General features: G+C 38.6%; 4 protein-coding genes, 3 long non-coding RNA genes and 1 pseudogene across 7 annotated transcripts; 5 read left to right on the top strand and 3 right to left on the bottom strand.

Moving 5' to 3' along the window:
• Nucleotides 1-4,170: 4,170 nt before the first annotated feature.
• On the bottom strand, nucleotides 4,171-11,308 carry LOC122335432 (annotated as a pseudogene).
• Nucleotides 11,309-33,296: 21,988 nt separating this feature from the next.
• LOC122335431 (ERC protein 2) lies at nucleotides 33,297-74,206 on the bottom strand. The gene is given in 16 exon segments (XM_043233292.1): nucleotides 33,297-33,506; nucleotides 33,908-34,027; nucleotides 36,024-36,171; nucleotides 49,186-49,346; nucleotides 49,633-49,714; nucleotides 50,102-50,295; nucleotides 57,543-57,629; nucleotides 58,297-58,408; nucleotides 59,835-60,004; nucleotides 65,880-66,047; nucleotides 67,033-67,200; nucleotides 69,390-69,401; nucleotides 70,197-70,211; nucleotides 71,298-71,513; nucleotides 72,877-72,921; nucleotides 74,096-74,206. Coding segments are annotated over 16 exon segments (1,836 nt in total). The 3' UTR covers nucleotides 33,297-33,479.
• Nucleotides 74,207-77,071: 2,865 nt separating this feature from the next.
• On the bottom strand, nucleotides 77,072-79,961 carry LOC122335430 (putative nuclease HARBI1; the record flags this gene model as incomplete). Its single annotated transcript, XM_043233291.1, has 4 exons — nucleotides 77,072-77,082; nucleotides 79,260-79,616; nucleotides 79,687-79,798; nucleotides 79,860-79,961. Coding segments are annotated over 4 exons (582 nt in total), but the record flags the coding sequence as incomplete, so codon positions are not given.
• A 5,369-nt stretch (nucleotides 79,962-85,330) lies between these two features.
• On the top strand, nucleotides 85,331-87,419 carry LOC122335460 (ubiquitin carboxyl-terminal hydrolase 37-like). Its single transcript, XM_043233345.1, has 9 exons — nucleotides 85,331-85,379; nucleotides 85,471-85,597; nucleotides 85,762-85,898; nucleotides 85,981-86,080; nucleotides 86,160-86,239; nucleotides 86,380-86,483; nucleotides 86,920-86,998; nucleotides 87,078-87,216; nucleotides 87,296-87,419. Exons 1-8 carry the CDS (start codon nucleotides 85,372-85,374, stop codon nucleotides 87,100-87,102), a joined length of 660 nt encoding a protein of 219 aa, XP_043089280.1. The 5' UTR covers nucleotides 85,331-85,371; the 3' UTR covers nucleotides 87,103-87,216; nucleotides 87,296-87,419.
• A 6,857-nt stretch (nucleotides 87,420-94,276) lies between these two features.
• On the top strand, nucleotides 94,277-94,813 carry LOC122335455. The gene is made up of 3 exons (XR_006248965.1): nucleotides 94,277-94,358; nucleotides 94,450-94,576; nucleotides 94,741-94,813. It is a non-coding gene; the product is annotated as an uncharacterized LOC122335455 (long non-coding RNA).
• A 537-nt stretch (nucleotides 94,814-95,350) lies between these two features.
• LOC122335454 lies at nucleotides 95,351-96,584 on the top strand. The gene is made up of 4 exons (XR_006248964.1): nucleotides 95,351-95,430; nucleotides 96,071-96,149; nucleotides 96,229-96,367; nucleotides 96,447-96,584. It is a non-coding gene; the product is annotated as an uncharacterized LOC122335454 (long non-coding RNA).
• A 6,820-nt stretch (nucleotides 96,585-103,404) lies between these two features.
• On the top strand, nucleotides 103,405-103,926 carry LOC122335463. Its single transcript, XR_006248966.1, has 3 exons — nucleotides 103,405-103,485; nucleotides 103,577-103,703; nucleotides 103,868-103,926. It is a non-coding gene; the product is annotated as an uncharacterized LOC122335463 (long non-coding RNA).
• An 11-nt stretch (nucleotides 103,927-103,937) lies between these two features.
• On the top strand, nucleotides 103,938-105,514 carry LOC122335461 (ubiquitin carboxyl-terminal hydrolase 37-like). The gene is made up of 7 exons (XM_043233346.1): nucleotides 103,938-104,006; nucleotides 104,089-104,188; nucleotides 104,268-104,347; nucleotides 104,453-104,556; nucleotides 105,001-105,079; nucleotides 105,159-105,297; nucleotides 105,377-105,514. Exons 1-6 carry the CDS (start codon nucleotides 103,969-103,971, stop codon nucleotides 105,181-105,183), a joined length of 426 nt encoding a protein of 141 aa, XP_043089281.1. The 5' UTR covers nucleotides 103,938-103,968; the 3' UTR covers nucleotides 105,184-105,297; nucleotides 105,377-105,514.
• The last annotated feature ends 19,791 nt before the right edge of the window (nucleotides 105,515-125,305 follow it).

The following is a 125,305-nucleotide window of genomic DNA, read 5'->3' as shown; positions in this document are numbered from 1 at the left end:
CTGTAATGGTCCAGAAGATGATCGCTACTCTTCACAAGCAGGTGTTGATATGACATATTTTCAAGGAAAGACAGAAACACTGATCCAACAACGAGCTGAAGCTCAGTAGTGTTTCATCAGAGCCACGACCGGGATCTTCGTTTCTCTCCTCATTGATGCTGGAGCTTGTGCCGAAAAGAAAATGAACAGTTTTGAACTTTTCTGCTTTAAAAGACTTTTAAGAACACTTTACTCTCTCTTTTTGTGACTTCTAGACATCTACAGAGGCGTGCAGAACTATGTTGGTTCCTTTTTGTATAAGAGTATCCAGCCTTAGGTTTCTGGAAAGCACCATTAAAGCAGAGTCAGAATATTGACTGAGAAAGCTGTGTAAAGTGAGTGCTGTTCTCAGACACACAGCGCCACATATAAACTCTCCTGTGCGAGCACTCCTTATAAATGAAACATTTAAGGTCTAGCTGAAAGGAATTCAGACTACATTTGTGTTATGTGAATGATGTGCAACAACTCTGCAAATCTGTTCTAAGTAATTGCAGTTTTGTGGTTCTATTATATCATAAGAAAAAAAGCTTAATGTGTTTTTTTCTAAATAAAAATTTCATCATCTGTTCACCATATCTTTATAACTTTATTGTTGTGGGCATTCAATGTTGGAATCTACTCCACTATGTAGAGCAAACATGCATTTATCCGGATGCAACAACTGGTTCAAGTAATTACAAAACCATAAAGATCACATTTTAGTTGTTCCATTTATTTATTGGTTTTATGCATTTGAGTTTTCGAACAGACAGCAAAATGTCATATACATTGGTGACTCTGTTCTAATACTTTTTGTCAAAGTAAGCGAAAACAAATTTGAATTTTTAACCTGTGTGTATCCAAGCAAGCATTGTTATATATGTCCAGTATATGTTACATTACTGTATGTGAGCAGAAATCATGTCATTTGACTCTAATTTATCCGTTTTTCCCAGATCATTTGTCAGCCCAGTAGATTCCCTGCAGTAACCTTTTTCATGGTGGTCATTGACAATGTACATCACAGCTACTGCAGTGACTTCTGGGCTGTCGTCACCATGGACCCTGTCACAGTATGTATATCTTAATAAAAAGACAGTTTTTAGACAACTCTAGTTAATCCTTTATTTTAGGTCATCCTGTCACTTCAAAAAACAATAGAGCAAAGCAATGCCTCCCTGCTTCTTCTTCTTCTTCTTCTTCTTCTTCTTCTTCTTCTTCTTCTTCTCCTCCCTCCTCCTCATGGGCTTCACTCTTTTTCCTCTGTTTGGAAAATAAATGTCCTTTGTCATTACACCTTTCCCCTTAATTCCCGCTGCACATAATGAGTTCCTGAAGTAGCCGAGCGGGCTGAAGTTTCAGAAGGACAGGCTATGAGCCGAACCGCGTGCCACCCTTCCATCATGAGGTTACAAAAACAAACTGAGTTGAATAAATGAATGCTAATGGGTTTTAGCTACACATCTGTAACAGAGGTGTACAGAAAACTATCTTCATTTAGTGCAGGTGGATGTTCTTTGCACTCCATCCCAAAATGTACTCTCATGCATTATTTGCATCTGATTTTTTTGTAATAACCATTTTCAGGGACTGTGAAGGTGAATATGTAAATAATACAAATTAATCATATGTTGATTTGAACTGCGTACGTTCCGTTTCTGCAATCCTTCATGGAAATTGTTTTGTTAGAATCAGTAGTGACTAGTGACTTTCTAAAGACTTTTCGATAGTGCATAGGAATGCAAGTCGCTTTTGTCTCCTATTTGATCCATCTGCAGGAAAAACCCAATGGAGTCACGGTGGTTCTACGAGGAGCTTGACTCTATCATTATGCAATCTACAGTTCTTATAGTCCTGATTGTGTGCATCTTTCCCGGGTGATGAAAACAGACTTTGACCCGTGCTCCACCTTAGTCAAAGCCAGTTTCACTTTGTCCAGCATGCGAGAATTGATTATGCATCATATTTATTTTACATTAAAAGACTAAATAAATCATCAGAATCACTTAATGATGAAAGCTACATAAAGCATTTTTTTCTTTTTAAAAATATTGATATTTTATGTATTTAATAGATATTAGGCAACATTTTACAATGCTACAGGAGACTGATTACTGTGCTAAGTAATTGAAAAAAGTACAATTAATAAAATATCTGCAATTAAATATAACTGTGTGTCATAAAATCAACTTGTTCTTTTCTGAAATAAAGTATTATGGATTTCCAGCCAAGCAACTAATGATAATGCAATAAGTAAGTATAAAAAGCTGATGTTCTGTACGAGCATTACCTTTACAAAACATACTGCAGTTTGTATACTTTTGAAATAAAATCTTTAAAAATAAATACAAAAGACAACAAAGGCATTAATTGATGTTTTATTTTATTTGTCGCATCATTGACCGTATCTGCTTATGTGCTCTAAAAATCTTAATCTGCATGACCTCAGCCAGGGCTGGTTTGTCAGACCTCAGTCTGGTTGCAAACTTTAGGAAGGTATTTCTTATTTGGCATGTTTCTCAAAACTTTCATGGGGACCTCACACTTGACAAGCTGTCACCAGATGGCAAGAACAGTAGAGAATCAGGCAATACGCTGCAGTTTCAGAAATGTTTGTTTTATATATTAGCTCTTATGTAAAACCAAAGCTTCCAACTTTTTTCACACTCGTGAAATAAGCACATGGAACTACGTCTGGGAATCCATGCAGATCCATACCACATGATATATCACCAGTCACCCAGAGTTTAGGGTGTTTGGTGTTTTGCAGTTCAACTGAAATATTTCTCTACTTCTCTTCAACTCTTTTACTTTTCTGCAGAGAGTCAGCAATTCTCTGAGTTTGGGGTGTACTGATTGAGAAAAGATACATACTGTTAAGGACTAAGAAAGAATGGCAGCACAATACTGGTGGTATATAATGAACAGTACGATGTAGATATATTTAAATTCAGATGGAAGAAACAAAACTGGAGGTATTTGCATTGTGTAGCTGGATAACAGGCCTCTATCTATAGAAAGATCACAATTCTTTGTATTTCTCTGCGATAATATAGTTTAGACAACACTTAGACAATACCTATTTCCGCATCAGTAACGATTTTATTCATTTCTGTCAATGCAAAGTAATATTAATTCATCATTGTTGAAAAAACTTTGGGAAGCTGGCTGTTTTTCATTAAAAGGAGAAGATAATTCATTATAGTCATTATAATTCTTAAATCTCCTTTTCTGACAAGAATTCTTAATATTATATGTATAAATAATTTTATAAAGCAATTTAGAAATGGTTTAATTCTGCCACTAAATGATAATTTATGCATTAACTATAAAACTTATATGCTGTTAAGGCTGCCATTATACATGCTATAAATCGCCTATGGCTCCAGCTCTTCACACGTTCATGATTAGCTTCTTTACTAATGTTAAAGTAAATATGAATTCAGTATTACTACATGATTATTCATGTGCCTTCATATGTTACCATAACTACATATCAGTCGGATAAATAGATGCAAGTATCATCAATTTCTTTAATGAATTTTTATTAAGCAAAACGATCAGTAATAAAATGTAAAGGTATTGTGCCAGAAAGTATATTGTTTGCACTGTACACAACCTGTTATTATGCAAAATCTGTTCAACTTTAAATGAAAATCCACTAAGTGAAATGATATCCAGACTAAACAAAACAGTGATAACTACACAGTAAATAGGCGTTTTGAGCTATGCAGTTAACTCCAGCTATGTTCCTGAAGATGCCCCATACGATGCATTTGTTTAGAACCTGATCTAATTGAATTCAACATATGTTATTTTTTATCTTGTTCTCTTTCTAAATCAAAGAACATTTTGTAAGATCTATTAACAATTAAAGCATAAATTTATAATAATAGAAACAGCATGACAATTTTAAACAGTTTCTCAACTTTAAGCCTTGATATCAAACACAATGATCTTTTTGGGAGATATTTTGCAGGAAAACTTTTTTTGCAGTATTGGTTTCTCATTTGAGATACTGAGTGTACAGATCAGTTGACTCATATCCAGTCTCATATAATGATATAATTTATTTAGTTTTTCCTTCTAGTATTCTTTTTTCACATGCTCCCTAACGCTTACCTCGTGCTGCTATTGCACACAATCGGGTCAACTGTTAGTACGGTGCTCTTTGCATTTGGCGTAGCAGCACCAGTGAAATTTGCAGTGTGGCACGCTCAGCCAACTGTGTCTTGTACTGGATCGTAACCTCGACGCAACACATGAGAGCGCAGCCATCCATGCCTTCAGGCGATCTCGCAGTTACAGAAGCGGACCTGGAGTTCCTAAAGAGCCTGTAGTTTTGTTCCCCTACGCAGTAATCTGGACTGGGGTCGATAAACACACGGGTCATTGCTGGTAGGAGAAGTTAAATTTAGAGTGAACTTGAATCTAGCTTCCCACGGCCAGACTGAAGCCTCACAGCAGCGAGCGCTGTCGTATTTCTATCTTCAGCACGTCACCCACTCCTATGGAAATCGGCCAGCTGCAACCAGCATGTTTTGAGGCTGCAGGGGCCGGACGCGCCATGATACTTACAGGAAACATTGGCAAGATCCGATATTATCTGTGGTGGTGTTGAAAGAGATCATTAGCTAACAAATAGAGACTATGATGATAAGCTGTAATCATTGATTTTGTAATATGTCAACACGGTATTTAGTATTATCTTGTTCCATTGACAAAAGTCAATAGTGATAATTTCTATTCTATTATTTTAAGTATAAAGTGGCAGAAATCAAAGTGCTATATGTGGGGTTATAAATATAGTAACACCAGCGGGCCCACGTACACACTGTTAATTAAACCAGAGTGAATCCACAACATACCTCTCTCCACCATCCTGCAATGATCTGGATGTGACAGCCAGCTGGCCTGACGGTACACGCTCATTGAGTCCCATTGATATCATCATCAACAACTAGTTCTTCTTAAAGTTGCTCAATATTTCTGTAATAAATAAACAGTCTGTGGTAGAATCTGCTTGTCACTCCCATAAAGTACTGAACTGTGTGTGTACAGAACAGGATTAAGCACTAAAGGAAAACTGTCAACCGGATTTCCATATGCAATATGTACGTTGACCATGGTTTCCTAGACTTACAACTTTTGAATTCCAACTTTTAAATATTTATGAAAAAAATTGGTCCTTAAATAGAGAATAAGGATTTGAGAAATGGAGACAAAATATCATTCTGGAAATAAACTTTACATTTTGTGGCCTTAACTACTATGTATTTACATCCAAAAAATAGAATACAATGTAATGTTATTGTGTAACTATTGTGTTGCCAAAACACTTTTGCTGCTATCGAGGGTGGATACAGGTAAGGTTAGGGACAGTTTAGTTAATATGGGTAGGTTTAAGGGTGGGTTAAGGTGTGCGAGAATATTTTGTGAATACTTGAATAAAATGTAATTACAGGAATTAGTAACAGATTTAAGTACATATGGGTATTTTTTATAAACATAAGTACAATTTAAAAACATGTACACAATAAAGAGTGGATTGTACTAAATTATTATTTTAATGGGTACATCGCAGTTAAAGGTTACCCTATATAAAGTGGGACCAAAATGTTTTTCTCTAATACAGAATTAAAGGAGAAGTTCACCCTCTATTATAAAAATTCTGCCATCATTTACTCAGCCTCAATTTCCACAAGTTTAAAAGCTAGAAAATGAAAGCGACCCACCCAGCATTTTTCACACGCATTACACACAAAGGAAAGACAACAAGGACAAAATTACCACTGTCGGTTTCACACTGAACAAACCTAGCACTGCAATGGAGGGCTAACGTCGCTTTCAAAGTATACAAGGTCTTTACCCAGGGTTAAAAGCGATTGTTAACCCGGGTTGGCGCTAGTATGAAAACCCACTATTTTATTGTCAATAATGTATTTGTTTATGGTGTGATAATACTGAGGTACATGGATATTAAATTATAATATTGATTGTCTAACATGATGCGATCACATGTATACCATAACTATTGAAATAATTAGAACAGAACAGAAAAATATACATTATAAATGCTTTAATTGTCCCAAGTCATCACCTTCTTGTCCCCTATGTTTTGGTAATACGTGTTTCTTTTAACCTACAGGTGAGTTCGACTGTAAAATTACCACGGTAAGTGTGCCACCAAACACTAATGTCACTAAAAGCATTTTGAATATTATTGAATGCAGAAGCAGTAGTTGTTCTAGTGATTTGTCTACCCTCATCAATCATTTAGTGGTTCCACACCTGGGATGAATTTCTTTGTTCTGGGCAGAACACAAATGAAGTTAACAACCAAACTGTTTCGGGTCCATGTTAACTTTCATAGAAATACTTGAGGGTGTGAGTAAATGATGATGATGATTTTATTTACAAGAGTAAGTAATGTTAAGAAAAAGAAACCATATATATATATATATATATATTAAGAACGTCTTACCCTCCGTCCCACCTCATTGTTATGAAGGTTCATCAGCAGTCTCGCACTCTCCACAGAACCTTTGGTGAAGGTTTTTCCGTTCGCGTGCATCCACAAACTCCTTGCTGAAGCGGTGAAATGTAATTGAGTTGTCACCACAGCCGCCCCACAGCCAGTCTCGTGTGGCAGATCTTTGGAAGCCTCGCTGCCCTGCTGCAGCCACAGCTCGACAACTCCCCTCTCTGCAGGCACGGCTCACTGCGTTGACCACTCCAGCGGAGCTGATAGGCATGCGTGAAGCGCTGTCTCTCTGCTGCCTGGGAAAAGCAAACAACCAGCGCAGCGAATGATCTCGAACCTTTCTTGACTTTTTTTACATCATCAATTAGTGAATAAAACCATTTATTCTCTTTACCCTAATGTATTTATCGTGAGGAACTTTTAGGAATTTTAGGAATTGCTGTAGTGAAACTGTTCTGTCTCATACATTATGTAGCCTTGCTCTCACAAAAGTAAAGGGAAGGATTAAACATCAAACTGTAGGTGCATCACAATGATGAGTTCAGCAACGCACAATAAGTTCCGCCACCGACACCTAGCGGACATATCTTCTCATGTAAAACAAGCTATCGCATCTAATTGGACATACGTAGATCAGCATGTATGAAAACCACAAAAGAGACGTAGTATGTCTAAACAGAACATTGGGTTTCACAGCGGTGGGAAACAGCTTTTGAGCTTCGTGACTGACTGCCTTGAAAAGTCACTGCTGTTGGAAATGAATTCAAAATTGAAGAAGATTTTGGTTGATTATAAAAAGGAAAGGAGCTATTTTTATTTAGACAACAACACTCAAGATGCCACAAGGTGCTTCTATGGCTTTCTGTCTATTTTGGAGCTAAACAGCTGTGATTATCATTAATTACTGTTTCATGGAAAACAGCTGGCTAAAACTGTACCTATCTGCATGACTCTGCCAAACACGGAGGAGTTGTCCACTGTGCTGCAGTTCCAGCGGCGGTTGCGAAACTGGTATTGGCATTCCTGGATGCCTGTCTTGGCGCCCTCTCCAATGAACTGCATGTGATCTTGATACAGCTGGCAAAGCTTCTTCTGACCTTTGGACAGTCCTGCTAGTTGACTGCACAACGGCTGTCCTCCTATGATATACACTTCTGGTATCAGAAGGGGATTCATCGCTAGAGACCTGGAAGAAATCCCATGCATGAGCACAGACGGTTAGCGATGAACGCGCTAAGAGCAACTTCACACTCGTAGCCATTTGATATCCCTCTATATTGGCATGGCTGTGATTCAGTCAACTCCAAACTACATTCTATAATAAAAAAGTTTTAGTTCTAAAATTATTGTAGATTTGTGCATCCACCATGACGGTCGCTATGCTAAACGATACGAGTGAGAGCTGCTTTTTAAGCACTTCTTCATGAAGGGTCCGGTCCATGTACCTTACACTTTGTTTTTAATAAAATATAGAATTTTTCTTTTTTAAATGGAACATTTTACATTTTTTATTATTGTGTGATAATTTTCTCCTTATGGTGTTGGTAGACTTTTATGCATCAGTTTATTTAGGCCACAACATTTTTCTCATAAAAAAATATTTTTGCACATGAAGGTAAAAGTGTTAAGTGTTGACTTTTATTGGTTGCCTGGTCTTTCTATAAAAAACACAAACTTTACTCTAACAAAGCATGCTCTTTATTCTAGTCTCAATTAAAAAACTGAGCGAAATATAATTATTTTGCCGTTACACTCAAAACTGAATTATTTTAATAGCTGGATCAGTAAATGAAGACGTTTTGGAAGGGCTCGGACCGGTAGTTCTGATAAGCTGTCCCGGCCTGAGAGTCTCGGGCCAGGGCTTAAATTCGAGGACCGTGCAGGGCTCTAGTCTGCACATAACAAAACCAATTACAGACCAAAATGTGTGTTTTAGTTTGGCAAATATCACGTCCAGAGAGTATCGCGTTCTGGGCAGGCTAGGAAGGGAATTAAATCTGGAAAACGTGTACTCTGGCGGTAATGATTAGAGTAAAAGCCTTTATATTTGTATTGATGTTATTAAAAAGATTTTTGTCCAAATCAGATTTGGGCTGCAGGCGTTTTTTCTGATTTCCCATTTTCATTTTTGCAAGAAATTGAAAAACAAGTTGTTTATTTTTCAATATCGTACCTGTAATTGAATAATGACGAAAGTCATTTTTTGATTTTCTGAATTTTGAAACATTTGTGAATCATTGGTTTCAAAGCAGTGGTTCGGAGTGTGTATCAAACTGTCTAAACTGCATATTAGACAGGACATGTTGTATTTCAAGCATCAATAATCTGGGTTTTTATTTTTTTATTCCGAAAGTCTGCAGTATAAGGAAGAAATGGATCCTCACAGACATGTTACACAAAGAAACAATGTCTCTTGAATGAAAGAGACGCGTACATACTGCGATGACTTAGCATGTTGAAAAGAAAAAAAACAGCACATACCACCATGAGCTAGCTTCCACAAACACTTGCATAAAGAAGGCACAGAGGGTAATGGTGACCGCTCCGTGTCGTGAGTCCGTGACTCCGCTGCAGCCTGAGCTCATCAACTTCAGCTTCAACAGCATTCTGACCTGAAGAAACGAGACGAAGTTACATTTCGCTCAGCTGTTTACATGAAAAGCTGCTTTAAGCAGAGAGAGCCTAACCTGGGAAGAGCTTATACTAATCTTAATACATCATCTGTGTTAGGGGTATAATATCAAAATTATATCAGGCAGGCAGCATTTATGAAGGGTATTTCCCATCCTTTACTTACGTCGAAGTGTAAATCTATTTGAAGGTGGCAGAAGCAGCGTTATGTATAATTGGTCACTTCTCACAAAAGAAACCAGTTACCAGGGAAAGTAACTACTGTGTTACTTGCAAACAAATGCAGCCTTGCTGAGCGGAAGGTATTACAGATCCCAAAACAATGTGCGTGAACGTTAGAATAAATGCATAGAGCTTTTGTAACGGTCATCTTGATTATTGTCTTACTTTTTCATTTTATTTAACAGAACAACAGTAATATTACAATACTATACTGACTATACTCGTAAGGTTACCATGTTACCATAAAAATCACAGAAGAGTCAAAGCAACACTACAACAAACAAAACTGATCATGTATAATTGTTGCACCTCCACCTGCATCAGGTTGCCATACTTCAACACGATTTCACTTGTGATTTTGAGTACACTAGAAGAATACCAATAACTGACAGACATTTTATGCAAAAGTTATGTAAAACCTTTCTGCCAAGAGGATAGCAGAGGCGTGACATCAGGGTTACTGTCACCCATTATATAATGTAACCTAAGTTAAACTATGTGTACATCATGTTTCTTTAAAAGCAACCACTTCCTAAATAAATAACTTTTATGAGCTTTTTAGTGATTTCATAACATAAAACAGAAAACCTGTCACCCGGTGTTATAACGTGTATAATTAAGTTCAAACACTATAAAACGCAAGCTCTAACATGCAGCATGTCTGCTCTGCTTAAGTTGTGCAAAGCAGACCCAGCGCATAATGCAGTCCACAAAATCAAGCTTGAGAACCTTGAGACGTTTTAAAACAGAGACGTGAGACATATGTGAAAGCATATCTGTTTTGTCAGTTTCAAATACATCCTGATGGTATATGCTGGGTATTGATCCACTGATGGTTTAGAAGTGCTGCCACGGTCTGCAATATTCTGAAGAATAATACTTTGGCTTCATGGGTAGATTTATAGATTTCCACAAACCAGACCCCAAAGTGTCTTTAACTGATTGCTCGTGTCACTTTAAGCAAGCATGATGATTTCATGCCTCCTACAGTGAGAACAGAATCGTGTAAGCTAAACTGATGAACGTGATCACACATCAAATGGATCATTAAAAGGTATATCCTGTTTTTTTCTTTTGATTCTTACGCACATATAGTTATGCTGAACCCTATGCTAAATTGCTCTGAAATGCATTTTCAGATGTGATAGTTACAAAAGTTACATAAGAAGAAGATGTGCGCCTTTCTGAATCAGCTGGATTTTTTCATGGATGCCATTCAGACTCAAAGATCATCTCTAAAGGGATTTTTAGTTAAATCTGTTTTTTGGGGGGGTTTTTTTTTTGTGCTTCACCAATATGGAACTGTATAAAATGCTAACTAAATCGTAGTTTTGCAAATAGACATTTGGAAAAAAAAAAATAATAACATTTTGAATAAACGAAGAACAAGTCAAACCGAAACAGACTGTGCCGGTAGATGGCGTCAGGTAGAAAATAGATGGAAGTTTATAAAACTTACAAGACGTTTCTACACTGATGTCTGATCAAGTCGATGGAAAATGTAATTTAGAATCGTGTTGTATCAGTCCCAGGAAGACCTCTGCTTTGGGCTCTGTATGGTTATTAACAAAAGGTTTATTTAAAATAATAATAATAACACAGTCCCACTGAGATGATGATGATGATAAAGAATACTCCCAAAGCTGTGGCAGTTGTCTCGTGCTGGTTGTCTATATTTTTACATTTCTCACCAAGATCCATAAAAACTGAAAAAAAGGGTAAATCCACATGTCACAAAAACCACACGGGTTATTTCCCCATTGATATTCCAGGAACAATAAAATCTTCATTCTCAGCGCCCTCGATGAAATTAAACGTTATAGAATCTCCATTTCGAATTGATACGACGCTACTGATCCGCGAAACTCCACAGGCTCTCGGTTCTTGAGTGGATGTCTGGTTCTGTACTGCTGTGTGATGAAGCGTCTCAGGAACCGTTGTAATCATTTGATCAAGCACTTTTTCATCTTCGCTACAAACTCCTGCCTGTGATGCGCGCAGGAGGCCTGCGCGTGCACTTACACCGGGTTGATACCTTACCTAGGAAACATACAGCTTACTTAACCGTGTACAGTTTGAATTTGCAAACGTTTCTTTAGCCATACATTTTTAAAAAATGTAGCTAAGCATCTCCACACAGTTTACAAATATTTAAACTGCCTACAATAAAAACCTACCCTCTAAAGGTCTCATATTGTAACTGTTTATTAAGAGGAAAAGTGCAGATGGCGTAGAAATGAGAGAAACGTTAAACATCAACTGCCACAATGACACTCTTTTTATATTAAGATATGATGGCCCTCTGTCATGCATTTGAATAGAATAGATCTTGAATAGATCTTTGTTGTTTAAAGCCTATTTTAATTTAACCCCACCCCAAAGTAAATAACTAAATGTGTGAGAGCATGTTACAGTACAACCACTGCTCCTGGAGTCTAAATCTAACCTAAAAAAACACACCTGAATTAGATAATTAAGGTGTTAAGATCCTTGAAAACCACGGGCAGGTTGGAACTAAAATTTGTAGGACAGAGGGTCTCCAAAAGCAGCTTTAAAGACCTTTGCACATGTTTTGCTGAGAACTTTTGAAGCAGCTGGGAATAACAAAAAAACTTTTTGCATTAATTCCTGGACTGATACAGAATAGAACGGCCACAAATTTTTGTGGATGTGTTGAACAAAAAATGAGTCGACCTGTACCATTTTTAAACGCTCAGTATGATGGAGACTTTGCAAAGAAAATATGGTTAAATATGGTTAAGAACTGCTGAAATCGATATTAGACGAGACAACAAACTCATAACTGACCATTCTTCTGCTGATGAGCGTATGACTCCAGGTGGAGCCTAGATTCAGGGCTTAAAAGAATAGTTCACCCAAAAGTGAAATACTGTCATCATTTACTCACCCTCAAGTCGTTTTCCAAACCTGAATGAATTTCCTTGTTTTGCAGAACACAGAAGGAAGATAGTTTGAAAAAAGCTGTTTTAGGTCACCACTGACGTCCAAATGACTTCCACTTGAGGCTGAGTAAATGATGATAGAATATTTATTTTTGGGCAAACTATTCTTTTAAATTAACCACAAGACACAGATAAATATGTTTATCTCAATTATTAATCTTCTGCAATAATATCCTTACACATCTCTTACATTGTAACCCACACTTTCCTTCCATGTCTGTTTATTCTGTGATTGTCTGTACTGGACTGTAAACTGTTTCCTACATGGACCATTTTTTTATTTGTTTATGTATTTTTAACCTAAAAATAAAATAAACTATCAGAGAAATTTAGACAGACTACTTTGAAATGTGTGTAATGTGAAAAATAGCATTAAAAAAATTTATCCGATGACTAGAAAGCGTGCAAAACTTTATTATAACTGTTTTTGGTATGAACTGTACTGACACATTAAGCTGATTTTTGTATATTTCATATTTTGGCAAATATTGCTAATTATTCTTCTGCATATTTCAGTAAGGGACGTTATTTATGTTATATTAAGCCATACAAGTCTTAATACCCAAAGTTCCTTTTAACATTGTCATAGTATTTAAACATTTGCCAAGTAAAAGCCTGTCCATAATTATTAATAGCTTAAATTAGAAACTTATAAGTTAAGTTTACTTGGGAATTACCTGTTCATTTTATTGACTCTTATTTGTCAATTTTACTTTAGTAATTATTAGAAATATATTATGATTTATTTATTTTTTTTTTTTACATAAGAGTCCAAGTTATCTTTTTTAAAAATCCTGAGTAAACTATATTGTTCAAACATGTATTACTACTGATGTTTTCAATAAAACACTGACAGACAATTTCCTTGAGTACTTTTATTTGAATTCAACTCTTGTAAAAACAGATTAAACAAAGGGAATGATAAAACTAAATGGACAAAAATGTATGGACACATCCATTAAGATTAACTGCTGTTAGCCCAAAACTTGCCAAATAGTTCAGTACAGTGACGGAACAAACTTTGTTCTAATTTACATTAATAAAACCTTTTTAGAACATCCTGAACAAATGAGCAAATACAAAAAGTAAGTTTTAAACTGTCACACAAACCAGCAGACTGGCCAACTATCAGACTTACTTTAGTAGCTTTCTATGCCAAGAGCAAACTTTTGGAGAAGATTTTAAAGCATCCAGCCCGAGAAAGATTTTCTGCAAGACTTCAAATGTGTTTCTCAGCTTAAGTTCAGGGAGTAAATGAAGCCCATGAGCAGAAGGCACGCTTTTGTGAGATTCTTACATCCCAACAGTACGTGGTTTCCCTCAATCACAATGATGACGTCAGCTATGTCGGCATCTCCCTCTCCTGCAGTGCTGCCCAGTGCAACAATCTTCATTACGTGATTGGTGAAGCTATGTTTAAACACTTCTATGCTGACTTCCTGTCAAATAAATAAGTGCGAAGTGGTTACAATACTGTACAGTAAGTTGCATGTTCTCTTTAATGTCATGTGATAAGTGCTCCACACAGAGATTTGATCTCACCATTATTAAATCTGTTATAAAAATTTTTTTAAATTTACTTGATATGCTTGAGATAGTTTTTCAAGTAGATTTGCATGTGTGTTTTAAGCATTTTGCAAACATTGCCATGGTTTTTCTTGATTTAGGTTTCTTAGTTTTGTCTCTTTCTTCATATTGTAATAGACAAGACTCAATGGTGGTGAGAAAAATCTTCTGTGGAGCAAGAACTGTTGTCAGACTCCTGTGCATACAAAAATTTCACTGGTTTATTAGAAATAATCACAAAATGAATGTTTAGGAACATACAATGATATTTCATATGCTGACAAACTACAGCAGAAAGATAGTAATTAATGTGCACAAAACACATTAATTGTTCCTTAGACCTTTGCAGCACTGTACATATTTGAAGTCAAATCTGAAGTCAGTACCTGGTCGGTTTCAATGAGCTCCTCAGATGATTCTCCCAGGTAGGGGAAGCAGGCAGCGAATCACAGCATCTCTCTTATCTTCAACTTGCTGTTAAAAACAAAAGTAAATAGCAGCTAACATTAACAGTTTTGATAAACTTTCATCTTATAAATACATATATACACTATGTACTGAATTATTAGGCAAGTTTAAATTTGGGTCATATTTTTTTCCCAAGAACATTTTACCAACCCAAACCACATCAATCTGAATAACTACTATTGATTTTGTATTTAATCATATATAAGTGATATATAATTGATTATAAGTGATTATAATATATAAACTTGCCTAATAATTCAGCACACAGTGTATAAAGTCAGGAAGCAGCAGGATATATATATATATACATTTACCTGGCTGAATGAATCTAGCACACTTCGAATTTTTATGCCTTGGAGTGTAGAGGTCCAGTTTTTGCAGAAAGCTTGGCTCCAGGGAATTGTTGTTATCCTCTTGAACTCATTCTTGATCTAAGACAAAGAAAAAAAAAGATTTAGTAGTCTAATAAAAACCTTTTCCCAACCACACACACACACACATCATGCTATACTAATGAAATTAAAATATTATTATTTTTTTAATGAATGAAATATGAGTGCCAAAGGTTATGAGTATCTACATATTACCATCAAGCCAGCAAAGAGGAACTAAGGTTTCACAAAAAGAGCTGGCCATCTTTCCATGAAATCTTTGACAGTAGGGCATTGATTAATAATTTCAAATCTTCGATAGGAGAAAGTTTACTCCATCATCTCACCAATGACCTTTTGTTGTTTTTCTTCTGAATTTCTTTGAGAAGATCAGCTCTCTCCTTCTCTAAAGTTTCCTTGGTTTTCCCAAATGGAGCTGGAGGAAAGTAATTTACTTCAGCCTTCAGGGGTCTTTTTCATGCCTTTGGTGCAAAACTTTTCATTTGTCTTCTTTCTCTTCAAAGAGTTGACCTCCAACTCTGGAAGAACAGAGAAAGCTGACTGCCTCTTAATTTGGCTCGATAATTGCCCATATTATATTTAATCCTCTGTTGCCACCCATACTGTCCATTAAAGGACTCTGGCTCTTTAAGGCATGGGTTCTTTTCAATCAACATCTCTACCACGTTCATAATCTGAACACCTGTTGGGTACGTAGTTTAATGAAATATTGTCTCAGCTAGTGTCTCAAGGACACTTCCTTGTTACTCTTGGATTGTTCAAGAGGGTGCCATACTTTTGGTAGGCTCTGTTTCCTTCTGAAAGCAAGAGCTTTGTATCAAATGAGATAGTTGGTATTTGCCAGCCATCCTTCTGAACGGAATGAAGTGGAACTCTCAGATGAAGATAACAGAACAGTGTCTTGAGAACTGCTGATCTGGAGTCTAAAGAAGGAAATGATGTCTCACTTTCAGAAGAACATAGCACAATGGTGTCCTGAGAAGTGCACAACATTGCGTCAGAATCATTTACTAGGACTTGTTCTTCCACTGCACTCAGATTCAGGATGATGGGTTCAGTTTTTACCACTTTTAAAGTACATTTATCCTGTACATCATCTATTGAGCTCAAGGTGAAAAACTGGCCCCCAAAGTCCATGTCTTCATACATCAAAGTAAAGCATTCTGGAAGATTAAATGTTTCTTTAATAACTTTAAGAGTACTGGGGATGCCTGAGAGCAGAACCAATTTGTGAATGTCATTCTCTTCAAAAACAATCCGCAGCTTTGCTGGGGTACACATCTACAAAAACCCCCACAGAAATTATAACAATTAATTGTAATTAACATTTTGTACACTATAGAATTAACTTTGATAATCATGCACCTAAAAGAGGGGCAGATGTAGTGCTTTAAGGTAGTCAATTATCTTCCTGCAACAGTATAAGGAGCCAGGGGATAGTAGTCAACCATTTCTCTATGCTCAAGTAACTGAATGTTTGCTGTGCTTTCCAACTCATAGCTCCTAAGGTGCTCATGGTACCATGTGCTTAGTAGTCTTACAACAAGAACCAGTTCATTACAAACCAAGATAGACTGTAACACCTCAAAAAGTCTGGCAAGTCTGCAGTGAAGCCATTACATAGCAACATTCCAGGTTTATAGTTGGTGCCTAAAAGCAGACATTATTTGCAACATGTACCATTGTGACATTTGGATACTTATATGTTGCTTCAAATTTTTATGTCATCCTTTAGGACGTCCACAGAGACTTGTGAAGTTGCTGTGACTGAAAGTGATGACTTTCAAATTTGATTCCTGGAGATGCAATGCTATCATGAGTTGGTGTTTTTGCAAGGACAGCAGTATGTTTCTGAAACAGCCCGTTTGTCTGACAGCTTTCTTGAAAAATCCATGTTTAGTTTCAAATCTCATGGTCCACAAGGCTGCTAGATGACCAAATTCCTGAATGAGTTCAATTTGTTTGGGAAGAAGCTTTTCTTGAAGAAAAACGTCCAGAAATCTGTGTCTGTGCTCAGAAATCAGAGAGTCAAGGTAGCAAATGCTCTGCTCTGTATGAACTGGGGCATTCACAAGTTCCACAATGTCTTTTAAGTTCATTAACATCTTCATCATCCTAAAGTACTTTTTAAGCCTATCATGAGAGGCCACAGACGCAACAAACACCAATTTTCATGTGCATTTCCTCCTACAGAGCGTTTTGTGGCAAAATTAGCAGGAATCAAATGTGGACGATTTGTTTGGTCAGTCTACTTATTGGTCAGTCCACTCATAAGGGAACTGCTGAATGCAAGTGTTAAGCTCCTCAAAAGAAAAATATTTCTTCTTGATAAAGGCTTGAAATGACAATGCCAATTCCACTGGAACAAGACCTTCAAGAAGGTCATGTAACGCATCTGGTGGGTAACTAGATGTTACATGAAAGAGATTAAGTTTTTCAGACGGTGCACACTGTTTTTTCACACCATAGCAAGGAGTGGAAGTAGGACTTGACAAAACTGTCTCAACATGCAGAGTGTGCTGCTCTTTATCTCTCCTCTGAAAAAGTCCAGATCTTACTTCTGTGGTCTGAAACTGGTACCCCGTGAAGTTTTCAACGAATCCTCCCACAGAATGGGCTCCCAAATTATCAGCAACCACGGCTACCACAGCGCTCTTTATGATTTTTGACTTGGAAAGCTTTGAAGATCAGTTAACAGTGGCTCTAACACTTTCTGAAATCCAAATCGTTTTGTGTCATCTGCCTTACAGAGAATGGCTAAATTAATAGATTCTAATTTTGTTCTTGCGTGTGCTTGAATGTGTCCTAACACCCAATAGACAGCAGTGATTTTGTGAATCTTGCGAGAAGTTCCCAAGGGATTACACACTTCAAAGTCATCGATGTACAGAATAAGGCTTAATCTCTCGACATCACCTGCAAAAAAAAATCATTTTCATGAAAGTGAGATCCATCATAAAAGGACTGGTATTTTGATGCACATCCAGTATTTTTGAGTGACTAGGTCCTTTTCTTTGATATTCTTCAAGACTTGCAACAAAGACTGGAGTATGGGAACATACTGGAATGTTCTGTTGTCTTTATTGTCCAGTATATATTCCACAGGTTCAACAATGTGTTTTCATAAATTCTCTCCTCTTATATGCTGTTGAAAAAGGTCCATCTTTCCCTAAAGCTGAACTGACAGTGTTTGATTTTTGACCAAATCTGAGATAACTGGTTCTATGTCACAGTTATGGCTCTTTAAAGTGGACTCAACAACATGAATTGAAGCTCATCTACGATTTGATCAATACACCTGTTTGACACGTTGAAATTACTTTCCAACTTTAGAAAAAGTTGACCAAACTTCTTTTTTATAACGTCAGACAAATTATCTTGTGCTTCAACCAAAGTTTCATCCAGTTCTGTGTCATCCTCCGAGACCTCTGAATCATTTTTCAAAACAGAGGTATTTGGGTATTTTTTCAAGACTTCCGTTTTAAAATCTTCAAGGGAGTGTTTATTGTGTTTCCTGTGTTTATGGGTAGCAAAGGTTGAATAAATGCTTGTGTTGAAGCTGCTGTTTTTGAATACACAGCTCACTACCTCGTACCTTCTCAGATGGTTGTTAAGGTGCTCAAAATATTGCTTCTCTGAAGAGAACTATACACGGACTATAAAACGCCAACCTCCAGAGTGGAGAGTGCGGATGCTTCTCTGGCAGACGAGCTAAATAACTTTTATGCTCGTTTCGAGGCTGCAGCTAATCATGCTAGCGCCGCTAGCGGTATGATGAACAGCATGCACACCGAGAGAGCCGGAGAGGAAATCACTTTCACCATTTCGGAACACGACGTAAGGAGGGCATTCAGGAGAGTGAACACCAGGAAGGCAGCAGGACCTGACGGCATCACAGGTCGGGTTCTGAGAGCCTGTGCTGACCAGCTAGCACCGGTGTTCACTGAGATATTTAATCTCTCCCTGAAACAGTCTACAGTCCCCTCGTGTTTCAAACAGTCCATCATTATTCCTGTGCCGAAGAAACCTCAACCATCTTGCCTGAATGATTACCGCCCATGTAGCTCTGACGTAGGTAGTGATGAAGTGCTTTGAGAGACTCGTCAGAGACTTCATCACCTCATCACTACCGGACACACTGGACCCACTACAGTTTGCCTACTGCCAGAACTGGTCTACGGAGGATGCCATCACACACCTCTTCCACACAACCATGAGCCACCTGAATTTTAGAAAAGGGAATGTTACGTTCACGGAACGTTATTGGGTTTTCTTGTATGTTGTTTTCTGCTTTATTTCAGTTTATCCCTTGTTGTCGCTGCTGATTGGTTGCCTTTCATCCCCGTAGTCCAACCAATCCTGTCGTCCTGCTTCCCTGATTGGTTGCTTCACATGCCAGCATTTCAACCAATCCTGTCAGTCTGCTCTCCTGATTTGTGCAGATAGTGGTCCATTGCTCAGGCTTCAACCAATCGCCATTCTCAACTGGGTTTTAAAAGCCTAGTTTTAGAGACTGATGGGAGGTTTTTGTTTGAGACTCATTTTGTAAATGGTTGACATTGTTGATGGCAGAAAGACTGGCTAAAGAAAGCAAGCCACGTGGTTTACATCCCAACATTTAGGTGATTCTTTGTCTAGAGATACACTAGGTAAGGTGGTGCGTGCCAACCTATGTACTTCTTAAGAAGAGCAGTTTAGGACGTCCTGGACGTTGAAGATTTTCTTTTCCTTTTCTTTTGTTTTTCTTAGGTCAGTTTTAAAGGGGAACTTGTTTGTAGATTGGCTTTTGGTTTATTTTCAGCTGCACCAATAGCCAGTCTTTCTATCTGTTCTGCTTTACACTTGAAATGTTTCCTTTATGTAAATGTTTTTCTTTAATTAGTATTATTTCTTTTGCACTTTCATATTCATTGTAAGTAAATCACCTCATTCAGCATCTCGTTTGTCTCGTGTCATCGCTTTGGTTGTAACCAGTGTTGGATATTCAGCCTACCAATGTCTCTTAAATTTAAGTGTGCGACCCATACACCCCTAGTCCATCTTGGGGGTCGTAACAGGAACTATGTGAAAATGCTGTTCGTGGACTATAGTTCAGCATTCAACACCATAGTTCCCTCCACACTCACCTCGAAGTTGGAGGTCCTGGGACTCGGCCCATCCCTGCGCCACTGGATCACCAACTTCCTGACCGACAGACCAAAAGCCATACGAATGGGTAAACACACCTCATCCTCCCTCACTCTCAGCACTGGAGCCCCTCAGGGTTGTGTTCTGAGCCCCCTGCTGTACTCGCTGTACACACATGACTGTGTGGCCACTACAAACTCCACCACCATCATTAAATTTGCTGACGACACTGTCGTGGTGGGCCTGATCTCCAATAACAATGAGATGGCCTATCTTCAGGAGATCAACAACCTGGAGAGATGGTGTCAGGAGAACAATCTGCTCCTGAACGACAGCAAAACAAAGGAGTTAATAGTGGACTTCAGCACGAAGCAGGTGCGCCCTTACCATCCCATCATGATCGACGGGACCCCAGTGGAGAGAGTGGACAGTTTCCGGTACCTGGGTGTTCACATCACGCAGGACCTGTCTTGGTCCTGTCACATCACCACCCTGGTGAAGAAGGCCTGGCAACGCCTATACCATCTGAGGCGCTTAAGTGACTTCAGACTCCCATCTCAGGTGCTCAGGAACTTTTACACCTGCACCATCGAGAGTGTCCTGACGGGAAACATCACCTCCTGGTTCAGGAACAGCACCATGCAGGACAGGCGAGCCCTTCAGAGGGGTGGTGCGGTCAGCTGAGCGCACCATCCGCACTGAGCTCCCTGTGCTGCAGCACATCTACAACAAGCGGTGCTGTACCAGGGCCAGGAAGATCGTGGAAGACTGTTGCGTTCAGGAAAGTGCTTTCATTCCCTGAAGGCAAACACAGAGAGAATGAGGAGGAGCTTCTTCCATTCGGAGTCTGAACCAGAGAACACCCAGTACCTTCACCCCTCTTTCCCCAGATACCCACTTACAATTGGACTTACAATTACCTTTTAATACGGCACCATATTTTATACTTTTTCATTTTTACCTTTTATACTTTGCACACTTCTTCGTGTATATATATTTTTTATATATATAGATATATATTTTGTTTTCTTTCTTGTTTCTTCTATAGATATATATTTTGTTTTCTATTCTGACACTGGACGCTTGTAAAAAAACATTTCACTGCATGTCGTACCATGTGTGTATGTGACAAATAAAATTTGAATATAAATGACTGGGAATTGCATAGAAGACAACAAAATGAAAGCACCTCTGTTGGTTTGTCTGATTCTGTGTCGTGTCGGGACAAATGTACTCGAAGAGCATTAAATGTTTTAAATGAACAAAGGCAATCAGCATAAAGACAAGGGATCGAAGACTGAGAGCCAAAATTTCTGTGCTTTAGTCGTAAGTATTTTAAAAGTTGAAGTCTATTGTTTTACTCAAAACTGTATTTTTTGCATGACCACCTCATGCTGTGGCACGTGCAATAAACAATTGATGTGCATACTGCAAGATTAATCAGTGTTGTATGTTGGGAAGTTAAGAAGTATTGCCAAATTACCTTGAATGCTGTGTGCAATCTGTGGAACATATGTTAAAATAGATTTTTTTACAAATTTGAATAAATATACTGATCTAATTGAAATTTGATCAATTAATTTATTTTGGAACAACTACATTGTTTGCAAGTATAGATCATGGTAGAGTAAGGCTGTCTGAACTTACTACTAAAAGATTTGTATATGAAAGACATTATCGTCAAATGGTAGTGTGGTTAAGGACAATATAAAGGCAGCTTTGCAGTATAGACAGTCATTGGTCTGTAATCCTGAGAAGTCACTGGATGTCTTAGACATGTTCTCTAGACAGGAACATGCCTAGACCTAGACACACCTGGCATACACCTCATATAATCTTAGTCTGTATAGAAACTTTTGTCCTCTTCATTGCAATGTTTTAAAAGCTGCATTATTATTATTATATTTTTGTTTTTACTGTTGTTTATGTTTGTCTAAGTCTCCTTTTTTGAAAAGTTGAAAAGGATTTTTCATTTCTGTATAGGAAAACAAAAATTCTTGTCTGCCTATTTCAGACCTATTGTGATTTCAAAGCATGAGCCTCTAATTACAACACTGAATAAGTCAACTAAGAAACTATAAAACTACTGATGGTGGCATAAAATATAACACATAATGAGAATAATACAGGCGCGCAAGCATCAAAGCACATGTGTTGTGATATTGTAGTGTCTTCTCCGAAACAACGTTAGGTATTATTTAGGTATATAAATATATTAGTAAATGTTATGTTTCCTTTGACTATCAAATGGAGAAATTATAATTCAGTCTGTATTATTCTGTGTCTGAGATTGTGGATCGGTGGCCTGCCTGATCTCAAGTGTATAGTATATACCTTTGAAATTGGTCAAATAAAAACTGTGATATAAGTAATAAAAATACCAAGGATCCAACTAAATCTAAAATAATAATAATAATAATAATAATTATTCTTTTTCTGAAAGTTTACACTTCTGATCCAAGATCTCAAGGTCTTAATAATAGGTTAAGGTGCAGTCTTTAACACCTGTGCTACAAGTTTTCTTCACAAAGCTCCAGTCTGAACCTGTATCTTCTGTCTTTTCTCCAACATTCTCTTCTGCCAGTTCAGCCTCTATTACTTACTTTCCCCTCCCTTATTAATGAAATTGTAATAAGTAATGAAATGGATTTTGTTGTGATTTTAAGTATTTAGATCTTGATCAGCCAATGTCTGTTTTCTATCCATGGCTGCCCTTTCTTCCTTCATGCTTTGAGGTGGAGGTGAATTGAAGAGGCAAAGATGTTTCCTGTTTCTCTTTATATCTCCCTGCTCCTTGCAAGTTATGTAGTATCGTGGAGCTGCATGTGCACAAATGACTCTAGCAGTCCAACTCTTTTCGTTGTCCATTTTGACTGTAACAGGGTTTCCAGATTTGAGTTCAGGCAATGGACGACATCCAAATCACCTGTCACAATTTAACTTGTAGGTGCATTTCACCATATCATCTCTCACTCTCACCTTTGAAAATCAGGCCACTTGGGTGCCAGTTTCTTTTTCAGGACATGTACCAGTGTTCTCAACTGAGGTCCTAGCATGGCTGTGCAGGACTGAATTCTATTGCCTGGATAGAAGTTATGATGTGTTGAAACCCATAAGCTTTAGCAAAATCCATGAATTGTTGCATCAAGAATTGTGGACCATTGTCAGTGATGAGGGTATCGGAACAACCCCACCTGGCAAACATGTTACTCATTCTTAGTGTCATGGTCTTTCTCATCATGTCTGGAAGGTCAGTAATGTCAATGAATCTCGAAAAATAATCCACTACCACAAGGTAATTCCTTTTCTTAACTTCGCATGTCGGCTGCAATTTTCATCCAAGGTGCTTTTGGTAATGAAGTAGTCACCAGGGGTTCTTGACACTGCGTTGCCTTTGACAGAACTTGCAGTGCTCCATAAATACCTGAATCTCCTTGCTAATCCCAGGACACCAGACACTTTGTTTTGCACACTCTTTAATGACCATGGCTTTTGATTTGATTTGAGTTCCGCTCTCAAGGCTTTTGGGATGACAATTCTGTCACTGTAAATCAGAAGATTATGATTCACAGATAACATATCCTTTATGGCAAAGTATGGTTTAACATGTTTAACTTGAGAGGGAAACTTTGGCCATCCCTGTCTAACATAGCTCATGACCAACTGCAGCTCATGATCTACCTCCGTGCTTTTGACAACCTCTTCCAGACGAGAGCCTGACATTGACCATGCAGCCCTAGTGGAGTCTTTCAGGCCCACGATATCATCAGTAAGTTTTGGAGAATCCAGCTGTGGTGTTGAAGATGGATGTCTAGAAAGATCAGCGACAACCATGATTTACTCAGCTTTACCATTAAATTTCATCAGCCGAATCAACAGTCTTTTGCTACTCCAAGTTCAACCCGTATCACCTTTCAGGATATCATTAAGTGGGCAGGTTGTCTCAGCCAAACCAGGTAGACACCATCCTAAAAAGTGAACCATTTCCAAAATCTGTGGGAGGCTGAATGTCCACTATGCCCCATATCTTTGCATCGTCTGCTCTGACTCCCTGAGCATCAGTCACATGGCTTTTATCTAAACTTTATCTGTGTTTGGCCCTTTAAGTGTTGATTAATCTCTCTCTGGAATTTTCCAGGGCAGAGGAGATTTGAAAAAGAAGTCTATAAAAAAAGTACCTCCCGAACTGAGTTCTAAAGGTGGTGAGTTTAGCGCTCTCTCTCTAGTGGAATTTGTCAAAATCCATTTGCTGTGTCCAAAAGCAAGAACATTGTTGCAACTGATAACTGGAGAAGTATGTCAAGATGTCAAGTGTTGGCAATATGTTTTATTAAATGCTTGATTTAAACGGTTTAATCCTACACATACTGGCCATTTTTTCTGGGCACAGGAACCATTGGCGCTCACAGTTGGCTCTGTAATTTCTTCAATCATGCCGCACCTCACCATCCTGTCCAGTTCAGCTTTCACCTAAGAGAGTAGCGGGACTGACACTCTCCTGGGCGTTGCAACTGCAAATGGGACAGCATCTGATTTTAGTTTCATTTTCACATGTGTGGTTTTCAACACATTCGCCCGGGTGACCTTACTACATTGTTGATCTGTCAAACCCAAGAGCCACAGAAACTTTGTGGCTCAGCAAGTTAGTGACAGACCGACCTACTATGAAAGGTCAAAAGATGTATTCATTTCCATTATGATGTGTGTTTGGGTCGAATAGTCCCCTACTTCTCAATTTTCTCTGCATTTACGGAAGTCTGGTTTTGTGTTGAGAGATTTATAAGTTAGTTCAGATATGACACTAATATCTGCTCCAGTATCAGTTTGAAACTCTACATTAGTATCCTGAATCTTTAAAGTTACAGACCATGGGCCCTATATTACACCCGGTGCAATATGGCGTAAGGTGCAGTGCAGGTGTGTTTGCTAGTTTCAGTCCGGCAATTTTTATTTTTACGTCCAGGACCATGTCATTTAACTAGAAAATACATTTGCACCTATTTGTGCACTCGTGGGCATGAACTATTTTCAGGAACTGCTGTGTTTCTAAAGTGATTTTGATTATGTGCCTCCGGGCGCCTCCACATTTTTTTAAGGATGGACAGTCATTGCGTGTATCAGAATTATTTGCAGTTCAGCCTATAATGCTTATAATGACAAATGAAATTGGCTAATTAATTGAACAAGTGTGCCAAAACACAAACACACACACACACACACACACACACGCATATATATAAACTGTCTCATCAGAAGGAGTATATGCATATTATATAGCCATTAAGTTTGTAACAGGCTTGGTATGTTTTCAAAGTCAGTGCTATACAATATCATTTCAGTATAAAATACATCCAGTAAGCAAGTAGACAAGCATGCCAATCACAAATCAGAATCACTAACAATAATCCTGGGGTTTACATGACTTTCATCACTGGAACTGATACTGAGTTACTCCTCCAGCATCTCCAAGATACTGGAAATGTAATGGCTTCTTACCTGTCACATCCAATAGCAAGGTACACACAAGGTGAAGACAGAAATAAGAAAAAGAAGCGAGAATCCAGAAAAAGATTCTTGAAAGAATTGTTTGGTCAATTGTTATAGTATGTAAATGAATATCAGACAATCTCATGAAAAGATACGGTTAATGTCTTCTAGAATTTCAGTCAAATGACGTTTGTTTTATATTATTCAATAAACTCTTAAAATGATAAACATACTATTTGTTAGTTAATGGTAGACCTCTAACATACAACGAGCAACTAATACACATGTAACATAGTATACAAACTATGTTTTTATCACTAATTAGATTCAACTTAACAATTAAACTAAAGTAGGTTAAGTTACACTATCATTCACTCAGATGACTAAAATCAAACTTACAATGCAACAATTATTCATTAATCCGAAAACAAATTTTCGAACTTAATGCTACTTACTGTGTGACGTGTTGACACGTTGGGGAAGTACCGTAAACACCCATTGTGCCACATTGACCAGTGCCTGCCTTGGTGTTTAACTCAGGATGAGAGAACTTGTAATCCCGGCATGGAGCGAGGCCCAGATAATAAAATATAATAAATGTATGAGGGGAAGCCCAGCCTGCAGCATCACAGAGCAGCTGCAGGGAGACCCCTGAGAACAGGCCTTCAGAGTGGACCAATGAAATGTGAATGTTCATTTATAGGATCAGGATTGCTGCACGTTCTTAGCGGTTTGCTGGCATGATATCATTTGCTGAAAATTACATTGTGTTTCATGCAAAACCAACTAGACTAAATACAATTTTAAAAATGCCTGTATATTTTCATGTTATTTAAGCAAAGCTCATTTTTAAGGTCCACTGAAATGTTAAAGATTATTGTTTTAAATATTATTGTTATTATCAGTGTCCCTAAATAGTGGTAAATAAAAGAAAAAGCTTATAAAATGCATAGAACATTTTCTATAATAATAAGAATGAGAAATATAAAAGAGACTACAACAAAATCTTCTGAACATTTTGAACATTCTGAATGTTTAGGCTACCTTTGTTTCTGTATGCTTTGTGTCAATGATAGTTAACGTTTTCTCTGTTGTTTGCAATGTTATGGCAATATTTTAAATATATGAAAATTTTATTAAAATCTTTTACATGTTAACAATATTCTTTGTTGTGTTCTTTGCTTGCTCTCTCTAGAGTTGATTGTCGCCCACAATATTTTCTTTGTTAGTATTTTTAACGGCAAATTACTAACGATTATGTTTTGCAACACATGCTCACTGTATGTGCATGACATTGCATCATAACCATGCGCACAGTCTACATCAAACACAAGCAAATGCTGAATTACTGGAACCAGCACAGCAAGCCAATTTACCAGCGCTGCAAGGCTTTACCTGTACCCTAGTCACTGTAAACATTCCAGGCTTTTCATGTCCTTGTGAGTATAAACATGAATATTTCCGCCTGTCCTTGATTATTGGATTTGTGTGCTCGGTTTGTTTATGGATTACACCGATCTGGTTTGGATGTGAGATGAACAGCAACCTCATTGTTTTAATGCCCCGCAGTGCGCCTGTTATTAAAGAAGCGAAAAACAGTAGAGCTGTAGCGGGCCAGCTGGAGGTGGTTTTGTGGCGGTATCTTAGATGTTGGAAGTGTATGGGTAAGGTGTAAGTTTTCATTCGCTGCCTTGAGAGGTGGAAAATTCCAGAACAGCATCAAAAGAAGCAGTACTGGGATGACCTCAGGTCCCCCAGAAAAACACCCTCACACATTCACTCATTTATCATCACGAAGTTGATTCATTTAAACCTTGAGTGACTAATTGACTGCTTGATTCTTGTCCTGTCGCGAGAACCGTTCCCGTCATGCTGAGCACACAGTCTTACAATACTATAAAAAGACTTGCAGTTGAGATTACTGTATCTGTCCATCCATCTAGATTTAATATATATTTATTAACATAACTAGCTAGATTTAAATGGATTGTGCAAAAGCAGGGGATGTTTTGGATATTCGTGCAACAAAATATTTTGAGGGCCATAAAAATTTTTAAATACCGTTGGAGTAACTGTGGCTATGTAGCACATGTGTGAATCATGAGATCCTTGTCTTTTATCGAACATCTTGTCATCTTGTTAAAGTGGAAGATGGGACGAGAGAAGTTTATTTACGAAAAGGCATACACAAAGAAGCCACAATGAGCAAACAGGAAAAACTCCAAAGGGCAAAAACACAAAAGAGACTGACAACTGAGTGGGAGAAAAAATGGGGCGTTAGATACCAAATGCACACAAAACAGAGCACCGGAAAGCTAAGTAGGAAAGGAAATGAGAAGAGAATTAAAAGAAGACAGGTGAGGCAAATGAACTAATAACAAGATAACAAGGGTAGGGGTTAAGACGAGAGGACATGATAAACATCACCAACAAAGCCATGTTCACACAGTACACAAGAGAGAAGAGCACGTGGCAAAAAAACACCATCCACCATGTGCTCGAACAGAAAACAGGGCAACGCATGTTACGATTTCAACATCAAAACACAGAGCCAAGACTACACAGAAGTTTCGGATCCAGACATCATGCCTGGAACAGACAAATCTGAAGGCGTGCAATCAGATAAAAGAAGATTAACAGGGGCGTCGGGATCCCTTCACCACAGATCCTGGCAGAACAGAACAGGGGTGACAGATTTAGCGCCTCTGCAGCCTGTAACTATCAGATATTTGTTTTCACTCTTATTGAAAATGTAAGCCTTTTTCAGAGCGTGGCAGAATATGTTCTGAAAACATGTAAACATGAAGAATGAAGTTTTGTCAAGGAAGACAGACAAAGCAATTTAAATAGAAATGAAGTTTATTAATCAAGGTGACACAAATTATCCAAAAGAGATGAAAAACAAATAAGCCTGTACAACAATACTTGCATGCAGGCCAGACCTGGGCCAATAGGACAAGTTGCAGTAACGGTCTAGGAGCTATTTTTTTTTACCTTTTAATGTCGTTACAGAATAGTAGACATTTTACTAGTTAATTTTTCCCAAGCTATGATATTGTTCGCATTTATCTCTCTCTTAGTGTTTAACCCAAAATAATGTGGGTCAGATGCACATGAACGTTGTCTGTCTTACTGTTATTGAGGACATATGGAGTACTAAAATGAATGAACTTTCATATTTGTTCAGAGGGGGTGAATTCATTTACGCTAAGTTAGTTTCATTGAGTCGTTTTAATGGTGCCATTTTGTGTTTCCAGGGTTCGTGTGAATTGTGTAATGGAGTGGGTTTGTCTGCAGGATTAGGGAAATCTTGATCATTCCCAGAAGCTTTTCTGGCCGTCCAGCTCTCCGTAATGCAGTCAATGTGGAGACAGTCAGGATATGTGCATGTGGTTAAAGTTTTTATCAGGCTTGAGTATAAAAACCCCAATTGTAAGATGACATTCAGATGACATTCAGGATTAGTGTCCATGTTCTGCTCTTCTCACCTTACATCTAAAAACTGCCAACTGCAGATTTAACCCACTTCTCTCACTCATACACTATTACTTTTGCTGTGTAAATATCAAGACATTTTGGTATCTCTGACTTTCTCTAGCTCTTCAAGCATCAGTGTGATGCCCCTGTTGGTGAAATAAACACTGTACATATAGATTTATTAATGCATCTCAATTCATCAGTGTTGTTTAGAAATCTTCCAGAAAATGTAATATAGGCTCACTTATAGATACTTATTTCATAACTACACCCGCAATACATAGCTTCTGTTTTTCTACTTTAGTTTGTTATGTGTGCTCTAGAATCAGAGAGAACTAATACTTAACTTTGCATGTCTAATAAAAGGAAGCTATGAAAAGAAATGAAAGCCCCTTTAATCCCCTTGTGCACACACACACACACACACACACACACACACATACAGAGGTGTTCACTTCCTCCTCTACTGACTAAAAGCACAGGTCACAACATGACAGTTTTATGTGCAGGGGCATTTCTAACAGAAGTCAAGGGAGGCAGTGCCTTCTCAAAGACATTCAGCAGTAAAAAACAAACAACAGTGCAAAAATAAAACAAAGGGATCATAATGAAATTTTTCATCAATTAGCATGCCAAGCATTAACTTCATCAACACAGTCACCAGTGGATAAAGTTTCAGAGAAAGACAACCTGCTGCTCCTCTATGCTCACGTTGTTTTAGATGAAAATGTGAAGGCTGAAAAGGAAAGTTGGGGGCAAGACATTACCATTAGACATAGCACTTTTTTCTGGTGTCACTGGACACAAGTTAAACATCAATTGGAAAAAGCACTACTTTACAGTGAGGAGATCATGAGAGAATGTTAAGTTGGTGAACACACACATATTTTGAAGTACGTGTCACTAATAGATAAATACCACAATGTGAATGTTTAGTATAGCTGTATTAAAAAGGAAAAGATAACTTTTTGGCCTCAAGTTGTATTTATTTATTTAATAAAGATTGCTTTTAGACTGTTGTTACAACACTTTTACTTTTTACCTTCATGTCAGTGTGAACTTGCAAAACAGTATGTCACACCACCACAAAAAAAGGCAATAAATACTTTATTTCACACAGAGGCCTACAAGAGACTGGTTGATTTCAGCCATAAAATATATCTTATAGCGTACATACAAGAAGTAAATGGGTTGTCAGAAGAATGCAGACAGCTGAAAAAAAAAATAATCCATGTAACCATACAACTTGAGTCCATTTATTAAACAACTTACTTTATTTTTGGGAACCCTTTCACTGCAGTGGTTCCACACAAGCAAGTAATGCAATGCAACTTTTCTCTGAATCTGTTCCAATGAAGAAATAAACTTGTCTACAGCTTATGGCCTGAGGGTGAGCATGTTTTCATGTTTGGGCAAACTACCCAATTAAATGCATAGGCTCATGAAAAGCAATGACAATTATACTTCAAAGCACAGTAAATTAAACTGGGGTTCTGTGCAAGGCACTTCACAATCTACAATCAATGTGTGTCAAAGAAGCACAGTCCCATTAAAGCATTTAGTGAAAGCCTGCTATCCACCAGCAGAGAATGTTCCACCAGTGTGCTCAGCATTCTTCAGTCCAGCATGGACATTACTAGATGGCCAGGATGATGGCAGCTCTGGAGACAGCCATCTTCTTCCCCTGCTGATCTAGAGGCCTCTGTGTGTTCAGGTGCACCTCCCTCAGAAGCTTCATAAACTTAGCTAGCACTTAAGGAGGCTTTCAGGTTTTATGGCTAGTCAATCCCTATTAAGCATGGGTTCAGTATCTCTGTTCCATCCTCCACCTGGGATTGCCCGTTATCTAACTGAAAATAGACAAAAGATAATTGTACGTTTATTGTAATACACAATAGCCCAAGTCAGGTGCATAGAATTAGATACATGAGACTTAGCTCCTCTTGTGAGTGGAACTGCTTTTTGGAGTGTACTGTCTGCTTAATGATTTCTTAAACTTTTTTGATGGGTACACAACATACTATATACTGACTATCACAAGCTTTTCAAGTATGTCATCTTATTCTGCTAACCCTAAACCTACCCTAGGTCTTCTCTGAGACATGTAGTTGCAAATTAATGGGAATTAGTTGACATGTAGTTACAATGTACTTTAGACATTCAACTAACTATAAGTAACAAAGACTTACCCCACTCACTTACATTAAATTTAATGAAAATAATACCTAATCAAAATATTCTATAGCCTAGACAAGTGCCTAAAGGAAATATGTGTAGAATGGAAGAGCTAGAGTCTGAGTAAGCAGGTTGGCATCCCGGCCAAACAAGATCGGAGACATTGTTAGCTGCAATGGATGACTGAATGGTATTGACTACCCACTATGGAAATAGGATGGATTCAGGTTTCTCAGAAGGTTTTTAAAGGACATGAAGATGAGGGGATCATCTTTCAAAACGGAAGTTACATGAATGGAGGCGAGGAGTCAAGGAGTAGGAGTAGTCCCCTGCTGTTGTGACAAAATGTCACCGACTCCTGCGGTGGAAGCATCCAGTTCCTTGATGAAGGATTTATCAGGATCAGGGTGGATTAGAGAGGTACTGAGGTGAAGGCTTGTTGTAACTTCTTCATTGCCTTAGTAGCCTCTAGAGTGCAGGGTCCTGGCACTACCTTTTAAGAGACTAAGAAGTGAGAAGTGCCGTGACTGCACTGTATTATTGATAAATCAGGTGATAGAAATTGGAGAAACCAAGAAATCTCTGGATCTCTTTCATAGTTGTTGTTGTGGGCCAGGACCTGATAGCTTCCAATTTCCTATAGTCCATCTTGACACCGTGGGGGTGATGTCATATTCTAGAAACTCTGAATAGAGGATGATGAAAAGTGCATTTCTCAGCTATAAGATGCAGTTGGTGTTTGTGGAGCTGCTGGTGTTTCTCAATGCTGGCAATGTTCGCTAGAATGTCATCAATATACTGCAGGACCTATGGAGGAACTCTCAGGACACATGGTGGAACATGCAAGAACATGCAGGGGCATTAACAGATTCATGAGGTATAAACAAATATTTTAAGTGACCACTAGTTTACAATTATGCCCATCATATATCCGGATGACGATATAAGGATCCTTGAGGTTCTTGGTGAAGATCTGAGCATTGCAATCATTCCTCAAAAGAGTGGAGAATAGTAAGATGAGCAATATTAGTAAGTGGATGCAAAGTAACGGAAGTGTAGGTGAGAGTCAAAGAAGATACTGATGTGGAAATCTGTGCTTGTGCTGAGGATTTTGTGGATGGAAACCACTAGCTCTTGGAAGGGATCCATATCTCTTTGGTTCATGCTGTTCTGGTCTTCTGTCATGGAACACCAGACTGCTAAATGCCAGTTTTGAAGCAATGGATAATGGCGAGTAAGTTCAGACAAATAGACAGTCTGGCTGGATGATGAGTTGATCCATGACAGTTGTGACTGATTAGAATTTCGGTGATTGAGTGGTTAAGTGGTGGATGAGCCTGGTGTGGCTGTGACACCATGATTGTGTGTGGAGTACTGTGTTCTGTGTAAGCCCTGAGAACATCATCCCCATAGTGCCAGGATTCAGCGCTGAAACTCTGTTTGTCTTGAGTTTGTTCTCTGTGTCTATGCTGTCTTGAGTCAGCACATGGCTTTGTTTTACTCAGGCATGTGCTCTTCTAGCCCCTTCTCTTTATCCCTGTTTCCTCTTTAACACACCCTGGTTAGTCCTTGTTGAGTCCATGCTAGTTTAATTACTCTCACCTGTTCCTCATGTGCTTCCGTCCCTTTTTAAAGTGTACTTGCCCATTCGTGTTCATTCTCTTCAATCCTTGTTTTTGTCTCTGTCTGTGGACGTGGCTGAGTGTGTGTTCTGGTGTCCCTGCCTGCTTGTTCTTGTGCCATTTCTTGTTTAATTTTGTAGTTCCATGTTCTTGTCTTGCTCCTTGTCTGGAGTTTTGTCTGTTTTTCACCTTTCATTTAGTGTTTATTCAGTTCTTCTAGTCCTGATCTTTTGCGTTGTGTGTGTGTAAAAGAGAGAGAGAGAAAGATGTATTAAGTTGGTTGGGTTAAATTGGGGTTAAATTGGTCGTTATTTCTTATTGTGTTATTTAGGCTTTGTTAGTTCTTTTGTTTAATTTATCCCACTGCCCACTTTGTAGTAATTTGTGTTCTTGTGGAACCTGTCTTGCCTTTTTGTGTTTCCTGCCCTGACCTGTTCCTGTGAGTCCTGCCACTGGTTTTACCTGCCTAGCACATGGTCTGCTTCAGCAGTTAACAAGTATCAGAGTTATGGTGTCTTGTTTGGTCCTTTCTATCTGCCTGGTCTTGCCACTCCTTCTGACACTGTTGTAATCTGCCACTTACTGTCTGAGACTGTTACAGTGGTCTTCTCTAGCTGTCTATGTTTACTGTGTCCCTGCCCTCTTGTATCAGTTTATTTTGTCAAGCACTCATCACTCAGTCAGCGATTGGGTCCTCTTTCCAGATCCCTGACACATAGATTGATATTAAACAGACAGCCCAGATACGTGGGTTATTTCCAGTAGTTCATTTGAAGCTAAGCAGAGGAAAAACAGAAGTCATAAAACTCTGCATCACTTACCATTCAGTGTAGATTGTGTTTTGTCATGCCCATATGCCATCCTCGTCATCCTGAAATAAACATAACATGTTACTATAAACAGGTCCTCGCCAGAAACAGTATTGCCAGAAACAGCAGCAAAAAGCACAGAATTCTCCAATATTCTCTAAAATTAATTTATTAAGAGTTGTTTTTACTGGAATTGTTGGAGTAAACATGTCTGATAGAAGGGATTGCCCACATAATTTTTATCATACAGTTTTCCAAATTTAACATAAACTGTCTTGGTACCACAAACATTTTTGAGCTAGTCGTTGTTTCTCTAAAACTATTAGAAGTTTTGTAATGGGGTCACTATAAATTGAGAAAAAATATATTATTTAAAAGTGTGTGTGTGTGTGTGTGTGTACATAAGTACAACACAGACAAATCTCATGTAAATTTGGGTGAGTGTGCATTTTAAGTCAGTGACCTGTTCTGGTGGGGGGGAGATCAGTTCACGCTGCTGTTCTTGATGTGAATAATGAGAATACTGTGGATGAATGTGTCCATCTTCATAATGTTCTGCCATGTGCTTCGTCCTGCTGTGTCCCTGATGGGCAGTATACAAATATCCTATTAAAACCTTTGTCTCTATAAACATTGGTAAAAGTGGGAATTTTTATCGCACAAGCACATGTGGGTGTTTTGACAAACTACCCCGAGAGGAATTCTTGACTCCAGAGGCAGAATTTTATTAATACAGAGAATGAGATTAGAGGTATGCAAAGACATTCTGCTGACTATAAGTAACTTTGGAAGTAGATGTCAACTTATTCAAACCATAACCGAGGGAAACACAAGGTGGGGAAAATTAATCAGGAAACAAGATTGGTGGGGTCAAGACAACTGTTATGAAAGCACATGACACACAGAATATTATTAATTTGTCCTATTGTCAGTAGGATATACCATAAAAACCTTCAAACTTGTTTTTATTAAGCTTTTCTTAGAAACACAACTCGACCACAAAACAAATTTGTTAATTACAGACTCAAATCTCCCTTTTCTTTAAAATATACTAGAAAATGTGGTATCATCACAATTATGTTCCTTACTAGAAAAGTGTTGTATGTGAGGTTTTCCAGTCAGGAATTAGATAAATAGTACTGAGACTGCTGCCATCAGAGTTACAAATGACCTGCTCTTATCATCCCATCTTGGTTGTATCTCTCTATTAGTGCATGGTTCAAATCTTATTTTGCTGAATGAAGAGACCAATTTCAAATGCAGTATGGAGTACCTCAAGGCTCAGTACTAGGACCATTACTTTTACACCATTTATTTTACACCATTTACACAGATTTCTTATAAGTCACAGTGTTGTGGTTTTCACTCGCTCCAAGAGCGCTCCACCACAGTTCCTTTACAGGTAAAATTCATGCCAACAACTCATTATATAACTGCATACTTAGCAAGAATTCACAGGTTAAACATATAACTCACTTGATAGAAAACAATCAATCCAAAATAATGTGAAGGCCATGATGATGTAGTATGTATGTATGTATGTAGTTATACCAAAATCATTTTTCTTGATTCATATGTGTCAGTATGTGTTGTATTTGTTTAAATCAGATACTTTGTTTAAATGCATTATTGAGATTATTCAGCATGATGTTCAAAGCAAAAATGCAGTAGATGGCTTCCATCAGCACTACTTAAGCTTGCACACTTCCTGAACATTTTCAATGCTGTATGTGTATGTGTGTAAATGTGTGTTTTTCTCAGATTCTGGTTGTTGTTTAATATTGACAAAGACTCCTCTTTAACGCTGTGTCCTATGACGTGACTGCAAAAATGTTTAAAACACACATACATACATACACGCACACGCATACACACACACACATAAATAACATGAGAAAAAGGTAACTTTATTCTTGGAGTTACAAACAGCATTAGAGAGGTTTATCTTCAGTGTTAGGTGTTTTTTTTTTTTTTTTGTCACATCGTAGGACAAATCATTAATATGTCAACTACCCATATGATAATGACAAAATTTATACAATAATGATATAGGTACACTACAGCTCTCATCTGTGTCTTTTTCTCACTAAAGGATTATTTACTCATGGGGAGTGTTAAACAGATAATGGCTACTTCCCTGAAATTCCTTCCCTCTTTTCCAGTTGTTTACAAGTCACTTGTCTGGCCTAAAGACAACATTCCCCAAAAGCTTGTTCAGTCTTGGTTTCTAATAGCCTAGTACATGATGTTAGTTACTGTTAGTGTTTATTACAGGCACTGTTTTTTATTAAAGCTTTATTAAACTTGTGATTAATACAATGAGTCAATGTGATGTAACTTTCTGAATTCCAGATAGAAAGTGCTCTCAAGCACTGTGTCCTAACCATGCACAGTTTCTAGCCCAACCAACCATAACAGTGCCAATCAAGTGACCTGTGTGTCCTGCACAAATTGCAAAGTGATTCAAACAAAACTATTAAGAACTAAACATCAAACATGCACTATGTCGTCTGTTACACGCACTGATTGCATTTTACTTCAAAAGCACAAAACCACATGGAGAAAAAACATTAACTGACCTGCTGTTTTTGGTAATTCATAAACCTTTCCTTCTCTCTCCTCAAGGTCATCACATCCTCAGGGGTCGACATGTTTCTCATGGGAGAAAGTTCTAGTAAATTGATGCAGCCATCTTTTTCACTGACGGCAGCCAGCAAAGCCTGTTGTCTGGTGGGAAGGTAAGAGGAGGGGGTTTGTTACGACCTACGGTAAGTCATTAGTTAGTCATTACTTAAACAGAAGCAGACACAAACACAAAATACAGTAAACACACATACACACACATAATGAAGGGCACAGCAGGAAGACATACTTAGCTATCGAGAGAGCTTCGGTGATAACTCACAGTCTGCTGCTCTTTTCCCTTGATCAGAAGAATTTAGGCCATATGAGGCACAATTTTGCCCAAAAGGTCAGACAGGGAATCTTAACAAACTGCTGCCTAACCATTAGGCTAAAAACAAACAAAAAAACCCTCTTACACAAATCATTTTTGATGCATCCACAAGCATTGTAAAAACCATGATTGAAGTAAATTAAAGTAAACAATGCTGGAGTAAAGCTTATGCTCTAGGTGTAATACAGGGATGTTCAAATTTCTTCCTGCAGGACCACTGTAATCGTAATTGAGTACAGATCTTCAGAATCATTAGAAATTTACAAGAAAGTGTGCTGAATTTAATGGAACTAAACTATGCAGGATGTTGGTCCTTCAAGAGCAGGATTGAATAACCCCAGGGGCCTCATCTATAAAATTTGATTTTATGATTATCTTTTAAATATACATACGATTCATATAAAATACCACTAATCATCATGATTTAGAACAGTGAGCTGCAAGAACAGCTTATATTTTCAAAAAACCTCAGACAATAAAAGTGTGTACATCTGCTCAGACTCCAGCGTGATCCTAAGCACTTTTCCATGTCAAAGACATAAAGCTATTATAAGTATGAGCACTGGCGTGGATTTAAATATACGCAAACTCTAAGTTAAAATCTGTGAGTATGCACATTTTATAAATGAAGCCCCTGTTGTAGTACATCCCTCCACATCATCTAAGATGTTGGTCATTATTAGTTTATCTTATATTTGTTCATATTGTATAATTTTGTTATATATTCTTATTATAGATAGATTTCATAATAAAAATGTAAGTTAGTTAAGACCCTTTATAACAGCAGAATAAGAGTAATTCCATGCTGTTGATCAGTAGCTGTCTGAAAAAGTTTCTTGCATCCACAAATTACCTCAATCACATTTAATCCTTCAGGCCTCTTCATTTTTGGGATGTGACTGAAACCATGAAATGCATCAGTTTTTAATGGTACTATGGACTTTGTGATAATATGCAATAAATGTTTAGAAAATAGATAGTTTTACTTCCAAATGATTTTTAACTTACACATGCTATTACATTTCCAAAATCTTTTGACCGCACAATCATTTAATTCTGCCAAAGAACCAATATGTCACGGCTCGTGGTTACAGTAAGGAGGTTAAGATGAGAGAATAAACTTAATTGGGTTTTAATTAACGTCAACTCACACAGACCATAGAAAGTAAAATTAACGCAAGACCCTGCTATAGATATTATAGTCTCACACTAGAAGCGCGCGTCATGGAAACTCCCTCATCACCACAAACAAAGAGCTTTTAACTCAAGTTCATCCCTACTGTTCGCTTCATGCTGAGAATAAGATAGACGCACTGTAACAAATATTTACCTCAAGAAGATGTGCTCAGAGGAATAAGCTTCGGATTACCTCAGAAAAGTAGAATGCATCCAGACTTGATCCAACGACCATGAATATGAGTAAGTCTTTTTTATTATTATTAATCTATTTGTGTTAGTTTCACATAATGTTTACAGATTTTAATAGACTTTTTTCCAATTCCTGACAAAATTCATAATCAATTAAATATTGAAATAAATATATTGTTTTCTGTCAGTGAGTAAACAAGATGATTACATGATGATATGCCATTACCCCAGAGTTCTCACCCTAGATACTTGTCCACAAATCCTTCCTTCATCTCCTTCATGTCTGCTAGTTCTATTCAGTTCTCCATCATTTCCTGGGTCTCCCTCGTCTCTGCTGGTCCCAGCCAGCACACTCAAAAGCACCCTCCTGCACCTGCTCCTTCTGAGCAGTCTCCAGTGCTCGCTAATCCTGAGTGCCCTCCAGACACCATCCAGGCAATTAAGGCTGGACAAAGATATAATTTGTGGCGATCTTCCAACATGTGATTTTTCCCTGATCAAGCTGATCAATCTTGTCTTAGGGGATGGTTTTGCAGGACTCTGGGCTTTTGAGCTCCCTGAATTTGGCCTGCCAGCTGGACTTCTGGCTTCGCACTCACTTGTGCAGGTAAATCAAGGTACTGTTTCTGTGCCAGTGGTTAATGTAGGCACCACCAACATTGTATTGTAATGGGCTCAGTTAGGCACCATAATGAGTGTCTATGTAGTTAGTTTACCATCAAGGGCTACTGAAGTTAAAAGGGTTGCAGCTACTGTTAATGCCAAGGTATCTCAGATAGATCCAACAGCTGAAAAACTACTGAAATCTATGGATTTTTCTATACTGTTACCTGAGAATCAAGAGCAGGCCGAAACTTTGCTTTGTCGATATCAATTGGTGTACCCAGCGCATGAAGTGGATTTGGGTTATACAGAGTGGTTAGACATACCATTGTTTTGTGGTGTCCCTGTTTGGCAGCATTACCATCGTATACTCCTATTAGAATATGAGGTAGTGAAAGCACATATCAATACCTTGCTGAAGACTAAGGTTGTAGCCATTAAGCAATAGTCCTTATTAAGAAAACTTTATTTATCTTCTGTAGCACAACACCTAGAGTCTCTTTTGAGCAAGTTACAGCGTGAAGTGCAATTTGTTCAGAGGTGGTAATTTCGTTTGAGAGCGTTTCCACAGAGCCAAAGAAATTGTTGAAGTTGCCCAGTGGCCCCAGCCTTCTAGTCTGTCAGAGCTCCATCCTAGGCTTTAAGTTATTACTCCTGTTTTGTGAAGGGGTTTGCCAAGTTTGAAGCCCCTCTGCATCAGCTGGTTGCAGAATTTGGAAGTGAGTGGAGAAGGATTTTGCTAGTAGTTGAACTGACCCAGTGTAAGAGAAGCTTTGGAGACCTGAAAGGTCAGTTTACCACATCCCCAGTACTTGCTTATGCAGATTTTACCCTTCATTTTATTCTTGAGGTGGACACTAGCCTATGTGGATTATGAGCTGTCCTCACACAGAATCATGGGGGGTGAGATAAGACCCATCACATTTGCAAGCCGTGAATTTTTGGCTTTGAAGTGAACAATGGGCGAGAAATTTGGGGAATATCTGCTCAGTCAAAAGTGTGTGGTATTCACTCACAATAATCCCCTTAGCTGTCTTACATCAGCTAAATTGGGAGACACTGAGCACAGTTGGCTTGCTTTGACTTTGAAATTAAATATCAGCCAGGTAGACGCAATACTGTATGGATTGAACAGTGCCAGAGCGCCCAGGACACCTTAGCTTTCTGTAGATTTTCTGCTGGGCAGAGTATCCTTACCTGTAGCAGGTGAGGAATATGAGTGGATTGTAATGCACCAGACAAGGTTGCAGGTGGCTTTAGATGGCGCTAGGGGCCATGTGAGAATTGCTGCCAATTGTCGAAAGGGGAGTTTTTATTAGAGAGTGCAACATTCGCCACTCAAGTTTGGGCAGTTGGTTTCTCTTTATGAATGCAGTATGCAAGTTCAAAAGACCTGACCAATTATCTGGGGTTTACACCAGGGAAACAAAGTTGAAAATTAGGAGACCAACAACAGGTCAACATTCAAATGTTCATTGCTTGCCAAGGTCAGTGGGGGAAGCTGTGATTGCTCTCTTTAGGCCTTGGGATTGATTTTTCATTTAATTACTTATCGTTGAGGAGCCGATACATAATGTGGGGTGTAATGTAGCAGGGTGAAGATTTTGTTGTCTTGTATTTTTATTTTACATTTCTTGAGTATTGTTGTTTTATTGGTTAGCTATAATTGTATAATTGTATTTAATTTTGTTTGTTTGTTTTGCAGTATGTAATTTTGTTTTGTGTACCTTGTTTTCAGTATTTTGTGATTATGCAAAAAATTCTGCAATAGCTTTTTATTGTATTTCTCTCTCAATTTGTATAGTGGGAGAGCCCAGCTGGGTTGTAATGTATCAGTGTCATTTGGAGGATTGTCATGATAACAAATTTGCTGCGCTTTCAAGACTGTACGTTTTGTTTTTTTAAGGCTTGATATCAGGCTGAGGACCCCTGCTGGCCACCTTCTTTGTTTCTATAGTTTTTTTCCTGGTGTATTCAGGGTGGTGTAGTCGATAGTTAAATGTTATTTTGTAAGTACTTTCACTTGGCTATTCTTGCCACACATGCAAACTGTCACCATGGTCAAAAGAGGTTTAAAGAGTGAATTTTGAATTTAATTTAAAATCAAACATCAGTTAAAGTCACAGCCGATAAGAAACATTTGTCATTCAAAGAGATCTCAAGTTTAAGTTTGTAGTATATAGAATTTAATTTATAAATGTAATTATGGTATAATACTTGACAAAACTTCTTGGATCTCACATATTTTCAAACATTACTACAGCCCTGGCCTATTTCCTCAAAACAGGTGTGGCTTCAATACAGAGTGAGAAAACTGCCACAACAAAATTATAGCAGCACATGCTAGACAGGGGCAAAAGTGATGCACAAACTGACTAGTCCAAAATAGTCTGCTTTGTAACCACTCCATTTATTGTAGTTTTTTAATTTAGGTCAATTTGTGACTCAACTATATGTCCCCATACATATTTGTATGTAATGGTAGTACAAAGAAACACTTTGAAAAACCAACATATTAAAGCAGTAGTTGACCAAACACACAAGAAGAACAAATGTGCATTCTGTAGATACACAGTGTATGTGCCTGAAGGAAAACAAAAATACAAAATGTGCAGTAATGTTGGTCCCCAGGACCAGGATTGAAAATCACTAGTGTGGTGTTCAGTATGCAATGTTTGTGTACCAATAAACATAATAAATGCCATGTGAGACTAATTCCCACATTCCTGTTTTCCCATGTCATTTTGTAAAATGCCAGAGAAACAGATTACAGATTGCACAGATAAAGAGAGCGTGTATGTCTTGTCATTATGGTAAATGACTGTGCATGATGCTTTGTGTGTGTGTGTGTGTGTACCTGGTGTTACCTAAGTTATGAGGACAAGTCCCTACAAGTATATAAATTCCAGTAAATTTTGAAATTGAAGAAACAAGGTTGTAATTCATATAGAAGCGTTTGAAAAATCTAAAAATGCATGTAGTTTTATGCAAGGAGTAGATTTAGGGTAAAGAGATTTAGTTTTTACAATATATATATATATATATATATATATATATATATATATATATATATATATATATATATAGGGTCAATATTAACTCATTAACACAAATTTGTTGTAACTACCTTATAAGTGATGTGATTGGGTGTAGGTTTTTGCTGTGATAGCTAAGCATCTGGTTGTTGTAAGATTCCAACACAACAGATAATTTTACATTAACATTTATTCATTTAGATAATGCTGATTTTATTATTGCACGATTAACTCAACACTCATTTTCTGATCTGTGGCCTAGCCAATGGTTGGAGACATGGAAGAAGTTGCTGTCAAGTGTTGCCAATGTTCTCTTGCAGGATGCGTGCAGTTCTGTCTATTAACCACTGTGTGCAGTTAATGGGTTATGATTTACTCACAATTTCATATTAATTGTCTGACAATAATTTAAAACCGTTTTATTGAGAAATGAGGTGTATCAAATACAGTAGCCTATGTGGACACAGAGAGGCAAACAAACGTAATAATAAATTATATGTGCATTTCACATGTTCAGAAGAAGTGAGCTGTCCTGTAGTGTTACAGTGTAAACAGTTTCAGTACAATTACTGGTATTACTATGTTCTTTTTTATGTGTAATAGACATGAATAGACACGTTCTTTGAAAAACATCTAAGACCTTTGAAACATGTAGAGTCTTCATGCTCTATGTAAATTATGGTTTCACTTAAAATAAATATATATATTGCATAAACATTCATTTCTGTTAATAACCATGTCAATAAAAAAGTACTAAAAATTTGAGAAGTATTTATTTAAGGTACATTCAGAACAGTTAAAAATGTATGATTAAATTGCGATTAATCACGAGGTAACTCATGACAGGCATGCAGTTAATCACTGCAAAATATTTTAATTGATTGACAACGCTAACCAATCAGACACAATCTATTTGTTATACTTAAAGTAATCGCACTCACTAGCAAATCGCATTAATAAAATTCAATCTGACGATAGCTGCTCACATTTCAGTTTGTCTAACAGACATTTGAGGGACTATAACCTTCAACTCAACCATTGCCAAGACAGAACTGTGCAGAACTGCTTCAAACCCATCATTTCAACACAATTTCACCCTCCAGTTGGATTGGCTGTTATGTAGTCAACCATAACTCTATAACAGCCAGAAACATTAGAGTTAGGATTTTTGATGAACTGAATTGTAATTGGATTCACATACCTAAAACTGTTGGTCCTGCAGATTTGCTTTATTCAACATCAAGAATATCATGACTTGTCTTTCAGCTTATGCTTCATAACAACTCGTTCAAGCTCTTGTTCTGTCCAGGATGGAGTATTGAAATGCTCTCTATCACTTTTACATTAAAATCCCTCCTGGTGGAATGACCTGCCCTGAAAACCTGAACCTGAAAGCACATCTCTTCCATCTTTATTTGACACTCTAACTCTAGCACTCTCTTTTCTAATTCTATTCTATTTATATAACAGACACGTGAAAGAGTTTATAGATGGCCTCCATAGCCTTGACAGAGCAGAATGAAGGTTCACAGATGGCCTCCATAGCCGTAACAGAACAGGACAAGGATTCACTGATTTCTCTCACACTAGACTGTGAAACTGAAAAACTGACAGTGAGTCAAAACTGAAGATTTGGGGGCAATAGACATGGAGTGATGAGGCTCAGAATGTTCAACTGTGACGTGGCAAGATTCTGGAAGTTCAGTGAAGATGTGACATGACCTTGTGTAGAGGTATTTGAATACTTTTATTTTGAAATGTGTTTTTGAGAAATGGAGATGAGGAGCGAAGGAGAGAGAACCCAAGCTCGAGGGCATGTGCACGTGAATTGAAAAACTTGGTGCTGTCACGAAAGGAGTTCAAAGAGACAAAGAAACAAAGAGAGTAAAACTGGACTATCGGAGACTTAATCAAGTCACATTCAAAGACGCTTAAAGGTAACAAAGACAAGTCATCAATGTCTGTTCTTACTGACGTCAGATAGGAACCACAATGGACTTGGAGTGATATAGAGGGATATAGAGCATGTCGTCGCCTATGCAAGCTGGGGTCTGAAGGGTTCTGAAAGAAATTACAGATATTATAGTGCCTTCATGCTGGAGTTACTAGCCCTTAAGTGGGCAGTAACAGAGAAATTTAAGGAGTACCTGATGTTTGAAAAGTTTCAAGTAATCACTAACCACAATCCCCTCCGATACCTGGAAACAGACAATCTTGGAGCAGTGGAACAGCGCTGGGTCGTTCAGTTATTAGAATTCAACTTTGAGGTTTGTTACAAGCCTGGAAGACAAAACATGCCGACGTTCTTTCTAGGATTCCTTGGGGTGTAGAACCTGAGAAGGATGATACAGGGAAAGACTTCATTCTGTTAAACTCGGACGAGGTACGAGCATGCTTGTGGCCAGGTAAAGGAGAGGAGAGCGAAAAGATGCCAATACATGTTGCCAAATAAGCCATCATAAAGAAAGGTGTCGATGGTTACAGCTGGTCATCTATTTGTGAGCTACAGAAAAAGGATCCTTGTATAGCACCTGTGTATGTTGCTGTACTTGAGAACAAGAGGTTAGTGACACACAGTTTCCGAGTTATGGGAGCCCAACAAAAGAAGTTGGCTAGACAGTTTGAGAAGTTCCCCGCTAGAAGTTCTTGCCATGGATTACACCACGCTTGAGAGATAAGCAGGAGGTTTACGAGAATGTTCAAGTACTTACAGACATGTGTACAAGATTCACTGTGGCATCCCCACTAAAAATCATACTGCACACACCACTGCCAAAGCCCTTGTACGAAACTTGTTCGTTTGTTATGGGTGTCCTGCCCGACTGCACTAGGATCAGGGGAGGTGTTTCAAGGCAAGTGTAATTAAAGAGCTCTGTAAGTTATATGGAATCAGCAAATGCACAGTGCGAAAGATTCAATCGTATGATGACATGCTGCGGACATTACCCGTAGAAAAGAAAAAGGACTGGAATACTTACTTGCCTGACCTGGTGATGGCTTACAATAGCCATGTTCATTTTTCGATGGGGTACTCTCCATTTTATCTAATGTTCGGATGAGACGCAAGGCTGCTCATGGATGTCCTAGGAGGAAAAAATTTAACTGATGATGAAGCTGATGACTTGGATGAGTGGATGAAGAATCATCATGAATGCAACTGCCCAAGAAGATTCTAGGAGAAAGAAGATCTATGATCGCAAGACGGCAGGAGCGCTCATTAGATCTGGTGTCACAAAATTCAACAAAATTCAAGTGGGAATCCAGACCATATTTGGTAGTGCAACAGAAGAGTTCAGAGCACAGATTTACCTGAGGAGGTTGCCATTGACATGTTTTATGAGGAGGAGGGTAGTGTAAGTGACAGGGAAGGGGTAGAACCTGAACAAGATGCAGAATCTGTAAACTCTGACATGTCAGAAAATGACATTTGTGAGGTACCTGATCTGAGACGGTCTAAACAAGAAACACAGGGTAAATTGCCTGTAAGATATAGAGATGACTATATTACGTAAATTTGAGCGAAGAAACCAGCAATCACCGGACTTGACTCCTGAAGATTAGTTATGTCATGACTTGACTCTGCGGAGATGTGACATGACTCATGACAATCATAACTTAACACATGACGATCAATTGTGGCTTGACCTAGTTCATGATGACTTGACTTGATTCATGACTGGCAGTAGTGGCATGATTCTGTGTTCCTCTGTGGCACCCACAGTAAATAAAGAGCCAACAGTCAACAAAGCAAAATCCAAAAACATCTTCCCAAAGCATAACAATCTGAGCTGCTTGAAATTAAGAAAGTTATCAATGTAACTGACAGTCAAAATGTTAAGCAAATGTTTTTTGTCAGACATGAGGCAACAACACCATTGGCTTTTGACATTGCCTGTTGGTATATGCTGGCTTGGTGTTTTACAGCCTCATGGCACTTAGCTTAGATTGGTAATAGTATCTATAGGAGCAGGCCACAGAAGAAGACAAAAAGAGAAACACAGTCCAATAAGGTGAGTAGAAATGCAGGGTAACACTGACAAGACCAGATAGCTAATGCTTGTGAAGTGGTTTATATAAGTTCATGATTAGTGATTGCAGAAACATTGGATTCAAACTCTGGCAATCATGATGGGACCTGGGGCTGTGGTTTTGGCTGATTCTATCACAGATACAAATGGTAAAACCCTGTTTCAAAGTGATTTAGTGACTCTGTAGAGATGCTTATTATATCTGTAAAAATGCTTTAATGCTCTAGACGTTTCTGTTTTGTGTAAAATAGCTTGATAGTATAAATGTGTGTACTGTAACAACATGTTTAAGTGGCAAGCATGCCACACTCTGACTTGTCTCTGCACGAATGCAATGTTTGTGATGTTACAGTTTGTCATTTAAGAACACAGGGGTTTACAAATATGTTTGATGTGTGCTTTTCTGACACCTCAGCTGTGCCCACAGCTGCACAATACACATCTCTCCGTGAGAATGAACAATCAGAGTGAGTTTCCTTCTTGTATCCACTATACACATAACACAACCACACAGCCATTGTCTCTTCACACGTCTAACTCAACTGTGGTAAGTCCAAAACACACACCCCAGCAACTTTGCACTCAATACAGACACACAATATGACATAAAAAGGCGTAAAAACAGATAAAAACACCTATAAGCATACCTTTGATATCCACAGATATACACTTTGTGCATTGTGCATCGTGTTTTGATTTTGTCACATATTCAGACACAAACTATACTAAATGAAAAAGCATGTTTCCTTGACATTGTTATAATACTGTAATGACATTGCTTCCTTCAGCCTCTGTTTTCTGTGTGGTTACACAAAATATAAAAAGTTAGGTTAGTTAGTTTTCATCTACACTCCAAGACTGAACGGACAAATTATTTTGTCAAATCAGATTTTTTTTTGTCAAACATGTTGCTACAATTATGAATGAACAATTTAATTCAAATTGTGTATAGGGTAAACATAAAAACATAGAAAAAAATTACTGTCAGTCACTTCACTTCACCACAAGCTGATGGAGCTCTACACTTTTGAGAAAAGTCCCATTAACCTATATTTAAAAAAATATTTGTAAGTGTGCAGAACTCAGTGCAGAATATGCAGATGCTCAATGTAGAATAAAAAAAACAACAATGGATTCTGACTTATGATGCCATCATGTCACTTGGAGCTGTTCACATAATTGGACTCTGAATTATGGGTCTATGGAAACACAACTAATAACAAAATTAATGTGTTTGTGTAATAATAATACATTCATTTTACAAAGCGCCTTTAAAAGTTGCTTTCTCAAAGCACTGTAAAAGAAAACTTATATTAAAAACACAACAATACAAGACAATAAACACTACATTCGACAAAAATGTAAATTACACAAAACAAAAGGAAGACTAGTCAATTAAAGACCTTCCTGAAAAGAGTGTTTTAACAGAGTTTTTAAATACAGCTTAAGAATTAGCCTCGCTAATATCAACAGAGTTGTTTATCATAGACATTTGAACTTTTGATCACTCTTTGTTTGTTTATTTTTGTGATTTTTCAAAGATTAGATCAAAAGTCTTAACAATAAAGATTAATTTTCACAGCCTTTCATATTTAGCAAGGGTGCCAATCGTGGATGCTCTGTGGGTAAACAGATAAACATAATACAAATAATATAAATAAACTGGCACTCATGCATTCAAATGCAGGTCCACTTTATATCTGGTTTAAAACAAGCAAAAACCTGTATGAAATGTAATGGTCCATAGACGATATAAAAATAAAAATGAGCTATTATGTCAGAGCAGTAGCTTCCTGACCCATGTTCTGACATGTGCTACAGCTGTGCAGAAGATGACCTGAGTTTTAATGTCAGTATTGTTTGTGATCTAAAGAATTTTGTCATAGGCCATGCGGAAGAAGCACACAGAGAATAGAGTAATTTGGAGAAGAAGAGTAGAACAGAAGACTATTTTTTTAGCAAGAACAACAACAAGTAAAGACAATGATGAGAAAACACCAGTCAGGTGCCTGTTATGCAGCGCACTTTATTGAGTTCTTCAACATGTGATGCTGAACATTTACTGTGTATAAAGCTACTAATGACTTATGTGGATGCTATTTATTAACCTGTTAGATTTTGACGTTTGTTCTTTTTATTAATTCCAGATTCATTAAATTGGTAGTTTAAGCATTAAATTGGTAATGTTAAGCAGCAGTGTAATGTGTTTGAGTAAAGTAAAGCTAAGTTTTTTAGAGTGTTTTTAGAGTTGTTTAAAACTACCCGCTAAAAACATTTTGAGTAAAACAAGTAAAAATTAATCTATCTCAGATTATAAAAACAAAAACCAGTCTAGGACAATCCCAGATCCCAGATACACCAAAAACAGTTTCCAGTCGATTACGTAAAAGCATGTGGTCAGCAGTATCGATGGCTGAACTGAGATAACGTAAGATGAGACTAGAAAGAGAACAATAGTCAGAAGCTAAGGCATTGAAAACTTCAACAATGGCTGTTTTAGTACTATGCAGTTTTCTGAAACCAGACTGACAGGACTCAAACAGATTATTGATCAATAAATAATTGTGTAACCGAGATGAAATAGCAACCCATTTTTTTATATATATTTTGCCAATAAGTGGAAAATGCAAAATTGGACGAAAGTTACAGAAGGATGGAATTAGAGTACTTGTGTTGTCTATTTTTAATATACTGCTGATGATGTGAAAAAACTGTCTAGTGTTATTTTGATTATTGCCAATAATCTGAGAATAATATGAAGACCTTGCAGTGTCAGATTCGGCTTTATATAGGCCTAAACAGGTTTTCCAAGCTTGTTGCTCCAGTCTATGACATTCCACCTTCTTTAAACGCAAATTGTCATTATACCAGGCAATCATAATCAACAGACAAAATGCTAGTTATATAGTTAACTCTGTTAATGGCGGTGCTTAATTTTTGTACCCTGCATTGGCAGTTATGTGGAATTTACAGAACTGCAAACATTTCATTCTGTCTGACTGCAGTGCTTAAGCACTAGTGGATGACTTCTACCGACATATTCTTGAGAAATGCCACTCACTTGAAAAACAGTCAAGGGAAACATTAAAACCTGCTCCGTAAAAACCTATCAAATTCACAGCATGTGATAGCAGCATCAAGAGTGGAGCGGGAGCATCCGCATGGATATCTGTCCTGAACACACCTCTAAAAGTAGACCAAGATTAAGACACAGCCCTAGTAGAATTACAAGAGATATGTTTCTACTGGCATTCGGGCCTTATATTGTAGTGATCACCTTCACATACACAGGACAGGACAGGTGATCCTTGAACACTAAAATGCAGCCTTTTTCACAAACGGAGAAAGCTTAACATTAGGAAGATAATATGAATTTAGTAGAAGCACAGTGCCAGGTCAACCGGCAACTAGCATAAGCATGACTCACTAACAGACAACACATGTTACTCAGTAACCTGCTTAGTGGAAGCAGTATTCAAGAGAAAAGCCGTTTTCACATACACTTAGAGTTTAGAAGTTACAATTATGTGTTGCGCAAGGATGGGAGCACATTTCACAAGGAGGAATCGTATGTTTACTGCAATACCTGCATGGTATGAATTCACTTTTAAACACTTGTGATTGATCACAGGGTGTTCTCCGAAATACCCATAGCTGTCTATCAAACGTATCTCTAGCATTTAGAAGAAAGGTTAAAGAAAAATGAAATAATATCAAAAACAGGTTATTGAAAGATTGTGTTCATACTCACTTTAACTGCAGGATCTCTGACAGCTGTTTACTGTGATCAGCTCGTATCCTGCTCAGCTCACTGTCGCGTTCAGACAGAGCATTCTGTGTAGACGACAACCGCTGCCTTGTGGCATCTAACTCTTTTCTGGTTTTGTCTACATCTGCCATCAAATCGTCCAACTATGAGAGTGAAATTATGTAAACAAAGTGTACTTATGCAATATTCATGTATACCTTTTTATCTTCCATTTTCTCTGTATATTCTAAATTACAAACATTAAACTATTAACACATAAACAGACACTGAGTGATGAGGGTAGGCTGGAAAATGTAAGTAAATCATTATGCTACTTTTCCTGAAGTTTATTGGAGTCAGTTAAGGAGATTTGGTAGTGTCTTTTAATAAAGGCACACAAAGCTACTGACAGATCTGGTAATTAACAAACTTGGAAAATGCTTGTCTTACCTGTCTTTGAGAAGTATTGGGACTCATTTCTCCAGCTTGGCCTGGATTCACAGACTGCTTTTGGTTCTGCTCCTTCAGTTGTCTGCAATGCAGAATATTTATATTCATGACCATTCATGTCTGTCAATGCAACTATACATACATTTTGATTATTGATGCTCCTTGAGTTAGTGTATTGACAGCAAAGGTGTCCCACTGAAAGCAATGAGCAACACTGGGTGATATTGAAACATAATATCGAAATATAATAGTGGATGCTTTGGGAGTGAGAATGGCATGGAAACTAACTGACCTCTTTACTCATTTTCTTTCTCATTAATTACATTGCCTTATTTTAGTTTTTTGTAGCTTGTTATGATGATAATAATTATAATAAATTACATTTTGAGTTAAGCCTTGGGTAGACTAATGAAATTCTGTGCTAGAGTAAAATTACCCCATAAATGATTCTTTAGTAGTTGGCATATACCTCTCCAGCTCTATGACTTTCTTGTCCTGCTCCAGCCGTTCAGACTGCAGCTCCCGCAAAATAGCCAACAATCTCTGAACTTCAGCATTAGACTTCTCCACTTCCTCTTTGTGATGGACAGCTTCTGTTTGGACAACCTGCAGTTGCTCTGACAGCTCAGGATTCCAGCGAACAACGTGTTCAGCTTCACAAGCCTTCAATCAAAAAAAAACAAAAAAACTCAGGGTCAGTAAGGTTTGTCTACTGATAACATGGTAAACCTATACATGCATTCTAAAATTCACCACATTTAAGAACTGTATGCGCTATGCAGGTAAACTTTTCACTGACACTAAAGGCTTTGGTTTTTTTGTTCTTGTTAGCTTACCTATTTTAGTTTACAGTGGTTTCAATTCGACAGATCCCTAATGTCACTTAAAAGTTGTTTCCAAAAGAGGATTATAATGTTCTAACTTTCTCAAAGATAGATGAAGAAATATTCAGATCATTACAATGTCCAGAAGTTCAAGGAAGCATGACATTTCATTCCAGCCGAAGCCAAAGCATACCATGCGCAACTTTTTAACCCAAATTTAGAGTACTGCAAGTTCCCTTCCAAAAAAAAAAGCTCTGCATCTCACTATAGGAAACATTTCAAGCATGATAGACCATGGAAGAACAAATTCCATTTACACTTCTTACCGAATGTCATGGTAACACTTTATATTGATGGTCCACTGTAGGGATTCTGCTAACAGTAAGCAACTACAAGCAACTAGCATTAGAGTATTAACAGACTGTCTGCTTAATGTTTTCTAACAATTTATTATGATTCATATACTGACTATAAGAAACTTTACAAATATATCACAACTCATTTTACTTAAGCTTAACCTACCCTAACAGTATCCTTTTGAGAATTAGTAGACATTTAGTTGTGAGTTACTGAGCAGTAGTTGGCATGTAGGTGATGTGTAGTTACAAATTGGACCATCAAAATAAAGTGTAACCAATGGCAGACTGTGACCACGCGCTAGGGAGAGTTTAGCAACTTTAGGGTTAGGGAGTTCTTCTGTAAGTTTTTCTGTCATCAGCTTTGACTGAACCGGGCAGGAGGATTTGATGTGACCGGCCTGGCAAAGATGATTCTGTATACGGCACTCCCGTTACTCTGGTGTTAGATGAGCGGTGCCAGGAAATTTGTGAAACTCAGGAAGGTGGTCCCATCAGGCAGCCAGATGGTGGTAACCATGCTCGGCTGGTGAGAAGAGAGTGCGCAAAGGTCCCACGGGGTAGAGTGTTGCTACAAGAACAGCGAGCACTGAAGGAGGAAACCCTGGCATTTCATGTGTTCGCCATGAAGGTTTTCAGGGAAGGTGATCAGCGGATTGATCGCCGGGGCCTAGGCTTGTGGTGCTGGAGCCTAGGGCAGAGTTTGAGGCGTGGAGAGCACGCACCTGTTCCTCCGTGAGGATTGTTAGGCACTCCAGCTGCAGCTGGTGCATGGTGAGACGAGTGGCCTGGGAGGAAAGCACTGATGACAGCTACATGAGGGCCTCTGAATCCTCTGACAGTGAAGTCTTCAGTGACGATGTTCTAGGCAGAGTAGGATCCATCAGCAGCTTTATTAAAGGTAGGACATATAGGCAGGGTCAAAAACCTGGTTAGGCCTAGGTAGGCGGCCAGGTGGGGTAAGAGTCAAATGGGACTGTTTGGGGCAAGGGTTCCCTCTGGTGGTGAGAAGAAGGTAACCCGGGAGCCCCTATCTTGACACAGACCAATCACATCTCATTAAAAGGAGCTTGCTCCATGCCTATACATATCGCTGTTCTTTATAAAAGGGCAGTCTTGATTTCTTCTTGAACTTTCAGTCAGTACTGCTGTACTATTAAGGTTGATGTTGCTGAATGCAGTGCGGCTTGAATCTATTGTGGATTTATCTGTTCATCGCTGAGTCTCCTAACATAGCTACTTTTCAAATCAAGCTACATTTCTGACCTGCTGAGGAGGAAGGCGCTATCCTGTCTGTGGCCTAAACATACAGGCCCATGATCATGCAAAGTGGCAACTTGGTGACAATGAGACTGTCAAGACAATGTGATGTATAAATAAAAAGTTGGTTCCAAATTGTTTTTAGATCAGTTCTGCTTTCCCTCAGCATGCAATGTTACCACAAGTTCAAGTGCAAAAACCTCAGCCACCAGAAAGAGCTGATAAGTTCTCAAGGGTGTTGTCACAAAGCAATTCAGCCCCTGGGTTTAAAACAAATAATAACCAATCTCTGCTGCATACAGGCAGTGCCCTCCCTATGACTGCTAACCAGCGAACAATACAACAGCAGCAGTGCAATCAAGCAATCTACCCGAGATGTGATCAATAAGGGATGTCGTCTTTCACTATTGTACTTTTAAAAAACAGGGAAACAACATTTTACATTTAAGTAATTAATAGCTTATTCTTAAGTGTGGACCTAATTTTTGACATACAAAATTACTAATAAAGAAATGTTAAGCACAAAAACCAGTTCATATTAAAAGTTGTCTTTAAATGAAAAATACATATATTTCATTTATACTAATGCAGTGTTTCTCAAACTTTTTACTGCAGTTGCACAATTTTTTTGCAATATAGTATAAAGTACTTAATGGAGGCTGGCAGAGTTATGAGGTATGTCTGACAATTTGACATCCACAAACAGACAGAATTTTAAAATAATATATTTTAAATAATAACAAAATATAATAGAGAGAAAGAACTTTTAGATAATTTTCAACAGCACACCTAACAACCTGCAGATTAGTGTGCTACAGGACAGTGGTAAGGAAACACTGTACTAATGTATACCATGACTTCCTTTTCTGAACTTGAGAACCCTATCAGAGATACTCAGGTCTCATCTCATGAACCTGATGATTAAATCTCAGATACAATAGGGCATCCGTGCATCTTTGCCTCACAGGCAAACACAAATTGTTCATTATATTTCTCTAGCAATGATGAAAACAGCACACCCATGGCCAATATGTTGCTTTCCCATCGCTTGGTCTAACTTCACTGATCCTAGACAGAGTAAGAGAAAATGGGTCATCTCTCTATGACTAGAAGAGATTATTTAGCTCCTTCAGGGAGAGCCCTAATCACTCTCTATTCTATGCTGGGAATTTGAAATATTTTACATGTTTTTGAAAATCCAGTGTTTAGTTTATCCTGATAAGCGCTAGTTTTCACAGTTATAAACATGACAGCTTTCTTCTTTCGTGAGGGTTTTGGCGTCACAGCATCTTTGTTTCCAGGTGGAATGTTAAAGATTGTGAAACACACTTCCCCTGGAAATCCTGTGTAATTTAACCAATCTGATGATGACTTCAAAAGTCCTGAAGTGTTTCCAGATAACTGCCATATGCATGAGACTTTCAGCCAAGAGTCCTTACTACTTGCTTTAGTTTGAGCTAAGTGGGTTGGTCTGTTACATACTTTGTGAATTCATCAAGCATGGCTGAATTTTAATTGAGTTTAGTGATTTAGCTTTTATTATTATGTAAACAAGACACAATCATTCAAGATTAAGTAAAATCGGTTAAAGAATAGTGCCCATCTAGCTTGTCAGGGATTCAAGTGTTTGGCAGATTTCAGGACCTCTAGATTTTTATGGTAGAATGATAAATGGATGCTGCTTTCATTGCCAGTAATTTATTTCAGACATCATAATTTTGTTCGGAGGTCAATCATTTTCTGGAGAAGTGCGCACAATGAGGGCATTGTTGCTGGTGAACTATGATGTTGTGACAGAACAGCCCCAATACCTGTGCTTGACAAGTCCACCTCCACAATGAATAGCAGGCTGCGATTGGGATGATGGAGGATGGGGGCAGAGGTGAAGCTGACCTCTTGGAAGGCTTGGTGTTCTTCAGGAGACCAAGAAGTGGTTTGTTTAGTCATGGATGTTAGTGGAACAGCAACAGAGCTGAAATTCTTGATGAACCACCAATAGAAGTTTGCAAAGCCAAGGAAGCATTGTAATTCCTTTAATGTCCGTGGTTGTGACCAGTCAACACCCTGTTGTCATCCATAGCCACTCCACATTGAGTTATGATATACACCAGAAATTATGTTTTGGTCTGATGGAACTCACATTTCTCTGCCTTGGTGTAAGAACAAAAGGTTATTGATTTGGATTTGGAGTTCTCCTCTTGTCACGACAAGCTATCTCAGCTGGCAGATCCTGGTTCAGTCCTCACTGAAACAGTAGCTTTGGTGGGTCCTCCACCCTCTTGGATTTAGCAGCGAGTGTACGGAATGTAAGAGCATATTCAGTGGCCATTTAACAGCAGGTTTTGTTATACAACCGTAATCGATATCCAGGAAACGACCAGAAAGTCAAGGTAGGTGGTGATCAGACCAAAAGTTCAGGGCTGACAGCAGGAAATAAACAGTGATAAACAGTCCAGGTCAAAACACAGGCAGGCAAAATAACAGTAAATGCTCAGAAATGATCACGGAGGCAAAACAAGACTTAATGAGGATGAGTTGAGAGCGTCTTTTACACAATAGAGAATGGGTGTTTGAGTCAGGTGCAATCAGTATAAATCAGTACATATATAATCATCTGATGGTGTGAGAGACAAAGTGCAAGAGCAGTATTTGTAATCAAAAATGCCATCTGAGAGAAATGATGAGCCATCTAACAAACCTGCCGAAAAGACAGCAGTGTTGATCAGTGTTCGGCATGTTACTTTAAGAAAGTAATTAAATAATTAAAAAGAAGTCTCTGCGACTCTGAAAGTCTCCCTGTGGTTCAACACAGTTGTACACATTAGGCACATATCATGGTCTAAACCAATTAGAGACAATGAAGGGTTAAAAATGGTTAAGGCCTGATCCGTCCGAAAATAACCATGGAGCCATCGATCCCCCCAGATTATGTCAAGCCCAGGTATACCTCACTGTCTGTAAGTATAGTCAATCACAGATTAGTGCGAACGGATGAGCTTGTCACATGCGCAATGCAACCTACTTGACTTGCGTTCTTTCAGTATTCTTCTCACGCATGTGCTGTTGTATGCGAACAGTACGTGCTGTCTCAAAAAATTGCCTGAACGTGGATGGCACGCGCCGGTGTGCTATTTGGTGTGCTTATGATACGTACCTTCCCCACACCTCTAAACCTAACCATTGCATCTCATATGCACGCCAAAGTCACTTTCATGAGATCGGGTCAAACACTTTCACGTTTTTCTGAGCAAATAAGCAAATCACTAGAGCCCACTGAAATTAAAAGGGGGAAAGTGTATACATTTCGAAAAAGAGAGTGGCTTGAGCAGTTACCCTGGCTAATTTAGATTTTCTTTTTATTTGATTTCTTTTAATGTTTTATGCTTAAATTTCAGCTCAGTGAAGCAACACTTTTGGTTAACTTTCTTGTAGAATTGTGCTTCAAATAAAGAACGTTGTTTACCAGATTGTTAGTTAATCATTTATAAGTCAATATTGCCTGTGGACACTAGTGATAAAATAAAAATGGAACTTGTAAAACTGCTGTGTAAAATGCGATGCAGCCAAACATTTGGGTGCACCTAAAGTTTGTGTAACCTAACCAGTTTAAAAAGTTAGTCTAGACCCCTGATAGAGTTCGTAACTCTGGTGTAATTTGAACGGGAGTGGGCAGTCTAAAAAATATCCTGTTCCCAACGCCCATTCGGAACAGCATATATGCGCTTTATTCTTTTAAATGACACAACGGTACAGCCTTCACTCTTTTAAGCATGCACTGCACTCTACATCACATGTTTTATTTGCATGGCCTGTGCATAATGAGAGTGTTTTGAAGGATGTTCAGCTCGGTTTTGTTTGTATTTCGCTTAGCCTATAGGCCTAATTTTAAATGACAAATGTCTTATTTATTTATCTCTGCGCACTTTTCCTACTTAAACAGAAAAAAATAATACATTTCGACAGGATGAAAATCCTGCCCAAAACACAATAGAAAATGTAATGGATTTGATGGTTATAAACCAATCAGAATCTCACTCAGTATCTTTCTTTGTGTGTGTGAAACAAAGCTATGACTTCACACTAGTTTATGGTGTGTCAAATACAGATACATCACACTGTGCATCTATTCAGATGAACTGAAAAATAAATTTGCAGGCCTAATATATTAGCCTATAATATTTTATAGTAAAGCCAAACTGTATTCTAACACCGCTATTCCATTCACTGTTAAAATAGCATCATATGACCCCTTTAAAATACTAAGTTTTATCTAGTGACTTCTTTTTTTTCACATGATCTTACTTGTAACTGTGACAAAACAAATGCCGGCACCGTAAATATGCAGAGGCCCGTGGGCTATAGCAGATTATTTTCATTGGATTTTGTTAATCAGTGCTTCAAGCATCCCGATACTGTTATTTAGCACTGTAAAATTTCAGGATTGTTTATGACTGCTTGTCTTGGGAAAGCGCCACTATACGTGGCGCCGTGTCAAAAGGCAAGAAGCTATAATTTTCCTAGACTGATGTCTGTATGCTCAAGAGAACATAAAAGAAAACATTCTAATAAACTTTGATCGGTTGTCCCAGCATGATGAACAAGGACAGATTGTGCAAAGGGAAGATAAGGACATCTAGAAAGAATATTTATTCTCTCTCCCTCTTTCACTCTCTGCCTTTCAAAGACTATTGGAATTGAGTATTACTAAAGCAAGACTTAGAATTGCTGAAGGTAATATTAAGTGAAACAAAGGGACTTTGATACTGAGTAGTGCCTAAGGATGAATTGCACCAACAGAGAATATTATTTAAATGCCAAATTCTGTCAAGAAACACTTGATGGCGCAGGCTGATGGTTCATTAACACAAACTGATGATATTCACAGCATTTAACTACCTGGCACAAGCTGATAATGTTGCATAGACAGCCAATGAGCTTAGCTTAGCATTCAGAGTTCCTCTGAAAGCCTCCACCTTCCCCAGCTCCACCTTCAGAGTTAATCTTAATCAAACTGCAGTTGGCAGTGGGTGAGAAGACCCCCCAAGCCCACAAGACACACACACACACACACACACACACACACACACAATGTAAAGTGCTTTGAGTGCCTTGAAAAGCTCTATATTCAAATTTAAGGAATTATTATTATTGGAGTTATTATTATCGGTTATTTTCACTAGGTTAAAAAATAAGTTAAATTCAGCTAAGCGACAATTATAACGATAACAATGTAGGTCTTCAGACTAAAATTCTGAGTAAAATTGGTGAATCTTTTTAGTCATATGGCCCCTGATGGTGTCTGTGTCACAGGAAATGGCCAACACCAACACAATTACATCCATGACCTTAGTTTGTGAGTGTCAAACACAAATATTCTAACAATGACATTTAGAAAGCTGCAAATGAGCGTGCTGTGAGGTTTAATAACCATAAGAGGTTTAGGTGTCCTCTAACATTTCTACTCACATACCTCCTTCTCTGAGAGACGTTCTTGTAGGGAGGCAAGTTGGCTTTTCAGTTCCTTATTTTCATTCTTATACATTTCTGCCTCTTCTATCTGTTGTTGAAAAGAAAGTGATAGTTAGTCATTTGTATATAGTATTTTTTTTTGTAAAACTTTACAGTAATGGTACATGATTACAATGAATAATGCATAAATTTTACAGCTTCAGCAATCTTTAAAACAAGATGGCAGATCCCTACTGGGCAAGTTGGTAAATGAACTGCCATGTGTTTGCCATTTATGGGCTTAATAGTTTATTTTTGTTTGGCCTTTAAATGGTCTCTCAGTCTAGTTCTGTAGGCTGCACAATCATGGGGGAGACTGCCGACTTGACAGTTGTCCAAAAGATGACCATTGACCATTGACAACTTGCACAAGGAGGGCAAGACACAAAAGGTCATTGCAAAAGAAGCCAGCTGTTCATGGAGCTCTGTGTCTAAGCACATTCATAGAGAGTTGAAGGGAAGGAAAAGATGCAGTAGAAAAAGGTGTACAAGCAATAGGGATAACCGCACCCTGGAGAGGATTGTGAAACAAAACTCATTCAAAAATGTGAGGGAGATTCACAAAGAGTGGACGGCAGCTGGAGGGAGTGCTTCTTAAACCACTATGCTCAGACGTATGCAAGACATGGGATTCAGCTGTCGCATTCCTTGTGTGGAGCCACTCTTGAAAAAGACAGCGTCAGAAGTGTCCCGCCTCGGATAAAGACAAAAAGGACTGGACTGCCACTGAGTGGAGAATCCACGTTACTTGAGGTCCAGTGTAAAGTTTCCACATCAGTTATGGTGTGGGGTGCCATGTCATCTGCTGGTGCTGGTACACTGTGTTTTCTGAGGTCCAAGATCAACGCAGCCATATACCAGGAAGTTTTAGAGTACTTCATGCTTACTGCTGCTGACCAACTTTATGAAGATGCAGATTTAGCTTTTCAACAGGACTTGGCACCTGCACACAGTGCCAAAGCTAACAGTACCTGGTTTAAGGACCATGGTATCCCTGTTCTTAACTGGCCAGCAAACTTGCCTGACCTTAACCCCATAGAAAATCTATGGGGTATTATGAAGAGGAAGATGCGATATACCAGACATAACAATGCAGAAGAGCTGAAGGCCACTATCAGAGCCACCTGGGCTATCATAACACCTGAGCAGTGCCACAGACTGATCAACTCCATGTCAAGCCACATTGCTGCAGTAATTCAGGCAAAAGGAGCTCCAACTAAGTATTGAGTGCTGTACATGCTCATACTTTTCATGTTCATAATAACATAGGTTTTTATTTACATTCCCTGTGAATTCACCTTTGTGTTTCTTTCACTTGGTTATGTGCAATGTCCCCTTTCAAAAAAAAAAAAAAAAAGCTTGCATGCGCGAGAGGGAAGTGCACGTCAGAGCACATATAGGCCACTGCCATTGTTTTGTATGCCATTTTTGTAACCTTGTTTGCACCGGGTTAAATTGAAGGGGTTTGTGATTTTTGGTTTTAGTAACAGAGGTCAATTTTCTGAAAACTATTTTCTTAAGGAAGGTTGTAATTTTGTTTCAGGAGACACTGAAGTTATTTACGTGGTTGTCTCATTTTAATTATTTTCCATATTTTGTTTGATTGGATTGTGATTTTTCCAAAGTATTGCCCTAAACAAAACTTTAATGCTGGCAACATGTATATTAGACTCCATTCCATCTAAACTATTAAAAGATCTGCTTCCAGAAGTCCTACAGATCCTATTTTGACCATTATTAATTCATCATTGTCATTAGGATATGTTCCCAAAACATTCAAACTGGCTGTAGTTAAACCTCTCATTAAGAAACCACATCTTGATCCCAAAGACTTAGTAAATTACAGACCAATCTCTAATCTCCCTTTTCTGTCAAAGATACTAGAAAAGGTAGTATCCTCACAACTGTATTCCTTTTTAGAAAAAAATGGTGTCTGTGAGGATTTCCAATCAGGTTTTAGACCGTACCATAGTACTGAGACTGCTCTCATTAGAGTTACTAATGACCTGCTTCTATCATCGGACTGTGGTTTTATCTTGTTATTAGTGCTATTAGATCTTAGCGCAGCATTCGATACTATCGATCACAACATTCTCTTGGATAGACTAGAAAACTATGTTGGCATTAGAGGAAGCGCCTTAGCATGGTTTACATCATATCTATCTGACCGCTATCAGTTTGTAGCATTAAATGAGAAATGACTCGCAGGTAGTGAGTTTAAGTTATATTTGTATGATATAAATAATGAGCACACTGATGATCTTTCTTGTTGATTAAAATATACACCTTCTCAGAGAGAGCCTCTTCCAGTGTAATGAGAGCTGTGTCCGTGTTGCTGGAGTCGGCTTGCAGAGATGTCATCCTGTCCCCCAAACTCTCCAACTGTTTGTCTCTGTCTTTTAACTGCTCCTGCAGGTTCTCAACCTGAGCGATGTGGAGGAAAAAAAATCACAGTTAAATAGCAACAATAAATAGCTAAAACAAATATACATAAATATGTAAATATTCATCATCCCTTACTCTACCCTGGCCTACATTTCAATCCTTAACCCATAAAAAATTACCAAAAATCTACAAAAGCCAATTAGAAGTGCAGGCTTAAGTCCATGTGGATCCCAAGTTAGACAGATGCCTCTATATAAGGGTCATTTTAGTTCTAGTTGACTACAAGAAATTTATTGCAGAAAATAGTTTTATGTTATTTTGTAGATTCTTTCAAGCGTTTGATACTATCAATCATAACTTCATGGTTTTTTTTGGAAAATATTTTTTTAAAAGCTATTCAGACACTGTAGAATGACTGTAAAAGCCTGAATAAGATATGATACGGAAGGTTTAAAATCAATTAAACATTTTAAAAGGTATACAACCCCATTTCATTCTTCTTTTTTTGCTTGTAAAACAAATTATGGCAATACATTTTAAAAGAGATACATTCTGTGGTATTAGAATTTTAGAGAAAGAGCTGAAATTCTCTCATTTAGCTGATAACAGTAATTAAAAAAGCTTAATATTTTTCTCATCTGTATCTTGTTTGTGTTAAAAATGTGTTATTCCCTTTAAAAATATGTAATTATAATTAGATACTTGGTATTCCAGTAAAGGTGATGGTAAACTATTTAGGTATTAAGATTTGTAAAGAAAGGAAATAAATCATTAGAATTTTACCCCGATTATTAAGAAAATATAAAAAAAGATTAAATCTGTCAATTAAGGGAAGCACATTATTAGCCAAAACAGAAGGATTGTGTGTCAGGTTTAGTGTATACGGCACCTTTCATACGGCGTTACGATAGTCATAAAAGAGGTGGATAATTTTTTATTCTTTTACATCTGGAAGAACAGACCACGTTATTTAAAAAATTCCATTCTGTGTGATCCAATTTAAGATGGTGGTCTTAATGTACTGGATTTTAGTACTGCTAACTGTGTATTTAAGAACAAACAGATTAAGACCTGGCTAAAATTTTTGGGTGGTCAAATTTTTATGCCATGTTTTTTCAGGTTTTTGTAAATATTTTGCTGGCAATTTGTTAAAGGATGAATTGATGTAAACTAATTTATTTAACCTTAAAGTATCCATTGTACTGTTACAATCTTAAAAAATGAGCTAAAACTATTTCAAACATGTTTCGATATTTCACGCGAAACAAATATTGATTTAAAAAAAATGTTCTATGATTCCAGGAGCATCCTTATATTATCTTATATCATCCTTATATATCTAGTTTGTTTATTTCTATTAAAGCTGACATTGTACATATATGGTTCCGTTACAAATTGTTTATGTTCCTAGTTTTTTTCCATGCTGATGGCTGTGCAATAGAGATGGACCGGACCAACTGTTGAAGAGCATCTCCAAGACGCTATAAACCATTTATGTATAACAATCATTGTTGATGTTTGAATTACAGGAGATGTGACAACCAGGACAGAATGCCGTTCCAGATACACCTTCCACACCAGACTTCTCATATGGATTGCTGTCTACTAGCATATTATTTGTTCCCTTCAGAATTAGGTGCAGACGTATATTATTCAGGGTCATGAACACAAATATTGCAAGAATAGGGAATGTGCCTTATTTAAGGTATGAATGTTAATTGCACATAAACAACATTCAAGCAAGGAAAAATTACAGGATTTTTTCCCAATTCATCCAATTCAGACCTCCATACTCCCAACGGGGTGAACACACTGACTCAACAAGTGTGAATTGACTATAGTGCTGTATGTTAGGTGTGAGATTCATGATTGCTATAATACATCTATTTAAGAGTTAGAGTTACAAATTACCTACTCATATCACCTGATTGTGGTTGTATCTCGTTAATAGTGCTATTAGATCTTAACTAAGCATTTAACACTATCGATCACAATTTTTTTTTTTAATAGACTAGAAAACTATGTTATCATTAGTGGAAGTGCCTTAGCATAAATGAGGAGATATCATATTGTTGAAGTGAAATATGTAGGCTCAGTACTAGGGCCATTACTTTTTACACTTTACACGTTACCTCTGGGAGATATTATCATGAGACATGGTGTTCGCTGTTACTGTTATGCTCTGATGACACTCAGCTGTATATTTCTTCGCAGCCCAGTCATACACACCAAATTGAGAAACTAATAGTCGAAACTAATAGTTTATGTACGCCACTGATGGTCAGTAATTACTACTAGCACTGTTTTTGCCATCCAGTTGATTTTATTGCAAAACAACAATGATGACCACAGCATAGATTTTTTGATCACCTAATCAGTAATGTATTAAGCAGAATGAGGTGTGTGTCACGGTGTGGTTCAGAGAAGGAGCACTCAACGAGAATATAACGAATATGTGATATTACACTCCCCTCCCGGAAGGTGTGACCTCACACCTAAAATAACAACAAAACCCTGAATGGAGGAGGTTCAGTGGAGGGCGAACCCCCAGGAGGGGGGTTGGCAAACAGAGTCAGTGATGAACGGAGTCCAGGGAGGAACAGGAGACAGGAGGAAACCGGAGCAGGAGGAGATCTGTGGGATCCAGAGCACAGCCAAGAAGATCCACGGTGGAGCTGACGGAGAGAGGAGCCATGAAGGGGGAATGACCGTCGACTCCATGGGGCCGACCAACGGCGGCGGAGCAGGTGGTGGAGGAGACAGAGATGGAGGCGGAGAGCCAAAGAGCCAGGGTGACACAGAGGAGCTGGAGGGCCTAGGTGATGCCACTGGCACTGGCGAACGATGCAGAGGGCGGAGGAGTAGAATCCCGAGGCAACGGATGGTCGACGACAGACTAAGGTGGAGCCGAAGGGTCAATGGAGCCTAGCGGAACTGGTGGAAGGATGGGCCACAGTGGAGAGGAGGGAGCTAGGAGCCAAGGGGGAGCCGACGGGTCTATGGGCCGATGATGAGCTGAGGATGAGCACAGGGGCTGCTGGGAAACATCGACGGTGGCTGGATAGGGTGGGCAGACTTTGTGCGCGGTCACTGGAGGAGGCACTGGAGGCGGAACAGTCTCTGGAGGGCGCCCTTTGGGCAGGGACTCAGGACGGCTGGAAGGAACAAGGAACTCAGTACACAGGGGAGGTGCCAGATCTAATTCCAGATCCAAGTCCTTCAGCTCTTCCTGTAGATCCAGCAGCCCCAGATGTATAATCAGCTCATCCTCAGCCGTGGTGCAGTGGGCAGAGCTCCACTCAGCGCTCTCATTGCTCTGAGCATTCTCCACCGCAGTGTGCTCTCTTGAGACCTGAGCCGATTACGTCAGAACAGGTGCATGAGCCACATGCACCTGTTCTGACGTAATTGGCTCAGGTAGCGCGACGATCCTCGGCTCTGTCGCTCTCTCAGGTGATGGCGCACAGGCTCCGATCCTTTGTTAGCGGTGGGCACTGACTGTGGCTCCGCATCATGGTGAAGTGGTGGGCTGGGCTCTGGATCCTGAGTGGCGCTCGTGGTGTTGTCCTCGGGCTGCAAAGTCACTGGTGAATTGCACGACACCAGCACCCACTCGATGTGAGCGGTGATGCTCTCTCAAGGCAGGAAACAAAAACCACACATAAGAACAACATGATCGAACAAACTGAACTGAAACCAATGGGAATTAAATACACAAATTAAATAACAATTAACTCAAAACACCTGAACACAACAAGACAATTAACAGAAGACAGAAACTAGAGCACACGGCACACGAAAACAACAAAAGAGTCAGAATATGTGACAGTGTGCCTGTGTGGTTTCTAAATTTTTTTCCAGAGCTGTATGCCTTTGTAGTAGATCTGCTTAATGCTGCCCTCATTACCAGAGCTGGCCCTCCCTATAGGAGAAATGCCAGGGCTTTATCCATTTGAAACTTAATTACATTATTAAATAGTATAGGCCTACATAAATGGATTAGTAACACTATTTAATGTGCATAAGATAAAATAAAATGTAATGTACTTAAAAAGTTGTAAAAAGTACAGTTTTCTTCAGAAATGTAATCCGGTAAAATGAGTCAGTTGAATACTTGAATAAAGTAAAATTCTACACCTCTGTACAATATACGTCACATAACTAAAAATGCATTGTCAATTTTAAAAGCCTCTGTTTTCACAGTCCAAACTACATATCAAAAACACATCTTCACAGTTATCCACTTTGGAGAACATTTTCAAAAGGTTCAGTTTTTCTTGATTAAACATAAGAGAAACGAAGAGAAATGAAGAGAGAAAGAAACATCAGAAAGGACAAGGCCTCTGTCGTTTCTGCATTGTCATATTCATTATGCTAACTATTCTGAGAGTTGTTTTTTTTTCATTACTATAAGGGAAGAGCATGGGAAACAAAACGTGTGAGATGGCAGATAACTGAGGTGCTTCTCGCTTAGTAAGAATTTTTACTTACCATGCCCAGATAACTTTACAACTCTTTGTTTAATGTATTCAGATCAAACATTCTTCAAGTTTTGCCTTACATGTGTGAACTGGATAAGATCTATTCCTAATTTACTTGTGAATTTAGTAGTAATTGAGAGAGTCTGTGGACTGGGAGTACTTAGCTGCATTTGTATATGTGTAAACACAGGACTTTCTCTGCAGGGCTTTAAACCGAAAGCATTTTTTTGTTCTAAATTGAGATTGTTTGGCTCCAGTTATGTATGCAGATTTACCACTGAAACAGCCAAAGGAGTCAAGATTATGACCGGTCTAAGCTGCCCCAATTTGTACCACATGCTCTTGAAATCACATTCAGAAATAAGCGTTATTGAGATCACTCTACAAGTGAAAGGCAGTGAGAGTGATTTTTAGCAACAAACAACTGGAGGTCATTCATTTTCAAAGAAATTGAGAATTTCTGGCGAACTGTGACCGATTGTTGCCAGTCAACTTTATGCAAATGAGAAGAAACATGTTGTCTACATTTACATAGCATTAATGCGTTTGGCAGATCCTTACAAGATTCTCGTTTGTGTGCGGTAGATGGGAGTGAACAAGCATGTCTTTTGCTTTCGAGCAGAGTTCGTGTTTGTTGGACTTGTATAATATCCAGGAAAATGTTTTAGTTGGTTTTTTGTTTGCTTGTTTGTTTCCAGTTATCTCTTTATTTGCTAGAGCTTTAACCATGTAAAAAACTGTTAATTTAAGAGAAGCGGATAGATGTAGCATCTGAAGTTGTTAATTACAGATAGTCCACCTACAGTGTTCTTACCTAAGAAAGTACCGTAATAAAGGTAAAGTACATGGGTTAAGGTTAGGTTTAGAGGTAGGTTCAGGTTTAGTATCTAGTTAGTACCTAATTACTATAATATGTACATAGTCTGTACATGAGAACAGGAGTGTAGAATAAAGCGCAACAACAAACAAAAAAAAAACATATATTAAAAGTTACAATAATGGATAGATAACCATGCACAAAACATTACTGGGTAGTCACTCTCTCCATTTCAGTCAAAAAGGTGCTGTTCAAAGTCACTGACATACCCTACATAACTTTAATTGCAATTCATCATCACACACGCACAAAAAAAGCACAATCTTTTATGTTGTAAAGCTACATATAAATAGAATCTAACTGTGCGTGTTGGCTCTCAGGATAAACTTTTAGCATGTTTATGATGCTAAAGTTTTCTGTTTGTTCTGGCTGGTCTTGCATTTAGCCATATTGCCAGTCAGTTTTCATCAGCTGTGTAGTGTATGGCTTTTTACAGTAGTACAGTATTGCTGCATATGGCGTCAGTTTGCTTTTCAGAAAAAAAAAGTATTGTTCTAAAGTGTAGAAAAGAGGTTCTTAAATACTCACTGGTACATTTCAAATGTGTCTGGTTTACCTTTTTTTGTAGGATGTTGATCTTCTTCTCCTTGACCTCCAACATGTCCTTCAGGTCACATATCTCACTATTTAATGTTCCCTTCTCTTCTATGAGATCCTGGGTCTGTTTGACCTTCTTGTTTAGGAATGACTCTCTCTCCTCCAGGCGTAGACGTAGAGCATCCACCTAACGGCAACAAACAGTATTCAGAGGAATTTCAAACCTCATAATAGTAATCTTCAGAGTAAATGTATTTATTTATTTATTTATTTATTTTCACTAGACTTGGGATCACTCAAATGTCTCATGGGCTTTTATTTTACTTTGTATAATTTATCTTGGTCTACCTAGACGTGTCTGGGTTTAGTTAGTTTTGGCTGTAGTGTGTGTTTGTATACTAGTCACTTAGACTCTGGAAGACTGCATCACCAGAACTGACAGAACCAATGGAACTATTAATATAGAAACAATCATGGCTAATCACATTGGTGTAATTTGGCAGATTTTAATGATTTTTTACATTTTACATGAAATTGATGGCCTTAAAACAAATGTACTCTGAATGATAAAGTTGACACAAGTCCCCATTGCCCTCTTTGTGATTTTGCCCCTCTAAGTTATGATTCAAAAGGGTCACAGAAAGTCTTGCCCATCTGTTTTTCAGGTATATAATTTATAGTTATAATGCTGTTTACTAACTTAAGATGTTTACTGCATATATTTAAGTCCAATATAAGGAAGACATGCAGGTTCCAGCATTTCAGGCTATTAAAAATGCAGTGAGAACGTGAGAACTGAGGGTTAGGTTACTCTTCACCTGAGAGGCACATCATTGAGTTATAGGCTGTGTTCATAGCTGATGTGGAAAAAAATAAACGCATAAAAAAATCTCATAGTTCACATTATGGTACTTTGACTTTCAATTTAATTTCAGACTCAATGTTTTTTTTTCTTTATCTTAGCAATAATTGGTAACATTATCTTAACAATGCTTTCTCTACACCAACCTGACAAAAAACACAATTATCACTGTAGTCTACAGAGATTCCCCTCAGTCCTGTCAGAATTATATAATGTTGCGCTAATTTATTTGATGTAAATTCATATTCCATTCGAGCGGTCCATGTACTGTAGAGACTGTGGACAGATGTGTGGAAATGTATGTACTTGCCTCTGTCTGAAGGATATTAGCTCTGTGTTCTTTGGCTGTGAGAGATTCCTTCAGGACATCTATGTGCTGTTTGCAGTCAGAGTTTTGATTGTTCAGTGTGTCAAGCTTAGTTTGCAGCGCCATCGACTCAGAATCTTTCTTTACTACTTCCTGTTTCAGCAGATCAATCTGTTTCAGACAGACAATTAACAATGATCACCATGTTAACACATGAGGGAAATAACAAAAACTAATTTCCAAGAGGGAATTTATTAGAAACTGTGACATATGGTGGAAAATTCATTTATACTGATGAAAGAAGGACAGCTGGGGGACCCATAATACTAGGATATAGTTTAGCGTTTGCAGGTAGGATAGCTTTTCCTCCTCTGGAAAAGTACAGGCACTATGGTTTGTAACAGCGGATGAGATTAAAATATAAAAGTAGAGGACTGCTCTCCCTCTTGGTCACCCTCTGCAGCAAACTGTGTGTTTGTTTCTCTATGACTATCTGATTTTCTTTGAAAATAATAAAATCTTTAAAGACCATTATTGAGTTTGTCTTCTATATGGTGAGAGTTGTTTTAAAATTGCCACGACACATAACCAATGTTTAAAATTAGAAATGTTATTAAACTTTTATACCCTAAATTAGCTCATTTCAAATTTGATACCTCCTGCAGGTCTTAAAAAAGTTGGCACTGGGGTAACAAAGGGCTGGAAAAGCAAGAAATTGTGATAAGATTCACCTGGGAGAACATTTAGCAACTAAACTAATTAACAGCAGGTCTATAACATGATTGGCTATAAAAGTGATGTCTTAGAGAGGCAGTGTCTTTCAGAAGTAAAGATGTGCAGAGGCACTTTAATCTGTGAAAGAGTGTGGAAAAGGTCTGTGGAACACTTGGAACAAGTGGAAAACAATGTTCCTCAGTGTCAATTTTTATAGTCAAAACATCATCAAAAGACAAGGCCAATGACCTCTGCTGAATGCCTGTGGTCTTTGTGTCTCAGATGACATTGACATCACTGCATGATTCTGTCATTGAGGAATATTTCCACAAACTACTGTTGGTAAACACAATCTGCCATGACATCTGCAGATGCCAACTAAAATTCTATCATCAAAAAGGAAGCCATATGTGAACATTGTCCAGGAACTGTTTCAAAGTGGAAAAGTGTCGGGCTAGTCCAAATTTGACATTTTTATTGGAAATCACAGCCTAAAGAGGAGGGAGGTCTTCCAGCATGTTATCGATGTTCAGTTCAAAAGCCAACATGTCTGATGGGGATGGGGATATACGTGCATACGGTATGGGCAGTTTGCCTGTTTTGGAAGACACTATGAATGCTGAAATGCATATAATGGTTTTAGAGCAACATATTCTCCCATCCAGACTACGTCTATTTCAAGGAAGGCCTTGGTATTTCAGCAAGATAACGCAAAACCACATACTGCAGTTATTATAAAAACGTGACTTTGTAGCAGAAGAGTCCAGAGATGAATTGACCTTCAGGTATTTCACCTATAGAGATAACTTGGTGAATTATTGAAAAATGAATATGAAAAATATTCAAAGACATCCACAAACTCTTAAGCAGTTGGAAATGGGTCCAAATTCCAACACCAGAACTCATAACTTCGATGTCTAGAAGTCCCAATGTGTACACAATAAAGAAACATTATCCCTAGTCAGAGATCATAACCACTATCATAGACATAAACCGACCAACATTACTTTTATCTGATAACATTTTTGCTATGGTCATGCCATGGTTTCCCATGCACACTTAGCTATAGTAATACTACAATAATCAGGTAAGGCCCACTTTGTAACGTTGATACTGTGGCACCAGAATTTGGAGCATCTAAATGCAAAAGCTTTATTTACACACATGGTCAAACAGGCAGGGTCAAGCACCAGCAAATCAGTACATTCCAGGCTAGGCAAAAGAGTATTTTCAATAAACAAGCAAGGGTCAGGGCAGGCGGCAAACAACCAAGAAAGATACATTTACAAGAGTAGCACAAGACACAGTGACATGAGGGGCAAGGGACACATGTCCTGACACCAATGGTAAGAGTCCTGGGTGGAATGCCCTCTAATGGAGTTCATGGGCACCAGTTGGAAATTATGATTCTACGATCCATAAATTCATCTAGAATGGTAAACAACCGAGACTAAAATTTGAAACCCTGCAGTGGGCAAAGCAAAATGGGGGTCTGTCGCTCCCAAACTTTTAACTGTACCATAGACTTTTTTAAATAAGATGTATTCAGCTATGGCTTAAGGTTCCATGGAAGGAGATTATGGAGAGTTTAGCTGTCAAAAATAGATTATAAAATGTTTTTCTCTGGACTTAGTAACAATGTATGCTTTCTTTTGGTCCTATAATGTACACTGTAGTCAATTTTAAGTTGCTGAAAGAAATAATCAATATTCAAGTAAGTGACACAATACATCTATTTGGCATAGCCATAGTATTCTTTCAGGAGGTTAACCATTCGTCCTCAGTGACTGGATGCAGAAAGGCATCTATATATGCACTGAAACACATTAAAGAACCTAAAGACTTTTAAGAACTATGTGAATGGTATAAAATGGAAGCTTGGACCTTGTTTTTATATTTGCACCTAAGATCAGCAATGAGTGCCCTGGAGGGAAATGCTCCCCTCGCATCCAATTATTACTAGTCTTGATATGACTTCTAGGCACTTTATCTCATGGATGTTCAGGTAAGTTTTGAAGTCTACATCAAAGGGCTTAACTATACAGCGTATATGGGAAAGAGATTGTGAACTTGATGAGGGTATCGTGGACTGGGGCAGAACATGGCAGAACATCCTCTCTTCATCGAGAAATCCAAATCACCAACTTATGCATTTTAAGTTCTGTCACAGGACTTACTGGACCCCACTAAACCCTTCTGCAATAACTTGGAACCTTTTTCTATATGATGTGGAAAAGTGAAAAGGTCAAAATGTTTTGGAATGCAGTATGTTCTGTCTTATCAAAAATTATTGAGTACCATTTAAGGGTGAATCCTGCTCCATTGCTACTGAATGACAACTGAATGGCATTAAGTTTTTTGGGGGTGAGACATATGCAAAAAAAAAAATTAAAAGCAACACTGGTTAGAAATATCCAAGGCTCGGGTGAATATGGCACAAATTTCTACACTACAGAACTGGACTGTTGCTGCTGATAAAATGGTCAAATATATTGCACAGAATTATGATTTAATAGTAAACTTATGTAGGGTTTTTTCTTCTACAACATTCACTGGAACCTAGGTGTTATGATCCCTGTGACTTCTTTTTTGTTTTGTTTTGTGTTGTTAACCTTCTTGTGTACTCAGTATGCTCCCCATTGTAAAGAGACCTCTGGGTGGGTGGGTGGGTTGTGGATGGTTTGTATGATGTATTATTGGGATGTTTACATTTACATTTACATTTAGTCATTTTGCAGACGCTTTTATCCAAAGCGACTTACAATTGAGAGTACAACTTACAATTGAGAGTACAGGATGTTACTTTGTTTTAATTTTCTGAAACAAAAAAGTAAACAGCAACAGCAAGTGTATAAGAGAAAGAAGCTTTCCCACATCTTCTCTCAGTCAGATATGGAAACAGATGCCTGTATGTTTGTTAATATACTGTGTTTGTATTGTCCTTATCTTAGAAGATCAAAGTGCTATCCATTCTTACAGGTCAGTTGTGGCCTAATGGTTATAGAGTCAGACTTGAAGCCCAAAGTTTGGTTACCATACTTGGCCTACAAGTCACATCACTTTTGTCCTTGGTGTTGCTAGTGCAGTGCTCCTTTTGTTTGAGCAATAGGAATCATTTTTGGAATATGCATTTTTGGATGCAGCCACAGTGTATAGTGAAAAGGCATACAAGTAAATGTGAGTTGACTTTTTTGTATAATCGAACATGAATGAATCTGAGTCCAGTCAATGAGTGAATAAAAATGAGAGAGCAAATTCGGACACTGTGCACATAAAGTACAGCGAAACATGTCAGCGTGACATTCTCTAGCAGCTAATCATTCAGCAAGCCATGTACAGTTATTATTGAGGTGCATTGTGGGATCGAATGAGTACACTTGATAAAGTCCTGTGATTTCGAATACCACCTGAAATAATGCAATACATAGGTATAAAGGGGGACAGAGGATAAAAAAGGATATTTTAGTGATTATCTCCAAAGCTGGTTGTACAATACAGTTCTTTTATCGATCTACAAAATGATGAGCTACAAAGAAAGTCATTAATGTCAGTACTTGTGGTGTAGATGAAAGTACCTATCTATCTGTCTTTCTGTGAAGCGAGTCCATTCTTACCTTGTTCTTCATGAACTTTGAGTGGTTCTTGTAGACTTCCATCTGTTTAAAGTCTTCACCCCGGCCATCTGTGTGCAAAAGGCCATTTGTCTTCATCGTTTGGATCTCGTCCTCCAGGTCTCGAATATTCCGCTCCAGTGATGCAATTTTGGTGTCCTGTGTTGGGATATGGGATTTACAAAAAGCTGTACAGTTGCAGTGAGTGTGCCCGGCAACAGATCAGTGTATATACCACCGGAGGACTTGCTTTCAGTGAGTATTATGCTCTGTGCTATTGATTTATCAGAGTTTAATAAAGCACCTCTAACTTGAACCTATCACCAGCACCTTTCACTTAGATACAGTACAATCTTATTTAGGTTGCACAGAGTTAATTGTATGACTAATTGCAACATGTATAACATATAATATTAACATCATTACTTAATGATGAAGAAAGAGCCTTTTTCATTATGTTGTTGTTTTTTTATTAATGCTTCAACTGCAAACAAAATATGTGTTACTACAGTTTAACATTTCAATTTTTATTTCCATCCTGACATCCAAAGCCATTGGAATTGTTTTTTTGATACTGCCACGTGACGTCCTGAGAAAATGGTGCCATGAACTTATTATAGGGACAATCCTCTTGAAATACCCTGGTATTAAAGAAATGTTCTGGATTCAGTGGTACTTAAGCTCAATCCTCAAAATGCTGTTATTTACCACAGGAGATAGATTCAGTTCATCCCTCACTTTGTGAAATTCATAAAAATAAATGCTTTACAAAAGGCGCAATGGGATAAGCGTACAGAAGAAATTATGGAAACATGCAGCTCGTATTTTTAATGTTGATTCTTCAGTAAATATGTAAATGATAAGTGCTACTTGAGCTAAAATCAATTATATCAACTTTGTGCCATTGAACTTCTGTTTATGTGTTTCTGATGTAAATCCTGTGATTAGTCAGTGCCTTTCTAGTATTCTAGCATGTACGTATGTGAACGTTACTGTTTTTAAGCGATTATGGCAGGAGATGGATCACAAATGTTCACGTTGTACGTTTTTTCCCTAAACACACACGTACAATCTTGCAGCTGCTTTGAAAACTGTATGTAGATTTACGTTTGTATTTTTATGTTTCACTTATTGTTCTTCCATTATAATTTTATCGCGATGAACTTAGGGTTCATTACCACAAGGAGACAAATGACATATTTTCATAATCGCACACGTCTTGCGTAACCAAGATCAGACTGTAAGTGTAAACCGCAAGCAGACAGTTTATATAAAAAGAAAAGTTTATAGGGTTTGTTTTGGACCCCACTGTGCATATTTCATAAGAATGAATCGCAGGAAAATGAAATTGTCATCTCTATGGCCAGTCCAGCCTATATCTGCTATTACACAATGTTCTGCACAAGAAAAGTCCATTTTTTAAAGATTAAAGTGAATAGCGGATGTCAGTTAAGTGCTTCTGTAAATATAGGTCGAGCAATTCTACACACTTTATAATAATAGAGTTATGTGTGCACTGTACCTTCCATATGAAATCAGGCTCGTAGCACAAGGCTGGGGATGTTCTCTGAAACACATGACATGAAGCACGTATCAGCACACTTTAACTGCATTCATATAACATACATCAAACTGCATCCACATGATCATAAAAAGACGCTGCTTACCTACACACACAAATACAGCGTAAAAGCAGTGTGTTAGAAGCAGTTCAGCTGCAGAAATAATAAGCCAAGAGATTTACAGATCAGTGTCATGACTGATCTGTGTTATCTGTGCTCTCGCAGAGCTCTCCCTCCTAGAGAGTCTAGACATTGTGTGCGTGTCACCAACAGCAGTAGAGTTACTAAGACATGCAACCTCCCAATAGATGAAGGTAAAGCTAACATGAAACCTGCATTAAGCTAGCAAACTGCGCAGTATTTATCATTGGAATGGAGTCTCAGATCGTGAATCAGTTTATCTTATACACAAATTCAGATCCTGTCTCACTACACACTGGGACACCGATCAATCTAAATTCAGACACGTTACAACATTTTTACATTTTGCTTATCAACAACAGAAGCAAGGCTAGCTCTCCAAGATTATATTTTGTTGAAATACATATAAATTATTATTTCCAAACATTATCTAGATCGTGTTCACTTCCTGCCTGGCGATGTGTGTTTATGCTGATATGTAATTCAATTTCGATCGCATGTCATGTGTTAATAAAATAAATTAATTAATTAATGAACAAAAAAAAGATGTTTTGAGTCCTTACAGTAGGATTTCATCCAAGTGAACATTGAACGGTAATTAATGGCAAGTTTGGTGTTGATTTCATGTGGATTCATCTGAAGGATTCTCTTTCTCAACCCTTGTTACAGTTTGGGGTTCTCCTGATGGTTTCTGCCTCCCCATCATAGTGTTTTTGGCACCCCCTAGTGGTCACTACTAGACTCCGCAGACAGCTGGCATTTTTTTACTCTGTCCATTTTTATTTTTTTGTGAGCTATTTTGTTGTATAAACTCCTAGCAGGTTTCCTGGATCGGTTCAGGATTTTCTTTAAAGATCTCTTTTAAGATATATTGTGAAAAAAGAAATGTAACCAAAAGTGCATTATAATCACTGGTTAAAAGCATGGATAGCAAAAAAGCTCTTTGAGTCAGGAAAAACTGTGGTGTTTTGCATGCTATATACATGGCATCTTTGTACGATCTGACGTTTTATATGTTCGCAGGATTAAAGATCTCACCTTCACGCTGATGACGGTGTTGAGGACTTTAGTCTGGGTGGCTTCTGTTAGCTGGTCTCTCCTGTGTAACTCCTGTGGAGGAACTCGATAGAAACAGGGATGTCGACTCATCCTTCTCTCATGCCAGCACAGTATCTATCTGTCCTTCTATCACTCTCTCACACTGAAGAAAACGTCCTCTTCTGTGATGTTTTTACAGCTAAGCTACATGTAAACGTTTGTTCTTCCCTTCTCTCTATGCATGTCATCCATGAACAATTGTGCTACAGGTCTCTATCTATTATTCATTTAATTTTCTTTTGCTTTTAGCTGTATGGCTTCCTTTGTGTAAAATGTGATCTCTCTTATAATGACACAGCAGGCTAGTAAACACGCCCTCAGGCAGCCAATATCAATAATTCATGTGAGGTGTTTTCCGTCAGCAAACCCTTACCTTCACACTTGTATGCTTTGCATTGGCCTTTGAAACATTATAGAACAGCAAAAATATATAAAATATATCGTTTTTCTTCTTCTTTTTTAGCACACAATCACAGGTTTTTCAAGCTATGAAGAAAATCATCTAGTGTTAAGGCAGGCTTCGTGGTTGGAAAGCAGGGGGCTGGTCCGGGGCCTGTGCTTTCAGTCAGAAAACATGTCTATTTTTTGATGCAATAAAAAATAGAAGTGAGGCAATATGACATTGCTAAAAAAGAACATTATTTTGTGTATTTGCTGTAATGCAATGTGTTTATGAGGTTTAATGTACAAAAAAACTAAAAAAATTTCCACATATTGTACATTATTGTTTGTCCTTCAAGCCCCGCTTTCCTGAAACAGGTTGATTTGTACAAAGCTCATCATTCTAAAAATGCAAGGTGTGCTCTGATTGGCCAGCTATTCAGTGTGTTTTGATTGGCTAAATGACAAAAGCATGTGATGGAATTGTTACACCCTTTACTATAACATGGGGCTATGACACAAAAACAAAAAACACTCTACAATCGAGGTATTTGTTGCATCCAGTGGAGACAATATTACTGATTATCATGATTTTGTACTGTATTTTTATGTGTCGCGTAGCAATCAATCAATCATTTTTATTTATATAGCGCTTTTAAGCTTTTAAGATTAAGAACTTGGTAGAACTGTGTTCTGTTGAGAAGGAGGTGTGTCCTCCTTTTGGGTCTCTGAACGTGTTCCAGCCAGGTGTGACACTGGAGCATGGGAACCTAAACACCAAAAGGTTTTTACAATTACATTTGGGATCTCTTTGTCTGGTCTGAGTATATAAGAAAAGTGACAAAACACAACAAGGAGTGATTCTGTAGCCAGATCGGTCCGTAGGGTGGTGTGTGTCCTCATACACCACACTATGTACTTTTTAAAGACCAGGTATAATGACCTTTTAAGTTTGTTTTACTTTGTTTTGTGTTATTTTTGTACTGCTGATCAGTTGTGCAAATGTTTATCAATTATACCAATTTGGAAACTATTCTTGCCTGGCAAAATAAACATTAATCTTGGTTAACTTCAAATATTGTCTGAAATAACTTTTCTAGTAGGTTAGTGACTTCTGAGGTTTTCCTCATTGTTGGCGTGCTAGGGTGAGTCAGATCAACGATCTGGAGCCGTCTGGAGATCTTGACTTCTGGCCACCAAACTGGCTTAGCATGCTATTACTTAGGGAACGCATAAAAAATGACTCTTTTTGAGTCTATTGAGGAGATGGCTGCATTAAGGTAAGCGATCTACGGGGCAGCCTCTGACTAAGACCTGGACTAGACCAGATGTGTCGTGAGTCTGTTCTCTAAGCGACCCAGACTCCTAACGAACGATAAGTCCAAACTAGGAAATATTATAGTTAATTAATGATCCAAATTTAATCACAACTAAAGGGATCAGCAGTTACATTTAAATAAATATAACTAAAATCACGAAAGATTGGAGTCAGATAAAATTATGTATAAGGTCAGTACTACAATTGGAAAAGCAAAAGATTAATATATATTAGTGATTTTTAAAGAGACGCAAGGAAAAGACCGAACGCGCATTAAACTTCTACCAGGGCCTCTGGATTCTGTTCTTCAGGAAAAGGGGGACCCTTACAGTGCTTTATGAACATTGTGTTGGCAATAAGTAACTTTGCACTTACATGACAACAAACTTTCATTAGTGTCAGTAGAATATTAGTAGACTGGTAGGGTTAGGGTTAGAATTAGTTGACAAGTTCATCTATAGTCTGTTGTAGAATATATAACAAATAGTTAGCAGATAATAATCAGACATTGTACTTATACTCTAATGAAGCTAGTTGACATGTAGGTGCAAAGTTACTTATTGTAACTTATTGTGACATTTAAATCTAGACTCATCTGTTTAGCTGTGCATTGTACATCCAAACTGACTGTACTGTATTTTATGGATAATCATTTTTCATTTTAAAGTGTTTTAATTTTAAATGGTTTTTAAATTCCTTGTTTTATTTTTGATTATTTTATTTTAATGTAAAGCACTTTATTTTACTATTGTGTGTGGAAAAAATGCTATATAAATAAAATTGCAATGCCATGCTTTACAGGCGTGTAGGCATATAGAAGATCAGAAATTCCTAGAGCTGCGTAGGGGAAAGAGTGGCATGTCTTCTACAAAGTATAGCAATGGTCTAGTATTTTTTTGTCCCTGGTGGACCATGTGATATGCTGTCTGTATTTAGGCAGTTCACAAGTGAAATTAGCTTTATAAAAAAAAATTGAGAATGGTAATGAAAGAATGCAGATAATGATGCTTTGTGGGTGTGATTTAATCAACCAACAGTTCGACTGAGCAACAGTGGCCTGAATGGTAGAGTTCCAAGACGAAAACTGCTGCTGAGCAAAAAGAACATAAAGGCTCGTCTCAGTTTTGCCAGAAAACAACTTGATGATCTCCAAAACTTTTGGGAAAATACTCTGTGCACTGAAGAGACAAAAGTGTTTTTGGAAGGTGTATGCCCCATTATATCTGGTCTAAAATTAACACAGCATTTCAGAAAAAGAACATCATATCAACAGTAAAATATGGTGGTGGCAGTGTGATGGTCTGGGGCTGTTTTGCTGCTTCAGGACCTGGAAGACTTGTTGTGGAATCATGAACCAATGAATGAAACCATCAATTGTGCACAAAATCCTGAAGGATATGTCTGGCCATATTTTCATGATTATTACAGAATTTGGGAGCTAAATGGGAAAAGGACTGGCAGCCTGCAGTTGATTTGATGTTCTAGGTATTCTAAAGCTGCCAGAGTTTTGAGAATGCAGCTGACCTGGGGGGTATTCCAAAAAGCTTGGTTAACTTACCATTTGATAAATCATAACCTCTGGGTTGATTTACCCCAAACAGGCATACCATGAGTATGTCGGTTCCAAAACACCTGAGAAGAGTTAGCTTAATCAACCTCCAACTGGTTACCCAGAGTTAGTGCGCGTGCACGGTGCATGTAGAAAGACATTTTCAATGGATCGCCGATTTCACGAATCACCATGGAAACTCAAAGCCAAAAAAAGAGAGCGGCGTATTTCACAGAGGCGGAGTTGGAGGTTTTAATGCATGCTTATGAGGAGTTAAAGCCAATAATATTAAAAAGAAGTAATACAGCTGCATCAGCGAAAGCAAAAGAGTTGGCTTGGCAAAAAATAACCGACAGAGTGAATGCGTGAGTGTATTAAATTACAAATGTGGTATTGCGTCCCGTTTTATTATAATGACGTATGATTTATACATCCTTTTGAATGTTATATCACTATGAAAGCATTTACTTTTGCTGCCATTTATGTGTTTAGTTTAAAATAATAATGTATGTTTCTTATTAAATAAGTGTGTAATCCTTCTGGAGCCACTTAAGAAGTTTAAGCCAAGTCAAAATGAAACACAAAAACATTCTGCAAAAAGGTAATATTTGATTACACAATTACTGAACTATTATTATAACAGGATTTAGTATATTCATTCTGTCATGTAGCTAATAGAAAGAAGACTGAAGCCCGTCTAACTGGTGGGGGCCCACCACCACCTCCCCTCACCCCATCTGAGGAGCTGGCTCTGTCCCTTAATAAAGGGCGACCAGTGGTCGCTGGCATTCCAGGGGGCAGTTCATCACACACAGCATGCACCACAAGTGATGGTGAAAAAATGGTGCAATGTGAGTTTACCTCTATGATTTGTTTTATTTTTTTGTCCTAATAAATGACTCTCAATGGCTTTAATAGCTTTTTGAACAAGATAAATGTTTTATGTAGGCTTATTTTATTTAACTGCATATGATGTATAGGCTACTGTGATTTTAGACTGACATGTTGCTCTTCATGTACTATTTTCTTTGATAATATTGAGAATTTTATGGGTTTATTCTTATAGACACTGATGGTTGGATTGTATTATTGGACTCTCCAGAAAGAACACAGTCTGTCACAGTTGTAAGTGATTTGTTGTCAGGTACCTTTAGTTGCTTTTAGGTTTTGTTTTTTTTTGTCAGATAATGTATACTTGAATATTTTTCCTGTAGGATGAAGATGACGATGAAGAGACCACATCTGCTGTGACAGAAGTGGAAAATGCTGGTAGATCCACGGAGGTATGATGCATACCATTATAATGTATTGCCCTTTTTGCATTAGAGTAACAAACTGTCATTGTCCTTTCACAGAACATACCTAGGGTTTGCCCACAGATGAGGGTCCTTCAACCTCAGCACACAATCTAAGCAGGGTAACAATTTGTGTCCAGCTGTCCATATTTTAATTATATTGTCTGACCAAACAATCTCATTTCTTACATTTTTTCCACCTTCCTAGTTGCCAGCAAAGGAGCTGTATAAGGTCCATCTTCAAAAACAAATAAGGAAAAGTGACATGGAGATGGACCTTATACAGCTTGAAATGGAAGAGAAAAGGCTCCTCGTTAAAAAAGCAGCACTTGAAATTGAATTACTGGAGCATCGCCTTAAGATGAGAACTTGTCTGAATATTCTGTCACAACAATCTGTTGCATGATAAAAGTGTTGGGTGTATGTATATCTGTGTATGTATAAAGCAACATAAAAAAAAAAAAACCTTTGTATTGAATTTTACTTTATTTTTTTCCAGAAAATAAAGAAATGAAGTGCCTGGCAGACCAGTGCAAAAAAACTAATAAAAGTAATTTTGACAGATCCTGTCTCTCAAAAGTCTCCCGTCTCTGTTGGCCTGTAGAGTCTGTAGGTGTTCCTCTGGGCCATCTTCCTCAATACAAGGAGGGTGGCTCTCTCCTCTTATAGTGGCAATATTGTGAAGCACAACACAAGCCACTATAATGTCACATGCCCTCTCTGGACTAACCCGGAGCCCACGCAGACACTGAAACCGAGATTTGAGGATCCCTATAGTCATCTCCACCTTGGCCCGTGTTCGGCTGTGAGCCAGGTTAAAGCGTGTCTGTGGTCCAGGCTCAGGTTCAGGGTAGGGTGTCATTAAACAGGGCAGACAAGGGTATCCTCTGTCCACCAGCAAGTAACCATTGTACTGTCCTGTAATGATTGAAGTGTACAACACAAATATAGTAAAAAGGAAAAAAAAATTGTATAAAGTAAAACATACCCTGCTGAAATGCCTGGCATAATGATGACTCGCGGAAAATTTTGGCATCATGCACAAATCCTGGCCATTTTGCCTCGACATTGGTAATTATTTGGGTTGCCTCACATATTACCTATGTAGTGGAAAAAGTAGACTTTCATGATTTTAAGAAGGGAAAAAAGTTAAGTTGTTACCTGCACATTGATACTATGAACAGATTTCCTATTAACATAGTCTCCCTCATTTATTGATGGAGCTTTAATAGGAATGTGAGTGCCATCAATGCACCCAATTACATTTGGAAACCCTGAAACAGAAAGTTATGGAAGTATGAAGTGTGTGTGCATAATGAATACATGTATAGATATCAATAATATGATTAAATATGCATCATAGATTTTACTACAAAGGACAAACCTGCCACTCTGTGAAATTCGTCTTTAATAATAAACAGAGGTTTATGGCCAGGGAACTGTACAAACGTGGGTAAGAACTGTTTAAGTGCCAGACATACTGAACGAACGGCTCTACACACAGTTGCCTTTCCCACATGCTCCGAATCGCCCACACTGTACAAAAAATGGCCAGACGCAAAAAACCGAAGTGCTATGCACAAAATGTTTTCTGTGCTAAGCGCAGAACCGCGGTTTGTCACATTTACGACATGCGGTTTTAAAAGACGTGTTAAATAAACTAAGGAATCTTTTGAAAAACGATAACGCTCTTTTAAATATTCATTGGGGTATGCAAACACGTCAATACGTGGTCGTATAACCCTCTCCCGACGAAAAAAACCTCGTATAAGTTGGGCTTCTACGTCCACAGGATCTTCCTCAAAAGGGCACGCCATGCTCACCAACCTTCTGAAACTAAGTTACTCTGAAACATAACCTGCTCCCGAGCAGGTTATCTTCAGAGAGTCAGTTGTTATGGTTACATACATACCCAGAAAGTTACCTCCGTTTTTGGAACTGAAAGTTGAGGTTATCCACGAACTTACCCTTAAACATACCCAGGTATGTCACATAACCTGCTTTCTGGAATACCCCCCAGGTTATCTTCAGAGAGTCAGTTGTTATGGTTACATACATACCCAGAAAGTTACCTCCGTTTTTGGAACTGAAAGTTGAGGTTATCCACGAACTTACCCTTAAACATACCCAGGTATGTCACATAACCTGCTTTCTGGAATACCCCCCTGGAGGGCTATGATGCGATATGTACTGAGGTGTTAAACTAGGGATGGAAAACTCCAGTCCTGGAGAGCCGCAGCCCTGCAGAGATCAGCTCCAACCCTAATTATAACTCACCAATGTCTACCACTCCCATGTTAAACCGTTCAGGTCTTCATGCTTATTTGCATTTGAAGAGAAACAGTATGTTTCTGCTTCCACTCAAAATAGGCTTTTTCAAAATTGTGTAAATAAGCAGTGGAGTATTTTGAGTTTAAGCTTAACAGAAACATTCTGTGCACAATTGTACACATTAAGAATTGAGTATTGAGAATTGTATTACATTTTGAAAAAAATTAAAAGTTGGAACGCTGGAACAATCTACCTAATACTGTTTGCGAGGCAGACACACTCTGTCAGTTTAAATCTAGATTAAAGACACATCTCTTTAACCTGTTTTACATACAACACACTAATATGCTTATATAAATTAAATATGTTAAAGAATTCTTGGGCTGCATTAATTAAATCAGCCAAAACCAGAAACACTCTCCATGCAGAACCTGATTTTGCCAAGGTCAAAATCTTTGTTGACCCTGGAAGAACACTGTAATCAGATTTGAAGAACCATTTTATAGATTTTATGAAGGCTTACAATCAGTGTTTGTACATCAGTGTCATTCATCTATCATTAAATCTTTAAAATGGAAATGTTTAAGGATTAAACACTGCCACAAAGCAATGTTAACCTTTACCAAACAAGACTGCACAGGGTGCGTGCTTTAATTAAAGCAAGTAAAGATTTCGAGCTAAACATAACAATGATGGTTTGAAGCACCAAGGAAAGTACAACAACATCAATACATAGACCTTTAATTATAATTGCATTAAGGTTACAGGTATCTAAAAACGTCTTTAGCAACATACCCGCCGTCGTAGCTTCAATTTGATACCCAAAACTGTCTAAGTAGGCGACTCACTAGTACAGGATTTAAAACACAGCCTCTTTCCGTTACCCTCCAACGGCTGTTTGAACTCGCCACTTCAGGCCACACGCCTTTATTCTATGTCGGGTCTAATTAAAGTAAACGTTACGTACATTATCATTGTGAATATGCTGCTGCCAAGAGTCGTTTAGTTCCTAGCTCTGAATCGCTGTCATTAAAAAACCCGCCCACCGCGTATTTTATTGGGCGAGAAAACAAGCCACGCCTTGATCCGCTGATTGGCTGAGACGGCTGTCAGTCGTTCAGTTACCTGCCAACAGTATCACTTTAGACGTGGCAGCAGGACGCGTGTCCACTGTGTCGCCGCCAAGTGATGTCAATTGCATCTTTCTTTCTTTTTTTTTTCGAAAAACTTTTAATGAAACATTGCTCGGTCAATTATGTTTTCACGTTGTGTATTTTCACTATATAAGTTTGTAAATACATACATGTTCTGTTCTCTAAAGGAGAATATTAGTTGTCATGGCTAGCTATTTTCATTTTCATATTTGTTAGGCTAGGCTACTATATGACATCCTAAGGCCTCTATAGTACCAACGAATATATCTAAAAGTTTTTTTTAATTTTTTATTTTTTATTTTTTTTGCAAGATATCCAAGGTATACACGTTTTGTACAGGTCCACTAGTATGACTTTTTAAATGGCTGACAGGATAGGATCCATAAAAATACAGGATGAGAGATGGATGATGTAATACTTTTACAAAGTGAGCAAACACACTGCCTTTGAGTGTTATAGCTATAAAAACATGAATATTAGCCTAAGAATATTAGACTACAAAGCTTTGACCTAAAATCAAAACTTTGACTTGGAGTGCAAAGCTACAGTACTGTTAAAAATTTTAGGCACTTGCTGTAAAATGAAAATGCTGTCAAGAACAATTTTCTTTGTCAATTAACTTCTATTAATGGCTTTAGATCAACATTTGGTGTGAGCATCATTTGTTTTTAACCCTTGTGCATCAATTTAAAAAAAGTTACACATATAGGTCCATAGTGGACATAAAAATAAATAAAAATGGAGGCTTGGGAGCACAGTTAAGTTTGGACTCATTTTAAAGAAGACCCATGGTGAATTATTATTGCAGTTTAAAAAGTGAAACTAAAAAAGTTTAAAGCTAAAAAATCTAAGCCATTATTCGAAATAAGTTGAGTTCCAAATTTAAGAATGATACCTCAAAAAATTTGCTTTTGCACACACACACACATACATTGTTTTTTCTCTGACATCCATACCAACACACACACATAATTTATTAAATTCGTACTATAAGAGACTACAATATGCATAAGCAGAAAACATGAATTAAGTTAGTATTTGCTTTACACTGTTTTAACATTGAATACAAACAAGAAATTATGGTGGGGGGAAAAAAACGAAATTAAAACGCCAGTAGGTGCCAGTATTTAATCATTTTGTCAAAGTCATTGAGCGGTTCATTCAAGATTCATCAGATGTTTATGCATGTAATAATGAAACTTTGACTCAACTAATTTGTTCAAAACACTGAATTATTCAGAAATGAATCGGCTGGTCGCTGAGGGATGCGCGGTGATTCCGCCTAAAATATACACTACGTGACCTAATATTATTGTACTTCCTTATTAAACTGTCTATTGAACTATTCAAGTGTCGTAATGTTGAAACCGTTGAGTGATGTTGCCTAGCTAAAACTGTGTTTATTAATACAAAAAAAAAAAAAAAAAAAAATTATATTTGCTTTCGTTGTGTTTGTTGCACGTTGTGTTTGATTTCTCCTCGAGCAGCTCATTCAAATAAAAACACCCGCTTAATCGAACGCGCGAATAGAACGACTCCATTGAACTTAATTATGACGAACCTGTCCGCGGTGTAGTGTGTGATCAGGAGTAAGGTAAGGTGCATCAAGCTCAATTACTGAACTAGCCTACTTTTATCTGTTGAAAAAACAACTGAGACTCTTGGTCATTTCACAGTAAATACTTAAGCCTGCTAAAAAGCGCTGTATTTCAGTTATTATTAAGTTATTTTTGTAATAAGTTAGTATTTTTGTAAGTTAAGCTATATTTAGTCTCTATAGGTCTTTGTGCAGTGATAATATTTATTTCTCAAATGTTCTACTTCTACTACTGCCCTAGAAAGAAAACAATATACCAGGTCAAGCTGGGTTGAACTAATTAACAAACCTACAAATTCTGTGAACAAAGTTTTTCCATCTGAAAGATATTTCTTATGTTTTTAGAAAAATGGCTAAAGACTTTCCTTGTGCTACAATGGATGAAGTCAAAAGGAGAAGAAAAGAAAGACGAAGTGGTGGAAATTTGAGTCATCATCTTCAGATGTGGTGGCCTCCGCTGCTGCACCTGCTGATGGTGCCAAATGTTCCTCATCTTCCTCTTCTTCTTCCTCGTCCTCGTCCCGAAACGCAAATGTCCATCTCTGCGCCGGGCTTTTATGAGAATACTATCAGTGATTCTGCCATGTGTGTCGTCGTCTTCTGAGCTGGACGAGTCCTCCACCGCCGAGACTCAGACAACCAGCGGCGACACACACACCGATGTCTCATCTGATGCCTCTTCCTCACCTGCAGTCAGCAGATCCTCTGATCCAGAGTTTGATCTGCAGGCTGCCACCCACGAGGAAGACGCAGTCGGAGGTTAGGAAATGTTTAAAGCTTTCACATACTTCAAGGTCATCCATCTTTTACGTCAAAGATCTAGTTGGCACGGTATTAAATTGTATTTCTGTCAGACACGGCTGGAGAGAAGTGCTCCACTTCCAGCGCTGAGGAAACTTCCTCATCTGGAGACGGAAGAGCCTCAGATTCATCTGCAGACAGCAGACCCTCGGATGTGGACACTGAACTTCAGGCCGCAGCCATTCTTGAAGGTTAGAGAAGTTCCTCTACTCTAAACCTCTAGTCTATTAGTTAAGAATTACACTACAAAAGGAACCTATGGCAATTCAATTTTCCTAATATGTGAAGTACAATAACTTTTAATCTTTTCACAGATGCAGGTGGAGATCCAACCATTTCTGATGTGGATCTGGACTGGTGGGTGACAGGAATAAACGCTGCGTCGATGCAAAGCAGACTAGCTGCAGAAATCAAACCTTAACTTGGGAAAGCACAAAATTGTTAGATGTTCCTGATGTATTCCTAGCATCCTCGGTGTGCTGGCCAGTACGACGGAGCAGTCTAACGGTCTGTCTCAGGCTGAAATACTGAAGCTCATACAGTGCAGTTCTGAGCGGCAGCAGAGCACCAGGAGCATTACAGAGGATGATTCTGAGCAGGCTGAGGTTGTGTTGACAGCATCGCCAACTAACATCAAGCACTTAGGGTAAATGTTGGACCCGAATGAGGTAAAGGTTTACTAATAATGTGTTTTTTTCAAACCCTCGCTGTAATTGAAGATCTCCTGTGACAGGTTCCCTAATTTAGGAAACACATGTTACATGAACTCAGTGCTGCAGTGCCTCCTCACAGTTTCTCCTTCCGTGAAGATGTGCTTTCCCAGCAGGAACGTTGCAATGAGGGAAACACAATGCTCAGGTACCAACACCATATTACATTTCAATTGAAAATGAAAAATAAGATTTTAAAGCAGCAAAACTAAAGCAGTTCAATATAATCTTCTCACCAGGACGCTCTCTGAGCTGCACGTGAGCAGACTGACAGGCAATGACAAGAGGCTGAAGACGAAGCTCTTGTCAACACTAAAGACCTGCATTGAAAAATGCAATCCAGATTTCTTGGGAGACCATCAGCAGGTGAACTGGATATACATGCACAAATTATTATTTTTTGGACTTTTTGCATTTAACCTAATCATCCTTTGCTCTTAGAAAGAATGGTACAATGATAGTACCACGGATAGATACAGTAGATTCTTGGAACATTTTAAAATGCCGAAACTTTGCTCTTTCTCCTTCAGGACGCCCATGAGTTTTTGATGGTCAGCCTGTCCCATCTGAAAGAAGAGGGCGAGCTTCTGCGGAGCTACTGGCCAAAATACACCTGTCCTGTGGCTAATATGGAATTCCAGCTCAACCGTCTGCGCACCTGTAACAGGTAACATCACACATCCGCACCTGCATTCATTTCAGCCTCTCACACTCATTTACTCGACTCTGATGTTCTTCTTTGCTTTCAGCTGTGGCTTCCAGAGGAGCTTCAGAGAGGATTACAACTACCTCTCTGTGGTCATCAGTCCTCGAGGATGCCTCATAGACAGCCTGCAGCAGTACTTCAAAGTCAGTGACATCACATCAACAGGAGGATGTATAAAGTCAACGAGTGTTTGTAGTTCTGACTGTTGTTTGTTTTCTCCAGAGATCTTCGTTTGACTGCTCATGCAGCGAGTGCGCTGGCTCTACAGCCTCCGAGGAGCTGGAAGTAATTGTCCTTCCACGGTAAGACATGCTGTTAATCAGTTACTACCTTGAGCTGCAGAATAACTAAACGCTGAAATAACTAACTATAGTCTTAACTATAGTCTATAGTCTAACTATAACTAACTATAGAACTTCTAAACATGTGACTCGCTCTACAGCATCCTGGTGCTTCTGGTCATGCGTTTTGATATCGCATCCTCAATGTCCAAGCTGAAGGATCGACTGAAAGTCCCAAAAGAGTTTTCTCTGTCCTGCAGCACAGGTACGGCCAAAACATCTGCCCTCTGCTGGCATGTTGTGAAACAGTCACTTGAATTACTCTAAAAGACAGCGCCAGGAAGACATTTGTTCTAAAAGAATTGTTGTTGGTTTTTCTTGATGTATGATATTCAACAGAGAGCAGAGAGAGGATAGTGATAAACAGCAAGAGTCCAAAAGAAAGAAGCCAAGACGGAGAGAAGAAGAATAGAGTTGAGCCTGCAAGACCACAGGAAAGATATAATAGACAGTTCACAGAACGATAGATAGATAGATAGATAGATAGATAGATAGATAGATAGATAGATAGATAGATAGATAGATAGATAGATAGATAGATAGATAGATGGAACAATGGAGAGGTAAAAGGAGGTAAATAGAGGAGGATTTTGATTTAAATGCAGCAGCATCATGTAATAATCAGTGTTTGTGTTTAACAGGTGGAAGCATTAGACAGCAGCAGCACACAGTACAGACTATCTGCTGCTGTGTCACATCTGGGCAGCAGTTTGTATTGTGGTACGACATGTTTCTTCTACATTTTGAGTCCTCTCATTCACTCTTTACACACAGCACTAAAGTCTCGCTGTGATTTTAGGGCACTACATCAGTCACATCCCTGACCTCACTGGATCTGGATGGCTGGAATGCAGCGACTCATCCATCAGAAAATCCAGCTGGTCCAAAGCATCATGTAACATCGAGAGAAACGGATACATGCTCTTCTATGTGAAGAGGTATAGAGTACCACAGTACTAGTGCTGGAATGATGTTCAGTGCTCGGTTTGTTTGTATTAAATCACTGTTGTCTTGCAGCTGAGCAGAAGCTGATTGATGATGCAGTTTTGAAGAGGAAAGGAAACACTGCAGAGATGCATTCTGGAGAGATCTACATCGATGTTTCACTGCAAGAAAAGCAGACTGCTCCTAATAAAAAAACATACAAATATACCATTAAATAAGCTTTTGACTCCTTCTTGAGAGGTTCATGTTTTCTCAGGCTTTGTAAAGTTGGTGAGAACTTCTTTTCTCTGGAAAGCCACATAGCTCCACAAAAAATAATATTTAAAATATCGTTTTTCACGGTTTGTCTTTTAAATGTACTAAATGTACTTCTGCTCTTTTTTTAATAGTGGACATCTTCCAGCACTGTGAAACTGGTAAAAAGCTGAAGGTCATACGGGTCAAACGTGTTGTGAAATTAACTCATAAAGCATTTGTTGCAAAGGTTGAAAGGTTGCAGAGTGATAGAAAATCTGTGCTAATTAAAGCTACTAATTTAAGAAAAAATATGCAAGGTCTTATGCAACAAAGAAATGTAAAAGATGTACAAAGTGCCTTTGATGACCTTTTAAATTTGTGTGATGAAGCAAAAGATATTCATGGTTCATTGATGGGTCTGTTACCTGAAAGTGAAAAGGAAAAACATGATATATGGTTTACAGCGAAAATGATCGGAAATAATGATTTTATTTCTGAAGTTAAAATGTGGGTATCAGGTACTGAAAATGAAGTTAGGCCTATTTTAAATGAGGTCATGCAGGACAAGTTTGATGGGGTTGGTCCACATGACAGTATTTCAAATGTTGGTACTAGATGTTCAAGTAAAGTAAGTGCATGCAGCAGTGTTTCTTCTGCCAGAGTTATAGCTGAGGCAGATAAGGCTGCGCTGCTTGCTCGTATGGCAGCATTAAAGGAAAAACATGCTTTGGAGGAGCAAGAGCAGATGATAAAGAGGAAAAAGGAGCAACTCGAGTTAGATGCAATGCTAGCAGAATCTACTGCTAAACTTGCAGTATTACAGGCCTCTGAAAGTCGCAGTGTTTCGAAGGCCTCCTATAGTACACATTCTAAGTTGGAAAGGGAAAAGACATCCTCAATTACCGTGAATCCAATGGCAGAGGAGTTCAAATCAGCTGTCTGTAGTAGAATGGAAAAGCAAGCATCAGCAGTGGATCTTCGTTTGGCATCTTCTGTACCTTATCAGGACATTCGTCAACAGTCTTGGCAGGAATGTGCTGATTTAGAAAGACGGAATTCCCAGCATATACTAGGAAAGACATCAGTTCAATCTCATGGACCTCTTGCATCCAATAGGATTTTTCAGCCTACATCAGTTCAACTTTATGTACCTCCTGCATCTGAAAGGATGTCTCAGCCTGTGTCAGTCCAGTCTCATGAACATCATGCATCTTATGTAAGTTGTCAGCCACAAACCAGGAGTCAGTGTGGTGACATTGTTGCTATAATGCAAAGACAAAATGAAATAACAGCAGCTCTTGTCCAACAGCAACGTTGCTCAACCTTACCAGCAAGAGATATTCCCTTGTTTGATGGAGATCCTCTTCAGTATGTTTCATTTATTAAGGCGTTTGAAAAGGGAGTGGAGGAGAAGGCAAGTCATAGTGATTGCTTATATTATCTGGAACAGTTTACCAGGGGACAGCCTAGGGAGCTGGTCCGCAGTTGTCTTCACATGACCAATGATTTGGGTTATGCAAAGGCAAAAGAGTTATTGCAGGAACATTTTGGTAATGTGTATAAGATTGCCACTGCGTATTTGGATAGAGCCTTGTCTTGGCCCTCAATAAAGGGGGAGGATGTTAATGCTTTGCAGTCCTATGCCCTCTTTCTGCGTGGTTGTTGCAATGTCACTGAAGAATTGCAGTACCTTCAGGAGTTGGATATGCCAAGCAATATGAGAGCCATTATAGCTAAATTTCCATTCAAGCTCCGAGAACGGTGGAGATCTGTTGCACATAACATTTTGGAAACTACTCAGTGCAGAGCATTGTTCAAAGATCTTGTTCAATTTATTGAAAGACAGGTTGGCATCCTAATGGATCCTTTGTTTGGTGATATTAGAGATTTGCCAACTAGTATGAGGCCTGTTAATCAGCCAAAATTACGTTCAGAGGGTAGAATTAAAGGAAACATCTTTGCCACTACTGTTGCACCTGTAGAATTTGGGGAAATTACTACGAATATAAGAACAGAATTGCAATCAAGTAATTCTAAAGTAATTCCATTATGTGTGTGGTGTGCTAAGTATCATACATTGGAAAACTGTCTACAATTTAAAAGCAAGAAGCACAAAGAAAAGATGGAGTTTTTAAAAGAGAAAGAGCTTTGCTTTGGTTGCTTAAGTATCGGGCACATGAGTCGTAACTGTGGTAAGCGGCTGACTTGTAGGATATGTAGTCAGCAACATCCTACTGTGCTCCATGTAGACAGAAATATGGCCAACTTGGACATAGCCTCCAAGGAGTCAGAGGCATGTAGGTTTCTGGGATCTACTGAAACATGTGGTCATACAGGGGCTGGAAAGGATCGTTGTTTTCTTCCTATTTTACCAGTGCAAGTTAAGACTGGCAAAGGAAATCCGATAGTCCAAACCTATGCATTCTTGGATCCTGGCAGTTCGGCGACCTTTTGCACTGAAAGCCTTATGAAGCGGCTTAATATTTCTGGTAGAAAAACTCAGTTTCTGTTACAAACTATGGGACAGGAAAAGGTTGTACCTGCATATGTATTATCAGATTTGGAAGTATCTGCTATTGATGGTAGTATCTTCTATCAGCTTCCACAAACACTTACACGGAAACAAATGCCTGTAAGTTCTGACAATATCGTATCTGAAGGAGATTTGTCCAAGTGGCCTTACCTGGAAAAGGTTAAAGTTCCCCATATAAAGGCTAATGTTGAGTTGTTGATTGGGAGTAATGTGCCTAAGATGTTGGAGCCTTGGGAAGTTATAAATAGCCGTGGGGATGGTCCTTATGCCATAAGAACGGCGTTAGGTTGGGTCATCAATGGTCCTTTAAATGCAGGCAGCTTTGAAGGTGAAGGTTGTTCTGCAGTGGTAAACAGGATTTCTGTGTGTAGACTGGAGGAGATGCTGCGTAAACAATATAATCATGACTTCAATGAGAGGGCTGTGGAAGAACAAGGCTTGTCAAGAGAGGATATCAGATTCTTGGAGATTGCAGAAAGTTCGGTCAAGCTTGAGGGCAGTCAGTATACTTTGAAGCTGCCATTTAAATGGGAAAATGTGTATTTTCCTAATAACTTTCCTTTGGCAAAGCAACGGATTCTTGGGTTGAAGAGGAGATTTCAGAGAGATTTTCAGTTTTATCAGGAGTATGTAGTATTCGTCAAAGAGATGATTGATAAAGGACATGCAGAGCAAGTGCCTATTCAGCAGCTGAAAGGAGAAAGTGGTAAGGTATGGTACATTCCTCACCGTGCTGTACGTCATCCCAGGAAAGGGAACCTGCGGGTGGTTTTGATTGTGGTGCGGCATTCAAAGGAACATCATTAAATCAAGTCCTTCTTCAAGGTCCCAATCTTACAAGCACATTGCTTGGTGTCCTCCTGAGGTTTAGACAGGAGTCAGTGGCTGTCATGGGAGACATTCAGGTAATGTTTCATCAGGTTAGGGTGGCAGAAGTGGACAGGGATTTCCTCCGTTTTTTGTGGTGGCAGAACGGAGATTTTACAAAGGAAGTGTCAGTGTTTCGCATGACTGTCCATCTTTTTGGAGCTGTCTCCTCTCCAAGTTGTGCTGTTTTTGCGTTGAGAAAAACAGCAGATGATCATCAATGGGATTTCCGTGAAGAGGTTGTTCAAACTCAAACTCAAGTGATGTCAATTGCATCTTTCTTTCTTTTTTTTCGAAAAACTTTTAATGAAACATTGCTCGGTCAATTATGTTTTCACGTTGTGTATTTTCACTATATAAGTTTGTAAATACATACATGTTCTGTTCTCTAAAGGAGAATATTAGTTGTCATGGCTAGCTATTTTCATTTTCATATTTGTTAGGCTAGGCTACTATATGACATCCTAAGGCCTCTATAGTACCAACGAATATATCTAAAAGTTTTTTTTTATTTTTTATTTTTTATTTTTTTTGCAAGATATCCAAGGTATACACGTTTTGTACAGGTCCACTAGTATGACTTTTTAAATGGCTGACAGGATAGGATCCATAAAAATACAGGATGAGAGATGGATGATGTAATACTTTTACAAAGTGAGCAAACACACTGCCTTTGAGTGTTATAGCTATAAAAACATGAATATTAGCCTAAGAATATTAGACTACAAAGCTTTGACCTAAAATCAAAACTTTGACTTGGAGTGCAAAGCTACAGTACTGTTAAAAATTTTAGGCACTTGCTGTAAAATGAAAATGCTGTCAAGAACAATTTTCTTTGTCAATTAACTTCTATTAATGGCTTTAGATCAACATTTGGTGTGAGCATCATTTGTTTTTAACCCGTGTGCATCAATTTAAAAAAAGTTACACATATAGGTCCATAGTGGACATAAAAATAAATAAAAATGGAGGCTTGGGAGCACAGTTAAGTTTGGACTCATTTTAAAGAAGACCCATGGTGAATTATTATTGCAGTTTAAAAAGTGAAACTAAAAAAAAAGTTTAAAGCTAAAAATCTAAGCCATTATTCGAAATAAGTTGAGTTCCAAATTTAAGAATGATACCTCAAAAAATTTGCTTTTGCACACACACACACATACATTGTTTTTTCTCTGACATCCATACCAACACACACACATAATTTATTAAATTCGTACTATAAGAGACTACAATATGCATAAGCAGAAAACATGAATTAAGTTAGTATTTGCTTTACACTGTTTTAACATTGAATACAAACAAGAAATTATGGTGGGGGGAAAAAAACGAAATTAAAACGCCAGTAGGTGCCAGTATTTATTCATTTTGTCAAAGTCATTGAGCGGTTCATTCAAGATTCATCAGATGTTTATGCATGTAATAATGAAACTTTGACTCAACTAATTTGTTCAAAACACTGAATTATTCAGAAATGAATCGGCTGGTCGCTGAGGGATGCGCGGTGATTCCGCCTAAAATATACACTACGTGACCTAATATTATTGTACTTCCTTATTAAACTGTCTATTGAACTATTCAAGTGTCGTAATGTTGAAACCGTTGAGTGATGTTGCCTAGCTAAAACTGTGTTTATTAATACAAAAAATGTAAAAAAAAAAAAAAAAAAAAATTATATTTGCTTTCGTTGTGTTTGTTGCACGTTGTGTTTGATTTCTCCTCGAGCAGCTCATTCAAATAAAAACACCCGCTTAATCGAACGCGCGAATAGAACGACTCCATTGAACTTAATTATGACGAACCTGTCCGCGGTGTAGTGTGTGATCAGGAGTAAGGTAAGGTGCATCAAGCTCAATTACTGAACTAGCCTACTTTTATCTGTTGAAAAAACAACTGAGACTCTTGGTCATTTCACAGTAAATACTTAAGCCTGCTAAAAAAGCGCTGTATTTCAGTTATTATTAAGTTATTTTTGTAATAAGTTAGTATTTTTGTAAGTTAAGCTATATTTAGTCTCTATAGGTCTTTGTGCAGTGATAATATTTATTTCTCAAATGTTCTACTTCTACTACTGCCCTAGAAAGAAAACAATATACCAGGTCAAGCTGGGTTGAACTAATTAACAAACCTACAAATTCTGTGAACAAAGTTTTTCCATCTGAAAGATATTTCTTATGTTTTTAGAAAAAAATGGCTAAAGACTTTCCTTGTGCTACAATGGATGAAGTCAAAAAGGAGAAGAAAAGAAAGACGAAGTGGTGGAAATTTGAGTCATCATCTTCAGATGTGGTGGCCTCCGCTGCTGCACCTGCTGATGGTGCCAAATGTTCCTCATCTTCCTCTTCTTCTTCCTCGTCCTCGTCCCGGAACGCAAATGTCCATCTCTGCGCGCCGGGCTTTTCGCAGAATACTATCAGTGATTCTGCCATGTGTGTCGTCGTCTTCTGAGCTGGACGAGTCCTCCACCGCCGAGACTCAGACAACCAGCGGCGACACACACACCGATGTCTCATCTGATGCCTCTTCCTCACCTGCAGTCAGCAGATCCTCTGATCCAGAGTTTGATCTGCAGGCTGCCACCCACGAGGAAGACGCAGTCGGAGGTTAGGAAATGTTTAAAGCTTTCACATACTTCAAGGTCATCCATCTTTTACGTCAAAGATCTAGTTGGCACGGTATTAAATTGTATTTCTGTCAGACACGGCTGGAGAGAAGTGCTCCACTTCCAGCGCTGAGGAAACTTCCTCATCTGGAGACGGAAGAGCCTCAGATTCACCTGCAGACAGCAGACCCTCGGATGTGGACACTGAACTTCAGGCGCAGCCGTTCTTGAAGGTTAGAGAAGTTCCTCTACTCTAAACCTCTAGTCTATTAGTTAAGAATTACACTACAAAAGGAACCTATGGCAATTCAATTTTCCTAATATGTGAAGTACAATAACTTTTAATCTTTTCACAGATGCAGGTGGAGATCCAACCATTTCTGATGTGGATCTGGACTGGTGGGTGACAGGAATAAACGCTGCGTCGATGCAAAGCAGACTAGCTGCAGAAATCAAACCTTAACTTGGGAAAGCACAAAATTGTTAGATGTTCCTGATGTATTCCTAGCATCCTCGGTGTGCTGGCCAGTACGACGGAGCAGTCTAACGGTCTGTCTCAGGCTGAAATACTGAAGCTCATACAGTGCAGTTCTGAGCGGCAGCAGAGCACCAGGAGCATTACAGAGGATGATTCTGAGCAGGCTGAGGTTGTGTTGACAGCATCGCCAACTAACATCAAGCACTTAGGGTAAATGTTGGACCCGAATGAGGTAAAGGTTTATTTATAATGTGTTTTTTCAAACCCTCGCTGTAACTGAAGATCTCCTGTGACAGGTTCCTAATTTAGGAAACACATGTTACATGAACTCAGTGCTGCAGTGCCTCCTCGCAGTTTCTCCCTTCCGTGAAGATGTGCTTTCCCAGCAGGAACGTTGCAATGAGGGAAACACAATGCTCAGGTACCAACACCATATTACATTTCAATTGAAAATGAAAAATAAGATTTTAAAGCAGCAAAACTAAAGCAGTTCAATATAATCTTCTCACCAGGACGCTCTCTGAGCTGCACGTGAGCAGACTGACAGGCAATGACAAGAGGCTGAAGACGAAGCTCTTGTCAACACTAAAGACCTGCATTGAAAAATGCAATCCAGATTTCTTGGGAGACCATCAGCAGGTGAACTGGATATACATGCACAAATTATTATTTTTTGGACTTTTTGCATTTAACCTAATCATCCTTTGCTCTTAGAAAGAATGGTACAATGATAGTACCACGGATAGATACAGTAGATTCTTGGAACATTTTAAAATGCCGAAACTTTGCTCTTTCTCCTTCAGGACGCCCATGAGTTTTTGATGGTCAGCCTGTCCCATCTGAAAGAAGAGGGCGAGCTTCTGCGGAGCTACTGGCCCAAAATACACCTGTCCTGTGGCTAATATGGAATTCCAGCTCAACCGTCTGCGCACCTGTAACAGGTAACATCACACATCCGCACCTGCATTCATTTCAGCCTCTCACACTCATTTACTCGACTCTGATGTTCTTCTTTGCTTTCAGCTGTGGCTTCCAGAGGAGCTTCAGAGAGGATTACAACTACCTCTCTGTGGTCATCAGTCCTCGAGGATGCCTCATAGACAGCCTGCAGCAGTACTTCAAAGTCAGTGACATCACATCAACAGGAGGATGTATAAAGTCAACGAGTGTTTGTAGTTCTGACTGTTGTTTGTTTTCTCCAGAGATCTTCGTTTGACTGCTCATGCAGCGAGTGCGCTGGCTCTACAGCCTCCGAGGAGCTGGAAGTAATTGTCCTTCCACGGTAAGACATGCTGTTAATCAGTTATTACCTTGAGCTGCAGAACAACTAAACACTGAAATAACTAACTATAGTCTAGAACTTCTAAACATGTGACTCGCTCTACAGCATCCTGGTGCTTCTGGTCATGCGTTTTTTGATATCGCATCCTCAATGTCCAAGCTGAAGAATCGACTGAAAGTCCCAAAAGAGTTTTCTCTGTCCTGCAGCACAGGTACGGCCAAAACATCTGCCCTCTGCTGGCATGTTGTGAAACAGTCACTTGAATTACTCTAAAAGACAGCGCCAGGAAGACATTTGTTCTAAAAGAATTGTTGTTGGTTTTTCTTGATGTATGATATTCAACAGAGAGCAGAGAGAGGATAGTGATAAACAGCAAGAGTCCAAAAGAAAGAAGCCAAGACGGAGAGAAGAAGAATAGAGTTGAGCCTGCAAGACCACAGGAAAGATATAATAGACAGTTCACAGAACGATAGATAGATAGATAGATAGATAGATAGATAGATAGATAGATAGATAGATAGATAGATAGATAGATAGATAGATAGATAGATAGATGGAACAATGGACCTGACCTCATCAAAGGGTAAAAATAAAAAAAAAAAAAAAAAAAAAAAATAACTGTCTCTGTCTCTCTTCTTATCCCCCTTGTTTAGGATGGATTTGAACACTCCCTGTGTAAGCACTTACACTGTCTGTTTGATGAATCGCTGTTGTACTCTCAATTGTAAGTCGCTTTGGATAAAAGCGCCTGCAAAATGACTAAATGTAAATGTAAATGTAAATGTAAATAGAGGAGGATTTTGATTTAAATGCAGCAGCATCATGTAATAATCAGTGTTTGTGTTTAACAGGTGGAAGCATTAGACAGCAGCAGCACACAGTACAGACTATCTGCTGCTGTGTCACATCTGGGCAGCAGTTTGTATTGTGGTACGACATGTTTCTTCTACATTTTGAGTCCTCTCATTCACTCTTTACACACAGCACTAAAGTCTCTCTGTGATTTTAGGGCACTACATCAGTCACATCCCTGACCTCACTGGATCTGGATGGCTGGAATGCAGCGACTCATCCATCAGAAAATCCAGCTGGTCCAAAGCATCATGTAACATCGAGAGAAACGGATACATGCTCTTCTATGTGAAGAGGTATAGAGTACCACAGTACTAGTGCTGGAATGATGTTCAGTGCTCGGTTTGTTTGTATTAAATCACTGTTGTCTTGCAGCTGAGCAGAAGCTGATTGATGATGCAGTTTTGAAGAGGAAAGGAAACACTGCAGAGATGCATTCTGGAGAGATCTACATCGATGTTTCACTGCAAGAAAAGCAGACTGCTCCTAATAAAAAACATACAAATATACCATTAAATAAGCTTTTGACTCCTTCTTGAGAGGTTCATGTTTTCTCAGGCTTTGTAAAGTTGGTGAGAACTTCTTTTCTCTGGAAAGCCACATAGCTCCACAAAAAATAATATTTAAAATATCGTTTTTCACGGTTTGTCCTTTAAATGTACTAAATGTACTTCTGCTCTTTTTTTAATAGTGGACATCTTCCAGCACTGTGAAACTGGTAAAAAGCTGAAGGTCATACGGGTCAAACGTGTTGTGAAATTAACTCATAAAGCATTTGTTGCAAAGGTTGAAAGGTTGCAGAGTGATAGAAAATCTGTGCTAATTAAAGCTACTAATTTAAGAAAAATATGCAAGGTCTTATGCAACAAAGAAATGTAAAAGATGTACAAAGTGCCTTTGATGACCTTTTAAATTTGTGTGATGAAGCAAAATATATTCATGGTTCATTGATGGGTCTGTTACCTGAAAGTGAAAAGGAAAAACATGATATATGGTTTACAGCGAAAATGATCGGAAATAATGATTTTATTTCTGAAGTTAAAATGTGGGTATCAGGTACTGAAAATGAAGTTAGGCCTATTTTAAATGAGGTCATGCAGGACAAGTTTGATGGGGTTGGTCCACATGACAGTATTTCAAATGTTGGTACTAGATGTTCAAGTAAAGTAAGTGCATGCAGCAGTGTTTCTTCTGCCAGAGTTATAGCTGAGGCAGATAAGGCTGCGCTGCTTGCTCGTATGGCAGCATTAAAGGAAAAACATGCTTTGGAGGAGCAAGAGCAGATGATAAAGAGGAAAAAGGAGCAACTCGAGTTAGATGCAATGCTAGCAGAATCTACTGCTAAACTTGCAGTATTACAGGCCTCTGAAAGTCGCAGTGTTTCGAAGGCCTCCTATAGTACACATTCTAAGTTGGAAAGGAAAAGACATCCTCAATTACCGTGAATCCAATGGCAGAGGAGTTCAAATCAGCTGTCTGTAGTAGAATGGAAAAGCAAGCATCAGCAGTGGATCTTCGTTTGGCATCTTCTGTACCTTATCAGGACATTCGTCAACAGTCTTGGCAGGAATGTGCTGATTTAGAAAGACGGAATTCCCAGCATATACTAGGAAAGACATCAGTTCAACCTCATGGACCTCTTGCATCCAATAGGATTTTTCAGCCTACATCAGTTCAACTTTATGTACCTCCTGCATCTGAAAGGATGTCTCAGCCTGTGTCAGTCCAGTCTCATGAACATCATGCATCTTATGTAAGTTGTCAGCCACAAACCAGGAGTCAGTGTGGTGACATTGTTGCTATAATGCAAAGACAAAATGAAATAACAGCAGCTCTTGTCCAACAGCAACGTTGCTCAACCTTACCAGCAAGAGATATTCCCTTGTTTGATGGAGATCCTCTTCAGTATGTTTCATTTATTAAGGCGTTTGAAAAGGGAGTGGAGGAGAAGGCAAGTCATAGTGATTGCTTATATTATCTGGAACAGTTTACCAGGGGACAGCCTAGGGAGCTGGTCCGCAGTTGTCTTCACATGACCAATGATTTGGGTTATGCAAAGGCAAAAGAGTTATTGCAGGAACATTTTGGTAATGTGTATAAGATTGCCACTGCGTATTTGGATAGAGCCTTGTCTTGGCCCTCAATAAAGGGGGAGGATGTTAATGCTTTGCAGTCCTATGCCCTCTTTCTGCGTGGTTGTTGCAATGTCACTGTACCTTCAGGAGTTGGATATGCCAAGCAATATGAGAGCCATTATAGCTAAATTTCCATTCAAGCTCCGAGAACGGTGGAGATCTGTTGCACATAACATTTTGGAAACTACTCAGTGCAGAGCATTGTTCAAAGATCTTGTTCAATTTATTGAAAGACAGGTTGGCATCCTAATGGATCCTTTGTTTGGTGATATTAGAGATTTGCCAACTAGTATGAGGCCTGTTAATCAGCCAAAATTACGTTCAGAGGGTAGAATTAAAGGAAACATCTTTGCCACTACTGTTGCACCTGTAGAATTTGGGGAAATTACTATGAATATAAGAACAGAATTGCAATCAAGTAATTCTAAAGTAATTCCATTATGTGTGTGGTGTGCTAAGTATCATACATTGGAAAACTGTCTACAATTTAAAAGCAAGAAGCACAAAGAAAAGATGGAGTTTTTAAAAGAGAAAGAGCTTTGCTTTGGTTGCTTAAGTATCGGGCACATGAGTCGTAACTGTGGTAAGCGGCTGACTTGTAGGATATGTAGTCAGCAACATCCTACTGTGCTCCATGTAGACAGAAATATGGCCAACTTGGACATAGCCTCCAAGGAGTCAGAGGCATGTAGGTTTCTGGGATCTACTGAAACATGTGGTCATACAGGGGCTGGAAAGGATCGTTGTTTTCTTCCTATTTTACCAGTGCAAGTTAAGACTGGCAAAGGAAATCAGATAGTCCAAACCTATGCATTCTTGGATCCTGGCAGTTCGGCGACCTTTTGCACTGAAAGCCTTATGAAGCGGCTTAATATTTCTGGTAGAAAAACTCAGTTTCTGTTACAAACTATGGGACAGGAAAAGGTTGTACCTGCATATGTATTATCAGATTTGGAAGTATCTGCTATTGATGGTAGTATCTTCTATCAGCTTCCACAAACACTTACACGGAAACAAATGCCTGTAAGTTCTGACAATATCGTATCTGAAGGAGATTTGTCCAAGTGGCCTTACCTGGAAAAGGTTAAAGTTCCCCATATAAAGGCTAATGTTGAGTTGTTGATTGGGAGTAATGTGCCTAGGATGTTGGAGCCTTGGGAAGTTATAAATAGCCGTGGGGATGGTCCTTATGCCATAAGAACGGCGTTAGGTTGGGTCATCAATGGTCCTTTAAATGCAGGCAGCTTTGAAGGTGAAGGTTGTTCTGCAGTGGTAAACAGGATTTCTGTGTGTAGACTGGAGGAGATGCTGCGTAAACAATATAATCATGACTTCAATGAGAGGGCTGTGGAAGAACAAGGCTTGTCAAGAGAGGATATCAGATTCTTGGAGATTGCAGAAAGTTCGGTCAAGCTTGAGGGCAGTCAGTATACTTTGAAGCTGCCATTTAAATGGGAAAATGTGTATTTTCCTAATAACTTTCCTTTGGCAAAGCAACGGATTCTTGGGTTGAAGAGGAGATTTCAGAGAGATTTTCAGTTTTATCAGGAGTATGTAGTATTCGTCAAAGAGATGATTGATAAAGGACATGCAGAGCAAGTGCCTATTCAGCAGCTGAAAGGAGAAAGTGGTAAGGTATGGTACATTCCTCACCGTGCTGTACGTCATCCCAGGAAAGGGAACCTGCGGGTGGTTTTTGATTGTGGTGCGGCATTCAAAGGAACATCATTAAATCAAGTCCTTCTTCAAGGTCCCAATCTTACAAGCACATTGCTTGGTGTCCTCCTGAGGTTTAGACAGGAGTCAGTGGCTGTCATGGGAGACATTCAGGTAATGTTTCATCAGGTTAGGGTGGCAGAAGTGGACAGGGATTTCCTCCGTTTTTTGTGGTGGCAGAACGGAGATTTTACAAAGGAAGTGTCAGTGTTTCGCATGACTGTCCATCTTTTTGGAGCTGTCTCCTCTCCAAGTTGTGCTGTTTTTGCGTTGAGAAAAACAGCAGATGATCATCAATGGGATTTCCGTGAAGAGGTTGTTCAAACTCAAACTCAAGTGATGTCAATTGCATCTTTCTTTCTTTTTTTCGAAAAACTTTTAATGAAACATTGCTCGGTCAATTATGTTTTCACGTTGTGTATTTTCACTATATAAGTTTGTAAATACATACATGTTCTGTTCTCTAAAGGAGAATATTAGTTGTCATGGCTAGCTATTTTCATTTTCATATTTGTTAGGCTAGGCTACTATATGACATCCTAAGGCCTCTATAGTACCAACGAATATATCTAAAAGTTTTTTTATTTTTATTTTTTTTTTTTTTCAAGATATCCAAGGTATACACGTTTTGTACAGGTCCACTAGTATGACTTTTTAAATGGCTGACAGGATAGGATCCATAAAAATACAGGATGAGAGATGGATGATGTAATACTTTTACAAAGTGAGCAAACACACTGCCTTTGAGTGTTATAGCTATAAAAACATGAATATTAGCCTAAGAATATTAGACTACAAAGCTTTGACCTAAAATCAAAACTTTGACTTGGAGTGCAAAGCTACAGTACTGTTAAAAATTTTAGGCACTTGCTGTAAAATGAAAATGCTGTCAAGAACAATTTTCTTTGTCAATTAACTTCTATTAATGGCTTTAGATCAACATTTGGTGTGAGCATCATTTGTTTTTAACCCGTGTGCATCAATTTAAAAAAGTTACACATATAGGTCCATAGTGGACATAAAAATAAATAAAAATGGAGGCTTGGGAGCACAGTTAAGTTTGGACTCATTTTAAAGAAGACCCATGGTGAATTATTATTGCAGTTTAAAAAGTGAAACTAAAAAGTTTAAAGCTAAAAATCTAAGCCATTATTCGAAATAAGTTGAGTTCCAAATTTAAGAATGATACCTCAAAAATTTGCTTTTGCACACACACACACATACATTGTTTTTTCTCTGACATCCATACCAACACACACACATAATTTATTAAATTCGTACTATAAGAGACTACAATATGCATAAGCAGAAAACATGAATTAAGTTAGTATTTGCTTTACACTGTTTTAACATTGAATACAAACAAGAAATTATGGTGGGGAAAAAAAACGAAATTAAAACGCCAGTAGGTGCCAGTATTTATTCATTTTGTCAAAGTCATTGAGCGGTTCATTCAAGATTCATCAGATGTTTATGCATGTAATAATGAAACTTTGACTCAACTAATTTGTTCAAAACACTGAATTATTCAGAAATGAATCGGCTGGTCGCTGAGGATGCGCGGTGATTCCGCCTAAAATATACACTACGTGACCTAATATTATTGTACTTCCTTATTAAACTGTCTATTGAACTATTCAAGTGTCGTAATGTTGAAACCGTTGAGTGATGTTGCCTAGCTAAAACTGTGTTTATTAATACAAAAATGTAAAAAAAAAAAAAAAAAAAAAAAATTATATTTGCTTTCGTTGTGTTTGTTGCACGTTGTGTTTGATTTCTCCTCGAGCAGCTCATTCAAATAAAAACACCCGCTTAATCGAACGCGCGAATAGAACGACTCCATTGAACTTAATTATGACGAACCTGTCCGCGGTGTAGTGTGTGATCAGGAGTAAGGTAAGGTGCATCAAGCTCAATTACTGAACTAGCCTACTTTTATCTGTTGAAAAAACAACTGAGACTCTTGGTCATTTCACAGTAAATACTTAAGCCTGCTAAAAAGCGCTGTATTTCAGTTATTATTAAGTTATTTTTGTAATAAGTTAGTATTTTTGTAAGTTAAGCTATATTTAGTCTCTATAGGTCTTTGTGCAGTGATAATATTTATTTCTCAAATGTTCTACTTCTACTACTGCCCTAGAAAGAAAACAATATACCAGGTCAAGCTGGGTTGAACTAATTAACAAACCTACAAATTCTGTGAACAAAGTTTTTCCATCTGAAAGATATTTCTTATGTTTTTAGAAAAAAATGGCTAAAGACTTTCCTTGTGCTACAATGGATGAAGTCAAAAAGGAGAAGAAAAGAAAGACGAAGTGGTGGAAATTTGAGTCATCATCTTCAGATGTGGTGGCCTCCGCTGCTGCACCTGCTGATGGTGCCAAATGTTCCTCATCTTCCTCTTCTTCTTCCTCGTCCTCGTCCCGGAAACGCAAATGTCCATCTCTGCGCCGGGCTTTTCGCAGAATACTATCAGTGATTCTGCCATGTGTGTCGTCGTCTTCTGAGCTGGACGAGTCCTCCACCGCCGAGACTCAGACAACCAGCGGCGACACACACACCGATGTCTCATCTGATGCCTCTTCCTCACCTGCAGTCAGCAGATCCTCTGATCCAGAGTTTGATCTGCAGGCTGCCACCCACGAGGAAGACGCAGTCGGAGGTTAGGAAATGTTTAAAGCTTTCACATACTTCAAGGTCATCCATCTTTTACGTCAAAGATCTAGTTGGCACGGTATTAAATTGTATTTCTGTCAGACACGGCTGGAGAGAAGTGCTCCACTTCCAGCGCTGAGGAAACTTCCTCATCTGGAGACGGAAGAGCCTCAGATTCACCTGCAGACAGCAGACCCTCGGATGTGGACACTGAACTTCAGGCCGCAGCCGTTCTTGAAGGTTAGAGAAGTTCCTCTACTCTAAACCTCTAGTCTATTAGTTAAGAATTACACTACAAAAGGAACCTATGGCAATTCAATTTTCCTAATATGTGAAGTACAATAACTTTTAATCTTTTCACAGATGCAGGTGGAGATCCAACCATTTCTGATGTGGATCTGGACTGGTGGGTGACAGGAATAAACGCTGCGTCGATGCAAAGCAGACTAGCTGCAGAAATCAAACCTTAACTTGGGAAAGCACAAAATTGTTAGATGTTCCTGATGTATTCCTAGCATCCTCGGTGTGCTGGCCAGTACGACGGAGCAGTCTAACGGTCTGTCTCAGGCTGAAATACTGAAGCTCATACAGTGCAGTTCTGAGCGGCAGCAGAGCACCAGGAGCATTACAGAGGATGATTCTGAGCAGGCTGAGGTTGTGTTGACAGCATCGCCAACTAACATCAAGCACTTAGGGTAAATGTTGGACCCGAATGAGGTAAAGGTTTATTTATAATGTGTTTTTTTCAAACCCTCGCTGTAACTGAAGATCTCCTGTGACAGGTTCCCTAATTTAGGAAACACATGTTACATGAACTCAGTGCTGCAGTGCCTCCTCACAGTTTCTCCCTTCCGTGAAGATGTGCTTTCCCAGCAGGAACGTTGCAATGAGGGAAACACAATGCTCAGGTACCAACACCATATTACATTTCAATTGAAAATGAAAAATAAGATTTTAAAGCAGCAAAACTAAAGCAGTTCAATATAATCTTCTCACCAGGACGCTCTCTGAGCTGCACGTGAGCAGACTGACAGGCAATGACAAGAGGCTGAAGACGAAGCTCTTGTCAACACTAAAGACCTGCATTGAAAAATGCAATCCAGATTTCTTGGGAGACCATCAGCAGGTGAACTGGATATACATGCACAAATTATTATTTTTTGGACTTTTTGCATTTAACCTAATCATCCTTTGCTCTTAGAAAGAATGGTACAATGATAGTACCACGGATAGATACAGTAGATTCTTGGAACATTTTAAAATGCCGAAACTTTGCTCTTTCTCCTTCAGGACGCCCATGAGTTTTTGATGGTCAGCCTGTCCCATCTGAAAGAAGAGGGCGAGCTTCTGCATGGAGCTACTGGCCAAAATACACCTGTCCTGTGGCTAATATGGAATTCCAGCTCAACCGTCTGCGCACCTGTAACAGGTAACATCACACATCCGCACCTGCATTCATTTCAGCCTCTCACACTCATTTACTCGACTCTGATGTTCTTCTTTGCTTTCAGCTGTGGCTTCCAGAGGAGCTTCAGAGAGGATTACAACTACCTCTCTGTGGTCATCAGTCCTCGAGGATGCCTCATAGACAGCCTGCAGCAGTACTTCAAAGTCAGTGACATCACATCAACAGGAGGATGTATAAAGTCAACGAGTGTTTGTAGTTCTGACTGTTGTTTGTTTTCTCCAGAGATCTTCGTTTGACTGCTCATGCAGCGAGTGCGCTGGCTCTACAGCCTCCGAGGAGCTGGAAGTAATTGTCCTTCCACGGTAAGACATGCTGTTAATCAGTTATTACCTTGAGCTGCAGAACAACTAAACACTGAAATAACTAACTATAGTCTAGAACTTCTAAACATGTGACTCGCTCTACAGCATCCTGGTGCTTCTGGTCATGCGTTTTGATATCGCATCCTCAATGTCCAAGCTGAAGGATCGACTGAAAGTCCCAAAAGAGTTTTCTCTGTCCTGCAGCACAGGTACGGCCAAAACATCTGCCCTCTGCTGGCATGTTGTGAAACAGTCACTTGAATTACTCTAAAAGACAGCGCCAGGAAGACATTTGTTCTAAAAGAATTGTTGTTGGTTTTTCTTGATGTATGATATTCAACAGAGAGCAGAGAGAGGATAGTGATAAACAGCAAGAGTCCAAAAGAAAGAAGCCAAGACGGAGAGAAGAAGAATAGAGTTGAGCCTGCAAGACCACAGGAAAGATATAATAGACAGTTCACAGAACGATAGATAGATAGATAGATAGATAGATAGATAGATAGATAGATAGATAGATAGATAGATAGATAGATAGATAGATAGATAGATAGATAGATAGATGGAACAATGGAGAGGTAAAAGGAGGTAAATAGAGGAGGATTTTGATTTAAATGCAGCAGCATCATGTAATAATCAGTGTTTGTGTTTAACAGGTGGAAGCATTAGACAGCAGCAGCACACAGTACAGACTATCTGCTGCTGTGTCACATCTGGGCAGCAGTTTGTATTGTGGTACGACATGTTTCTTCTACATTTTGAGTCCTCTCATTCACTCTTTACACACAGCACTAAAGTCTCTCTGTGATTTTAGGGCACTACATCAGTCACATCCCTGACCTCACTGGATCTGGATGGCTGGAATGCAGCGACTCATCCATCAGAAAATCCAGCTGGTCCAAAGCATCATGTAACATCGAGAGAAACGGATACATGCTCTTCTATGTGAAGAGGTATAGAGTACCACAGTACTAGTGCTGGAATGATGTTCAGTGCTCGGTTTGTTTGTATTAAATCACTGTTGTCTTGCAGCTGAGCAGAAGCTGATTGATGATGCAGTTTTGAAGAGGAAAGGAAACACTGCAGAGATGCATTCTGGAGAGATCTACATCGATGTTTCACTGCAAGAAAAGCAGACTGCTCCTAATAAAAAACATACAAATATACCATTAAATAAGCTTTTGACTCCTTCTTGAGAGGTTTAACAACAAGCTCAAAGTTACATCAAGGTTCATGATTGGAAACATGTGACTTCTGCAAAATAATTAATTGTAATTCATTCTAATAAAATCTTTTTAGATAAGAGAACTGATGGATGTCAAATATGTGGAGAAGACGGAAGACATGCAAAACATCAAGATTCTCTCTTCTCTCTCTCCAGTCTCAGTCACAGATTCCAGTTGATTTAAACTATGTTATGTTCTCAAACCCAAATAAAAGACACAATTATGTTATAGTATATTGATTATAAATAGCAATTAGATGGTATTTATAATAAGTGAAAAAAAAAATTCTACTGTTTATGTTTACAATTAACCTCACTGTTGTAGTACATTATAAAACTGTATGCAATAATAGCAATAACTTATCGAGTAAAAATTTACATTTTAACTAAAATCATTAAACGGTTGCCATCTTATTGGGACAATAACGCCCTCCCTACACCTACCCTAACCCTACAGGATACTTTTTCAACTTTCTTTGATGTTTCCTTAATTTTTATTAAAAATAAATGCTTTTCTGATGTGATTTGAAATTTGAAAAGGGAGTAAAAGTTTGCCAAAAAGCTGATTCAAACACGTCAGAATGAATATTGCACACATTTAACCATCTGCACCACTGGAATCAAAGATCTCTCAAAGTCATCTTTTGTAATGTTGACTATCCTAATCAGACGTTGGTGGGCGGAGTTAGAGTAAATAGCCTCTGCCAACAAGGTGTGCTATTTGCACTTAGTGTAAATAAATAGACACTCCACAGTAATTCAAGTTAAAACACGTCCCCTGATCATCTCACTATATTTTATTAGCCAATCTATTGAGCTCTTCAAGTAGAGTTTACTATGATGGTCCTCATGAATTGTCTCCAGTGTTCAATTCTTACATTTTAATTCAGTCTGTGGTGTAAAATATTTGCATTAGCATTTAAAAAAAAATGCTAAGGTCAAACTGTCTTAACACTTTCTAATATCAGATTTTTATAAATTTTACTAGTAGTCCACTGTATGACGTTTTGGGTATATGTCGTCACAGTTTGCTTTATTTTTCTATCCCTGCTCACATAAATGAACTGTATTGTCCTGAACCCACTACTAAAAACACATTAAAAATATATATCTGAGTGTTATAAGACTGTGTTCTTTCTTTCCTATCATAAGACTCTTGATTCATTTTTTATATATATAAAGTAATTCCATGATACAATGAGAGTGGAGTGTCATCAGCATAGAAGTGATATGAAAAGCTGTTTGAATGTTTCTGAATGACAGAGCCTAGTGATACCATGTAGACCAAAAAGAGAAGAGGTCCAAGAACTAAGCCCTGAGGCACTCCAGTAGATAGATGTTGCGACCTGGATAACTTGGAGATTCAAATGTCTTTAGAGCTTGAAAGAATAGTTTTCTGGGTTCCACCATACTTAGACGTATGGACCTCCACTGTAAACATCTCAGGCTGACAGAAGACATTTACCTTTGAATATCAGACAAAACTCTGCTCATAGTTTTCGATACCATACAAAACAAATGCGTCCTGATGGGTTCAGATTAGACACTGGATCCAGTATTCCTGGTGTGGAGATTCAATATAACTTGTGCTTTGATGCAACCTGTGTTGTTAAAAGCGCTATATAAATGAAAATGATTGATTGATTGAATGCTAACATTTTTGCACAGCAGAATATCAGTATATTCAAACATGCTGAATGCACTTTATGTGCAACTTGTCAAACCTGGACCTGATGACTAGGAAAAAAGTTCATTTTGAAATATACATACCAAAAAGGTTGTTTTTTTAGTGGTTAGTCTCAAATGATCTATGATCTATGATAAATGATCTATAATTACCTTTTTCTATCTAACACCTAGACTCTGGGACAATCTCAATAACTCTGTTCGGGAAGCAAACACACTGTCAGTTCAAATCTAGTTTAAAGACACATCTTTTTAACCTAGCCTACACATAACAAACTAATACACTTTTACTGTATTATTCAAATCCGTTAAAGGATTTTTAGGCTGCATTAATTAGATCAGCTGGAACCGGGAACATAATACACAATGTCAAATTCAAATTCAAATTCAAATTTTATTTGTCACATACACATACATACATGGTACGAAATGCAGTGAAATGCTTTTTACAACCGTCCAGCGTCGGAATAGAAAACAAAATTATATAAAACATATATATATATATATATATATATATATATATATATATATATATATATATATATATATATATATAAAGCAGAAGTGTGCAAAGTATGCAAATAAAATAAAGTATAAAATATAAAATATAAAGTGTAAAGTGGCTGTTGTGAATGTCCAATATAAAATGACTAGTGCAATTGTCCAATTGTAAGTGTTAAGTATCTGGGGAAAGAGGGGTGAACATGGGAATCCCGGTGATTAGGTACTGGGTGTTCTCTGGTTCAGACTCCGAATGGCCTGCGGGAAGAAGCTCCTCCTCATTCTCTCTGTATTTGCCTTTAGGGAACGAAAGCGTTTTCCTGAACGCAACAGAGAAAAGAGTCCATTGTTGGGATGGCTGAGGTCTTCCACGATCTTCCTGGCCCTGGTACAGCACCGCTTGTTGTAGATGTGCTGCAGCACAGGGAGCTCAGTGCGGATGGTGCGCTCAGCTGACCGCACCACCCTCTGAAGGGCTCACCTGTCCTGCATGGTGCTGTTCCTGAACCACAATGTATTTGTGACATCGTAAAAAGAATGGCATCTACGCTAATATTAGTTTTGTTTCTTTCTTATTCTGTTTCACAAATTGTATCCAGACTAGATGGTGGATCAGCAGCCAGAGATTATGTTCATCAGAGACCAGAACATCTAGATGCGCACTGTGGACAGATCACCAGATCCTGATGCACACACACACACACACACACACACAATGTCATTTACACTATCTGACACAGATGCATTTGAAATTAAACTGGAGGTTAAGTGCTGGGTGTCCGGTCAGAGGAGAACTGGCCCCAACTGAGTCTGGTTTCTCCCAAGGTTTTTTTTCTCCATTCTGTATGGATAGGGTTTTGGTTCCTTGCCGCTGTCGCCTCTGGCTTGCTTTGTTGGGGACACTTAAGTTCTAGTGATTATCGTCGAATTCATTACAGAGACCGTCTCTGCATTTACTGCATTTACATAAACCTGACCGTCTCTGCATTTACTGCATTTACATAAACCTGACAAGTATTCAGAAGAAACTTTGCTCTAGCTGTGGGGGACAACATCTTGATATTTTACACAAGCTAGTAACTACCAAAACTCTCAGTGATCTCTACATGGACAAAGTGAGCATTTCAGGTAGAATTAAAGGTAATCCCCATCCAGCTGTGTAATGGGAAAATAACTCTTAACACTTTTGCGGTATTGGATAACATGTCTGAAAGGACAGAAATACTGGAAGCAGCAATGAAGCAACTTGGCCTGAAAGGTACAGATGAAGTCTTAACACTGAGAACAATCAGACAGGATATTGTCCAGCATAAGGGGACCGCTGTATTTTTTTTTTTCAGCTAGTAAATTGAACCTGGCGCAACAGTCATGCCCAGCAGACACCAAAGCGCAGTCCAGACATTTATGAATAGCGGGTGCTACTGTCTGGAACAACCTGCAGCCCAAGCTGAGCAGTCTATGCTCTTCAACGATAGGTTAAAGACCATATAGCCGGCAATGAAGATATTATGGAGTCATTGATAAGCTCTGCATGATTTCTTGCTGCTGGGGGCTTCGAAATACGACAATGGGCAAGCAACATACCAGATGTTATGTCTCACCTTCCAACTGAAGCAAGATCACAGGCTTGTGAACTTTGGCTGATGGAAAATAAAGTGAACCCTCAAGAATCTACTAAGGCTAAGGTGGCACTGTGTCTCTGATACCCTGAGGTATAAACAACAAGCTTTGTCTGAAGAATCACCCACCATGAGAAGTTTTATTGTATTGGCCCTTCACCACCCAGGCCAAAGTCATCATTCAGATTCTCTGGAAAGGAGACAGTAATCCCATTGAAGACAAGCTCCTCTCTTTGTGGCAGACGTGGAAAGAGGAACAGCACAATTTACAGAAAATAGCTGTCCCGAGATGCTACTTTCTCATATGTGCCAACTCCCATTCTGCAGCTGTCGATCTCCACATATTTTGTGATGCGTCAGAGAAAGCTTATGGATGAGTGGCCTACCTTCGAGTGGAGGATGAACAGAGCCACAACCATGTATCTTTTGTCACCAAAAAAGCTGCTCTCAACGCCTCGCTTAGAACTTTCTGCTACATTGACTGGAGCTCATTTAGCTCAGGTACTACAGACAGAACTAAGCCTCAATCTCAGACAAACAACACTGTGGTCCGACTCCACAATAGTATTGAGTTGAATGAAATCAGAGTCCTTTCAGTGTTACCCATGAAATGATAACATTAACTTGGAACATGTTCTTGTCTTTATTCGACTAGTGCAGAACTAACACTGTACACATTTTTATGATTGTTGTTGTTGTTGTCTAGAATTTATGTACGTTCATATGCATACATGTGCGGTCAAACTGTAAACACAAAAATTAATGTTTCACATATCACATACTGCATTAAGTATTATCACAAACTTGTGTCTGTCAACTAAACACAACATAACAAACAGCATATGTTTGCACAAATGAGAACACAAGCATAGTATATTAACCATTTAGGCGCTATGGCGGCAATCGCAAATAGCGATCTACATAGCGTTATATCAAACACGTTATATTACTTAACCAACAAAAACATTTCTCATCACGCTGGGAATATGTAGGTTTAAATCAAACTTTCATGTAAATCATTAGAAGTTTAGCAAGCTAGAGCAGAACAATGTTTTTTTTTCTTCTTCTCTGCCCTTCGCTTAAACGATCGCATGAGTCCACTGAAAAACAACGTTCTTAGAGGGGCAGCACCCAACAGGCCAGTATAAAGCCTTACACAGCCTTTGATATTATTTTCATCTAAACCACTAGATGTCGCAAATCCTTGGAGTAGCACTTTCTAAAACATTCGTTTAAAAGTATCTTGTTTTTGTACTTTAATATTTTATTTTTTTATTTTTTGTTGTTTTAGTGACCTATAAACAAAAATCTATTTTTTCAAAAGAAAAATACTAATTAGTTGTCACAAACAGCACCTCTGTGGCTCTCTCCAATTGCCACCGGAGGGAGCCCTCACCCGAGTACTGATCATCACGGACAACCCCGTGCCTTGGGCTGATTAGCCCTGCCTGGTGTTTCCCATCACCACGCCCTATATAATGAACTTCCTCACAGACACTCACTGTGAAGTCTTGTTTGTGCAGGCTGCAATTCTGAGTGTTCTTCTTTGTGTTTGATTACCTGTTGCTGATTTGGTTTGTCTTTGTTCTCTGATTATTCTCTGCCTGCCTTGACCTTCTGCCTGGTATCGTCTACATCTATGATAATCCCTGTATTGTACTTACTGCTCCTGTTTGACCCTGCCTGCCTGACCACGATTAAAGTCTTGTCGCACGTGGATCCAAATGTCTTTGACCCTTCCATACCGAAGACTTTGCCACAACAGGATCCAGCGGAGATGTATCAACTGATGTCGGAAGTCTTGTCCCAAGCCACTATGCTCGCCACATACCAGCAACAGCTTCATAAGCTCACCACTTTAACTGAGGAACTGGTGAGCTCGATCCACACATTAACCCTTTCTGCTGTTAATCCAGGTCAACATGCCGCTCAGCCAACCTTGACTCGGTCTCAACCAAACCCCAATCCACGCCTCAGTCTGCCTGACAATTTCGACAGATCATCCGCCAAATGTAAGGGGTTTTTGTTACAATGCACCCTATTTATCAACCAACAACCCAGTTTATACCCCACAGAAAACAGCAAGGTTGCCCTGATTTGATCGCTGCTTACCGGGAGAGCGCTCAAGTGGGCTACAGCCACCTGGGAGGGTCGCCGTATGTCTTTCCCTTTGTACAACAACTTCTTGCGCGAATTCAGGGAGGTCTTCGAACACGTAGCTGGAGGAAAGGAACCTGGAGAACAACTGCTCACCCTCTCACAAGGTAAAAACACAGCAGCTGATTACACACTCACCTTTTGCACGCTTGCTGCTCAGTCAGGTTGGGAGGACTCACCGCTCAAGCTGCTGTACCATAAAGGCTTGAACACCGAGCTGCAATCTGAACTGGCTTGTCACGATGAGGGCAGAGCTTTGGAGGATTTCATGGAAATCGCGATCAAATTGGATAATATTCTCAGAGCATGCCGGGTGATGTGGAATTTTATTGTTGACTTGGTGGCGAAGTCGCTTCTCAAGCAAAGAGCCTCTTACAGCAGGATTTTAGGGGTCAGGAAAAACTTTATTGACAAGTCTGAGATAGCCGCAGTCCGCCTCTCCCCTTTGGTCTCTGTCTCCCCTTTTTAAACCCCTGCTAGCGTCCCACCCCACATACCATCAGTCCTTGGTAAGAGCAGCTGGGTTCAATCTTAGGGTTTTTTGTTTTTGTCCTTTGTCTGTTCCATAGGTTCTGTGTATGTGTGTTTGACATGAGGCTCACCTTATTTATGGTTTCTTTCTTTGGGAACTTGGTGGCTTATGACCTTTTTTTGTTTTACCAGTTGGTTTGTCTTGCAGACCCAACTGCCTTGCACGCAATCTTCTAGCAACAGACACCATTATGTTTAAGAATGGCACAAAAGTAACATGTAGTTGACTCGTAGACCTTAGAGAAATTAGAAAATAAAGTTGAAGGAAAACTTCATCAAATCCCCTCTCTGAGACTAAGTCTCATGCTTCCCTTGTTCAAGAGTATTGTCACACAAGTGAGTCCTTGTAATGGATATTTTGCCTAAATAGGCCCATAAATAAAGGACCACTTTATGCAAGAATACTCTTGTAGAGAGTGCAGCAAAAAAAACTCTTTTGTTTTCAACTGTTTGTTGATTTGTCAGCTTGTCCACAGAGGTCCAAACGTTCCAGGTGTTCAAGGGTAATGGGGGTTTTGGGTTGCATGAAGATGTGTGGTTCTATAGCTAATCTTATATCTGGTTCATAGGTTATACAGATACAACAATATAGGGGTAAATGCCAAATCATAAACAAAACCCTCTCTAACTACCTGCCTATACTGCCCAATTCCTTGTTAACTCTTCATATTCTAGTGAGTTCTTCTTTCTCAGTTACAATGTATACACCCTCTCCCTCTCTTTCAAATGACAAAACATCAAAACCATTCCCAAATCAAAAGGCAACCGCATTTTACCATATTTCATCTACTTCTAATTCTACATCAGTGTAACGCTGTTTAGTGACATGAGGATTTGGTGCTGTTTCTCCCACAGTTATGTTGACCATCTGTCTGGCAGCTGCATGCACAATCATAGACCTGAGAACAGGAAAGACACAGCATAATAATGGAGAGAACACAACTAGTATGATAGCAGTTGTTATTCCCAATTTTGTTATCCAACTTTTCCAGTTATACAGAAGATTGTCAAACCAGTTTCCAAAAGTTAGAGCTCTTCCAGCGTTTCCTTTAATTCAGAGTCGAAGTTCCTTCAGTCTCTCTATTGCCCGAGTGAAGGATCCATTTGGTGCTGTTTAGGAATAAAAGTACAACACTCATCTCCAAACATAACACATACTCCACCTTTGTCTGCCAATAGCCAATTTAACGCCATTCTACTTGTGGGGTCAAGTTGTTCTAGTGCTTTTAAAGCATCATCGGTATGATTGAATCGTTGCTGATTATAATGTAATTTAATCCATTCAACATTTTTATTTACTGTCGTGTAAAATCAATGACTCAAATCCAGCTTTGACCTCACTTCTAGCTTTAAATTGGTGTGGAATGCCTCTTGGTTGTCCAATACCATCTAAGTATACTTGTGGGTCTGTTTTGTATTTTTTGATACTTCTGCACTGTCTTTGGGTTTGTTCTGTTGGAGGATTCTCTGTATTATCGTTTTCCCAATTAACAATTGTTGTTTCTTGTATTAACTTAACTCTGACGCATAGTCCTCTCCATTTAGCTGGTAAGGTGGGTCGTAATTTCTTTCCTCCACATATCCTGTAAAAGTCAGCAATGGCTTGGGCTTGCTCTTCATAAATTGCTCTTACTGAAGGTGTTAGAGCTTGATTTTCGCAGTTTTTTTCCAGACAACCTTTTATAGATTTATCAAAACATCTTGGTGTTTCTATTATAGTAAAATTTGTCTTTTAAAGTTGCGATTGCCATTCCTCCTTGAAATATGTATACTGCTGGATCACTGTATCTTTCTCTATCAAGGTGCCAGATTACTCTACATTTTCCCTAAAATCTTCCGACATCAATTAATCCATTGGGTTGACTGTAGCATTCATATTTCAGTGTAGTTCATAGAAAAGGATATAGATGTATCTGAGTCACTGATTCTCACATCTAACCGTTTGCATTCCTTTCCCCATATTTCCTCATTGAGATATTTAACAATTTTGGGTTTCCTAGAAATCCCAAACATTCTGCTGGGCAAAAAGGTACTATTGTCGGTGAACAATGATTTGCATAATGTTTTGCACAATGAAAATAATCGAATGGGGGTTTGGAACTACTTTAAGCTTCTTAAGAGGCGACGGCGAGCATAGTAAACCCCACTCTTGACTCGCTGCGTTTACAGTATATTTTGCCTACCTATACCATTCATTATCATTTGCCTTTTCTAGAAAACTGTCCGTTGGGATTTCCTCATCACTTGTTTCATGGCTTATAGCAATTATGGTGAGGTTTGTGTGTAGATATTTTAATTCCTTTTAAAATTTATGAAGCGTTAGTGATGGTTTGGTTTCCTAGAGGTAACTGTGTGGCTGTCATAGCTTGTTCGTTTGTTTCCATTATTTGAAGGTTTATCTGGGATTGGTTTCCATTTGTAACACTATTGTGTGGGTTGCTCTGTGCTTGAGGTAGAGAGTTCTGGAGGTAAATCAGTACAAGAGTTATCAGTATGAGCTCTCATTTTCATTGTTGTTTTTTGGACACTTTGGTGCAATGGTTCAAGTGATACCAGGTTGTGCTTCCTTCTACCTGTACTGCTGTAGGTGTGGCTTTTTACTTTTACATGGTCCTTCTCGTCGTGGTTCGTGCCACCTCCGTCGGAACACTCTGAGGTACACGTGGTCACCTGGTATTACTGGAAGGGGTGTCTCTTCTTCAGGTCTGGGTACTTTGCTCTGCTCCTGTAAGTAGATGGCTTTATGTATAGCAGTTAATTGTCTCATGTATGACCGTAATTCCAAATAATTGCAGCTGTTCTAACGAGGACCTTCATATGAGCCTCTTAGAAAGGGTACAGGCATTGGTCTGCCAGTCAACATTTCATGAGGTGTCAAATTGGTGATCCTGTTTGTTTTGAATTATAACTCCATGCAAGTGGCAGTGCATCTACCCAATTGAGCTTTGTCTGCGCACATTTTGTTGACTTTTGCTTTGCTGGTTCCATTAACCCTTTCTACCATTCCTTGTGATTTGAGGGTAATAAACGCATCCTAATGTCTGTTTTATTCTGAGTTGTAACACCATTTTGACAGTTCGTTGCACAAATGAAGAGCCATTGTCTGAACTGATTTGTGATGGAATTCCAAATCGTGGAATCGCTTCTCTGGTCAAGAATTTAATCACTGTCTGAGCGCTTTGATCTGGAGATGGCACTGCTTCTACCCAACGGCTAAACCGATCAATTATTACTAGCATGTACCTTTTTTTTCCTCTGACTGACTTAATCATGTCTACATAGAATTCTCAATTGTAAGTCGCTTTGGATAAAAGCGTCTGAAATGACTAAATGTACTAGATGTTTAAAAGGACCTTCAGGTGTTGGTATGTAAGACAAATGTGTTGTGGTTCCTTTTCTTATATTGTTTTGTGCACAGATCTCACATTCAGCTAAACTTATCAACCATGGCTTGTAAATAGGGCGACCAGTACCCTTGCCTTTTGATTGTTCTTATAACTTCTCGTGCACAATGATCAAATCCATGTGCATCAGGAATCATTTATATTAAGTAAAGCAGTTGGCGCAATTATGAATCCCTCATGGGATCTTCAACCATCCAAGGGAATGTAATCAGCTGGATTGTCAAGCAGCGTTTAAGAGTAATGTCCGGGTATTTTAGCAATACAGAATACTGCAAGCATCTTGCTTGGGTCAAAACAAATTTTCCTCTTTCCAGCAGTTCCAGTATTTGTGTAAATAACAACTGGATATCTAATTATTGCTGATGCTTTTTCATACATACATAGCATTCAATTCAAGTTTTTGTATAGCGCTTTTTACAATGGCTATTGTTCCAAAGCAGCTGCACAAAAGCAAATCATTATTCAACAGGATGAATTACAATACAAGAAAATTCAAGATAGAATTGGTCATTAAGAGAATTAATGAATTAATCCAGGCAGAAGGTTAAGTTTTTTTTTTCCTCGACGTCATCGCAGGAAGGTCATCTCCTCACGGGGTCCACTGGAGAGGCTCGGTACCTAGATGCCTCGGGATGTGCATCCCGAGGTGGAGACAAAAGGATAATTAGCGTAGCAGCAATTCATACTACTGGGAATCACAATGTACTGTAGCATAGGTTTATGTGAATCTTTGAGTATGCTTTGCTAAAAAGATATGTCTTTAGCCTAGACTTAAACTGAGAGAGTGTGTCTGATCCCCGAACATTAGCAGGAAGGTTATTCCAGAGTTTGGGTGCCAAATGTGAAAATGCTCGACCACCTTTAGTGGACTTTGCTATTCGAGGAACTACCAGGAGCCCTGAGTTTTGAGATCTTAAGAGCGTGACGGGTTGTAGCGAGACGGAAGGCTGGTCAAATAAATGGGGGCTAAACCATTTAGAGCCTTGTAGGTCAGTAACAGTATTTTATAATCCATTCGGAAATGAACAGGCAGCCAGTGCAGGGAGGATAAAACTGGGGTTATATGATATTTCCTTGTCCTGGTAAGAACTCGAGCGGCTGCGTTCTGCACTAACTGAAGCTTGTTTATTGAAGATGCTGGACAACCAGCGAGCAGCGCATTACAGTAATCCAGTCTAGATGTCATGAACGCATGAACTAGCTTTTCTGCATCTGAGAGAGAGCATGTGTCTGAGTTTAGCAATATTTCTAAGATGAAAGTAGGCAGATTTTGTAACATGAGTGATATGATGTTCGAAGGACAGGTTGCTGTCCAATATCACACCCAAGTCTTTAACTGTCGGAGTAACCTTTTATATCACATCCATCTAATTGTAGTTTGAGCTCAGAAATTTGCTGTAAACCTGTTTTGGGCCGATAAGAAGCACCTCTGTTTTATTAGAGTTTAATAGAAGAAAATTTCTAGTCATCCAGTCTTATGTCTTTAACACACTCTGTTAATTTAGACATTTCTGATAACTTATCAGGCTTAGATGAAATGTATAGCTGTGTGTCATCTGCATAACAGTGGAAATTAACCCTGTGATTTCTAATAATGTTCCCCAGGGGCAGCATGTATATAGAGAATAGTAAGGGGCCTAGAACTGATCCTTGAGGCACACCACACTTTACAGGTATTATACTAGAGCGGTCTCCGTTTAGATCTACAAATTGATAATGGTCTGATAGGTATGATTTAAACCACTTTAAAGCCTGTCCCTGTACACCAGCGGTGTTTAAACGCTCCAGGAGAATATTATGATCTATAGTGTCAAATGCAGCAGTGAGATCTAATAAAACGAGTAGCGAGACGCAGCCTCGGTCGGAGGATAAGAGCAGGTCATTAGTGATTTTAACTAATGTTGTTTCTGTGCTATGGTGCGGTCTAAAACCTGACTGAAACTCCTCATAGACGTCATTCATCTTTAAGGAGCATAACTGTGCTGACAACTTTTTCTAATATTTTTGATAAGGGTCGTTGACGGATAAGACTTTTGAATAGGCCAATTTTAAAATACCAAAAATATGGATATGTTTGGCCATTTTACAAACGTTTGGAATGTAGTGTACACATGCCTTTATAAAGAAAAGTAAAAAATTTGACATTTTAGTGTTTACACTTGCGTTAATAATACATAGCCTTAAAGTCATCTGGGGCGACCGTAATATCTCAAAATTCACATTTTCATGTATCATTAGGACTAGTTGAACACATATCAGTAAGTAGATAAACTGATGAAGAAAGACAAACTTTAGTGCCCTTTCATTTTATGAATACCATTATTTTACAAGTTTATTCTATAATATCAGAGTCTCCCTCGTAATCCAGTTACAATACTGATTTTTACTTCAAAAGCAAAAAAACTGAATTAGCATTTATACAGATATTACACATTCAGCAATAGCATAACACTGATTAATATTTGAGGCTAAACTGATGGATATTTGGTTATGAATTTAGTGTAATTATTGCCATTTGTTGGTTACCCCACATGACATGGGGTCGCCCCAAATGATAAGAAAACCACAGGTATAAAAATTTCAGTTAAAATGTACACAAAAGAGTTCAAGACGAAATAAAATTTAACTCTTTTTATTGAAATAACATTTCAACATTTAAATCAAATCAGAAGGACATTAACATTTAAACAATTTTATTGCAACACACATTAAATGCTTCAAGAACTTAAGCAGCTGAGTAAAGAATCTCTTTTTTGGAACCTTTTTGATTCATTGGACAGGGACTAACACTACTTGCGTCTCAATTAACCTTTCAACATTCAAATATCACAAATAATTTCTTTTTCTGGACCCATTTAGCCACATAAGGCAGTGATGAACACAACTTGCATTTCTCTAAGCTGAGGTATTACTGAACTTCACCCAATCTTGGAGAGTTAGCTTTGAGAAGCGTGATGTTGCTGGCTCAGAGATCACAGCATGCACATCTTTTCTGTCGTAGAAAATTGAATCTACAGTTTGTGGCCACACGAACAGGTTTTTGTCACCAGATTGTAGCATACAATTGACCTGCACTTCTTCTCCCTCAACCGCAAGCACTTGACCAACATAAGGCTTTTCATCATAAATGACAACAACAAACTTGCCACAAAGATCTAGGTTTTCTTGTTCCCTAGGTGGTTGAGGAGGAGAGCTTGGGGGATTCTCAGTGTTGCACACAGTGCGTCTCACTCTCAGGTCTACTGTTACGGGCTTGTAACAAGGGCATGGACTCTTCTCTGTTTTCCTACAGAAGCATGAAACAGTCCTGTGAGTGATCTGCGAAGGCTGGGAAGACCAAACCTGGTGTATTTTAAAGGTGCCCTTCACAGCCTCCAAATTGTCAGGAATTAGCTCATCACACTTTTCAATGCTTTCTCTGTTTACCCAATAGTGTGTGATGCTTGAGCCTAATCTTGTGTTCAGCATCTCATAGAGTTGCTGTGGTGTCTGAAGTTCACCACCTCGTTGGACAAAGCGATCTGCTTCTCTTTTTATTGCCCCACCAATCCCATCTGGGGCCCCTTTCCCATGAGACTTTTCTGAATAATTCCAGGTCACCTTAGTGAACCCAGAAAGGAAAGGGACAGTACTGAGGAGGTAGAAGTTGTTTTTATTCCGGTACTGTGTAACCGGCCCATCACTCTGAATGTGGAGGGTTGTGATCTGTGGAAAGGTTTCACGAAGCTCTCCTAAGATGGGCTCTAGATGTGCCCACACCGCCCGCTCGTCATGGCGCAGGCTGTCAGAGAGTGTTGCATAGGACTTTGTTCCGTGTACAGGACTGCTGTGTGGATAGTCGCTTGCTGTCTGCTACCTCCAAAGTGAAATGCCTGAACCTCTGTGTTCAGCTTACATGCATAATTCTCTGAGAAGTCAACATGCAGAACAGCTTCACACCCTGTGATGTTTTGTTCAAGGTAGCGGAACTGCTCTGCCTGGTGCAGCTAGTTAAACTGACGTTTCGCCAAAGACTCTAACTTCTGAGAGAAAAGCTCCATCAAGTCCTTGATGGTTCCATTATTGATCTGTTTCACCATGTTGCCAAACATTCTCTCTCCATTTGTGGAAGTTACCCTCTTCCACTGCTCCCAGGTGACTTCTGAGCTGCTCTCTGTCTCAGGGAATTCTACCTCCTCAAAGCAGCACTTGGCACAAACACGGTCCAGACAGTCCTTATTTTTTGGATCACACACTATCATAGCCAGCAGCTCAGAAATGCTTTTTGTTTTCAACAGCCCTCTGCTGTAGAGCTTGTTGGCCAGCAGGTGGACATTTTCGTGGTCCATGCATGCACATGTGTCCCGATCCTTGGCTTTTGGCTCAGTGACATAGAAGGGGCGTCTTCTAGCAAACTGCCTGTAAGATAGGTGGAGGCTCTTCATTTCACTATTGTACAGCGCATGGAGCTCTGTTAGTGGCTTTGTGAGAATTTTTCGCTGTTCTTTTATTTTGTTTTTTGTGATGGTATCTTTTTTTCCCTGGTAAAAGTCGACTATTCTCATCTCTAGTCAGAAAACTAACAACAGCCAGCTTTCTCTCTTTTGCCAGTTTCTTCCCCCCTTTTGGCTTGAGCCTCTCACTATGGCTTAACCGTTCTTTTGCCCTCGTCTCACCTTTTCTGGCCCTTTTCTTTTCTCATCTTTGCAAGTTGTTTCCTTGGATGTATGTTCAGTTTTCTTAATACATGCTTCTCAGCCTGCAGTCGTTTACAACGTTTCTCAGCTTTCTTTTCTCTATCTTCTCTCTCTGGTGTGGAGGACATTTGTGGATGGAAATCCTCATTTTGAGGTGGAGCATCCACCACCACACCCCCCCTGGGACTCTCTTGCTGCCCCTCCACTAATTCTACACCTGCTGGATCTGGCAGAGTGTTCTCTATGGATTGAGATGTCAGGTCCAACATTGCCTTCTCCCTCTTTCTTCTCTCCCTGTATCCTCTGGATGCAGCCTTCCACTTGTTTCTCAGATTATTCCTCTCCCTCTCTGATAACTCATCTGACTTCACATATGGAATCTTTCCCTCATGCTTTCTTCTTTGGTAGCGGAAACAATAGTGTACAGAGTTGTTCATCAACAACAAGATACACATTCTACACCTGTGTCCTTTCCTCCTTATCCTGAACCTACTCTCTTTAGAGAACAGCTGTTTCGGTGACCAATGTTTAATAGCTCATTGTAGCATAGTCTAAACTGTTTATTTGATCTACCCTGGTCTCCTACTTTCTGTAGCTCTAGTGAATCTAGCTCTTTTTTTCTTTACCTCTCTTTTCCTTGCAAGATACTCTGCTCTTGCTGCAGGGTCGGAGTTGACTTTCTGTCTATAACGAGCAGTCTTCTCTTTGCTTGTGCCATCTAGGAAATAGGTAAAATAGGTTAAAACTTGTTTAAAATGACTAATATAGTCACATAAATGGAATGTCATTCTGTATAGTTTTTTTTTTACATTTTTCCTGTAGGATTGTACAACAAAAATAAATGCTTATCCCTATAAAAGGAATGGAAAATGGCTGAATTTAGAAAAAAAAGATAAAATATACAAATAATTATGCTTAATTAACTCTATGTATATAATTGATGTATAGAATATGAAAACTACAATTACAGGACATATATCTATAACTTAAAACACTCAGCAGTGGTCGGCCCACATGATACTTGGTCGCCCCATATGATGTTTTCAAGTTCATTCAAGTATAAGAGGCTAACAGTTAGCCTCAGAAACCAAACTAGCTTCTTCTAGTGATATGCCACTATCAAATTTATCATCAAAATATAGATTTTTGAGAAAACTTATAATTCACAGTTTTGGGGTGGTCGCCCCACATGATGACCAAAAGTGACTACGACATTACAGCAGTTAAAAAACTGCTTTTTCTTACTATATGAGAAAGACTGAGTTACCTTACAGTTGTTTCCAGGGGGTCTTCACTTGTGTCTGGCTGATGCAATATCCCATCCTTGAGATGTTTTTCAAAATAAAGGTCCCAAAATTGTGGTTTTTTGATGGTCGCTCCGGATGATATGGATAGAATCAACATAATTCGGACAACATTTGTTTGTATATCATGATAGAAATATATGTGCAAATGCTTTATAGTTTTGTCAATGGATGTAAAACATGTTTGAAATTATGCCAACTAGGAAAAGGGATATATTTAAGTTGATTTAAAGTGTTTTTTAAACCAGTTGTCCTAACAAAAGTCAAGGCTGGACGGTCGCCCCATATGATGTTTTGGCACTTCGGATAGCAGAAAAATTATGAAAAACTTAAAAATTTGGGTAAGTTAGAGTGGTTTAGTAGGTGAAGAAGGTATAACAAGTAGATGAGAAATTATGTATTTTTTTTTTTTTTTTTTCTGCAAAATAAAATTAACCCGGACAGAAAAAGGGGGCGTCATGTCATTGACCCATAAATGGGATATTTGATATTGGTCTGTAGTTAGTTCATTAGGATCAAGTTGTGTTTTTTTTGATCAGAGGCTTAATTGCTAATTTGAATGGATTAGGAACGTGACCTAATGATAGGGAGGAGTTAATAATATTTAGAGGTTCACCAGCAGCTGGAAATATCTTTCAGAAATTTAGTTGGAATAGGATCTAATACACACGTGGCAGATTTAGACTTAGCGATTAGTTTATTTAACTCTTCCTGTCTTATGGTTGCAAAACACTGTAACTGAATTTGCTGGGTACTGAGTAAGGCTGGACTATAGGACAAAGTTAAGGGTTGATTTTCCATTATTTTAAGTCTGATATTATCTTTTATTAGTGAAGAATTGTATGAAGTCATTGCTACTTAACTGAGAGGGTGTGCAGCGTTCTGTTGCTGACCGATCATTTGTTAATCTAGCCACTGAGCTATATAAAAATCTAGGATTGATTTGGTTGCTTTCAATGAGTTTACGGAGGTGCTCGGCTCTGGCTGCTTTTAGTGACTGTCTATAAGTGCACATAATGTCCTTGTAGGCAATTCTAAAAACCTCTAGTTTAGTCTTTCTCCACTTACGTTCTAGTGAACGAGTAGCTGTTTTTAGAGCGTGTGTATGACTGTTGTACCATTTGTACACTTTTATTCTCTCTAATCTTTTTTAACTTGATGGGAGCGACAGTATCTAATGTGCGAGAGAAGATACTGCACATACTGCTGGTCATTTGCTCAAGATCATCTGCTTTCTCAGGTTTGCGGAGCAGGTCAGATAGATCTGGTAGGTTGTTTGTGAATTTATCTACAGTGGTTGGGATAATGGTTCTACCCAGTTGGTAACGAGGTGCGGCTCGGTTAATCTCACTTACAGAGAGTTTATAAGATATAAGGAAATGATCAGTGATATCATCACTTAGAGGTGAGATATCTAGGTCTAAAACATCGATGCCATGCGAAATAATTAAATCTAATGTATGCTTACAGCAGTGAGTTTGGCCGATTACATTTTGCTTTAGCCCAAAAGATGTTAATTTGTGAAAGTAGCTCCTAGTGTATTATTTGGGTCGTCTACATGAATGTTGAAATCACCGATAATAAGTGCTCTCTTTATTAAGTCTGAAATAAAATCAGCAAATTCCTTAAGAAAATCTACATAAGGTCCTCGTGGTCTATACACAGAGATAAGAGAAAGAGATGACAGATTTCTTTGTTGCATCCATAAGCGTAACATTAAGATCAAGCAGTTCAAAAGAATTTATAGCTAATTCCAGTTCTGAGTAACATTTAGCTCCTGACGATAGTTCCAACACCTCCACCTCGACCTGACCAGCGGGGCTCATGCTTATATAAAGACCCTGATGGAGTTGACTCATTTAAACTGATATAATCATTAGGTTTCAGTCAGGCAGAGCGCGTCAAAACTTTTGTCTAATTCATTTACAATAAGAGATTTCGGCACCAGCGATCGGATGTTTAGGAGACCAAACTTTTAAATATTGCTGCTGTTGACCGGTTTTAACTTTGTTTTGACTGTGATCAGGTTATTTCTAAGGCCTGTGCAGGATTTACTGATATATCTGATTTTTCGCGGGACAGCCAGTTTCTATGTGGGTAATCATACTCTCGGGTCTAACATTTACATCACATGGCATACTAGTCAAATGGAGTGTATGGCATATACTGCAGCTAACCCTTGCTGATAGCATGGAGGGTAGCCTTGTGCTACATTGTCTAGTTTTGTACTGTAATATGCTATTGGTTGTTTTTTTTACCACTACAGGTATCTTGCATTAGTACTGCTGATGCATATCCATCTTTTCTGTTGGCTACATAAAGATGAAACACATTGTCATAATTAGCGTGACTAAGTACTGGTGCAGTTTGTAATTTTCTTTTGATGGATTCAAAGGCTACTGACGCATCAGTGTTCCATATCAGATGTTCTGTTGTCCTATTACTTTAGTTAGCATTCTTAATGGGGCAGTTTTGATGGCATAGTCTTCTATCCATTCTGCACTAAATCCAGTCATTCCTAAAAAGGTCAACATTTGGCCTACTGTTTGAGGTTTTGGGGCTTTACTTCCTTCTAACTGACTTGGTGAGATTGCTTTAGTCCCATATGCAATAATGCGACCCAAGTGTTCAATTTGATTGACAATATTGCATCTTTTCTTTGGGGGCTTTGTGGCCTCCTTTTTGACAATCTTATTTTTTAAAAGCACCTTTTAATAGAATCTTGATGACATTGTTCCAAACTATTAGAACAGATCAAAAGGTCATCAACATACTGAATTAATGTACTCTTTAACTGGAGGTCTTCTAGGTCTATTTTCAACACTGCATTGAATGCATGTGGTGAATGTACCCTTGTGGTAGTCAAGTGTATGTGTACTCTCCCTTCATAAGTGAAACTAAACAAGTGCTGACTTTCAGGTGCTATTGGGACACTGAAATAAGCAGAACATAAATCAATCACTGTGAAGTACTTGTCTGCAGGAGGAACATTTGTCAGCAAGGTGTGTGGATTAGGAACTTCAGCTGGCCAATCCTCAACTACCTCATTTACTGCTCTCAAATCATGTACCAGCCTCCACTTGGTTTTATTTGCTTTAGGAATAGGCATAATCGGTGTATTGCAATAGGTTGAAGTTTGAATCAAGACTCCTGCCTTCAATAATCCCTCAATTGTTGGTCTTATTCCATCTACTGCCTTTTTTTTTTTTTTTTTTTTTTTTTTTTTCTCTCTCCTCCTCTTTCTCTTAGCTTGGGAACTGCAGTCAAAGATGTGTCACATGATTAAGTGTTTTGTCTGATTCAAAAATGAATGGATTTTCAGTGCTTTTCACATTTTTCAGCTTTCATGTTTTATACATCTTGAGAACACTTTCCCTTACTGTAGTATAGGGCTATGTGAGGTAGCATTGTACAATGGAATTCAGTGTCTTGGTTCTTGTAGCTGAACTGTTACATATTTTCCCCGCTTGTCAATGATTTTTCCTACTTCCTCTTATGTCTCCTAACCAGTAGACGTTTACTTGTCCTTGATTTGCTTGGAAGCTGTCTCACTGTTAGCTGTTTGGTTCTTTCACTCTCAATGTAGATTCCATCTGGAGAACACCCAAATTTTCAAGTTCATTTTACAGATGGCATCTCGCCCAAGAAGATTCACTGGTATGTTCTAAAATCAGAAGAGGAATTTTGATTTCGTTGTTCTTTACTCTTACTGACATCAGTACGGTCAATGGTATTAGCTGCGATTTATTCCTGAAAATCCTACTGTCTTAGCATATTTTCCAGACTTGGGGAGGTGAGATGCATACTCTGTTCTTAGACAGGAGAAGGCTGCACCGGTGTCAAGAAGGACGGGGGTGG

Source organism: Puntigrus tetrazona, unplaced genomic scaffold, assembly GCF_018831695.1.
Source record: "Puntigrus tetrazona isolate hp1 unplaced genomic scaffold, ASM1883169v1 S000000776, whole genome shotgun sequence".
Lineage (NCBI taxonomy): Eukaryota > Metazoa > Chordata > Actinopteri > Cypriniformes > Cyprinidae > Puntigrus > Puntigrus tetrazona.
This window is presented reverse-complemented; position numbering and strand designations above follow the sequence as displayed.

Coding starts and splice junctions, on each gene's coding strand:
- LOC122335460 (XM_043233345.1), top strand. Junction 85,899..85,980: donor CGTCTGCGCACCTGTAACAG/GTAACATCACAC, acceptor CTTTGCTTTCAG/CTGTGGCTTCCAGAGGAGCT. Junction 86,240..86,379: donor GAAGTAATTGTCCTTCCACG/GTAAGACATGCT, acceptor CTCGCTCTACAG/CATCCTGGTGCTTCTGGTCA.
- LOC122335461 (XM_043233346.1), top strand. CDS start 103,969: ATGGAATTCCAGCTCAACCGTCTGCGCACCTGTAACAG. Junction 104,189..104,267: donor GCCTGCAGCAGTACTTCAAA/GTCAGTGACATC, acceptor TGTTTTCTCCAG/AGATCTTCGTTTGACTGCTC. Junction 104,557..105,000: donor TTCTCTGTCCTGCAGCACAG/GTACGGCCAAAA, acceptor TGTGTTTAACAG/GTGGAAGCATTAGACAGCAG.